Below are 144,179 nucleotides of genomic sequence, written 5' to 3' on the forward strand. Positions count from 1 at the left end.
TCGATATGTATCAGTGTACTGAACAGCATGTGGTCATATGGTATGTGGGTACTTGTCCTTTCTGCCTATGTTGTAGCATGTGTCCTTGCATTATGAAAAAACAACACAGGGAGCTTTCATTCCCTGTGGATAGGCACACATGTACCACACACACACACACAGACACACACACACACACACACACACACACACACACACGCCTGAGCAAAACTGCTGACGATGCTGAATAGAGCAGCTTCCCTGTCACTAAAGCCCTTGAAGTGTGGAAGCAGTTCCAGCAGTCCTTCTGCTGTTTAAGTCAAACCCACACCTCCTCCTCCTCCTCCTTGTCTTCTCCCTGTCTCCTGCCTCCTGTACCTCCCAACTCCCTTTTTGTTCTCACACTAATTCAGTGCATTAAGTTGCGTGCTGTGACTTTTATCAGAAACAATACTACCAAAGTAGCTGTATAAAATTTAAATTTCCAACAGCCCAAACAGTTTATACATTCAAGCTGTGCTGAGATGATAAATTGCTCTTCCTCCCAAACCACAGCGAATGTGTGCTACCCCCTGCCTCTTTCCCCTCCGTCTCTGTCTGCCTCCACCCTTCTCTGACATATAGACTCATGCACATCCTTCCTTCCTTTCAAACACACTCCACCGCTCACCTTCACAAATACTGTAGCTTGCACACTTGATCAGATATACGCAGAGCTTCACTGAACTATATTTGTCTGCTCAGTGTAGTGTTTTTTTTTTTTATTTTGCTTGTATAATATTTTCTTATATAAGTGGACTGGAGGCAGGTAGGGTCATTATATCTAATATAGCACACTCAGGTGAAGCACTCAGGTTTTGTTTGTGTGTCTTGTCTAGACGCTGATCAGAGACAAATATTGGCAAACTTAGGAGACTTGACACAGAGGCTCTTCAGAGTGTTTTTGCAGTTTGTTTTTTAAAAAAAGAGCAAAGCAAAACCAGAGCATTCAGGTTTCGTAGGCACCCAGATATATGATCATTTTGTAGCCTCGAAGCTAATATGTGCTCTGCCATAACATCAAAATGATGAATTTAAGTCCAATATTTCCTCATCCTTAATTCTGGTTCTGGTCTGTACTATCTCCTGGTGGAAATATCTGAATCTTTAGCTGCTTAAAGCCTCTATTGTCCTTCACTGGTAGAACAGTGAGAGTGAATCTAAACAGTATAGTTATGAATTGGGCAGCTGAACAAAAAGCTGAAACTTATTACACAGCTCCACAGCTGATTTGTGTGATTATTCACTGCATTCACTGACTGACCTGTTTGACGTTGTCTCACTCATCGGATACGTTGTTATTACAGAAATATCAATTATGGTCACTTTAATTGAATGAAGCACAAGGTTATGGTGGTATCATGCCATAAAAAGTCCCTTATGAGGTCATGAATGGCTATGCTCATCCTGTTAGTGTGCTCACATCGCTGAATGCACTTCACTGGATGTATTAAATCTGGATGACCTTTAATGAGTATTTCAGACACAGCTGTTATTTCTGGGTTATCTATCGATGAAACCTCCACTTCTCTAGGTACTTCTAACAAACTGATGTTGGTGCTTCACATCACTTTCCGCGAGCCCGAGGTGTTTTCAACAAAAAGCTGTCATTAACTGGCTGTAGGTTGAGTCACTACTTGTTGGCGTAGGCTGAGGCAAAAAATAGACCTTTGTTGATAGAAAATGTTGTATTTCCCACTTCCTTTTAGCTCCAGTACAAGTAACAAAAGCCTTTGCTGCATTATCTGTAATTTTTAACATATGAGTTTTAATGACGTCAAATAGTATAGCTACACAGCATTTTATACTACATCTTATCATACAGTACAGAAGATATGGAAAAGAAAGGACAGAGAATGTCCTCTCTTGCTCTGCTTCTATATGTCAAGTAGAAGGATATATTTTCCAGATGTAAATCTGTACACAGGCACAGAGCGGGGCTCAAGGCAGAAAATCATGTCAGTAAAGTGAAAGGGAGAGCGAGGTAGAGGAGTGTACAGACAGCACATCTGTAAAAGCCATTTCTCTACATGGTATGGAAAGGAAGAAGGGAATAAAGATAAATGTCTTGTGCCAAACCAGGGTGTGTTTAAACTGATCCATATGGAGTGGGTAAGAGAGAGAGAGAGAGAGAGAGAGAGAGAGAGACTTTATTATTTTAAAAAAATTATAGCAATGTGGTGTTAACTGGTGCATGTTAGGTTGTTCCTTATTAAAACTCTTTCCACTATGTGTTATAAATAAATCCATACAAGACACAGACAGAAGACAGACCAAGTGATGGTTTATTATCCCTCCAAAGGTTATTGGCCAAAAGTAAAGTCCCCCTTATTTGTTATTCCGTTGGTCTGGGCTGTTTTGAGGCTCCAGTAATTGTAACTTATACATGAGTACTCCAGTGACTTAGCCTTGTGCTTTTATCAAACAGTACCTCCAGAGATGTTTTAAGACAAACAATCAGCTCAGAGAAATGATTTGTGTCTGATATGGTTACCCCACAAAAGTCTAATTAAAAATCTATTTCTTACTGTCTATGTGCAGTCAAATATTTTTCCAAAGTTAAACTCCTGTCTCCTGGTTTACTTGCAAGTCCATTCTGGCTTCAGGTTTCTACTCTCCCCATGTGCAGGCTGCATAATAGACCACATCTGTCTTCCAAACTAATAGTGATGTCACAGAATCATACTCATATGAACATGTCTCACATTTATGGTGAGCACAGACAAACTTTCCTCATTAAAAATATGAGACATTACAGTTGTCTGTATGTCAAAATGCAAAACCACCCAATCCTACAATTCCCACAATGCATCACAATGGCTTTCTTTGTTACACATTGCCTGGCTAGTAAATGCACACTTCTTTCAAACATAATGCTAAAAGTTTAATTCAAGTCCAAAATGACACCTACTTGATGTAGTGTGGTTTTGAAATGACATACTCAAAAAATATCATGAGGTGTAATGTTGGATTGCCATATAGTTTTGGTGAAATTGGGCACATAACCTCTTTAACATGGCTAAATAAATAAAAATAAACAATTATTTTAATATGCCACTGGAGAACCTACATGGATTTTGCTAAGCTTCAGAAATAGTTTCTGTGGTGTGAGGACCCAATCTGATTAAACGAACAGAAGGGAATATGTAGAGGCATGTGATATGAGGTATTGTGCTGCTCTGGGCAATAGATCATGCATATAGTGGCCATGTTTGACCCCAAATCTCCTAGTTTCCATAGCTTCAAATCCCATGGGATGAATTTATAGTGGTTCTTTCCCTCCTATTCACCATACCTTCTCGCCACCACTTAACCACCACCTTTTACAGTTCTTTTTTCATCTTAAGGTTTGATGCATCACATTAGAGATTTCTCCTGTATTGGAAGGCCTGTTAAAACAGTTTGAGCTTTTCTTGGTAATGAAATGTGAAGTGGGTGGACTCTGGCTTTGCTGTGCATGTGTGAGAGTTAATGTAAACCAGCTATACTGTAGAGGGGAAATGTGATTTTTGGCAGGCTAAAGTGTGGTTTACAGTCTCCCTCTTCTTTCCTCTCACACACCAGATGGAGTTAGACAGATATGGGTTTCTCAAGGCCAATGCACCATTTTTTTATGGGGATGGGTCTCTCAAATGTAACAGTTTCAATGTCAGAGATTCCCAGTACAGCCTCTCATAGGCGGATTTAAGACAGGGCTACTCCTCCCACACCACATTAAGGTTATGTCTAAATTCATGACACATTTTATTATGAAAATAATATAAAATAAATAAATTCACCATGATTAACACATGATTCACCTGTTTTCTCAGTCCATTAGAGATCTTACATCTCACTGTACTCTGAGGGCTTGTGTCATCCTTCTTTTGGAAAAGCTTAAAATTGATACCGCAGTTGTTTATTAGTTAGTTATTAGAGTTAGTCACTGGTAAAAATGAAAACCCATGTCATTTTGATAGAAATAAATGAGTGAAATTTTAGCAAGACGTTTCATTAATTCATCACCTTAATTGAATGTGAAGTTTGATAGACTCTGAGTAGATTAGGATTATTTGTTTAAGGCTAGTGGATTAGAGCTAATGGGACAAAACAGATATATTAGGAGATTTAGATAAATCAGGTCAGTACTGCTGTTAGTTTGTCCTAGTGGTTATCCACAATACCGCAACCTTAGTACACAGTACTACAAATCACAATGTCCCTGTAGACTACTATTTTAAAGGGGATACTGTTAAAACCTAGTTACCCTGTATATTAATTTTTAACCTGGGTTTAATCTTGTAATCTATTGTGTGTGTAATCTATGTGGGGGTGCATGCTGGGTGATCAACTTCCTGGATCCTGGAGCATAGTAGTTCATATTGCCTGCCTGCAGAACACCCAAGAAACAAACCACTGGCTAACACTCATAAACCCATACATTCCTCTGTGAATCATTTTATTTACAATCAGTTAAAGTTGTCAAACAGAATTAGAATCAAAACTTTTCCTTTTCTCTTCGTTCTCTCCATTTATTTCGCTGATATCTTAGCTGATTAGCTTATACATACTTAGAGCATCTGGACTTTGATTTAATGGAGGTACTGTGTGTTCTACAGAGACCTGAAGGCCCCCTCTTTGCAACTGCATACAGGCCTATACAGTGTATCCACAGGTGGAGACCACCCTCAGTGGGCACCCACACACATGCACACACACAATAGATTAAAATGCACACACATGCAAAAACACACATAAACACAAATGAACCAGTGTGCACTAACATGGATGCATGCACACTGAGGTAAAAGGATTCCTTGTTCTTTTATCACAGTGAGGCCTCCCTGGACTGAGATGACATGGCAAGTTTTGCTAGTGTCAGAGAGGTTTTCTTCTACTATTACACCAATGTAACCCTGAATCCCAGCAGCTGGCTCCACAAGAAGACCACACACACACACACACACACACACACCCTCACACACACACACACATGCCACAAACTGAGTCACAATCAAGACTACTGATCCCTATCACACACACGCCCTCAGCAGTGCCATATGGGCAGCAGTGGTGGGTGGCTGTGTGTGGGATCAATGGGTATACCGGTGGCAGCTGCAGCGGGCCCTGGAGACACACCATTAACCTTGACAGAGAGACAGACAGACAGACAGAGAGTGAGACACACTCCAGACAGCTTCCTACAAACTTCCCCAGTTTTTTCAGTACAGCAGAGGGAAAGTTGTCCTACAGTCTCTCATTTTTTTATCTTTCATACTGTAAGACCTCCTTCACATACTGTGCAGCAATAACTGGGTCATTTCCACTGTGGGAAAGAGAACTGAGCCCATACACAAGACAACCCATCCATTTTCCCTCCTCCTGTATTTGTTCCTGTCCTCCGTCGCTCCCACTGTCTGCTTCCTCTCTCCCTCCTTTTTCTGGGATCCTGGGGAAAGTCCCAGTCGCCCTCCTCTCTCTCTCTCTCTTTTTCTTTCCTTGCATTCCTGCACCGAGTGGAAGGCAAGGGGCCCTTCACACTGCAGGAATTCTGCTGTGTTTGTGTGCGTCAAACTGTGTGCGAGTGTGAGAAAATGTCTGTCCATTCTGAGTGTTGAACTGTAGCCTCTGTGAGCTTTGTCACTAAATATAACAATAGACAGTAAACGGCAGGAAGCGGCAAATATGTTGGGGTTTTACATAGTCTGTGTGTGTGTGTGTGTGTGTCTGTGTGTGTGTTTTCAATAGTTTCTACAGCTGCAAGCCCTTTACAGTGTAATCAGTATACTTCAGCTGCACATTTCTCCCACTCAGTGGACTAAAGCCATTTTGCCTTGTTTCTCTCTTTATTGATGTCTCAATTTTGAGCTACAGTTGCACAGTACACCGGTGTACTTTTACTAAATATTATACTGTAGTTTACATATTTTATTTGTAGGCACATATATTGATACTGAGTTGATCAGGTTGGTCAACATGTTGATTTCAATAAGATCCATTACAGATCCATTTTATATGACTCTTAGTATTATAGTACAATATTATAGTACTATATATGTAATGGTAGTAATGGTAGTTAAATAAAAAGGAAGAGGAAGACAAGTAGTCTCAATAGTTGTAAAAGTAGGAGTTGTAGTAAGCAATAGTGGTAATACTACAATGGGCAATACTTAGTATTAGTAATATTAGTAGTAAGAAGAGAAAGAAGGGAAAAAAGCAGCAGTTCTCTCTGGTTTGACCTGTACACAGTTTCTCCTGGTACTTCGCAGCACCTTGGAGAAGCTGCTGCAGTTCTTCTGTACCAGTGTTTCTGTGTCATCATATGATTCCAGACAGACTCCACACTGCCCAGATCAGGGCTCTGTGGGGGGGTCAGAACATCTGCTGCAGGACTCCTGGTTCTTTATGAACTCTAGTGGGTTCTCTATGGGCTTGTTGTCCTGCACAATGAACCTGGGATCGATGTGACACCCGATGGTGTTGTGTGACAAGAATCAAAAACATCTAAAGTGTCTAAAACCTCTGCACAGTACTGCAGATTAGCAGTATTTGAAAGCAGCAGTAATCGAAGTGTCAGTTTTCAGGGGGAAGTCTGAAGCCTGTTCCACCTCTTGCAGAATCTCATTGATGGAAAACACTGAATGATGTAGACTCATTTGTAAACATACTGAGTATTGGCAGCTTCACATCAGTATCAGTCTTCAAACACTGCATATCTAGTCTCAGTGAATCCATGTCCAAGGTGAGCCTGAGTTCCTGTTAGCACACCTCTATCGCAGTATTAACTGTATTGTGTTTCCTTTTTGTTTTCATTAAAAAGGGTAGATGGCAGCGCCCAAGAGATTCCTCCATTTCTCCCACTTTACTCACTTCTGCCTGTGCTTCAGTGATTGATATTAAATCTGTTCTATTTGATCAATAATTAAAGGTGCAGTGCCTAGTGTTTCCAGACTAGACTGAGCATGATGAATTATAGATTGTTATTCCTGCTGGTCTGATCAAAGAATAACAACAACAGCCCTTCGCCGGGTTGGAGCACTACCAGTTCTGATGCTCTCTACTGACTGGATAACACAGGATTATTATTTCATCTCTTTAATACTGATCCTCGATCAGGGTTTTTGCTGGTTGCTGTAATGTCCAAGTTTTCACTCAGAAAGAGAGCTGTCCTAGAAAGAGGAAGCAAGAGGCAGAGAGAGAGATGACTTAAGGTCTTAGGCCAGATGGATGTGAACTGTGTTGTGATGATGCCAGTGTTGGCCAGCTTATGCAGAAAACAAGGTTGTTGTAATTACACTTCACCACAACAAATTTAGTACCGTCACGCGAGGATAAGGCACCTCGGTACAGCATACACAGGAAGCCAAACAAACAAGTGCTCATATGCAGAAAAATGGGCTGTCACACATGGGCTTTATTTTTTTGTCTTGTTTAAATGCACTCCAGTTGTGCCTCCTATGATTATCCAGACCACCTGGAAACATAAGTTTAGTTTTTAGAGATGAAAATTTGAAGCAATAGTTCATTTCATTAAATATACTTATTCTCTTTCTTGACTAGAGTTAGATGAGAAAGTTGATACCATTGTCATTTCTGTATGTCAAATATGAAGCTACCTTAGCAGCTTGTTATGTATTTCTATTTATTATGATGGCATGTGTCTTCCTTCTCAGACAAACACACATTAAAGAACCTGGCAATGGGTTTCAAAATCTGACGAATTAGACAGGAATGGACATGAATATTTGCATTAATATTCACAACAGACATAATGTCATACTTCTGGGGACTGTTGACTTTTCTGCTTTTTTTAAGAGCCATGGTGTTATGTGCTTCTTCAGCATTTTCTTCTATAACTATACAAATGGAGTTAGTAGTAAGTCTATTGGCAGCTTAAGCTGTTTCTGTTAGCTAAGAAATAGTCTATTACATAACCCGATGAAAAACCAAAACATGTTTGTAAATTTTGGCTTTTGCATAAATTGTATAAGTTTAAATAAATCAGATGTGACATGTTAATTTGTGTTAATTGGACAAAGCCAAGCTTGTTATTTCCCCGTTTCCAGTTTTTATGCTAGGCTAATGAGCTGCTGTCTTGTTTTATACTTAACAGAAAAGAAAGGGAGTTAGTGTACTTCCCAGATGTCAAACACTTCCTCTAAGCAAGTATTTTCACTTAAGGCTGTGTACACTGAGCTTGTTTTGTCTTGACACCACATAATTCCCTCCCCCTAGCTAAGAAACCACATATTGTATTAAAAGTTGCAAAGGAAAAGCCGGCCATGGCAGCCTATGCGTGACACCACTGGAGTGTAAAACTGGAGTATAGGCTCGATTTCTGACACGACTGTAAAGGCCTGTGTGAGGGTGGAGACTTGGTTTTAGGGTTAGGGTAGGGGTTAGGTATTCAGCTGTGATGGTTTAAGGTAGAAGTGGGTAGGGAATGAAGTATGCCTTTGAGTGCAACTACAGAAAGTCAAATGTGTTGTACCCAGACAGAAGCACTCACAACAACAACAAAAAAACTCACCAACCACCTGCCTTTGTCTGTCACCCCAAATAACCACCACCTCCACCTCTGGCTGAGGTTGAGCATTTAAATGGGCGTATGCACGTTTATACGTGTGTGTGTGTGTATGTGTGTGCCAATTCCACTTGGTGGTCTCTATCTTGTCCAGTCACTAATAAAGTGACTGAAAGGGGTGAAGTCGCCTGTACTGAGAGCAACATTGTGTTAGAGACAATAATAGACCATTACACTGTGGGAAACTGAACTCTCTTTTCAGGGCCTATTCATTCATACAGGAAATGGAGAAACATACAGAAATCCACACTTCAGCACGCACACACACATCCACTCATTACATGTTTTCTTTGTTTACACAGTGTACCAAAAATGAGTTTAAATAATAATATGCATGTAGAGCAATGGGATGTATCACTGCCTAATATGGCTAATTCAATAAGTTAATTCTAAATTCAGGGCTTGTATATTTATATCTACAGTGTCTTTTGGCACAGTTTCATTTCACATGGCAGCTCTCCAGATCTGATGCCTTGTTTTCAACTTTTGCCAAAACCTCCAAACCACCTTCCTCTTTTCTAATTCTAATTTTCACTCCCTCTCTACTCACTTACAACCCCTCCCTTCTCCACCACACACACACACACACACACACACATAGGCATGCACACACACACAGACATACGTGCACACAGATCCATGCTGAGCCTCGGCTGTGGTAATTAGATACAGTCTGTCTAACTGTCAGACATCAGCCGGTACCAGACACCAGACTCTAACCTCATTGGCTAATCCTCCAGACGCTGCTACGCATTCCAATTGGCTGTTGCCTCCTCCGCTGCTCTGACTCTGACCCAGTAAACTCACGTATGAACCAAATCCTCACATTTCCATTGGCTGTCTCCGAGACACATGACTGGTGCTCACCGACGCTCTCTGGCATCGCGGCTCCCAGAGGAGGATACAGTTATCCTCCTTACAGAGAAAAACAACACCATTCATCACCTCCTTCTCTCTCGTCTCTCCTCATCTGTCTCACTCACTGTTTAGGCTGTTATGCTGTGTTGTTATGTTTCTGTCTTTGTCCCTCTGAAGGTTTTAAAGTCTCTCCGGGTCCTCTGGATGTCTGGGTCAGACTGAATTACATCCTCTCGGACTATCGAACAGTATAAGTTGATATCAGATCCCAGCTGAAACAAAATAATCCTCGAGGATGTAATTTATCTAGATCAGTCCCCTTATAGTTTTATTTTTTGACTGGGAACACTAATTATTTTTGCTTCCACTCCCGCCCACAATATAGTCTCAGATCCCCATCAGCCAGTGGCCAGTGAACAGGATAGGCCAACTCATAGAGCCATAAATATTTATCCAGCTCACTCATCTAGCGCTTACTGCTCAGAGGCAATATGATGAGGCAGGATCGGTTTCACACAACAGGTTTATGTTGTCTCATATCCTGTAGTAGTGGACAAGCACAGTACACCTCCCTGAGGTTCCTAACCAGGAAGAATATTTCAAATGTTCCTTTATTTTTCTTATTTTTCTTTCCTATTTCTCATGGTATTGTGCCACATGAACTCACACAGGAGGCTGTGTATGACTTATATATATGGTGACTTTTAGAATTTCAACTAGAGATTTAAAACTTAAAAACTGCTAGGAAAATGCAAATTATACCTTCCACAAGAATTTGCCTAATTTTGAAAAATCTGCCCTTATTAAATACAATTAAAAACAAATATATTAGCTCCATGCAGGCACAAATGTCAGCCTACACTGTGATCTATGAGAGTCAATCGACTTCATGTCACCCTCATATCCCTGCCAGCGCTTCTGAGGGTATTTGATCAACAAGTTCCATTAACACACACAAAGAGTCACAGTGCGCGTCAGAGTTTTCACACACAGAAGATCACAGACAGGACACCGTTCAGCATTCTGTATCACCATGTTCACATGTTTGATCAGACTTTAAGTTTGGTCATATGAAGTGTCAGTGTATATGGGTCTATATACATCCACTCAATTACCTTCCCTTAATTGGACCTGACTAGAGCTGTGGAGCGTGCAGACTAGTGGTGTGTGTAATCCGGAGCGCCTGGGCATTAACGCTGGTCAGTCAGGCTTGTGCACACATTTGGTATCATGGCAAATGATCTGATCAAAGTAAATTTATATAATGGAGTGGGAATGTGTGTTATTATTTTTGGCATGCCATGTTTCACACATCCGCACCTGGCAGCTTCCTGGAGTATTTTATTTCTGGCCACTGAGCAGCTCACCCTTTGCAGGTGGGGGCTAGGTGCCTTGCTCCAGGACATATTCATAAGTGTTTGGTGAAAGGATAGTGCATAGTTATTGACTCCCTCTCCTTGACCAGATTTTCACAGCTGGTCTGGTCTTTCAAACAATGGCTGATCACAAGTCCTCAACTGCTTTAAGAAGAATAAAATCCCGGTGTGAAGTTAAAAGAAATTAGAGTTAATTTTTGCAAAGAAACCTGTATATCCTTTGTGCTATTTTAAGATTAAAATAAGATAAGATCAACTTTATTCATCCCTGAAGAGACATTCAGGTAGTGAATTAGTAAGTCAGTATTGAGAGTAGTCTGCCAGTCATCTGCCATTGTCTAAGGTGTTGTAGATCCTGATGGCAGTGGGGATGAAGGATCTCCTGTTTGGTTCAGTCCTGCAGCTCAGTGAGGTGAGTCGTCCACTGCAGATGCTTCTCTGCTCCATCAGGATGTTGTGAAGGGGATGGTCATTGTATTCCAGGATGGACTCTACCTTTGTCTGTCTGCATCTCTCCACCACAGCCTCCAGTGAGTCCAGCCTCATTCCAGTCACTGAACCAGCTTTTTGCACCAGTTTGTCCAGCTGCCTTGCATCGTTCTGCTTTATGCTGTCTCCCCAATAGACTGCAGCCTAAAACAGCACAATGGCTGCCATAGTTTGGTAAAACATGTGCAGCATCTTTCTGCAGGCGTCTAAGGACATAAGCCTCCTTAGGAGGAAAAGTTGTCTCTGCCCTTTTTATATAGAACATCTGTGTTCAGTGACCAGTCCAACTTATTGTCCAGCTGCACGCCTACAGCAGTCAGGTGTGACCACTTCAATATCCGCACCACAGATGTTGACTGGATAAGGAGAAGGGTTAGACCTTCAAAAATCATCTCCTTGGTTTTAGAGGTGTTCAGTAAGAGGCAGTTTTTGTGACCCCAGTCACTTAAGGTTCTTATCAGGCGTCTGTATTCATCTTCCTGTCCATTCCTGATATATGCAACATTCACAGCATCATCAGAATAATTGTGACTGTGGCAGCACTCTGAATTGTAGATGAATGTGTGTACAGGAATGGAGCCAGAACAGTCTATGTGGTTCTCCTGTGCTGCTCAGTTTCCCAGCCTGATGAACTGTAGCCTTTCTGTCAGGTAATCTGTGATCCAGGAGACAAAGGAGGGGTCCACCCTGAGCTTGTCTCTGAGGATGATTGGTTGGATGGTATTGAATGCACTTGAAAAATAAAAGAAACATAATCTTCACATGACAATGTTTTCTTATTGGTACAAATGTGTAAGTTAATTATCAAAAATTGACAGCACCTCCTACATAAGTGGTCTCTAAGCAGCATGCATATTTGGGATTGACTGACAGTTTGTAATTATTTGATTGGTACAAAATGTATTGTGGTGGCAGTGTTTTTAGGTTTAGCTTTGTCCCTTTAATCAAGTGCCCCTTTTGGTAGAAACCTGCATGCTCCTGCTATTGTTATCATCGCATCTGGACCTTTATAAAAGAGAAGACTAGCTAGACCTTAGCTAGACCTGGACAGTTAATGAGGAGCTGAAATAACAAAAATCAAAAATAACTTAATAACAGTGCTAAAGTGGGCAAGCCAGCATAACCAGCCCCTAACTAGTTACCATAGCTTACTAGTTTCCCAATGTTTTGATGTAAAATACATTGGGAGCCCTCAAGTGTTGTATAGATGTTGGGGGAAAGGGGTAAAAAACATTTAAAGGCCTTACACTATGACATTTATTCACTTTTGAAAAACACATGCAAAAGCTCTATTATAATTGCGTCTCTAACTGTACAAACAGGGATGAAATTTGATTTAAATAATTCTTTTTTATCTCAATTGGCAAAAACATCTCTAAAATGTAGAATTTTTCAGGAATGATGATGGAATAGTTTCCCATAATGACCATGTAATCCTTTATCTCATGTTGTAATTTGAAAAAAAAAGAAACACCTTCAACACTCTACATGACAACACACTGATATGATGTACCAAAGGCAAGGACAGCTCAACATGCCTGTATAAACATTTGTGATAACCCAAGTCTGATGAACATCCTGCAGTGATTTCTCTAACGCTATGTGAGGCAGATCTCATGCCTTTAGCTTTTACAGCCAAATAAGCTCTAAATTCCTTCAGTTCAGGTGTCTGATCACATAACTAGTAACAAACGTGTCACATCCCTCATTTGAAAACCCCTTGTTGGTAAAAATATTTCACTTTGATTTGACCTGTGATTTTGGTCGCTTAGCATGAAGAGGATACAGCTGGATTTTAGTGTTGAAATGCATCATAGCTCAAGTTTCAAATATCACATGACAAATGGAAGAAAAAGCAAATGAAAGGAAAGACAAACAACCAAGACGTGATGTAGAAATGAATAGTTGATTCACCGTCTTACCCTCACACAATCCAACAGTCACGAATCCTGTCATACTTGTGTTTATCAGTGTGGGTACTTTCCTAAGTGAATCAGCTGGGAAAGCCTTAACCTTATCAGGGGTATACACTTCCAGATGAGGGAGGAGTAGCTTCTGTCCGAGAAATAATCTGAGAGTTCAGTACCACACCTTTAAAAGATAAGGATTAATTCAGAATTAACTTTTGGAGTTACTGACGGAGTGATATGGCCGAAGGAACGACAATAAATCAGTTGACATATACCATGTGGTGTATTTTTCAATGCTTACTGAATGAGGAAGTGAAGTTTCAGAGTGTCTCTGTAACACTCCGGGTCATGGACAAGCTTGACTCATCCTGGCTGTCAGACAAGGAAGGGCAGTCACAGTCCGTAAATTTGTTAACCAATTTAGTTTTTAATAAAGCGAGCACTTGTAAGGTTTTTTTTTTTGTGACTGGATATGCGTGTGTAGTTAAAAACTCCCCTAATTCCTGTGTACACTGCAGGTCTTTGTCAAATGTACCTCAGCTCTGATCACTTTCCTTATAAAGTAGGGCTTTTTATCTTTATCACCAGAACTTTGCTTTTTCCTTGTTGTGTACTATTTCAAAGCCGCTCATGACCTCAACTTTGCACTTCTTTTTTTTTCTAGAAATCTCAGCTTTTTACTCCAGTTGTGCACATTTTACATCAGCCTGGAAAGAGCTGACTGTATATCTGAATGTAAACAGACATGAATAATCGAGAAACAGAAAATCCGTGAATTCTTTCCACTGGTCTCATCCGTAGCATAAGCTTTTTTGAGATACTTTTCACTAACAGCTGAAGCACACATCCACCTTACCCTGACTGACACTTTGGGGCTAATCTCAAAAAAAAGAAAAAAAAAAAGGAGTTTAGGGCTCTCACACACACATGCACAGAATTAGAGTTTAGTACAGATTAGTCTATTAGAGATGAGCATCAGCAGTATTCTCAAGCTGATTCAGGGTTTTTTTCAGACTGAAGAAGGAAACGGACTAATCTCTGTCCGGACACCTACAATATGTCTGTCAGCAGATAATTTACACCTGCAGGGCTGTCTGAGCAGGGACATGTGGTCTGTGTGGACACGATCATGTGCACTGTGCAAGCGTGTGTGTCTGTTCTGTATGTCAGTCAGCTTGAGGGTGTCTCTGCTAGTGTCTAGCTGGAAGCATGACCGCTCCTTTACCAGCAGCTGGGCTGATGATTAAGTGACACATGTGCTCATTAAGTTCCTTCTATTGTCCATCCAGTAAGATGAACTGCAAGCAAAGAGCAGGAAGTTATGCAGCAGGGATATTTACTGGCTGTGAATGATTAAGCATGTTTATGGATCCACTTCTTTCCTTTCTTCTCTTTCCTCCTTATCTGAACACTTCTCTTTTCCTTGCTTCTTGGTCCTTTTCTTTCTTTTTCTCAATCCTTCTCATCTCTCACCTTTTTCTAAACCACCTTTTTTCCTTTTGCTCAACAATCTTCTTACTATTCGATTCTTTTTGATCTCCTCCTTTTCTTGTTTCCTTTCCTTCTGTCATCTTTTTTGTTTTTTCCTTCTCTCTCCTCTCAAGTCCTCTCTTTCTTTCACTCTAGTCTTTTCTCGTTTCCTCTCCTGCTCTCTCCTTCCTTTTCTTCTCCTCTCCTCCCACTCTGTTCCATTTCTTTCTTCCCCTTCCCTTTCCACTCCTCTCTTGTCTCCTTTCTGTGGTAGCCCATGGAGGCATGCCTGAGTCCCAGCCACCGTTATTAACCTTATCATTAAACTGACCCCCAGCTGGACTGCACTGCCCGCACACTGCTGTGTGGCTTTGAGGAGTTGTGTCAATACATACACACTTGGTAATTAACCTGAAAAAGCAAGAGCTGGGAGGGAAGTAGGCTGAGCCTGTGGATGCACAGCAAATTTATATAATAGCTGAGACAGTGAGGGATGAGTGTGTGAGTGAGAGGAATGAATGATGCAGTCAGGTTGATCTGAACTTTCCAAGTACTCCATTCCTTTTGATGTGCTTTTGTGTGCATTATGAAAGTACACGGTGATTAGTCTGTCTATGTCTCTGCAATATGAATGAGATCCCAGGGGAGCAAAGATGTCTAGACTTATTCAGAGAGGAAGTCTTATTATCTGCTGTACAGCAAATCTGAAGAGGCTCATATTAGCTTTGCAGTCCAACTGCTGCAGTGGCCTTATGCAACAGTCCGCTAGCACGAGGAGTCACATCCAGATCAAGGTATTACACAAATGAGTAAAAGAGGGCAGAGAATGAGACGTATGTTTCTGTATATAGCATATATATATATATATATGTATATTATCAGTTTACCTTTGTCATATGAATACAGTAGGTATGAATACTGCAGCTTCATGTGTACTGTAGAAAAATGATTTCTACTTGTTTATGTTCTTCATTGAAGCAACATTGACCAAAGGAGCAACAACAAGCGAATTTTTCCAACATGACACAATGTAGTCTTTTGTAGACTAAAGTTTGACTCAGCACAAACTGCTCACAGCTCTATATTATTGATACCGTACTGCAGGTTTATTAATGTGGGAACCTTGGAACAAACACTTTCTTTTATCAGAAGTGACATGCAGGCTGCACAGTGACAACAAACATCTGATGTAAAAGTTTTACTTACCAACCCTCATGTTCAGTTTGCACTGTTTTCTGCAGCCGTCCTGTGTGCTTGCTGACTGGCCCACAATGTCCACTGTAGTGTCGGCAGTAACTCCCCCATGGGCAAGCACACTATATGTTTAACTAACTTGTAGTACATACCCACAGGAGAGCTCTTTCACTGTATATTGCATGCTAATCCCTGCATGTAGTACAGAGATGTCATGGTAGTCGATCAGTTAACATTAAAGACATTTCACTAAAAGTCAGAAATGTCAACCCGTTGAGGCTGTTGAGGTTGGCGCAGGAGTAAAAGTCAGAGGATTGCCAAGCATAATTTATCCACTTGGAATGTCTTATAAAAACACCTTAATAGCTCATCTAATGAACAGTCATCTTATTAAATGCCAAATATTCCAACCTAATGTTTTTGATAGCAGCTGAAAAGTAAGGCCTGCACGTTTTTACACTCAACATCAACAACAGTGATGATATGTTAGATAACAAAATAACACCTCTGCTACTCGACTTTCTGGCATTTATTAGGGCAGTGGTGGTAGTGAGTGGTTGTGATTACACATAGATGGAAATGCGTTTGTTTTTCTTTATACTCTCAGCAAGTGGCTATTTAAAGACGTGTTGCTTTCATCGTAATGGTAGCAGAGAGATCTCACTGTGCTTCACACATTGTCACGGCGATGAGGGGAGCAAATGAATCATGCCAGTCCCTCATCAGGGTGAGAACTTGTCGTCACTGAACTTGAGCACTCATTGAGTAAGGGGTAAATTATTCTGTGTATTTCTGAATGGCCTCAGTGGTTTCAGGCCATCTTTCCTTGTTACCTTACCTCCATTTTTCGAGGGATAATTTGTTTCCTTTCCCTCAATAGTCTCAGCCCACAAAAATCTTATAAGTGAGGTTTCGATGATTGAAGTATGGGACAGATATCATTGTAACTTGTATCTAATGTAGATGAAAATGTAAATGAATCTATAATGTATTCATATTAGCTCTTTGTCTTCATATTTTGAGCTCCTATAGGTAATTCTTGCCCTGGGCAAAACAATCATTCAGCGTGTTAATGGGTCGCACACTGAGCTCGTTAGCTATGCACAGCCCTAATTAACATACAAATTCAATTAACTTTCAGTGCAAAAAGAAAAAAAGAACAAGAAAAAAAAGAAGAAAGAAAGAAAACAAACCTTTTGTGTGATGCCTACTCTTCTGCATTTTATCGTCATCTTAGTCACAGTGAGTGGAGGAGAATGCCAGTGGTTGCGGTGACTTTCCCTGTTTTGGGCATGTTGATGAATGCTTTATAGTCTTTTGCAAGGTGATACACTTCAGAGCACAGCCAGACATCCTTGCACAGGGAAAATGAGACTGTTTTGCCCTCACACTTTATGAAGGAGACAGTCAGGTATTTGTCCTCTGCCATTAGCTGTCTATGGAGGCTGTGTAGCAGCTGTTAAAAGGGAGCTATTGTGGGAAGACAGCACGGGTTCCTCACTACTGCAGAATTAAACAGTCCTCGCTATGTTGATTGAAAGCCAATTTTCAAAGTGGTGTGTAGTCAGAATGTTCAATAGCTGTGGTCTAGCAGGCAGACCCTTCATCTTCCATCATGAATTCTATGGGCAGTGGTGTTATCAGGGGAATTGGTAATTAGTGCCATGCATTGTGTCAGAGGACAGACCACTGAATACCAACGACATTAAAGGGCTGATGAGATAAGAGAAGTGTGTGCTTTTGTGTTTGTACTCATGGCTGTGTGCGTGTTCGTACTCCTGCACTCGCATTCATGCTCCAGGGACAATGGTTAGGTGCCTCAGCCATGGAAATACATGACTTCAATTTACATGTTTGCATATTTCACAATTAACTAAATTGATTTCCTGTGTGTGTTGAATGGCAAGACTGGATGTCTGTTTTCCCAAGTATTTTCAATACCATATCCATCCCCATATTAAACTGGCCCAATAATGGCACTGTCTCATTTGCATTCCATTAATTAGACAGTCATATTAAATGGCTAATTAACATATATAGGGTTACGTGTTTTGTCAGGATGAAAGCTATGGAAGCAATAACTTTTCCCTGCACATCACATGTTTTTGCTATCTATGCTAATGAGAATAGTTTGTGATGGTTTTAATCAGCGTGTGTGTGTGTGTGTTTGTGTGTGTGTGTTTGTGAGCAAAAAGGAGACTCAGGGATAGATGTTTAACAAACCTTTTACAATAGCAGCTAAGAAGAAAAGCTGTCTTGCAGGCATAGTGAAGGAGAGAGCCAAACACACTAATAATTATGTTTTTCTTAGAGACTAATGATGCTTTTTTTGTTTGTAGTTGACATTTTCTTTGAAGATGTACAATCAAGCTCCTCACAGAAGGTGAAACCACAGTCAAACCTATCCAAGCAGTTCTTGTATTACTATGAATGCTATTAGTGTCATCCAGGAATGTAGTGTAGGATGAACTCACCTGAACTGAGTCTTAGTATGAAACATTTAGTAAGATTACAGAAGGATTGAGTCAGCAAGGGGAGGGTAAACATATTGTAACCAACTGATATAATCTGTTATTGAGGTTTGGTAATTTTTTTGTATTTTTGTTGCTTTGTTACATCAGAAAATGATACATTTTTGAATCAGTTTAGTTCTTCACGGGCTGAAGAACTAAACCTTTCCATCAGGTTCAGCCAAAGCTGAACCTGATGGAAAAAATAGTCAACATTGTGAGTGACTGATAATTTCAGCAGTTACACTGAGATTAACTGAGCTTGCCACTGCAGTTTTCAGTGTAATAATAAGGGATTGTAATGATGACTGTCAAGAATTATTCCTTTCTGTGTACTGCTACATGCCTGCTATCAGCTGTGCAGCCAAGAGCTCTGCTGCAAGGGAAAACGCAGCAGAAGTTAGAAAGGGGTGGAAATAAAAGTGCAGTATAAATAAAGAGAGGCATAGAGAAAGAGGTGGGAGGGATGTGAACGGAAAGAAAGATGAAGTAAGCCCTTTGGGAGAGGCCTGGGCTGATTTGCTAAACCCCTCCAACCTCCTCCACATCCTCACCATCCCTCCATCACTTCTCTGCAGGCCAAGACGATATGAGATTAAAGTAGAGGAACGTAAAGGGTGTAGGAGAGACATCCTTGGTAACAACAGAAGTAAGTGAGGTCAGAGGTTAAGCAGGTGGTAGCTTGCTTTCACAGAAAAGGACAAAAGTCAGTGCTTGTAAAATGTATCTAAGGTTAAGGCGAAGGTGTTCTGGTAGTGGTGTCCCCGGGGCAGTCCCATGGGTACTTCCTCAGAGGAGAGGCAATTTTAGATGAACTTTTGCCAGCCTCTGCCCACCCATTTCCCCTTTTTGCTTCAAGCCGAGCCTATACACCCGCAGGCTGGCTTGTGTCCCATGGTGTGTGTGTGTGTGTGTGTTTTTTTTGTTTTTTTTTTGGTATGGAGTCGGCCAGTCTGTAAACTGTGTCTGACCCTGTATATCTGGAGAGCGCTCCCCATGCAAACTCTCATACACACTAAAATGCTTCCTTAGTAGGGTACGCACTGCGTACAGAATGATGTGATGACTTACCGCTTAGTGAAAGGCCTCTTTGATTGGGGTGTAGGTGAATATACCATTATCTCATGCAGCACTCACTGAAGGATATGGCATATGAGAAAGATCCAGCAATAATAGCAATTCACAATGCATCATTTATGCATTGTGAATTGCATTGATTCACTATATAACTGGCAATGAATCTTATCTGCAGCATATACTGTAGCTCTCTTGGTAGGCTTGGTTGTATATTCTTATGAAACATCAATTTTCCTGTTTACAAACAACAAAACAGTGTAATTAAGGTGATTCATGTTGAATTTCCAGCCACGATGTGATTAATTATCAAAAAACTCAAATGAATGAATATATGAATGAGAAACAAAAATGAGCATTGGTAGTTTACTTTTTAATATTTAATGCTTAGAATGTGTAGAATGATGTTAATGCACTGTATTGAGAATAACATATCTAATAGTTTGTGGTGTTTTCTGCTTGTGCTAATCACTGTTTTTATTAACAGCATCCTTAGAGGAAAGCACATTTTCCTCCCAGTCCCTCATGTAATAAAATGCTTTTAGCAGCTCCTTCAAATGCATCAGGACTGTGCTTTTCCCTATTTCCTTTGTATCTCATTAATTTCCATATTTAATTAGCTTGGCTCATTTAAAGCCATGCACGCAGGAATGTATGCAGGAATAATTGGATGCAATTTTATAGACAGAAATTATCCATAATGTTCTTGTGTGAGTTGTGACAGAGCATGTAGGACTTGTTGATTAGTCCACTCTGATAGACATGGGACTCAATTTGTTTGTCTATCAGTGTGGACATGAATGTGTGCACCCACGGGTGCTCACGTGTATATGGTATTTGTGCATGTGTGTCATGTGCATGTTTGTGTGTATGTGCCCATGTGTGTTAATCTAAGCGTCAACCCTAAACCATGTTACAGAGTGAAATTACCCATCAGCTCTAGTAAAAGCATGGCTGACAACCTGTAATCGTGGTCATGTTAGAAAACACACACACACACACACACACACACCTGATTATGACAACAATATTAGATGACCAGACACAATAGAAAATATCAAATGTATATACAAAAATCCAAATAGCTCTCTTCCATCCTTCTTCTGTTTCCTCTCTTTGAGTCTTTTTTCACTCATAGCAAAGCTACTTAGAGAAGAGAATATACACAAGAGAGCAACTTTGTCTTACTGTAATTGTCTCACTGTTGAATCCTCACTAGTCTTCACGGTGCAGTCTGCTTTTTATACATCACAGCAAATTAATGAGGGATTCTTTCCAGGCACACACTCTCCCACTCAAATATATGTTTACAGCTTGCTCTTTATCACACATTTGAAAAGACCTATAGGTGATTTTTAATCAAGTACCATGGTGAGACATGCATGAATAACTCTGACATTTACAATTAGCTGTTGTCAGCAGTCAATGGCAGTAGTGCAATTTACTAGGTACACATTACTGTCGTAAATGAAAATGACAACAATTTCATATGTTGTTTGAAAGTGGCGTGACAGCGAATTGTATTTGACCCTGCTTAAGTGGGCTCACTCTTGATAGGCAACCACCCTTTATTCAAAAGAGATAATTGGTTTTGTAAAATGTTCTTCATGCAGGCACTGAAACATTTTAGGCAAGAAAGTAGCGGGCGCTGATTAACCTTGTCATAGTTGTTGACATCGTACGACCACGCAGCTTTTCCGTTCAACTCACTCTCCTGCATCAAATGTGCGCTTCCTTTCCCTTGTGTGCTAAGGCTAAGTGTTAAATTAATGTTTTTCTTCATCATCATCTTTGCCCCGACACATGCATTTAGATTGGAGACACTGTTTTTTTCAAGCAGGGTTAAAGGGTGGGAGGGTTAGTTTCTGAACGTGACCTTCTCAGGCACTGGTAGTTTATGACTCAGGAGGCTGAGGGGGTAGGGCTGTTTGAGATGGGGGCGGCCTCTCTGGTTTCATTGGTCTACTTGCTGTGGTTTTTCCACATTTGGCTCACAGACAAGTGTATTGTGCATGAGTCCGCTGTGATGTGGCGGTGTGATGATGAGTAAGCACACATATGATGAGGTGGGTATGTGTGTGGTATCCAGAGCTCTGCCTGACACATGGCCATAAGGCAGCTGAGAGGCAGGATTCACGAGAGAGTGTGGGATATATATTACGCAGCATTTTACATGCCAAACTTTCCTCCTTTCTAATTAGAGGACAAACTGTGGGTTCTGCCAGTTACGTAACCTCCAAAGAGTTCCTGGTGAAGTGATACATTCAACATGACACATCTGGGTAAATTATTCATAGAACTGGTTCCAGTTGAAGGATCTAGAGGAGGATGAACTCACCTAAATTTTCCTAAGATTTTCCAGTCTTTATTATGCATTAAACATTTCTTACTACTTAGGTAGAGACACTATACATTTTTAGGAGTGGCTTTTATTGGTTATTTGAGCTACGAAAGAGTGATTGTTTCATTTTACCGAGGTAATTTAGTGATTTAGTAGCACACTTCAATAAAGTTTGGAGACTTGTGAGAGAACTATTAAGAAAGGAATGATCCAAATGTAGCAGCAGAGGCCAAGATGGTCCGACTCTCAGTTCCTAATATGGGTACGTTTGAAAACTATAGAACTTTATCACTTTCTGATACTTTATGAAGGCATTCCAAGTTTTACCTAATGACTTTATTAATGGTTAATAAATAATGGTTTATAGTTAAAAAGACAGCAGATGATAGGATAGGATAGCCTATACTTTCACAACATCACAAGTCATTTATTCACTTATTAACTTATTACTCTTTTTATAAAGCAACAATACATTACAGTAACACTATATAAATCTTATTGTAATAGTTATTATGAGGTGCAACATGGCAAAGACAATGTGGCACAATGAACTAAATGCTCAGAATGATAATGTTCACAGTCTTGGTTATCATGCTAATATTTGCTAATCAGTGCTAAATACAAAGGGTGGCTGAGTCTGATGGAAAGTTTTGCGGGTATTTGGTAAAACCTGAAGTAAAAGCTGGTGCCACCATTTGTGTGCTTTCTAATGGCACTTTTACCTCAGCCAGGTGTGCATCTTTTGGATCGCATTCACCACCTGACCTGGACTCAGCAGGACAGAATGGGTGTTTGTTCAGTCAGAGGTTTGGAGTAGCTTTGATTGAGGCAAAGTGTTTGAGTGGTTTCAGGCTGTGTGTCACTAAGGTGGGCCTGTGTTCATCAGCTCATAATGACACCAGCACCACTGCTGTTATCACAACCTCTCTCTGTGGGTGGTTTTCCTCTGCATGTGTGTTTTAGAAGTGGGATTCAGTATTGCTACTGCCCTTGATCACTTGTTTGTGCTCCTCTCTCTCTCTCTCTCTCTCTCTCTCTCTCTTTTTCTTCTTTCTGTCTTCCCCTGCTTTTTCCCTTGTCAACGTTTGGAACTCCCACAGAACTCCCAAGCAGCTCAGATTCAGAGGAAGTCCTTCCTGGGATTAACACACAAACACACACACACACATACACACACACGTACAGATTCAGATACACAAACTTCCTTGTCAGATTTACCCCCTCTCATTTGTCCTCCCACAGACATCCTGTTTGTCTCCAGCAGCTCCCCTACTCCCTCTGATGAACATAAGCCAGGGAGGCTCAGGGTAAACAGGAGAGCAGTTTCTGAGGAGAAGCACAAAGAACTTTTAAAAACAACCACAATTCCTGTCAGTCGGTTCTCACATTTTTATCTTCTGTTACCTTGTTTTTTTTTAGAAGTGTTATATTTAGAAGTTGTTGACACTGTGGACCAAATTCAGCAACAATCAGGTTTAACCAGGATCTGGGAACTAGCCAATCATATTACTGCCACGTTTTCAAGGAGTGCTCCTGGAATGAGAGAAACCTTGTTGATTTTTTCTGTAATCAGTTTCCATTATCCATCGCTGCTGCGGTAGGCATCAGCTCTCCATCCTGTGTCCTCATCCGTAGAGTGGGCTATCCAATCCATTTTACCCATCTGCCAATCTCCATCATTTCGATCTTGGTTTGTCCCCTCTTCTTTCTCTTTTCTGTCTCCCGTCACTCTGTCCGTGGCTAATCCATTACATCTTCTAATGGCTGTTTTTTCGCTCTATAAAAAAAAGTGTGGTGGGGATTGACATTTCTGAAGCCATTTATGTGTGTGTGTGTGTGTGTGTGTGTGTGTGTGTGTGTGAGAGAGAGAGAGAGAGAGAGAGAGAGAGAGAGTAGCTGTCATCTTATCCCATAAGGATCTGTATGTTCACAGATAAATTACAGCCATAAAAAGTTTTGAATGCTCTTGGGTTGTGATTTTTGCCAGAAATATACTTTCTGATCACCGTGGCTCTAAATTCCTCCCTACATTTGTATGAAAATTCACTAGTTATAAAACATCTCTCTCATTTTCTCCTTATCTGAAAGCAAACTGCTGTATGATATGATTTCTATGTGCAGGTATTATTCCCACATTGATTTTCAGCTTCAACTCCATGTTAGTCATAAAAAATGTTTAATTCTTCATCCTTTGTAACAAATGCGTAGTTAACAGTGAAACAGCTGTCACCAGTAATTTTACATTAACTATGGATCACGTAAATTACATGAATGTGAAAAGTGTTTCTTATAATAATGAGCCCACAGAGTTATCACCTGATTTACATTACTCTACCATATAGTCTAGCATTTGGAACCATATGATAGTAATTATTGAGTAAAATATGAAGAAGAGTTAATGGTGTTGCGTGAAGTTTTGTGTCAGTCATGACAGCACATGTGGGACCTTGAAACATTAAAAATCTTTAATCCTTAGCTTGTTTGGTGACCCCATGGCCAGAACTGGCGGCGCCAAGAAATTTCAATAGTGTGAGATGGGCTGAATAGCTGCATTCACTTTAGTAATAGTACAGAAATCAATGTCTTGTTTTTTTTTTTTTTTTCCTGTAGTGCTGTTACTTTTCAGGCTATTCACTTTTTCAATCACTCAGACAACAGTGTACTGAAAAATGACTGTCAGGCATGCAACTACACCACATTACATATAATAGAGTCTTTCTTTTATATAACCTGCAGATTTTACCAATAGATCAGATTTTAGTCTCTGGTGACCAAGGCCTCCTCCCTCTCACTGTGGTGCTACAACTCCTACAGTATCTTGTTTTTGTCTTTATCTGTCCTGCTTTTATTTACATTTCCTCAGATAATTAGTTGAGTGAAATTACAACTTTGTTCACAAAATGTCAGGTTTCTTTATATGATACACAGTGTAGATGCTGCTACAACAAGACCTGCAATTGATGTGTTTTGTTACAGATATGATTCTATTACACTGGCAATGACATTAACTCTGTAGTCCTAGAAAACCAGTGTATTTGAATTGTGGGTATTCCTGGCTTTCATATTGATATCTTACCTTAACATACAGAGCTTGCTGCTAGGACACAATCGGAAAAATAAAAAACATCTCTTCATCTAACAGTTATGGAGAAAGCATAAAGGGCCATTCTGAGACAAATTAGCAGTTGTAGTTGCTGTGCTGGAACCCCCACTGTGCCAGTCAGTGGCACTCCCCTCTGATTTAAGATCATGAGCCTTAGTGTACGGCCACATCCGCATGACAGCTCTCTCCATTCGTATAGTTTATGGAATCATCACTGTCGCCACCCAGCAAATGAGCACAGCAATATTTAGGACAAATGCCACTGTCGAGCAGCTCTGTGAAACAATGCTTTTGAATATTTCATCAGTCTGAAAAGCTACATTAAAGCCAAGGGGAAGATGACATTCATTTCCTTGAGCTGTGTGGGTGTTACAGTGTTGTACCTCACAGGGAGGTACCAGGATTAGCAGTTGGTGCTGAAGCGCTGCTGTGGCCGATGGGTTGTTTGTGTTGCAGGGTGCAGTTTCCTCAGCACAGAGAGGTCTGGCTGCTACTGGGGCTGTGGTGCATGTTGGCTGTGGCCTCTGCTCACTGGCTTTCTCCACAGCGTCTGTGGAGGCAGAGATAAGCGGCGGCAAACACACAGAGGGCACACACGCTCTGTTGACGTATGACGTCATGGTTGGGTTTTGTGTGTCTGTGCAGGTGTGTGATGTTTTTAGTTCATCTATTTTTAAGAGCCAGGGGGTATCTGGGTGAGGTTCCAACAGGATCCTGGGGGTAAAAGTTCAGAGACAGACATACAGAGAGAGAGAGAGTGTGGAGCGAGTGGCAGTTTGTGTGGATGAAAGCAAAAGGAAGTGGATGAAAGGCAAAAGGGATGACTGTGAAAACGGCGTGAGCCATGGCACTAAACAGACTCAGATGCAGCACAGGGCAGATGGTTATTTACCATTTACTCACGTCACATTTTCATAGGCTCTAGTCACAGAAAACAAATCGCTGTATTTATTATTAATCCAAACGTCTCCCTTCCTCCCACCAAGAGGAGTTGCCTTAAGTTACCCTCAAAGTTGTGTGACCCTCCCTTGCCTTGGAGGCTGGGTTAGTCTCCCTATGAGGCAGCTCCAGGTAATGGCCTGTGAAATGACTGGACTTTTGTTGGTTGGGAGACTCACTGGAGGCCCAGGCAGCTTATTTATGGAGCTACTGTGGTCTTTCTCCTGGCCTCGACACCTATAAATATATGGGGAGGGTTAGCCTGCTAAAACAAACAATGATGTGAGCCTGGGATGTCTGAAATAGAATATGTAATTCTGCAGCTCAGCCCTCTATAAAAAGAGTTGGCATCTATCTTTAGGTGGGAGGGGAGTTAGATTTAGACCTGTGGTGTGAATGCTGGTTCAGATCTAGGGTTGACTTGAAGATGTCCTGCAAAAAGATGATATTAGATGTTAGGCTTTATTGACCTGAACTATACTTGGTAGCCTCTTGGACCTCCTGCTCTCAGTGAAATGTGTACAGTGGTTTATATGGCAACCACAGTATAAAGGTGGTGTTAATTTTCTGTTACAATGACGCAATATGGTCAAGACTTTTATATTTCTTGGAATTGTCTTGAAAATCAATCAGGCACAACTGACAGATGTGCTTCTCATTTGTGTGACTTATAGTGTGATTTATTATTATTTTTTACTTAAATCTCACACACACGTAACAGTCAGGCTGTAGTTGGAAGAGACTAGGTGTCAATGAAATAAGTGTTGGCAGGCAGGTTCCATATGTTAAACCTGGACAGGTTTCAGTGCATACACAGTGCAGCATGTGCACGCCCACGGTGGGAGCTATGGTAGATCTGCATAATGGATACACAAGGTGCTCTTGTTAGTGTCTGGTTTTAGCTGAGCAGAGCTGAGTACACAGGACAGGACTGGAGAGCAGCCCAGTCGTGGAGATGGCAAACGTGGTTAAACTGATAAAACTGTCATTACTGTGTTGGAGGCAGCTGGTGAGGTACAAGTGTGCGAGAAAGAGTAAGAAAAAAATGTGAGCGAGCGAGCACATCCTGTCAGGCTTACTGTCTTGTAGACGTCTGGTTAACAAAAATATAGGGGCCTGACATTGGCCTGTCAGTTATTGACCTGTCACCTGTTCAGATACTAGAGTTTTTTCTCAGGTCACAGATTCATTTTTTCATTTTGTCTATATTTGGATAACTTGACTAAAGAATGAAAACCTAAATTGATATACTAAGTCTATTAGAGGGTATTGTATTAGTTTTGGCCATTGTGTCTATTGGTAATTATAACATTGTGCTGACTAGGTTATTTGCTGAGTTTCTGGCACATGGCAATGTGCTAAAAAATAGTCAATGGGGCAAGAACAGATGCAGTCAGGCACACACAGCCTTAAAATAACGTTAGCCGGACGTGCTTGGAAGAGAAAATAAGAGTAAAACAATTACCCCAATTGTTTGTTTACCACAATTTTCTTGAGCAATGAGGGCTTATTACCAACATTTTGAGTGTGCTCACTTTTGTTGTTATTGAGAAATTAAGTGGTTTAGGTAATCTGTCTAAATGCCTGTTTACAAGCTAGCTGTTTAGGCATCTGATCGTTTGATTACTTCTGCTTCTTGCCTCATCTGACTGTGTTGAAGCAGGTTCGAAGGTTCCAGGATCCAAGATCTCTGCAATTAACTTTGGTGATTACAGTGTTATTATAGCTGACAGAAGTGATTTTGTCTTCTTTGCCAGGCTGTATTTCTCCATTTTGGTCAGGGTTTTAATGTGCTCCACCGTTTCCAGAGGCCAGAAATGACTAGCATTAACTTGTTAGCCCTTATCATATTTTCCACTGGTTGTTCTTTTTGTTGATCTTTCTATCTCAATTAACCAGCTACCAGCTTTAATTATATCATGAAATAACAATATCAAATAATATCACCAAAGCCGGAATAAACCACCACACTCTGCCTTCAGGAACTGCTGAATTTTGCAGCGTTTTTCCAGTCTGAACAAATGATGAAGGAGCCGCTGAAAACACCCAAGTTTTTTGCTATCAGCAGTTTAAATCCAAAAATATCAGTATTGGCCTTGAAAACCCATAAAGGTCAAAGCCTAGCAGAGTTAGATCCTGTAAAATCAAACATGCTGTTCAGCTGTGCTGAGAGAGGAAAAGGGGAGCAGTGGGAGGGAGGGAGGAGGAAGGTTTGGAAGGTGTTATGTTGCAGTGTGGTGCCAGGGGAGCTGTGAGGCTTGGCAAAGAGGTACATGTTCACATCCCCAGTTTCCCTGCTGCTGCTGAAGAAAGGGGAGGAAGAGGGCGCAAGGGTAAGGAGGGTGAGATGAATGGAAAGACAGTAGGCGGGGAGGCTACGGAGACAAACGCCAGGGACAATTTACCCATCTATCACTCTGTACCGTTAATCAAAAGCCAAATGTGGGGCTTGGTTGCAGAAGAATTCCCAGCACCTTAGGCTCCTCATGTCATGTGCACATCTTTGAAATGACAACCCCTCAAAACATTTTCATCCCAGGTGTAACTACACCACACTGATCTGTCCTGCTGGGTTTGTACACTGTAGCTCATTAGATATTGCTGCAGGATATGAGTATGTAAGATTTAGTTTTTGGCGCTCTGCCCCGAGTGGCAGGCCTACAGATGCTCGCAAAGCAATTCTCTTATAGTCACATGAACATTAACGTACATGTTGTGTGACAAGGTTTCTTTCAGTGATGTAAGTACTATAGGAAGTATCAACTTTTGACAGTGCAGATCTGTGTTCAGATATATAACTTATATAATTTATTTATAACAGTTATCTGTTATTTATATATCATGTTTTTTAGGGTGAAAAACATGGTTTTATATTACGGTAAATTTTGGAAAACTCAGCACATCCTTCTTTAATCTAGAGTTGACTTTTTTACAATAATTAATCAAGCTCTTCCTAAACTTAATCCTGCATCAACTTAGTGAGAGTGGAATCAAGCTATAAACATAACGTTGACATTTTTGGCTCTTCAGCTGCTACATGCCTCACTGTGTTTACCAGCTATTTGCTATCTACTTGTTAATGCTGGGAAGATATTGTACAGTGGATTTTTAGGGCTTCTTTGCTGAAAACAGCTGCCTGCTCTGTCTTAAAACTAAAGCACTGAGCTGAAATATTGATTACAGCCCTTTAACTAAGTGCTGCGTCTGCCTAAAAGTAAATGTTTTAGTTGGTATGAGTGGACAACATTGCCACCAGTGAAACCTCCCACTGACACTGCAAGAAAGGTTAATATTAGCAAGTCAGCTTTGTATTCATCTGGGAAAATAAATATTTTTTAGATTACAACATTTTGAGCCTCAGAAAGAAATTAGGAATAGGAATCCAAAGATGGCAGACTAGTTGTGTAAGGCTGAGTGGAAGCCTGTTGTTTATTTGAATCATCCTCCACTAAGCTTGAAAGATGTGAAGTCTGGCAAGGTGTCATACTACAAGGCTTATGCTGTTGAGTTGATGTGTGAAATGGTGTTGAATGTGTTACCTCCAGTGCACCAGCTCTGTTTTGAACACATTTTCTTTAGCATTGTCAACCAGGACAGGTGCCACCAGATGGTAGGTGAAGAATTCACAGCTTTTTATGTTTTCCATGTAATACACTGCACATATGAATATATTAACAATACATTATAAAGAAGGAACTAATTTACGTCTAGACCAGGTGTCCATCTCATGGAAGAATGAAAATAATGACAACATTTTATGTTAAGATTATTTTTTATGGTGTGGTTAGAAACTGTAGTAAACGACAAAAACACACACACAGATACATTATACATATATAAATAAATGTTATGTTACAAATATCATCTACAGAGGCTCCCATTACTGCAGCATGAAGTCAGTTGAGGTCATTAGGATAATTTTTAGAATACAAAACTATTTTAGATCCAGTATTCATGACAGGAGGCTCTGGTCAGACCAATGATTAGTCCAACAGCTCTGTGTTGGAATATGTAATTAGTCTTCCAACCTGCGTGTATACCTTAATGCTGCTTTTTATAGACAAAGGAATAAAAGGCATTGATCACGCACGATCAATAGAACGTTGCCCTGGGAGTCTTAGTGTTTGAACATGCAGATTCAGATTTAAACATTGTTGTGGTAAAGTGTGATTCTTCTTAAATGCAGCAATTGCCTCCCCACCTATCCTGTGGGTTGAGAGGGGGAAGCTGGGGGGGGGGGGGGGGGGGGGGGGCAGAGTGAGGAGGGGGAAAAGCAGGGTGATGACACCGGAGTGAAACCGAAGGTGTCGGTGTAGAGGACTGCTGCTCTGTGGTTTGGGATTGCTGATGATGTAAAGTGTGATCTGTCTGTCACTTTGACTCACTGTCAACAGTCTTTGCTCCCGTTAGATGCCTCACCTGCTGTGGGACCTGGCTGTGAGTGTGGCAAGAAGCAGCACAGACAGTTTGGTGTCATGTCATCTGGAGCTTCCCTTCCTTGCTATTGGCCACAAGACCACGCCTACTTTTACATTCATGACCATACAGCTGGAATGGTGTTGCAGACTAGCCATTATTCTCTAATGCAGAGCCGCTGTTGTGCACATGAAAGGATGCTGTCCAATTTAAATGCTAATTTCCTTATGGCAGGAGAGTCAGTACTTGGGTAACAAAGCTTGACAATGTAGATTACCATACAAAATATTTCATAATATATTTTTTTTGAAAGAGAAGATATTTATTGTTTTGCTTTTAGTGGATTTCGTTTTTAACTTGAGAAGACAAAGTATTCCAAACTCAAGGTTAACTTACTAGTTACTTTCCAGGCCTTTCAGCACTATTCAACGGCTTTCTTTAACAGGCTCTGTTTGTCAAATGTGGCTCTGTGATACAGCTGAAAGGATTGTGTTGAGTACCCCTGAATACAGGTATTTTAGACTTTCAGCCTTTTTACAACACTGCCTCCTTTGAATCCATTCATTACAGCCAGTGACATTGTAGAAATGTAAAGAACAACATGACTGTATGGATGCTTTATTGTGTGTGAAAATAGGGTTTTCAACATTTGTTCATTGGTTAAATATTGGTTTTAAACACTGCCATTTAAAAAATCTTTAGCAGACAGCTTTATTGGATTTTTACAGTTTTTGAGGCGCAGTGAAAAAATGCAACCAGGTATACACAAAAGGGAGATTGAATGCTGAAGTGGCCAAATCCGATTTGATCTTTTCATTTCAGATCTGATTTTTTTCAAATCCGATTTGGGCCACTTGTGTATGTGGAAATATATTTGATTCATATACGATGTCTGACTACGTGACTGCTGCCATAACACTGAGATCAGAATTCATGGAGTTTTACCATCTCACTCCTTTGTACCATATATACGCATACTGCCTGTCATCATCTTTCAGTGAAGGCCTGTCATGGTCCTGTAAAAATAAACATGCAATGAGACTCAGAAGACACACAAAAAGTTTCACATTTGTTGGAGATCTACTGAGAAGGTTCTGTTCAAGAAACTGAAGGAATCAGGTTGGAGCTGTTTCTCAGGAAATTGCGTGAGCCGACTGTCTCACAAATGATGTTGTTATTTTTGTGTGCACATGACTGGTGTTTGGCTATAGGACACTTACAAATGTGAATGTGAACCATCAACACAATACCACAGATGAGTTTCACAGTTTACTTTCCACTATATCAGGCCAGACAGTGCTGCACAGCTGTGTACTCCTAAACTGACAGTAGCTAAACCTGGTATTACTTGATAGAACTTTTTAATGTAACATCTTATCTGCATAACAAAATAATGTTGAGGTGAGAAGGAAAAATCAGATAAATGTTATAAGATGATAATATAAAAACATTTATTAAAAAATTTGCATCTGTTTTTCAGTCTGAGATTTAACATATTGTATGATTTCTTGGTTGAGCTGAATGTGACCTGTGGTTGAGGTAGAAACATTTTGGAAAAGCAATTGCTACATTGCACCTATCTCTGAGCTTGTTGATCTTACAATGATATCACCCCTGAACTCTGCTGTCATGTTGTCCTTTGCTTGAAAAATGCATCCTGAGGGAAGTCCCCAGTCTGGACAGATGTAACTGGACACTCATTTGACAGCACAGATTGTTCATTTCTGTGTACAAATGGAGTAAATTAGTGGTACAAACTGTGTATTTGTAAGCAGGGGTTAAAAAAGGAATGACTCCTGTCTCCTGCTGATCTCTGTAATCTTGCTCCACAGTCCTCCTGACAAAAGTTTTTTGTCTGATGCTGATTTGGCATACTGCTCTTCTCCTAATGATGATGTTTTACAATTAGCTGTGAAAACTATGTGAATGTTTTCCCTTGTCTTGGCAACTGTTCTCTTTGGCAAAGTGCACTATGTTTAGAGCGTGTGTGTTCTTGGCCAGATCAACATTTATGATGATTTATGACTATCCCAGATGGGATGTTGCAGATGGTCGCATGATTTGGCCTCTACAGGGACAGTTTCAGGCCTACCCTAACAGTGTGCAATATAATTTGTAAAAAATATCAGACCTTCCTTTATATTGTGTGTGTTGTATTGTTTTTTGCCTTCTCTGCAATCAGTAAAGATAACAAACTGAAAAATTCAGATAATCAGATGCTTTCTCTTATTCTGGCTAACGCGTCCAGAATTGTTTCATCTCTGCACCATCTCCATGTAGCACACTAATAATTGCACACATATGCACAAACATGCACACACAGACAAAATCATTCATATCTGTTCAGACGTTTACTGCAGCTGTTATGTTTGTGGCACAGCCTAACTGCAGCGTTAATCATTTCTGCATCGTGGAGAAATCCACCCATCCTTCTCACCCAACTCACAATTAATCCACATCCCGTACGCTTGGAAGGGTTAACACCGTGAGACGCAAATTATTCCCAACCATCCAGGAACCCGTGTAAGTGCCTCAACAGCTACACACAGATTGATCGATTGCTTTGTTTATCGGTCATAAAACTATTAACAATCAATCTCTTTCCCCCTTTTTCCTCCGTCTCTCCCTTCCTAGAGCAGTGTTGTATATGGATGAATATACATTCATTAATGCATGGGTAGTTGTGCGTTAGTCAAATGATCCATGTGTGACTGGGATGCAGTGAATACAGATTACTGCACAGATGCCCATTGAGGAATGTTTTAATTAACAGCATGGTTTACATCTCAGGGAAGACCTCTTTGTGTTGGAGAAAAGCATTAGATGCACAGAGTGAAGGATGGAGATAGAGAGAGGGAAGGAGAAGGGGGTGACCCAATTCTCAAGGGAGGTGATTGAACATGACAGCAATAAAAATAAAATGTTGAGACCTTATGCTGTAACAGGATCTGTTCAGCACAATGTCAGTGTGACCCTGTAGGGGTCAGACACCATATATGATTTGTTTTTTTCTGAACTGGAACTTTTGTTTGAAGCCAAGGCTCTTCTTTATGGATTGACTCCAAGTTTCATTCTGTTGCATAATGTGCCATGACACTGATGAAAAAAAACAGTTGTTGTTTCTGTCTGTGTACTTCAGCTCTTTGAATCTTTGAAGGACACACGCTTGGATTGTTTTTTTTGTTTTTTTCAGGCTGGTCTGCCTGTAATTCTGTGTCCATCCTCCTGCTGCCCAAACCTCCGATGGCTCTGAATAATACATCCAGACATGCTGTCAGAGATCAGTTGACCCTGAAACTATTGGATTTCACATTAAAAGCCCTAGCACCACAGCTGAGTGCAGGGTTCTGCAGACAGTTTTACTAATCTATGCTCAAACCTTGCCTGAGGGCATGTTGTGGTGAGGTAAACGTGACTTGAGTTATGGTACATATGTCCATTCAATTACTGAACTTCAGTGTTTTGACCGTGCAAATGAAAGATGAAGGAACCTGAACACACATACACACACACACACACACACACACACACGCACATTCAAATGCTCAGGGGCAGAGTTTTGTTTACTTTTGTAAAAAATGAAAACGAGGCACCAAGCAGCACCAACTCCACCACAAAACCTCTGGATTAAAACTTTATTTGTTAGTACCAGCAACTAATCACTTAATTCTTCCTACCTGTTTAGGAGCATATATAACTGTGGCCTCATTGCAGACTACCTTACTTACTAGGATGGCATCAATTATTGACACTAATGCTCGAGTCTTAGCCTCAGCCAGAGTGTCATAACACTGTGTGTGGATTGAAATAAAAGATTCATCAGTGTGGTGTTGGGCAGATGAAAAGCATTCTTATTAAAGGTAGCATGTCAAGGCTCTGTTTAGGAAGCGAGAGAGAGAGAGAGAGAGAGGGAGAGAGAGTACTCCTGCAGGGATTAGATAACATGAGTTCATCAGGTTTATCGTTATGTTTCCACCTCAAGGCGGATGTACTGGCATTAGTGTCTGTAGAAAACTCTTACACATACACATACATGCTCCCTAACCTCACTTACCTATCTCTCTTCCATTAGTGATGACACAACAAATAACATATAATGTAATTTGCTATCTTTTGCCCCTCTCCTCATTTTTTCTGCTCTTTTTTAACAGTGTAAATTAGGTAAATGTGATCTGGAAGCTCGCGTGCTGCTGCTGCTGAAGGTGCTGAACTGCCATTGTAGGTTGTTTCTCGTGCAACTGCCTTGCAATCCTTGTTTGTAGCAGCCATGTTTCACATGTTTCAACTACCTTCACAGGTGATTTTTCTTTTCTTATTTGTGTCATGTCACCAGGAAGAAAGACAAGAGGAAAGTGATACAGATTTTAAAAAAAGACAAGAGAGGGAAAGGGGAGCAGAGACAGTGAGTTTGAAGAGAATCAGAGCGTGTGCAGTTTCCTCACAATCAAAGCTGGAGATAAAGTTGAACAGGCATGATGTTCAGACAGGCTGGTAATTAAAACCATGGGAAATTCCTGTGAGGGGTATACAGAGAGATCTGAGCACAATCCAAAGCGAGGGATCAACAAATGTTATTGGACCTTATGGAATATGTAACTTGCACAGCTGCTTCTGATGCTGATTCAATTTTTTATTATTCATTTTTTGTTATTTTTACACTACTCATCTTTTATGCTTTCTGATTTGTTTGCAGATAATGGGTAAAGGCTATTCCTCTGATTTCAGTCTTTGGTTGCCTATTCTTCTTTAAAAAGTTTATGAGCATACCACACAAGTCCTTTTCTCGCCTCGCAGTTAACTCTCAATGTGTCTCACTGACATTTACTGCCAGAACGCCTGAGTTGTGTGGGGCTAAAGTGTGTCCCAATAAGGGAGTTGCGTGGTGAATGGTGGCAGCTAAAGAGGCACAGGGCTTAGCCGATCAGTAAGACACAAACTCCTCACACCAGCGAGATTTCAACCCCAGCTTAAAGGCTTCAGGGGAATGGATTTGGACTAACATCACATGAAATTGCTTCTTCAAAGTCTCCTTATCTAGGCAAGGGGAAAATCTCAAAATGGTTTTGCAAGTGGTTTTACCACAAAAAAACATGCAATCACGTTTCACACTTTTAAATTACATACTTAGCTATTTTCTTTAGCAGGGCAAAAGGTCGAGTGCTTGAAGATGTGTCTCTCTTTCAGTCTCTTTCAAAAAGGTGCAGTATTCTTATCTTACTTTTACAGCCAGACAACTGTCCATTCTAAAAATGCATATGTACAGCAGATGAATACTGATGAGCATTATAGACATCTGAACACACATGTATACACATATTTATGGTGGTTTAAATCCTGTGCAATTGCGAGTTGCACATGAAAACAAACACTGAAAGAGATGATGGAACTCAGTTCCCATCTGAGAGGCTCATACATGGCTAATCTGATAAGTACAGAACTGAACCCACCACCGAAAGCTGACTGTTGTTCACCTAGAATATGGAACATCAGCAGTATTTATAGTTAAAGCCACAATTTCTGCATGCTTGACAGTCCCATTTCCCAAAGGATGCCAAACATGCGCAGATATGGAGAACTCGAGTCACACATGCCTTTCAAGTGATGAAATTCAGAAGTGAAGTCATGCATCATTATTGCAGCAACACCCACAAGGGATTTCTTTACTCTGATTACAGGTGTGATGCTGATGTGGCATTGGCATCACCACAGTCCCTATAATCAAGGTGGTGATTGGCCTCTTGGGTAACTGTGATTTTAACTACAGCACAACCCAACAAGTAGAACAGTGGCTGAGAATGTTTTTCAGAATGGCTAAAGGGTGTGTATAATAATTTTGAGTCTAATATCTACTGGATCAGTACTTATTGACACTTAGCAATGTTCAAGGTCCTGATGACAGTAAAATCTACCTGGATGCAATTTGTTTGATTGAAAAACAGTTTTAAAATCAAAGCTACAACATCATAGATGTCAACTTTTTTTCCACATCTTTTTTAGCAAAACCTAGAACCTACAATCCCCACAATGCAGCTCAAATGCCACCTGCAATTATGTGACGTTACTTTATCAGACAGACAGGTAACACACACAAACCCAAGACTTGTGACAGTGTGTGTGTGAGTGTGTGTAGAACAGGAGCTGTGCGAAAGGTGTAGTGGTGTGATTGTAAGATTATGGTGAGAACAACATGACAAGGGGTTTCTTGTGATTTTACATGTGGTAAATTGTGTGAAAATGTTTAATTTTGCAAAACCAGATAATTTCAAGAATCTTGGAGTATCTTCAGGCTCTGAGCTGTGCTGAGCTATGATACAGAACGTGTGCAGTGATTTAAAAACACATTGTGCTCTTACACACCAAGCTTCTCAGGGAGTGTAACATTGCAGTGTTTGGACAGGCGATACTCGGTTATTTGGATTCATCTCATATTTATGTATCCCAAGCACTGGTATTGATTCTGATGCCCATGGACCTCTAAGCCAAAAGCTCCTCCAGCATTTGGTTTTCACAGAAACAAGATTGAATCCACACACATTGTGGAGACCTCCTGCTGAGAAACTAGATATAAAAGAATAAATCAGATGGCCTGTGCAAGTCATGCCTAAACTATAGGACAAATAATTAGCTACTAGTTTTGCTTCCTAATCAAGTGACTTTCTGAAATGTACTTGTCGGGTATTTGCATTTCAGTTTTTTGTGAGTGTGTGATGGCTCACAGTTCCAGAAAAACCAGGAACATGGACACAGGTTGAATTAATAAGGCATTAAAACATAAGGCATAAACATGGCATTTATTTATAAAAATGAGATAGTTATGATGAAGATATAAAGAAGCATGTTTCTGATACAGTTTCAGTCACTGCTGAGTCCAAGCTTTTGTGTGGTTGTCCAGGGAGCAGTAGACGTTATTATAGAGAACGAGGCTAATCCATGGAGGATGTGGCTACTATCACACACTCAATGTAACAGCAGGACTCTCTCTCTCTCTCTCACACACACACACACACACCCTCACACACACACAGTGGTTATCACACACACACACACGCACACACACACACACACACACACACAGTGGTTATATATGTAGCACAGATTCAGATAGAGCATGACTCACCACTCCTCCGCTGTCCTCTGCTGTTCAACACTTTTGATCCTAAACTGGTAAGCGAAAATGATTCTTAAAAAAAAGCGACGCAGGATAAAGCACATTTTGATGAACACACACTGCCAATCACACAAACACAACAGCACATACACAAACTCCAGGGTGTAGCCCTCCCATTGGCCTAGCATGTTGAATAACCTGTGTTGCATAACTAACTGAGGTCAGATATAAAAAGAGGCACATCATCCCCTAAGACACACGCACTCACTCATTTCAGGCTCTATCTGGGTCACAGAGTACAAGAGAAATAATAACACAACAAGTCATTTCAGATTACATAGCTGAGATCAATAGCCCTCACTGTCTGAGTATGAAAGCTCCATTTTGCCTAGGCCTTTCCAAGAAAAGGGCTGATTGTAGTCTGTTTTATGGCATGATAATGATGCAGATGATGATGTGTCCCAGACACACACACAGTGTACGACATGTAGAGGCAATGTCATCAAATTGTGCCTAGGAGAACTGAAGATGTGAACAAGATTGTTAAATAGGACACAACAGTGATACATAACAGAACATTAGATAAAGAGTTTATCAAGAACATACACTACTGTGCAAAGTTTTTAGGCAGTTCTGCTGTTTTAGATTCCTGTCACACAACACCATCAGGTGTCTGATTGATCCCAGATTCATAGTGCATCCCACTGTGCAGCCCATAAAGTACCAATTACAGTTCATGAAGAACTATTTTCAGAGCTACGAAGAACTAGGAGTCCTGCAGCAGATGGTCTGACCCCCCCCCCCCAACTTGCTCCTACTTTTTTTTTTGTTACTTCGCTCTGTGGAGTCAGTCTGGGATCATATGAAGAGACAGAAACACTGGTACAGCCTGAATCTAAAGAAGAACCACAGCAGCTCCTTCAAAGTACCAGGAGAAACTGTGTGCAGGTCAGAGCAGAGAGAACTGCTGCTGGATTAAGGGCAAAGAGGAGAGCTGCAAATACTGATTAGATTTAGGTTGGGTTCCCTTTACTGCACTTTGGATGAAGTTAACTGATAAATGGAAAACTATTTATAGCATTTATGTTAAAAGCATCACCTGTGTGTTTTTAGTACTGTGTAAACCTTTCAGTTTACACAGTACTGTAGATACCAGTCAAGAAGGTTCCTGGTTAGAAACCCAGCAGGGACCTTTCTGTGTGGAGTTTGCATGTTCTCCCTGTCCAGGGTGTACCCCTGCCTTTCACCCAAAGAGAGCTGGGATAGGTTCCAGCAGATCCCTGTGACCCTGGTTAGGAATAAACAGGTATAGATAATGGATGGATGGATGCCAGTCTGGTGTCTGTGCACTAAATATGAAGCAAGAGCCAGCACATAGTTAGCTTAGCTTAGCATACAGACAGAAAGAAACAGCTAGTCTCTCCAAAGTTAAAATATCTGCTTAGTAAAACCTTGTTAAAAAATAAGTCACTGATCTGGAAACAGTTCCAGCACATAACTTCTTGTAAAACCTTAAATTGGTAAACTGGTATTTTGACAAGTTGATTTGCTGCTTGCTCCTGCTTTTTTTTTGTTACTTCGTTCTGGTTTAATATAGCATGCATATCTGAGAGTGGCATTACTTTTCTCGTATGACTTGAGAAAAAAAAAGAACTAAAACTATTGCTTAAACTTACTTTTTTTTAGCACTTGTCCACCTCTAGTTATCAGTAAAGCAGCTACAGTGGTGCACATGCAGTAGTTTTTGATTTTACTTTGTGAAAGTGACTTATATGGGCAAGTATGGTGACCCATACTCAGAATTTGTGCTCTGCATTTAACCCAATTCCAAAGTGAACACACACCCGGAGCAGTGGGCAGCCAGCACTGGGGGTCTGGTGCCTTGCTCAAGGGTCTCACCTCAGTCGTGGTATTGGACAGGGTGCACTCTGTGCCACCGACAATTCCTGCCGGACCTGAGACTCGAACTTGCAATTTTCAGGTTACAAGTCCGACTCCCATTAGGCCACGACTTGTATAGCAAATGAGGAATATTCTTGAAGATATAGTGCAATATTGATGTAATTTTGCAGTGTTCCTCTTTTAAACATACTTTAAATTATATTTTCTTCATGCTTTTGCAGTTTACTTGTAGTCGTGTGTTATCATGTTGGCTGATTTGATTGTCTTTTATTAGATTTGAACACATTTCCAAGTGAATGGGTAGTTAGGACTTGAGCCAAGGAAGAAGTTATTTGATTTTGGCAGTTTCCACTGTTACGCAAATGTCATTTTGTATTCATAACCATCAAACAAACAGAGATAGAAACTTGTTTCCACTTCATGAGATTAGGATTACCAAGAGCTCACGTTGCAAGAAAAAGGAATGATTTCTTTCACTGCAAAAAGCTGGTTGGATGTCATGGACGTTTCCCTCCATCTTCACATTAGAAAACCACTGGCAGTCCTCCTACCCCATGTCTTCATCTTTCATCTAATGCTTCTAAGCATACACGAAGACACACACACACACACACACTCACACACAAACATACCTGCTTTGATACAAATCCCTACGGTGAGCCTCTATCATCTCTAGCAATAACGAGCTGTCATTGGCCCTCAGTGATCTATCTGTCTGAAGGTGTCAGCGAGCAGGCAGGCTGACTGAACGTCGGGCTAAAGCAGTTCTCCACTTCCAAGGCCTGCCAGTCAGTGCTGGGGGCACCTGAGACAGCATTGTGTCGATGAAGGATCATTTTTGAAGCCTGACACTGGATCAGAGCCAGGAAAAAAACAGCCATGTCGACATATGACTCCACCCCCACATACAGAAAAAAAAGAAGAATTCGGGGAAGACGGCAGACTTAGGTGATGCAGTACTGACAGCTAAATGTCACAAAGGTTGTCAGGAGGATTTGATATCTGACCGGTTCCTATTTTAAAGATAAGAGCAAAACATCCAAGTTATTAAAGTTTTAGTATAGGTATATAATCATATGCATTTACATGGTGAAATTAGTTTAAACTAAGTCAGCGGGCACCTTGGATGTTCAGGTTCTGAATGTCACCATGATATAAGATAAACCTAAATAACCCCTGGAGATAACACCCAGATGCAGACATCCCAACACCTTCACGTAATGTATTCCCTTCACATTGCACGAGATATATTACATAGCCTTCTTTATTGTGTCGGTGATAAATGCAGCACACATTAGCGCCACCACATGTGTTTCTCCTATATCCACAATAAAGGAGCCTTACTTTCCTCTGACCTTCAACGGGCTGCAAAGCCAGCACAAAATATGCATTTAGAAGAAGCAGCAGGAGTGGTTGAGAGGTTTGCAGGAGATTGCTTTCTTTTGTACGGGGTCACACAGAAACATGCATCACTGTCCACCTTCAACACACAGCCGGAAATATGCAGAAATATTAAGTAGGATCAGCAAATAAATGTATGGAGTGGAGCTAGAACTGTGACAGATGTTGGCTATTTACAAGGCGCTCCTCTGTCATGTCATTAACCAGCTCTCTCAGGCGAGCAGGCAAAATGAATGAACTGGCTGCTCAGAGCGGTCGGATACTGAAGCTGAGTTGAGATTCTTTGTACGATCAAGAAGCTTGTGGCCAAGTCAGACCTGTAAAATATCTACACCCCTTGCAACAAGGTGTTTGTTCATGTGTGAGGCTATCAAACTAAGAGTGTGCATTTTTCATGCTGCTCACCTGGCTGCTGTGAGCTGAACTTTCCTTTAGCACTGACAGAGCCTCGGGTCTGTTTCAACCTTTGTACCTGCTATAAAACCCCATGATTTTAACATTTATGTGGCGTATATTTTCACCCCTTTGATCACATGCACAGGTGCTTTACTGTATATGTATGGGACACGGGTCCGTGATTTCCTTATATCTAAGTATTTTTTACAAGGCAGCAACATGTGTATTAAAGATTGATTTAGTCAGTGAAGCAGAGAGTGTGTGCTCACACTGTTGTCTGTGTTCTCTGGCCAAGTCCACTGACTTTCATCCTGGTGAAAACACACACTCTACAGTACGACTTCTGAGACACTATGTCTGACCTCTACGTAGCTGAACATAAATGAGTAAAGAAAAAAATACAACACAGAACAATCCCCTTTATTAACCCCCCTAGGAGCATACAGGCTCTTACAATCAGCCCCAGCATTGTTCAGCGTATTGAGCATGTCGCAGACGCGCCTCCCGGTCTGCTCTAATGGCGTGGGTCATCAAGCACTGTTCAAGATGGAAAAAAAGGAGAAACAAGTATTGATTTGAAAATGTCTTGTTCTGTTATTTTCAAAAGCTTTCATCTGTATTCTTTCTTTGCGATGGTGTAGAGCCTCAGGTCATGGTTGGGGAGTATATAGAATGTGCTGTGATCAGTGTTTTTTTTTTTTGGTCCTGAGTGTATATCTGTGTGTGCGTGCTCATGCATGTATCAAATCTTGTCAGCCACAGAATACACACAAGGAAGCAGGAGAGTCATATATCTGACGAAGTGCAGCCAATAAAGTATAATTCATGACTGTTACAGTGCCCGTGGATAGTAGTCATTACTCTTGTGTTGGTGTGCGTGTAGTATATCAGGCCTCAAAACAACAGCCCTCATCACTATATTGATTCCCTGACACCTTCTGAAACATGTTTTTTTTTTCTTGAGAGAGCAACAGAGTGCAAGATAGAGTGGAAAGAGGGAAACAGAGAAAGATAGATGTTCAAGGAGAGGTGGGAAAATAGCTCTGTCTTAATACTACTGCTGCTGCTCTCCTGTTTGGGTCTGGATTGTGCAGGTGGACTCATGCCAGCGCTACATACACCAATCCATGCACATTCACAAGCTACTTACAATCTTCAGGCCACTTATCACTGTGTAAGATATGCAGTTTGTGTCCAGTATCACAGTTTTTAGAAGAGTTTAGTTTGTTATTTTTAAATTTTTAATGCACACACATGCACACACGCACACACACACACACACACACACACACACACACACACACACAGTATTGTTTTCAGATAGTCAGCAGCAGCCACAGTCGCCTCTCTGTGGATGTGCTGCTAATGTGAAAGAACACTGTCATGTGATCACCATCCATCTCTCTCTTTTATGAAGTCATCCCATGCGTGGGCTTCCCTTTGTGCTGTCTGTGGTGTTTTTTGTCGACTTTCTCCATCAGTGCCAGTATCAGTTCACGTCAAAGCAAACTTGTGCGCTTGGTTGCAAACACAGTCCTCTGTATAGGTGATCTTTCAGCTCACTGATAAGTAAACAACTTTTAATGACACAATGCCCACACTTGAAGGAGTGAAAAGCCATTTGCTACAGAGAGAGGATGATGGTACACATTTTTAGATATTTTCTCTAGGACAACATTTATAGTGTTGCACTCATTAGTGCACATGAAAAGTGCCACAAATAGCTGTAAGTTGAAAAGCCTCTGCACATCTGGCCAAATGACTGTGAATGTTGGAGTGCTGTTTCGGAAAGTCAGACCACTGCAATCAGCCGTCAGTAACGTGACAAAGGAGGGGATTTCCAAAGCTATCAGACCATCTGACATGCATATCCAATGGGCTGTACTGATCCCTGAATTGTTCTGGAGTAAGAAAAAAAAAAGAGTGAAATCAGATGTAAACATTTGCCTTTTTTTAAAGAACAATAGTCCTATGTGATACAATTCAGCTTTGCAGTTGCAGTTTATGTTTTCTTTGTCATCATAACTTATTATCAATCGATTCAGAATAGTAGATGAGGAGGATTATAAAATGATAGCTAGAATTCTCCCACGAATCAATTTTTGCCTCCTGTTTACCCTCCTACATCTTAATTCAAAACATAAATTAATTTAACTACAAGTGACACTATGTTTGAAACAACAAAATAGTTTATAACTAAAATCAGTCACATATTTACATCCATGTTGTGCAGTGGCTGCTGATGTAATCTCTTCTGGTGCCATATTTGCACATTTTTACAAGTGCAGTCTTTCAGGTACAGATTTTCCAGCCCAGGCTGTCATATCAGCTTATTATTAATGTCAAAACATTTGCTGGGTGTCATTTCATGTTTAGCATCTGATCAACTCTGTAGTTCGATTTTTATTTCATTCTGGCTTTTTTCATTTAATCAACCCCCCTCATGCACTGTTCATGGACTTGATGGAACCTTAGATTTTTATGCCACGGCTGATATACAGCTGTATTAAAGACGGGTGCTTTCCGTTTGACGAGCGTGTTTTAATCTAAATCAAGATATGGGTCCCCTGGGGACAGGTGCTGTAATCACGTCAAACTAGTGATACCCTTCACTGTCAAGCCCCCTTATTTCACTTGATCATCATCTGCATTGCAATTATTGAGCAGATTTAGATGCTATCTGGCTCTTAGTTAATCAGGAAGAGAATGGGATTAGATGTATTGTTATACGGTTATGTTGTTAATCTGAACGAGCTCGCATCACATAGCTCATATGGCTGGATTTGAGGCTTTGTGCTTGACTCAAGGTTAGGTCATAGATACTCAAATATTTGCATAAGCTTAAAACATATTTTTGAATGAAAGAAACCAGTGTGGAAGTGCATGCTGTTGAGGTTGCAATGAAGACAATTACTCATATAATAAATGAGTTTTAATGTGTGAGCGTGTATACATGCATGCGTGGCAATATTGTAAAGTCTTTTTATACTACTTAATCAAGCACTCGTGTTAATTGTGTAATAGGCTTGTATATTTCCATGCTGTCTCATCTCATTTACATATTTACACCTGTGTTAATGAGGACGTCTAGATTAAAGAGGGAGAGGATGGGTACATGAGTGGCTCCTCCCTCAGTATCACTGATTTATTTATTCTCATTAAGCTGCACCACACATATCTTCATTCCTATCTGTAATAAGGAGACGTCTGTATTGAATTTCCTGGACACACCACAGCAAAACTATACTGTCTTGGAGGATATAAGTAGCTTTTGTGTGTACTTTAATAAATTGTCGGGACAGATGGAAAATCCTGTTGAAGTAACGTTTTAATATGGCCAAATGGGAGGATGACTGAGTGAATTCTTAGAAATTAGAAGCAGATGGAATGAAGACTCCTTTATCAGGACGTCATTGCCGCAGGGACGCTAGTAGTAGCGAGTCTGTTCTCTCCAGGCTGTAGCAACGATGCAGAATAATGAAAATAAGTGTGTCCATTAGACCAGTTAATCTTATTTGGCCTGTAACATTGGTCTATGTTTTCATCCCCAGAATAAAGGTCGCTTGTTCGCTGCTCTTTTTATATGCACATTTATTGCAGAGGGTCACACACCACACATGCATTCACGCACACACACATGCACAATCCCAGCCTTCATGCAGACACAATGATGCAGCAGTCACACACAGACAGTGGCTTCCTCCTCTGTTCTCTTGCCTCTTCACTCCTCCTTTCTCCTCCTCCTCCTTTTCACCAAACAACACAGGACTCTTCTGAGCCCCGAGGAGAAAGAGCAAAATTTACAAGACGAACAGAGAGGATCAGTGGTGCTGTTGTATACTGGTGAACAGCACCCCTTTGACTGGGAACCAGAGGTCAGAGCATGACTTCCAAAGCCTGCTGGGTGCTTGTGTGTCTTTGCGCAAGTGTTTGTGCATACATGCGTTTGTGTTCCTTGAATGTGTGTATTGGCATTTATGTGTGTTTTAGCCTCAGGGTGCATGAAACCCTGCCTGCTAATGTTACGGGTAAGTCACAAACAGTTTTTGTGGCAAACTGAAGTCACATGACGGCACAGCATGCGCAAAATCTTTTTATACACTCTGGAAACTGTAGTATTTGATGTGTGATGTGCTGGAACGGCTTGGGGGGTGAACAGTTTGCTTATACTGTATGGTGAGTGACATTGAGAAATATTCCCAATATGATTTCACTTCATTCCCCACCACTTCATAAGTAGCTTCTCCTCTTTAACACCAGTAAATAGTAGCAACACTCAGGATTAATAAGATTAGACCAGTAATTTTCACCAAAGTGCCCTCTGAAGACAGGGTATTTTGGGGCTTTCTTTCCATCCCACACGATTATTCTCTCATTAAGGACTGTATTTCAAGAACATTTGCAGTGGTAGCATGTGTAATGCTGGACCTAAGCAATCAAAGGCTCCAAAATGCCTCGCTTTGATCAGTTTCAGCAGATGTGGGAAGAAGGGCAAAAAATGTATGACATACTGTACAGTATTTTAGCATGCAATGTAATGTCAAATTTAATATGTGGAATACAGGATGCAAGCTGTAACATGTAAGATGTGAGATCAGAAATGCAGGATGAGAGATCTTATAGCCTACAGAATTAATGACACAGGAAATAATATAGAACTTTAAGATGCTTAAAATCAGATTTAGAGCATAAATTCTACTTCAATGGAACTGTGTAGGATGTAAGACTTATGTATGGCAGGAAGTATGATTATGATATAAATTAAACTGTTGCATGAGACAAGGAAGAGTGAAGAATGTAGCATGAACACACAGTAAGATGTATCTTACATTTTGTATGACATATAGCATTTCATGTTTTATGTCATACAAAATGTAGGATGCAGGATGTGGAGCGTTACAACAAATAGTGTTGCTGAATGAATATTTCACTTTGGACATTGATATAAGATGGAGAGTGAGACACTTGGGATATGGAATGAAGGGCATCCATGAGCAGACTTTGGAGGATGTATGACATGTACTGAAGGGTTTTCAGTTTTGGCACATTTCACTTTAAATGAAGGCTAAATCAATTGCATGTCATATTGCCCTGGGACAAGGCGTACACCCACCTTGATGAGAGGACTGGGACTTTGCATTTCAATTTGAATTTTGACACCAAACAGTGTGGTGACAATGTAATGAAAATGCAGGTGACTAGTGTTTCACTGGCACATTTACACATAAAGACCATAAACCCATGGAAATATAACATGCAACTGATTTAGCTGTCATTTAAAATTTTAAGGAAAATACTTGAAAGTGACTTGAGTGTTGAATTACAATTTTGCATATTGAATTTTCAATTGGAAAATGAATTTGCAAATTGAGAATTGAGAAGCCAAAAACTTCCATAAATTTTGACCAGTGCAGGAGTGTTTAGTTTACTCAATCACTCACAACAAGACTGACAACAAAGAAGATTTGCTTTAGTAACAGAAATGATGATGGAAGATGACTGTTTCCAAAATCATCAACACCAAGTGAAGAAGCAACATCAAAACACCATTTGGAGTCCGTGAGAGGCCTTATAGCAGGAGGATGACCTCCATAACAGCTGAGTGGATGAACAGATGGATGGAGTAGGGGAGCTACAGGGCATGGAAGTGTTTCATCTCCACTCTGTGCTCCAAAAGGTGTGAGTGAGTAATGGGTGCTAGATGCCTTCTAACATCCCTATCATCACTGTAGTTAATACCTGCACTTGGTATTGTACAACATACACACTCATACCTGTGTACCCACACAAACACACACAGACACACAAAGACAACCTAAAAGCACTTTCATGACACAAGTAGGCAAGTGTTAAAGGCAAGAGCCTGCGGGGTCAGAAGTCATCAGCTAAGGGACCTGAAATCATGTCAGAATGCACTTATCCTATTCCAAACCCCCCCATCACATATCTCAAACAGATTTTTTTATTACTGTCTTTCAAAAATGGTATTCAGGAGACTGTCCCTGATATATACCCAGTGGCAAGGTGATAGTTCTTGTCCCTTCTTAATTCAGTCCTCCCAGCCACCCTGTGTGCCTGAGTGCTAGTAGTGGAGCAGTGATGGATGACGCAAGGCTCATTAGGATAAGACAACAAAATCAATAGACCGAGAACAGAGGTGTCAGCGCCTCAGACATGCCAGTAAAAACTGCACTGATAGTCTATTCGCTGGCAGTGAAGTGTTTCTGAGTTTCAGTGTTTGTGTGTGCGTACCTGAGCCTGTGTGTGACTGTGGATGGGGAGCAGTTATAGGGTGAGTGATTGATGCTGATGGATATGGATAATGGATAAACTCAAATATAAGAGCTCTCAATAGGGGGGTAGTGTGTCCATGTTCGTGTATGAAATGAAAAGGAAAGGGGAGTTGCAGAAAAAAGGCAGGTTTGGAGCTTCTGTGTGCTGCACAAACAATATCCTCTTTTTTTTTTTTAACCATGGTATTAAAAAGTTAGTGAAGTCATTGTTCCTCCTCTGGATATAGATACACCGTCATAAACAATCCATTGTCTTAGCTCTGTTTCAGCTCTTACCTGTGACAGAAACTGTCTGCACCCCTTGTCTGGGAACTTCCTTTATGCTCTAAGGTATATTACCATACTGCATACTGCAAAAAATATTAACCAAGTATAGGGCTTGCACCTGAATCCTTATTTTAACCCAGGAAGTCTTTCAGTAAGTAAACAGCAGTTCACGCAAAACTGTGAATTTGTAACTGTGCACAGTAAACTTTACAATAATGAATGAAGATGACTATTCACTTGGGTTTGCTTGGAAGCAGATATGTGGAGGACATTTTTCTGGAAATCAAGTGCTAATAAACTGAAGATGCTTTAATGTCTCACAACTCTCAGTACCAAACTATATCATTACAAGGCAATAACCAACTAAAACCATAAAGTTTCATATTTCTTTCATCCTTTTAAAGAAAACAAAAAGTATTTTAACATTAAACTTCCTGAGATTCAACATTTTTTGCAGTGGAGTTAAAGTAATAGCAGCCTCTTATCTTTTGGAGGCAGTAATTTATGATTGCACACTCTGCCACCCAGATGCGTTAATGCTTATCTGTTGTTCCTGCAGTCACTGTGTTGTACACATGTGCAACTCTACATGCACATACATACACATGCAGTCAGGGAGGTTGTGGGTGTAGATAGTTGTTGACAGTTTGCTCTTTGTGGTCGCACAAGTAGCAGATGTCTTCCTGTGTGAGGCTCTGCAGTTTTCTGTTGAACCAGAGCCTTAATGATTTCCCTGTTTGAGTAAAAACATCCCTGCAGCAGACAGAGAACTGTAGACAGTCACTGTTCCACTTCATTCCAAGGGAAATAGTGAGGGTTAAAATAAGCCTTTCTCTCCTCTACTATCTCCAATGACTTTCTCAGTAGTAATGGAATTCACAAGTAAAGTTCATTCAATGGATCTCCACTCTACCCCCCTAACAGTCCAGTAATTGAATTGAAATCAAACCTAATTGGATTGTTGTAGGTATGCCAGTGAATAGGGTGTCTTGTCATGGGAAGGGGACATACAGCAGAGGACACTGTGTGTGTGTGTGTGTGTGTGCGTGTGTCTTTGTTTGTGTGTGTGTGTGTGTGTAGGTGTGTGTTTGGGTACGTGTCTCTCTCTCTCAAAGAGGATGAAGATGGAGATGAGGGGACACTCAGTGATGAATTAGATTAGACTAATCATTTTCACTATGAGGGCTCAGATTGGGTGGTTTGGCCACACTTCATTCCACCCTGCCGTCACATCACAAACAAATGAACTGAACATCCTGTACAAGACACAGTGTGTACAGCAGCCTGCACGCAGCATGTTTACACAGTGCACTGTAAAAACACAACCTGATTCTGATCTGATGTACATGTCTGTGACCTGCTGAGCTGCACCTTCTTCTAGTCTTCTTCTCTTTATTGTGCTTTATTGTACTTCAGTGTGATCTACACTACTAATTTTTACTCTTTTACTCCTCCCATGTTTGTTGTGCTCTAATCCATGTCTTACAGTAAATATGTCCAACCATACTCCGCTCTACTCTCCATTTCTGAGCATGGCTTTACTCCTCTCACTTTACGCTTTCATTCTTTACTACGGAGCTGATCTGTAATCTGCTGTACTGCACCACTACTCAATTTGGCCAGACTACACTACTCTACTCTGTTTGACTACTACATTACTACTACACTGCCATACTCCATTCAGCTACCCTTATACTACTGGGTTTATTCAACTACAGTACACTCCTGTATGTGACTACTCTACTCCACTCCACTACTTTACTACTTCATTTACTCTCTTCTGCTCTGTTTTTTGCGTCACTTTACTTCTTTCTGTTCTACTTACTTCTGATCCATGCCACTGTGCTCTACCTGACTATACTGCTCTATAGAACTATAAATCTTTAATCATTTGTCCTCTCTGCAGTAGTACTTTGCTTTACTTTACTCTATTATACTCCATTCCTCTCCACACTATTGCTGTCTGGAGCTCAACTCTTACACTCTTACTCTACTATACTGTCTTACTCTGTTATACTCTGTACTACTTTAATGTGCTAATATACCACAACTACACTATTATGCCACTTTACTCAACTATATTTTTACTAACGTTGCTCAATTCGCCACCTGTTTACTCTGCTCTCTCTACTCGCTGCTCTAACGCTATCCTCTTCTACTCCTCTCTACACAATTCATTTCCAAATCTTCTACTGTATCGTCTCGTCTGCTTCACACAGGTCTCTTGTTTTGCCCTGCTTGTTTTCCTTGTTCAGCCCAGTTTCCTTTAATCTGTGGTCTGGCGTATGGTTTTGATCATACCCATAATGAAAGACAAAAACTTGATGCACTGATGCCATTTTAACCAGCGTCGCCCCTGATGCCACATTTGTTATGACTAGGACTGTGAGGCTAGGCTCTGATATACATCCAGGGAACTGTAATTACTTAAAGATGCTTCTGTTCTGTTTACCTTTATCTTATGTACCGAGGTTTTTTTAACAATAAAAGTGCAAAGATGCACAGTATCTCTTTATTCCCATATAAGAGACTGTAGATGAATATGTTGTCTCTTGTTTTCCTCCAGCAGAAGGTCAGCGTGCCAGAAGCATAACTTACAGACGCTGCCTAAGTTTCTTGCGTAAGAACACTTCAGCAGGGTTGAAGTGTCTGCAGCAGCAAGTGTTTGAGAAATATGTTAAACAGAATTTCCTGTGTTGAAGTACACAAACTTTATTTTCTGCTGTTGACCTTTCATGCAAATCACAGTGTGACGGTGAATTTAGATGTAGACCCCTCCACATTTTCTGCTTCACTACGTCAGTTTGTCAGATTAGAAAGTTCAGGTAGGCCTCTGGTCTCATTATTTAGAATGAATACTGTCCAATTTTAATCAGCATCCAACCAAGGGAGCTGGGGACATCCCAAGGGTCTGTATTGTACATGAAGTCTTGATTTTGCCCAAGGTTGTTCTCTAGATATGAGTGCCAACTTTCCCCCCCTCACGTCTTTTTTTTCTCATTAGAGCTTGTTTCGGACTTCATTTTAGCTGTAGGGTCCAATAGGGTTCCAATTAGATGGACGACAGAATTAATGAAGTCTGTCTTGTCTGTCTCTAGCTCTCTCACTCTTTCTCTCTCTCCTCCTCCTCCTCCTTTTCCCGTGCTCTATTTATCCCAGTGCTCAGGGGGACAGTCGGTCTGGATTCAGTCAGTGTGGCAGCGTTTCTTCTCTTACTAAATTAAATATGTGTAAGTGATGGTTTCATAAACAGAGCTAACCTTGCCAGCAGCGATCGGGAGCTGCCGCTGAGGAGGTCCATGTGAATATATATTGTGTCAAAGAAGAGTTTGCAACTACATCCACAAGTCCTCAGGTTCCTCACTCACAATGAGACAGAGAGAGGGAAAAGGAGAGCAAGATGCACGCAGCATGATATTGACTGCAACAGTTTCTCGCCTTCACAGGCGTAACACATGATGTAATGTCTCCTGCAGACAGCCTCAGCTGAAAGCAGACAACATTGTTCTTGGGTAAACTCTCACTTACAGGATGTTCTCGCTTTCTTTCTCACTGTCTCTCTCACACCGTGTTTTCATTATCTTGCTTTTTACCACTGTGGAGAGATGAAAGCAGTCTGAACTATACAGACAGAGAGATAAAGGCTGTTCAACATGACTGTCAGGTATAGTGAGGTACAGTGAAAAATGCATTTACAGCAGCCTTGTGGGGTGACACAGTTTGACAACATGAACAAGAAGAGTGTGTCACTAAAACACTTGTTAAAGAACACTTCCACTTTTTCTTACTTTTGTTGCTATAAACATTCACATATTGGTGCTCCAACAGTACTGTTATGTCAAAAAGTGAATTTCCTACTGTAGCAGCCGTTGAATCTCCATATTTTGACCATTTGTGTTCTAGGTCTGACTGTTGCACATGAATGCAGCAAGTTTCTCAGCTGAACTTGGAAGTCCCAGACGCTGGAGTTTCCCACCAGTGCATCACCCAGACATCTGGTTAATGTTCATGTTGCTGACTGAATTTGCAGTTAACTGGTTAGACATCATTGCTCATAAATAATAAATTGTGACTTCAGTAATCTTAAATTGGCTGTAATAGATTTTTGGCCATTTGGTTTCAGAACAATAACCTATTTTTGACTGGGGGCAGAGCCAAGTCAGCTGTTTCTCCCATTATTCTAAGTAAGCTAATTGCCAACTGGCTCCATTTTCATATTTAGCATCAGTGGTATTGATCTTCTCATCTAACCCTCAGCAAGAAAGCAAGTGAAATGCCATAGCAGCTATTTTTGGCCACTTGGGAGCAGGAGAACTAAGTTGTAAATATTGATTATTAACTGTGAAAATGAACATGGTTGCAAACACTGCACCGTTTGTTTATACATTCGAGACACAGCAACATTATAACTCATTTCTCTCTATTTCCTCATAAATATAAGTCCAAGATTTACTTTCATTTTAAAGCTGTTTTTGGTCTTCACAAACTTCACACTAAAATATAGTATACTCACAAACTTTGTGTGGCTGTAGTGTGCAGTGTGTGTTTCCACAGAACTGAAGGCAGCTACAGAAAACTCACAGAGGGATTGTCAATATGAGTGACCTTTATAACATTATACATAGTTTAATTTATTGTTCAAACAATAATCTATAAAAAAGAGGATATTGAAACTGCTATAATATAAGTTTGTTTTTATAGGTTTCATATTTAGAGCAGCTATAATGTAGATGAGAATTCGACTTTTTTTATGCCACATCTGTTTGCTCAGACACAAAGATTTCACCTACAAGGGCAATAGGAATTTTAAGGCCACAACAGGGTAATTTTTTCTGAATACATAAAAAAGGCTTATACATATTTTTTCCTACAGTCCTACTATCAATTAAACAGACATATCCATTAGTGCGAGAGAGGCTAGTCCAGGACAAACACTCCCTCTAGCATTTAAACAAACCTCCACTGGGACTCATTCTCCCAGACTCCCCTGGGGCAGGGACACACCAGTGCCAGACTATACTGTACTGCTGGGATCTGTCTCCTTCATGCACATGGTGCTTATAGTGGCAAAGAGGGAAGGAGACACACAAAGACAGAGAGAAAACACACACATCAGGGAGCATGCTCGTTTCCGCTGCCACTGTTGTGTTTGCCTAGAGCTGCTCGGTTAGGGTTGGGATATTCAAATTAATGAATAAGAGTGAGGAAAGTGAAAGATGAAAAATGTGTTGGGAGAGGCTCTGACTTTGAGTAATGCTGGTAATTGAAGAGAAACATGTAGAAATGCAGTGAGCGTGTATTAGCAAATGAATGTGGAGAAAAAAGGAAAACCTCTTACTGGTGCGTGTCTCATTACTTACTGCATCTTTGTAGTTGGGACAAAGAAAGTTGCAGTGCAAACACAAAATGTCCACACAGCCCAATGCTTTGGAATTGGGAAAGAAGGTAACAGCTTCTAGCTTACCACTGTATTGTCAATTTATCAACCGTGTTAAAGCTGCAGTGCAGCTGATGTCTTCTGTTAGTGTGTTACGATCTTATAGCCTTGTCTGATTTATCTGCTGTCTGACTTCAGCACTCTCCTGTGTGTTTAGGTGCTAATTAGAGTACAACACTCACACACACACACCCTCTCTCAGTCACACACATGCATGTACAGACACGTGAGACCACAGGCTCGCGAGTGATATAGACAGGGTTTTATCACACGAGAAAAGTATGTGTTGCACCGAAAGAGGGCTTTAAATTACTGGTGACGTCTCAAATAAGGCTCACCCATACTCAAGCACACGTAACCACGCATACAGGTGTGCCTGTATGCTGTCCAGTACTCTCAGGGACACAATAAAAATCTTCATGTAATGTTCAAAAACCATCTTGAGTAGTTTCTTACAATTTTTCTTGGAAAACACTCCACCCTTCCTCCATTTATCTTTTCATCCCTCACTGAAAGATTCTCATTCCCACCCCTCTATCAAATGACCCCTCTTTCTTCCTCCTCCCATCCACGCCGCCTATATCCAAACCCCTGCTGCTTGCCACAGCTCAGTATGTGCAGTGAAGCTGGATGCCTTGGAGGGAGAACTGCACTGAATAACTCCATAAATGTATGAGTGTCCAAAACGAAGAGGAGCTGAGAAACGTGTGGGCAGCGGGCTAGGAAGCATGTCCAAGTTTACTAACAGGATAGGGGCATGGCGTGGGCGGGTGGAGCTGAAAGTGGTTGAGTGGGTGGTTGGGGGTGTTACAGGGGAAAGAAAAATGGAAGGAGGTTCATATGAAATGTCTGTCTTGATACAGGGGAATCAGACTCAACAGCAAGGATCTGATATTGTAACATTTATTTGAAGATTTATTTTGTTTCATCAGCATATTTTTTTCTTTAAATTTCATTAACTGAGACTCATGTCCCATTCAGCTCAGTATGAGCCATAAATGTGAATATTCAGTTATTCTTTTGAAATAAATAGTAGGTGGAATGTGAAAAACTCTAAGAATAGTAATTGTCCAATCAGATGAAGACTAAGACTGTTGCAAAAGAAGTGAGTTCCTCCTTAAATGGTGAAAAAGAAATTATAAAGGACATTTGTATTCATTTGCATTTATATTTGGCCCATGTATTATTTCCCCCTTTGCTCCACAGACATTTGATCTCTTTGTCTCTGCAGTGGAGCACAAGCTTTGGTGGGTTTTAAAAATCATATGCTCCATGTACGTCATAATTTGTTTCGTAGGTCCATCTGCATCCATCCATCCATCCATCCATCCTTCAGTTATCTATACCTACTTATTCCTATTTAGAGTCACAGGGATCTGCTGTAGCCTATCTCATCTCTCTTTCGGTGGAAGGCAGGGGTACACCCTGGACAGGTCACCAGTCCATCGCTGTAGGTCTATCTCATGTTGTTGTATTTTGGTTTTATCGAGACAGCAAATGTTGTGGAATATGGAAGCCATGATGCGGTGTGTAATGTACACACGGGTGATATGGAAACATAGATAAACATATACTGGACCCTCAGAATGGCCTTTAGACTTTGGACTTAGAAGATGTCTTGCATCCAGGAATTAAAAAGGAATTTCCACATTAATATTCAAGAGAAGGAGTATGTATCCTTTTCAAGCACGTGTCTTCAAATATGTCTGGTGTATTATGACTTTTTTTGTAGTCATGTTCTCATAGTTTTGGCCATTGTACTCACCAAATCAGCAGTTTGTCCTAAGATATTAAACAGGGCACGAAACCAAGCGGTCAGTTGATCAAACAGGTCGTGAACAAACCCAGAATAACCAGACTTATATGTGGACAGTAAAACTTCTATCCAAACTACACTATCTCATTTCCCAAGCAGTGAGGGATTGTTAGCAACATGTTCTCGCTCTTAAGCACAATGATTCAAATACTCTTTTGCTAACTCAGATCTAAAAACCCTGACTCACTTGTCATCTTGCTGCACAGCTTGCACTCTAACCTCATGTACTGAACACTATTGTAAATCTTGAGGTGTATAATTTTTTAACACTGTAACAATGCCATTCTTTCTCAAGAAGTCAGCAATTATTTTAGTGAGTACAGTATTATAATCAGCCAACTAGCTAATACTACTAAAATCAAACCCACAATAAACCAGTATTTCTAGAGAAACACAACAAACACTGTGATGCCCAACCCTGCAACTTCTTTGCTTCCACTTCTCCAGTTCTTTGTTGCTTCATTTTCCTCCATAAAAGAATACTGAAGGGTCACAGATGGTCATTTAGTTGGTTTCAATTGTTCATATTGAACTGGATTGAATCAATTCATATTAATAATAATAGTCCCAGTGGGAAATCATGTGAGCATGTGTCGAAATCCATATGTTTGATACAGTGGATCAATAGTTTCTATACATTGTGATTGAAAAGAAGAAATATCTTTAGTTGCACTTTGATGCCAAAGTCTTGAATTATAGAGGGTCAAGCTGAGCAAGAAAGAGAGTCTGAGGAGTATTTCATGGAAGGCTTGTGTGCTTACTCCTCCCTTGGCATCGCTCTCTCTGCCTCCATATAACCTCTTTCTCATCTTCTGCCCGTCCTCTCCTATGTCCCTTAGTCCTTTTGTAATGATGCACATTTGTTTGCCCAGTCACATCGTTGCCACTGTTTCTTCATCTTTTCTCACTGTTGTCTGTCCGTTCCTCAGCCCCCAAACTCCCACCCCCTTCTGTTCTTACTCCCTTGATGACTTTAAATGACTACAGGGGAAGTGATTTGGAGTTCAGGTAAAGTTCAGACGCAGACCCAGCAGCCTCTGTCTATATTCTCCCTGCTCAGTGAACATGTGAAGTTCTCCCATGGCTTCTTCTTGACATGGGATCAGCCGCGGTGCTCAAAAACCTCAGAATAGCAATCGTAATTCAGTCCCCTGTGGCCTTAACCTTGGGTTTGATCAAACGAGGTACAGAGACAACGTTTGACACTGGGCTCAATCCTTTTTAATGCAGCTTTCTCATGCGTTTTGGAATGGACAGATTATGAGACAACAAGCCACTTAGCAATATGTAAAAGTCCAACCTGGAGCAGGACACCCAGACTGAAGAGAGGCAAAATGACAATGCAGTTGTGCCTCTTTGTAGTTGCTTCATGCCTCTACATAGTAATTTAATGTCTCCTTTTCATTGTTTATGATCTCATTGGTATCAATTTGTGTCTCTATATAATTGTTTTGCTTTGGTTTTTAGTTATTCTTTGATTCGTGAGCATTTTGCGTCTGTTATTTTGCATCTCTTTGCAGTGATTTTGTGTCTCTGTAGTTGTTTCATGTCTGAAGTTATTTTGTGTCTCTGTGTAGTTGTTGTCTTCCTTGTACTCATTTTGTTTTTCTTTTCAGTCATGTTGCTTCTCTTTTTAATCATTTTTTGTCTTTATGTAGACTTTTTACTATCTCTTCATTGCAACTCTTTGCAGTAGACTTGTGGCCCTTTGAAGTAAGTGTTGTTTTAAGAGTCCAAATCTCTTATTTTCCATTGGGATGGAGAGGAAGTTTCAAACCTCAAACCCGATTTAGATAGTTAACATAATGTAACTGTATTTAAGTGAAATATATATATATATATAAATATAAATAGCCTCAATATGTTTTACAGCTGAAAAGTAAATACTGCCTGTACTTTTAACTAAGCTGTGTGAAGAAATGTAGCTTTGGGCCAGAAACACCCTGACCTGGCATGTTCAGTAATCCATCCATGCTTTTTAGGGAAAAATGTAATCAGGAATTCACAGAACAGTTTAATAATAAAACTTTATTAGAGCAATGTGCTCAGAATAATGGATAATATACAGTAAGTATGCATAAGACGATCTGTTGCTCAGTTGAACAACATGACAATGGGATAAGTCATGTGTGTAATTGAAGATCCTACATTTCAGCCTGTTATGAGGAGCTTTAGTAGATTTTTGTCTGTTTGGCAAAGCTCACCCTTGCCTCCTAGTGGTCAGGGAGATGGTTGCATCTCTTGAAGTGGGCTCTTCTTTAGAATGAGAGTTGAGTGTGTTTGTGTCAGTGTTGGTATGTCACTGCCAAGGACCTGTCCATCCAGTCTCTGGGCATCCTGTAATCTGTCTGACATGTGCAAAGCCCCCAGTGACTCTCTCTTATTAGGCCCATTAGACAGCGCGGGAAGAGGATGAATTTTTATTAGCTCAAGTGAATGCATGCATGTGCATGTGCACTTGCATGTGTGTGTGATGAGTATGTAATCTGTCTGACATCAGCCAGCCAACAGAAAGAGGCACTCAAGGGATGACGGATGATAACTCGGCATGCACAGGACAGAGAGAGCAACCAGGAGCGGCTGGATTGCAGCATTGCTTAATTTATTTTACATTTGCTTGTTGGTAAATTACAGTATGGATGGTTAATGTGCAACTGTCACATCTAAGTGTATCAGATTGATCTCTGAGGTTTCAGTACTCACCACTCTGTGTAAAATACAAACTGCAACCAAACTTCATTTGCTGCATTCCTATTCAAGTCAGGCCTCTAATTCCACAACATTCTCCTCTCTCTCAGCCATATCGTCCCATTCCATACTCATTTGTTGCCCCTCTATCATATCACAGTGCATTTCCCAACCAATAAACGGAGGCACTCTTCTGTAGAAATGTATTTATCTTTCACATAAACTCCATTCCGGCTCCACTGGTCTCTCTCCAGTAGTTCTCGCTGGCACTTAATTTCTATTAATGGTTCTGCAACTGGCACTCAAATCCAATCCACTGCTAGTCATGGAGTGCAGGGAGCGCACATGAGGAAATATGCATAGGCAATTATCCTCTGTAATGTGCATGGCCTCAACCACTAATGCATCTGTGCTCATTGTGTGTTGCAGGAAGCAAAGTGAATCAGTGGCTACGTACATGCATACATTAACTGTGATGCAGAGGCTCATGTAAAGGGTGAAAACTATGTACATAATTGTGATATTACTCAGGTTACATTACTGTTATGAGAATAGTAGCCAGTAACAAACAGGGCCTGTGCAGAAACACACACACACCTCAGTATCTCTCAGCGCAGCTCAGCAGCAAACCGACTCGCAATAATAATCATCAGCATTGTACGCTGAGTAGCTTGTAAAGCCTTGTCTTTTTTCCCAAGTGATAGAAAGTGTTTCTCTTGCTGTGGCATTGTTTCTGAAGAGCCCTTCAATATCTGTTCAACTGTCAGCTTGTTATAGATTTAACACAGCTCCCTGGGACAGTGATAGGAGGCCAATAACAGGCACCTGGGCTTGTAAAACCTCCATCTGCAGAGGAAACACACAGCAAATAAACCCAGAGGAGCTCACACAAATGCACAACCCTATTAGAGCTGCTGTAATGACACTGTGGAGTGCGTTCACGCACACCAAGGAGTGTTAAAGTTTTATAGTGTGAGGTCAGTGATGAGGTGGGCTCAGATATGATGGGATGAGGCCTAATAGGGTGTTTTATGGATAGTGTGTGCATGCAATTGTGTGTCTTTGTGTCATGATAACTGTCTTTGTGTGTGTTTGTGAACATGTGAATAAATAAGTTATATAGAGAGATGTAGTCTGATTTGTATGTGCATGTCTGTGCTCTCTCTCTGTGTCCTCAGCAGTACAGTAATATTTTGCTGCCATGCTGTCATGCTTATCAGCTACCTTCAGATCTCTGCAGTTCACTTAAATGTTAAATGTTATGGATGGGAGCTGACCCCATGCAGCACACTTTCTCCTTCTGAATATATCGAGATACACACACACACACACACACACACACACACACACACACCCTCACACACACACACACACACACGTACCAACCTCCTGACCCTGTCTGATATGAAGGTTTACCAGCTGTCTCTCTCTGGTGGAACTCATCTACCTTGAAACCTGGATTCCTGCCACACTTTCCACTTGATCAGCTTGTGCTTCTTTTACTAGACCTCCAGAGAGTCCTGTAAAACTCTAAACAGCTATCTCTTGTTTTTCACTTTAGTTTGCTTGCAAGGACAACAGAGAAAGTGGAATCAGTCTGCTGTGATGAAGGTAGTTAGCTCAAGTAGCTTTCTCTACGGCAAACTCTAGGATGCTGACAATAGACTCGTGTCAGACTCAGACAGGCAGAAGAGTCAAAAAAAAAAGCCATTTGCTTTGCTGAGTGCTACAGTAATCAATGTAGTACTCTAGAGAAGTGGATACAAAGTGTAAAGAAATGTGTGAGCAATGTTTCACAAGGAGGGATGAATGGAATATATATATATATATATATATATATATATATATATATATATATGTGTGTGTGTGTGTGTGTGTCGGTGTGTGTGTGTGTGTGTGTGCGTAAAGGTTTAAACCAGTCCTAAAGGGAATGAAATTCTAGCCGGTGAGCTCCATCTCAGAGCTAAATTACACAAGCCAGCCCTGATTTCATGCTTCAACACATTATTTCTCCTTTTTCCTCTGCGCTCTGTGTTCTCTCCCCTCTTCTCTCTGTCTCATTTACCTCTGCTTTAACCCTGCATGGATCTTATCTGGTTAAAGAGTAAAAAGAGGTGAACCACACAGCCATGCGGCATGAATATTTCATCTGTGTTTGGATTACCATTTTCTCGAAAGATTTATTGTTCTATGTATAATACATGCAGCGTCGCACTTCAGCACCTAGATCATAACCCCTGCCCTTCTAATCACAAGCGAGGCATGCCCTCACCTAGCCAGTCCTGCCAAACTCTGTGTGTGTGTGTGTGTGTGTGTGTGTGTGTGTGTGTGTTCATCTGTGTGAATCAACATATTAATATGTGTGTCAGGAGGGCGAGTTCTGTGTAGGTGGATGGTTGCGCGTGAAGTGCACATACACTGACAGACTTTTTATTTGTGTGCATGGTTGTGTGTGTGTGTGTGTGTGTGTAGGGAGTAAGAGGTTAGAGTGAGGCTAAGACCGGCTCATCTTTCACACACACACACATACACTCCTCAACCCTCAGGCTGGATTAGATGATGAGGTGGGAGAGTGAGTGAGATTGGAAAGGAAAGAAAAAATGTGTTGGTAGGGGGGAGAAATAGAGTGAGTAACAGATTAAGAGTGAAATTCAAGTCTTTTAGCTCCTGGCTTGGCTCCAGCTTTAAGTTGCAGCTATAATATTCTTTCAAATGATCTACCTTCTTTTGGATTTACAGTAGTGTGTGTGGATTTTGCCGACCCACACCGTTTGGCCGTGTGATGGCTCGCTTTTCCCTTCATCTCCTTCCATCTTTCTATCGCTAAATGAGCACTGAATAGAGAAGCGGACAAGGCTGGATAGATCTGAATTGCTCACTTGGTGGGTGTTTGATGGAGAAAATGGGCGCAGGGGCTATTCTGACCTAAACCACTCATATCTCTTCACAACTTTAGAAATGGGCTTTTTTAAATGTATAGTTTCTCCTAAATTACCATATGAGTAATTCAAAACAGTGAGCCAGAGTCAGGGAGTGAATATATCAGTTTTAGGATTTAACCCAAGTGTATCTGAAAAATCGCAGTGTGTGTAACTTTAGCAAATGCGCCTGCGTGCCCAAAAATGATGTCTTGCAGGAGCGTGAAGGCATGGTGTCTGACAGATTAAGCAAAAGCTCATCAAAGAAGAAATTATTCTGATTTACTCAATATCCAGGAATGATGAATTGTCCTGGTGCTCAGGTCACACACATGCACGCACACACTTTGATATCTTGTCCTCATGTAAATTATTCCTACAAATTCTGCAGCGATTTAAAGAAAGCCATATTTGTTCATACTTATTAGTCACACATGTAATGTGTTGCATGTGTTTTGCAGTGATAGAAATAAACCTAGAGCCTCACTGACATCACGTTTTCATTTATCAAGCAGAGCAAGTCATTTTTAAATAAACAGTAAGCTTGAGTTTGGAGTTTGTCATCGTCTTCATGTCAAAGCAAAAAGTGATTTAGGAACAGAGGACCTTTGTAGCATTAATGCTCTCAGAGCTGAAGCACTTAGGCTACCTTTTTGCTTATCAGATGCTGATGAAGGTGCCAGAAGATGAAAGTTAGAGCCTTGTTCTACTTTGAATTTGATTCCCTCTTTGAACCAATTCTTGTTTGTTTGTGATGGCGAAAAGCTTGCAGCATTTGTAATCAAACCCCTCAGGATCGCCTGTCTTGCTTTGGCTCTTCAAACCGCCGTGAGCATTTCATTGTGTCTATACTTTGTTCATCTTCCTTCCTTTGTGCACATCATGAAGAATCTCAGGCTGGGCTTTGATTGCTGTGTTCAGTATCCTCATGGTATATTTGTGAGGATAAAATGCACTTTTTTTAAAAACTTGCAACATGCTGAGAGCTGTTGTTGTACAGTTGAAACTAAGTCATAAAAGACAAGCAATCCACATGGGAAATATCCATTTAAAGCAGAGGAATTGTGGGCCTCAAGTGTCCTTGAGCACACTGTCAAGTTTGTTGATCTTTATCTCTCTTTGCTGCAGTCATTTCAAATGTCCTCACAGCACAATCAATAAAAAAGAGGGCCATTTATGAAAGAAATATCATTGTGATATTTATTTTGATTGTTCACACCGCAGAAAAAAGATTATTATTTTTAACCACATCATACAAAGCACATGTTTTCTAGTACTGGAATGGAAGTAAAGTGCTCATTAGCTTCACTATGACTGATCGCAGAGGTTAGTATCTCATTCTGCCAGCTTGTTTTCGTCTTCATCCTTCTCTTCATGTCAGTCCTAAATGTTTCCTCTCCAGTTCCATTTGGACAGGTTCAGGCTCCAAGGGTTTGCGCTTCGTTTTACATCCAAGCATAACAGTACAAGTGTCCTTGTTCTCATCCTTTGATTTGTTTTTTGAGTGGAGGTCTTCCCACTTCATTCTGCTTTTCCTCTACATCCAGTGTAGGGAATGGACCCAAAGGACTAGGCTGGTTCTCACTTTGTAGATACTGTGTATTTATCCATTCATTTACTCTTACTGTGTGGTATTTTATATTCCATACAAAGAATCTGTGTTGTGTTTCCTCCTTAAATAAGTGGACCACACATAACAGTGGAACACAGTCCGACCTGTTTCTCATAAACCAGTACACTCAGTCTGGTTAAAAGGATGATTTAAAATGAGGAATCACAGATCTTAAGTCTGGACCCTAGCACTACATCTTCTGTCATTTCAAACCCACTTTTATTATTATTATTATTCGTACCTTGATTAACTCTCAGTAATGTGACTTAAAGCAAAGGTTCCTCCCCAGTTAAAATTATAATGATTCAATACAAAGGTTAAATTGCAACCACGCTAAACTAATACCTTAGCTTTAGATACTAACATACACAGAGGGAAGATTGCCACGTCTGAATCTAATTTGAGTCCTTTAGTTGTTTTTGATGCTTTCCATCTGGTTGGCTGTTTGAAATGACTATATATGGTATAGCTTTCACTGGGTGGCAGGTGGAGCTGCTTTACCTACTGTGCTTTGACAACTTAGGGTATAGAAGCTGGAACAAAAGCGTTGTAGGTAGCAGAATGTCATGGAAGGTGCTAATTTAGCTCAGACACACCACATCCTCTCCTATATTCACTTGATTTTTAAGACAATGTGTAGTTAATGCACATTTAATCTTGTGTGAGGAAGCAGTAATAAACTAGCCAGTTGTGGATCACTAAGATATTAGATTGTCGACTGTTTATGGTTTGGGTAAACAGGTTTAGCGTCATCAGACATGACTGGGTGGGCTAACTTACTAAAAAGTAGGTGACGATCTTCAAATCTCACGAATGGTTTCAGAAGCTGTACTATGAATTTTTAGCCTGCTTTTTAGTCACACCACAACCAGAAATATTCACTAAAACACACATTTATTATATTGCAATATATTCTTTAATAGTCTTACTCCGATTCATGAATTAAAGGGAGATGTATCTGGGTAGCATACCAATGTGCCTAATCAGGGATTGTAGCATCTATTCATAACTAAGCACAGCAATCACTGTCATTTGTCATTACAGACACTTACATATACATACCTTCTTTCATATTCAACAGACTGAATAGTATGTGCTTCAGTACTGTACACTCATCAGAACTTAAGCTTACCTCATGTAGTGATTTACCTCTCTGATATTAATTGTAACACACATCTGCCTGCAGTTGCATACACACTCATACACATGCATGATCACAGCTTCCTACACTCAATAGTTCTCCCTGTCTGCCACAACTGGTGCGCTCTATCAATCAGGGTAAGCTGACAGCTATGGCTAATGCTCCCTTTTATTTAACCATGCTTCATAATTTACCATTAGATTACTGGGTTTAGATCATACACAGCATATGCTGTGCTCTCTGTAGTGCTCTTTAATTGTGATGCATATTTTCAGGCACAGAAATGTCATTTTATGACATTTTGAAACATTTAGTAACAATAAATACTCTCTATGTTTTACATATTTGACATAAACAGTGTCAGGATTATGTCCTGGTCTGTGGAAATGTAGGTTCTAATTACTGAGCTGTTTTAAATGTTGAATGTAAAGCTAAATATTGCCCAGAAGGCTCATTCTACTCACGTTAAATTACTAAATATCAATATAAGTGATTTGCCACAACCTCTGTGTATAGACATGTTAACAGCTTTGACAGTCACACTCCATAATTGGCAGGCCAAGGCTTGCTTAGTTATTCAGCGATAATGAGAATAACTTGCTGTCTCTCTGTCGTTCTCTCACACACACACACACACACACACAGGCACACACAGCTGTAACTTGCAGATCTTCAACAGCTCTACTCAGTGTGCCAATTGGATACTTTCCCATCCTTCAGTCAGACTTCAGTGAGTAAACATCAGCAGAATCATCTTCACTAGAATTTTGGACCTGAGCGAAAGTTTAACTCCAGAGCTGAACTTTAATCGACCTCTCTGGAAGCTTGGATCTATCATCTTAACTGAGGCGATGTGGAGATGATAGCCTTGCACATCCATCATGAGAACTGCTCAGCCCCGACACACATAAAATCTTACACAGCACAGAGTCAGACTCAGTAGAACAGAAAAGAAGTTCAAATTTGATAAATGTTATAGTCCAACTTTTTCCACTTCTTTAAGACATAAATCATACCTTTATGACTTTGCTTTGACTTTCATAATCACACACACCCAAAACATATATATGGAAATATGCAGTTTTATTGTAGTGCCCTCTATTAAACTTCACTTTACATTTTTATACCACTTCCTTTTCTAGAATCTCTAGTTCTTTGTTAAATCCCCTCTGTTCTGGTTGTTGTATCTCTCCATACAAAAAGGTTAAACACACCTAAGCAGAGGCAGTGTGACTGATGCTGGGGCTGTTTCTAAATGTTAATCACACCCTTCGGGCACAAACCTGTACACCAAAGTATCCTACTGTAGAGTTATAGTGTGGCAGTTATGCTATAGTGGCTCCATTTGTGCACACACAAACATAACCCGACACACACACACCAGGGACAACCCACTGTACAGCTGGCATGCCGCCAGGAGTCCTTCCACCGAGTGGTCAGGGAGAGAAATCAATCAAACATGGCTTGTCAGGCCCCTGAATCCATTATGGCAAAGAAAGTGGTGAGGCTTGAGTAAACAGGGATGACAAGAGGAGACAATTAGCAGGAATTCAGGCTGCTGTTAGAGGTAAGCTTGGGGATTTGGTAGTCCTGCATGGCCTAGTTTGGCCCATCTCAGCTTAGCTCCATCAACGTGCCCGTCTCGCAGCTTTATTGCTGGTAATTCACTAGCCCTCAGTGTTTTATGCCTTCTCTCTTTACAGCCTAAGCAGTCCAAATCCATTTAAATAAACACCAGGGCTGCAGAATGAAGGCTGAGGTGTTTAAAAGCACTGATGCAGGACTAGCACAAATACAGACTCACAGCTGGGGCCATTACGGCATTTCAGGCCAAACCAGTGTACGAGTATTAGAACAGACAGTAGAGATCTTACCAACACAGAGAGCCTCTGAGTTTATACACCGAACAGCAGTGGCACACAGGGCGGCAGCACACATACAGAATGTTGCATACTTGGCACACACCAATCTTCATTCAGAAACTGTTCGCTCCAAAAATCTTTCCCCAGACTACAAAATTAGTCACAGGATTTGCTGTACATGGATCAGTAGAGGTACTGATTTAGAAGACTGTGCAGAGGGCTCCCTGTTCAAGTAAGTGTACAGCCATTACTCATACGTAAACTCATTACATTGGTCTAATAGCGCTGTCTCGTGACTCTGCCAGTGCCTGCCTATATGGAAAGAACATTAGTGTGGCCTATGTATGGAACACATCAGTGGAGTCCATTCATTCTTCTCTATGGTATGGATCAGACAGATAATTAACTGCAGAGACATGAAGTCATTGTTCAGTTAGAGATATGGGCCCTGTCTAATAAGAGTTCATACTGCAGAGTGGTGAAGACAGAAAGGGACACAGGAAAGAGTCTACTAATATCTGGTGAATGACCTGGACTGTCTGTTTCCTCTATATAGAATGCCATACCACTGCTGTGGCTCGACTGTAGCATTACTGTGTACTGAGTTCATTTTAAAAGTCCTCCTCCACTAAAAAATGTATTTTGTTTATTGTTTGAGCTTCATTCTGCAGAATGATGTATGTGCAGGGTCTGACAGTAGAATCTTCCATCAGCATTTTCTTTGTGCTCACTGAGTTTAAAATGTGTAGGTACAAGCATGGGTTTGTGACATTGTTGCTACTTATGCAACTTCTAGACGTGTAAGCTGGAAACTTAGTGCACAAAAACTGAAAATAGACTTTTCAGTGAAGCCGGAGATGTCTTAGTCCAGTAGTTACAGCTCCCCTGTTTGGACAATGAAACATTTGTTTATATTCACATTAAAGCATTATATGTTCAGACAAACGTGTATCCTTGCTAAACCCACTAAACATTATGAAGGCATTTCTTTTCTTCATATCCTTTGCAGAGCTGACTTTTAGAGTAGTTTATTGATATGTTGCTTTGCATATTACCACCTGTAGTTTTGGTGATGGAAAAGCTGTCTAGTACATGACCCATTATTATCTACGGAAACCAAGAACAGCCATGTTTCCAATAAATGTTTTATGTTCTCAAGAACATAGCTTGTTTTCTGCTGATAATGTGATCACTTATCTCATTATCAGAAGAAAATGTTATCTCGAAATCACAAAGTCAAATAACACATTATCTCAAGAAATTGGGCTTAAAAAAATTAATGATTCAGTTATCACGAGAAAGAAATCACGTAATAATTGACTCATGATCTTAAGATAACATCATAAACAACATATATATAACAAATATATAAAACATATATATACAGTGGGTACGGAAAGTAGTCAGACCCCTTTAAAATTTTCACTCTTTGTGTCATTGCAGCCATTTGCCAAAATCAAAAAAGTTCATTTTATTTCTCATTAATGTACACTCAGCACCCCATCTTGACAGAAAAAAACAGAAATGTAGACATTTTTGCAAATTTATTAAAAAAGAAAAACTGAAAAATCACATGGTCATAAGTATTCAGACCCTGTGCTCAGTATTGAGTAGAAGCACCCTTTTGAGCTAGTACAGCCATGAGTCTTCTTGGGAATGATGCAACAAGTTTTTCACACCTGGATTTGGGGATCCTCTGCCATTCTTCCTTGCAGATCCTCTCCTGTTCTGTCAGGTTGGATGGTGAACGTTGGTGGACAGCCATTTTCAGGTCTCTCCAGAGATGCTCAATTGGGTTTAGGTCAGGGCTCTGGCTGGGCCAGTCAAGAACGGTCACAGAGTTGTTCCGAAGCCACTCCTTTGTTATTTTAGCTGTGTGCTTAGGGTCATTGTCCTGTTGAAAGGTGAACCTTCGGCCCAGTCTGAGGTCCTGAGCACTCTGGAAGAGGTTTTCTTCCAGGATATCTCTGTACTTGGCCGCATTCATCTTTCCTTCAATTGCAACCAGTCGTCCTGTCCCTGCAGCTGAAAAACACCCCCTCAACATGATGCTCCCACCACCATGTTTCACTGTAGGGATTGTATTGGGTAGGTGATGAGCAGTGCCTGGTTTTCTCCACACATACCGCTTAGAATTAACGCCAAAAAGTTCAATCTTGGTCTCATCAGACCAGAGAATCTTATTTCTCATAGTCTGGGAGTCCTTCATGTGTTTTTTGGCAAACTCTATGCGGGCTTTCATGTGTCTTGCACTGAGGAGAGGCTTCCGTCGGGCCACTCTGCCATAAAGCCCCGACTGGTGGAGGGCTGCAGTGATAGTTGACTTTGTGGAACTTTCTCCCATCTCCCTACTGCATCTCTGGAGCTCAGCCACAGTGATCTTTGGGTTCTTCTTTACCTCTCTCACCAAGGCTCTTCTCCCACGATTGCTCAGTTTGGCTGGACGGCCAGGTCTAGGAAGAGTTCTGGTCGTCCCAAACTTTTTCCATTTGAGGATTATGGAGGCCACTGTGCTCTTAGGAACCTTGAGTGCTGCAGAAATTCTTTTGTAACCTTGGCCAGATCTGTGCCTTGCCACAATTCTGTCTCTGAGCTCCTTGGGCAGTTCCTTCGACCTCATGATTCTCATTTGCTCTGACATGCACTGTGAGCTGTAAGGTCTTATATAGACAGGTGTGTGCCTTTCCTAATCAAGTCCAATCAGTTTAATTAAACACAGCTGGACTCCAATGAAGGAGCAGAACCATCTCAAGGAGGATCAGAAGAAATGGACAGCATGTGAGTTAAATATGAGTGTCACTGCACAGGGTCTGAATACTTATGACCATGTGATATTTCAGTTTTTCTTTTTTAATAAATTTGCAAAAATTTCTACATTTCTGTTTTTTTCTGTCAAGATGGGGTGCTGAGTGTACATTAATGAGAAATAAAATGAACTTTTTTGATTTTGGCAAATGGCTGCAATGACACAAAGAGTGAAAAATTTAAAGGGGTCTGAATACTTTCCGTACCCACTGTATATACAGTATATATACATATATATTGCAAGCACAGCCCTTCCCAACTCCCATGGTGTAATTAACCAAACTAGAAGCTCACCTGTAAAAACACTGCTCTATAGCAGTACTACTGTTGAAAAACCAGTAGCAGTAACAGTATCTTTAAAGACTTGGAATTAAAAATAATTGTGGATGTAATTTTAAGGATTTAAATGAGATTTCTTTTAATAAACATTTTTAGAAAAGTCTTATGTCTTGCATGTCTCTGAAGGTTATCTTAAGTTATTGAGCTTTGTACTGCATTTTTGGTTTTTATATGGCATTTGTTTAACTAAAAGATGAGTCCATATACAGTATGATATAGTAAATCCATATGCACAATATTTCATTATCAGTATGTGGAGTTTTATTTTTTATTTAAACAAAATCTTGACTGTTTTGTCTTTGCCTACATCAAATGTTTGGTGTTTGATGTCACAGAACTGCAGTGAAATATAACTTTATGCTCCAGTGACAAACACACAGTTAATAGATAAATAAACTGATAGTGGTTTTGATGTGCACAATGATTTTAAAGGAGAGGGTGTGGGTGGGAAAAAGTGATAGAAAAACAGAGACAAACTCAGAAGGGTATAATCCTGTTCTGCCCTACAAATAGAGTTTTTTAAGGGCTGAGCGAGTTCTCCTCATAAAATCAAATTTATGTCCACTGCTCGGGCGTTGTTTGGGGCTCCCACACAAGGCCAGTCTGTGCTTGGCCTGACCCATAAATTCTAAGCTCTGAATCTTTGAATGGTTCTCTGTGCTGGACCTGGAAGCCCCTGTCTGAAGGACCGTAGAGGCAAGGTTCCAAATTACAGAACCTTCCCAAGCGGTCCAGTAAGAAAACAGCTGTGAAGTTTATCACACCATTCCAAGAACTGCAGGGAATCCCTCACACTACATATGACCACAACGGAGAAACATCTAGATGTGATTGGTATAAGTGTATGTGGTGAATAAACAGCTGTTTGCAAGGTCTGATCATCCACAGCAGTTGAATATCTCAGAGTTCATGGCTGCAACATTCGATCTGTCCCTGTGGAACACCATGTGCTTGGGTCTCTGAGGAATAGCTAATGCACTGTACAAATACATGTCTTTGTGAGTCTTTGTGTGTCAGTGTGTGTGTGCATGGACTAAAAGTATAAAGTCGGACTACATACAATACTTTAACACTGTGCTTTTTGTATATGGTACCATTGGTTGGCCAGCACAGAACCCATAAATAGGGCCAAGGGGAAGATTACTGAGAATAACATACAGTTCTCTGTGGGTGTCCTGAGAAAAGTGAGTGACAGTATCAGAACAAGCCATGAAATAGTTGCATCACCCTAGCTGATAACCGTCTCTATCATCCTTATTCTCTCATCTCACATGTATGATTCATATACTGTAGATGCATGAAGTATTTCTTCAAAGCCCTTGTGTTTATGAGACCATAACATCTGACGCATTCATGTTTACGCTCCCAAGCCACATTTGACATTTTCTGGATATAATGAATCATTAATGATGACCTCAATAGGCTTTCACATCTTTGGCCCACAGATCAATAAAGTGGTTAGGGGAGTAGGTCATTGGCTCTCCAGAGGTGTCTGACAGCGTGCGTGTGTGCGTGTGTCTTTGAGCATGCCTCCAAACAGTCACACACAGCAAGTGACTGTAAAATGTTGGTGCTAATTGGCGTCCAAGCGCAGCCCTGTCTCCAGTGCGACGCTCCGGGACTGGCAGAATTGCGGTTGGTTTTCCAAGTTTTTTCCAAGCAATCCCTGCCTGCAAGGCTGTGGGAGTTCCATCCATTATTGATCAGATCCAAGGATGAAAGCAGAAACGCTCAGTGGGGCCTGAGCATCTTTGGCCCCACACACAAAAAAAAAAAAAGCAGCAGCCTTGACCGCCAGCTCTGTGTGAAAAGAGACAAGGACATATCTTTTTTAATTCATATGAAATTCAGTTGAGCACCAAATGATCTGAAAAAAAAAAAAGTAAATACACAGAAATTATTTAGAATCAAATACAACGTCATATGGTGTGTGTTTTTACTCACCCCTAACATTAAGAAGCACAATCCTCACTGAGGTTTTTGGTACCCAGATGATGACATTGTGTTATGTGCTGCTTTTGCCAGCCTTGGCAGCAGCTCAGCTCAGTGCTGTTCAATGATTCAGCTGTGTAGAACTGACCTCCACCTCACCTTGGCAATACTCCCCAACCAAATGGACGTTTGGCAGCCAGAACACACACTGGATATACAAGCATGTGTGCACGCCAGTGATAACACACACACTGACTCGCAGAAATACACAGATACACACACTCTTTGGGAAAGGTTACAATGCTGCTTGAAACAAAGGGGCAGATGGTTGACAATAATACAGTGCCAGAACTGGCAAGGTGGTTAAAATATGCATTTCTGTTTGTCTGTGCATGAAAATGTCCCTGCACATCTCTCTGCTGCAGTTTTTACTGGAGTAATGTGACATCAGTCTTAACTTCTCCCAACAGAATGCATATCTGTGTGTTTGCTTTGGCCTTTTAGTGTGTCTCTCTAGTCCCACAGCGAAGTATTTTGCCAATAATTATTGCAATATGCTATGAAATGTTATAACAAGTTTTAAAATCAATCACGACTGGTGCTGCATCATCCTTTAAGCCAACAAGAGCTAATTTTTAAGCAAAGAACATAGCTTTTATTTCTCTATAATTACTCCCTATTTATTGATAATGAGATATTTATTGATATTTTTGTATATTAAAGTTGTACCCTGACAGTTTTTGTTCTGCTTGACAAAATAGGGCAATAAACCCAGTCAGGAGTACATTAGCAGGAACCTACAGCTCTGATAAATATGGAAACATTAAACAGTGACGCATATATGAGTAAGATAAAATTAAAAACATTAATCCTTCATTATTTACAAGCATCTCCTCTCAAAGACCATAAGTAAGCAATTCAAATGGTGAACTCTGCTACCAGTTATATCACCTACATTACAGACAGAGGCATACTGACTGCCAAAACACTTAATGGTTGACACAGTGATGACTATGAATAGCATCAAAAGCATGGTTTGATTTCATGAAAATCATAAGCACTGTAACTTCAAAGCTTTAATTGACTGACTCTGCCCAAGCATCTGCACCTGACCGCTTCTTTACATGAATGGGACTGTCCAATCCCTGTCATTGGCATATTCAATGGCCATCCACTCTAATCCATCGCAGGTCGTTAGCCTTGTCTGTGAGGCTAATCATCATCTCCTCTGGCTCAAGTTAGCCCAAGCAAGAGCATCATCAGAATGAGACACTTAAATATTCATGTCCCACTGCAATGTAATATCCTCCTCAATGATGTTTGAACCTTTTGACCTCAGGTAATAAGCAGTAATCACATGGTCACACCAAACAGTGATAAATTTGATGTGTAGATGGTTGAGTGTGATGAGCGTTGGACACCACTGAGCGCTGCGCTTCAGGCAGAAATTCAAACTGTGATTGCAGCATCCAGCACACATACACCAACATGCGCGCAAAGCCAGCGTTCCCGGTGACAGACAGCTCATTTCACCCCCAGGCATGTAGGTATGACATCACTCGATTAATAATGGAGCAATTAATTATGACCTATTAGGCTGATGAATTAGATTAGATAGAGAAGAGGAATGTAGCCATGTGATAATATTACACTAGCATACATTAATGACTTTGGGAGCAGGGTGGGCAGGGAGGTGTAGGATGGAATTTATATATGCCAGTTTGGAATGACATACAGTCAGCTATCTAATTATATCAGTGATAAATGGTGTTACTGATATGATAATGATTCCTTATCTCAACATGGCAATGTTCTACCGGAGTAATATGATTACACTGAAACTCATGGATTTATACTCTGAGACTGTGTTGTTTTGCATTGTGACAGCAGTCTCAAACTTAAATCAAAGTTTCATATTGATGACACAGCCTCATAGCGTTAATTTATACTTTAAATAGTTGTTCCATCAAACTAGAAAAATAAAAATGCATGCACAATAAACCTAAAGATTTCAGTACAATCACCAGCAGTATGACATTACACTAATGAATTTCTGTGTAAACACATTTTGCCTTTTAGAAATTTGCTCCTTAAATCTTTCAATAAACATCACAGACTTAATATGAAATAATTTAATTAGTTTTATGCAAAGGTAAACATGAGAATTTGGCTCATCAAGCAGTCAAGTGTTTTTGCAACACAGTCCACTGGCATTTCTCAAGTAGCTGCATAGATTATATAGATTAACACCATATATGGCTTCAGATATGTGTGCTGCTGTTGTGCTGTGTGAAGACTGACAGAAACAAAGGAAATTGCATTGATTTAAAAAAGTGTACTCAAACCTCTGTGCTGCATTCCACTGACATCTAGTGTCAAGATTTGGGAAGTGAGATAACACACTGTGTCTGACCCTGTGCAGGTGTGTGTCGGTGTACCCTCCCCCCAGACATATCCAAGTTATCCACTCCTCCATATATCAGTGTAGTCTTATTGATCTGCTGGATGTGACCTTGAATGATCAGACAAGTGGAAGCGCCGTGTTGGAATGAAACTCATCCATTCCCTCTGTCTGGTATCCGCCACTGTAATGACTTGAGGGAAGACGGAAAAGCAAAGGAGCCCATTGAGATGGAGCCCTGAACCAGTCAGCTTTGCAGCAGCCTTATGTCGCGGCCAGCCTCCCCTCCAGGCATAGTCTGTTCTGGGTGAATTAAGAGAAGTGGGTCAGTCTGTCTGAGATGGGAAGGATAACACGAGAGCACTGGATAGTTAGACAGACAGGTCAACATAGATACATAGATCTCAGTCCTTAGCAAGATTATGTAAGTGGGTTTGTTCCCACATCTGAATCGAGAATACATTTTACTAAAATGATAATCAGTAGATCTATGATGAAATTTGTCCTCTTGGGACGAAAGATGAAGATGAGCCATGCTTCAGGGCCTTATGAAAGAGGGTTCTAGTTGGCTTTGTTTCATCCTCTAACGTGGAGTCTAGGAGAATATGTAAAACATTTTCCCTGCAGCTGAAACATGACTAGAACAGTTAATAATGATGACTTGACCTTTATTCCAGGTGCTTTCATGACAACTGAAATTAGCATGTAGTGGAAACATATCGGTGCCACAGAGCTTAAATGTTGTCCCAAAACTGTTAAAAAAGATCAGACAGCGACACTGGAAAACATGTTCTTTTACTACCATAGAAATGGGCATTGTAGTTTATTTCCCTCATACACCTCCCTGCTGCCACAAATGCTAATTCTGTATTAATTCATGAAATGCTATTGTCCTAATACAATGCTGTTAATTTCTATATAGTGTAGCCATACAGTTATATGGTTTTTCAGGTAAAATACATTTAGTATACATATATACATATATGTGTATCTGTGTGTGTGTGTGCGTGTGTGTGCGTGTGTGTGTGTGAGGGTGTGTGTGTGTGTGTGTGTGTGTGTGTGTGTGTGTGTGTGTGTGTATGTATGTATTGGTCTCTCAGTCTTTAAAATGCTTGCTTACATAATAATATATCAGTAATAATAACCCAGCATGCATTCTAGCTTAATGATAAGTACTTTTACCTTTGATACTCTAAAAACATTTTGTTGATTTCATCCTTTTACCAAAGTGGCAGTGAATGCTTAAGTAGCACTAAATGCAGCACTCCATTTATTTATTATGGAATACAGAAGTACAAGGAAAAAAAACTCTTAACAGGTATTCCACCACAGAAAACAAATCAATCAGCAGCCCAGTCAAAATATTTTTCAATAGAAGTAACTGTAAAGCATCGTCACATTGTGACAGCTTTATTTTTGTTCTTTTCTCCAGACTGGAACTCTAATTATAGTGAATACTGCAAATGCACTGCTTATAATAATTTTTTTTTAAAAACAGACTTTTTCTTCCTGACAAGTACAAGTGAGAAGCATGAAGTCCAAAATGAGAATACATTTAAAAACATTTTTAGTGCCTATATCGAACTATAACGAGCAGTACAGTCAGGCAACACATCCAGCACACACAACAACAACACGCACACACACTTCACTGCCTCTTCATCATAGGATGTGACACCTGACGGCCCATTAGTTCCCAAAGTGCTATTGTATTCTATGAATTCCACTCCTTATAGAATATTAAGACTTTGTGTGTTTCCTTCGCACTTCTCAACATGGGATGCATTATTCACGTTAATGTGCGGTTAACTGACGCTCTCCGTGATGTAACGCAGCCATTCCCGGGCCCTGCACCCACGAACACATCCAGTGACCTTCTGAACTGTGCACTGCTATCGCCCTGCCTGCAGCAGTGCAGCAGCTCAGCTTCATATATTACACTGAGGAAAAGGGAATTTGTGCTTTGCAGAGGTTTCATTGTGCAATTAGAAATGTGTGCTTACTAAAAGCACAGTCATATTGAAGATAAGAGAATTTCAGGTTTTAATGCGGCTATGGTGCATCCATAACCGTGTGCCTGCAATACCTGCTTTTAAGAAAGAGATAGCAAGCAGCAGAGTAAGTTTGACCAGCTTTTAATTATGCAATTAAAAAGGTATGCCTGTATTTGAGATAGCGTGATGTATCCTGGCTGTATGCTTGAATTTACAAGCGATATGACACAAGGAAGAAAAGGGAGAAAATTTGAGTTGACAAGCCTTTAGTGCAATTAAAAGATAAGTCAAAGACTGTTTTCATTTTAGATAGAATGAGAGAATGATTTGAGCTTTAATGTGGCTTTTATGAATCCATAAGGTATGCTTGTATTTAAGATAATGAGAACAAGAGCTTTAACAAGCTGTAAAAGGTAAGCATACGAAGTATCTTTAAAATGGGGAGAGAGAGAAAGTTGCACAGCAAGAGTGAACTAAAGGTTTGAGCTCTCTTGTTGAGAGTTAGATGAAAAGATCGATACTATTCAGATACCTTTACCTAGCTGGTAGTCAGCTAGCCCACTTAAAACAATTGTAAAACAGGGAACACAATAACAAGACTGAATCTGTGATGACAAAAAAATGTTTCACCTGTGATGTAGCCAGAGGTGCCCTGTAAAGCAGTGAATTGTTACTTTTATAATATACTTTCATTTAAGTTAACCAGAGTCCTAAATCCTGCTACATATTTATCTTACACACATCTTTTTATCCCTCAGCCAGCAGCCATCTGTCCATGTAGTCTCCATACCACTTATTCTAGGTGAGGGTTGCAATAGACTGGAACCAATCCCAGCGGACACTGGGCAAGAGGTGGGCTATACCCTGGACAGACCTACTTGTTCAAGGTTTAATAGTAAGAATTTTATGTATTTATATGTATATGGGGTGAAAACAGAGGCAAAGGGGTGATGAAGAAAACGAGGAAACTTCGTCTTAAGTGTGAACATGAATTGCCGACTTGTCAAAAGTGTCTTCCAATTCATGTTGGTAAAGCTGCCACCATCCCTGCCACTCTGAAAAGGATTAGACAGGTGGAGAAAATGAAACATTAAAACTGTCTTCTCAGTCATCAAACCTAAATATTGTGGCTTTGGAAAATGCTTTGCCCTTTTTATTTGATGAGCCAATAAATGAAAGGCTTTTCACAACTAATTAACATGATGGCTTGGATGTTCCACAATGATGACAGTGGCTTTATAGGCTGGTGTGGGTTGATGCACAGGTTATTTTTAAGATAGCAGACAAGCACAATGTATAATTTCTCACACCAAAGGATAACCCTCCATAACTGGTGAATAAAGGAAGTAATAAGGGCAGCAAGGCATGTGGCTGAAATGACTGATAAAGCTTTACAACCGCTTTGAAATAGAGTAAATGAAAAAAAAAAAACCCTGTTTGCACTTCACCTTAAAGGAAAGTGTAATTATCTATCAGCCAATCAACACCTAGCACTCACTTCCTGTGTCTGACCTTGCTGGACGTGTAACCATGGAAATTCTTCTCATTCTCTTTGATAGTGCACAGCTTGGTCATACAAAGACCCGTGTGTGTGTGCGTGTGTGTGTGCGTGTGTGTGTGCGTGTGTGTGTATGAACGACAAACAACACCAGTATTCTATGTCTTCCTTTCACCAGGTCACCTTGGAAACAGTCTTATCCTGCCTTTTATGGCTCACCATACTGTGTCCAAATAAATATGCAGGGATGCTGAACCACTACCCCCATGCACACACACAAAACCATACACAGCACACACTTATTCTGCATGGTATAAAATGTTCTTTTCACACAGAGGTGGGATAAATATGTGAAAATGGCAGTATTTGTTTTCTTTTCATTTGGGATCTGTTATGACAGTCTGCATTAATAATGCTTCTTTAGGAAACCCTGAAATATTTACAGAACACACACTGGCACATGTGTGAGGTTGCTTCTTTTAACATTATTTCAGCCCTTAATGAGAGCTGCCACTTACACAAGAAAAGCTCCTTTGCATTCCCAGAGGCATTGACAGCTGAAGCACTCAGTTTCAGCAGACTATCTAGTCAAAATGACATTTGATGGACAGTTTAAACTCTAGAGTTGTTCAAAAACATACCCTACCATAGAATATTTATCTCATTGTTAGTGAAAAGTTAAAAGTACTCAATCATGAAACTAAAGGACTATTGTAGATGAAACGCCTGCATTTTTTTCTTCCTGTGCTGAACTGAATAAGCGTGCAATGTTATAAAAACTATTGAATTATTGGACAGTTCTTCCTCAGACTTTAGAATGTACATTTTTGTCTAGAATATCACTATATGCTGGAGTGTTAAGTTTTCCCTTAGCTAGAGCAAAGGGGCATGAAAAACAGTTGCCTCAGAACAGAGGAAAGGATGCCAACAAGGCCCTACACATCCTTACAGCCGGTTCATAATCAGCTTAAAAAGGCCAGGACTTTGGAGATTAGCGCACCAGCTATACTGACATTTTTTCAGATATTTGAGAAAGACACAGGTTCAAGATGAGGTCACTCAAGGAAAGTTTGAAGTGATTCATAAGCACCTGTGGCCAAACACTGACAAGCCCTGCAGACCAAACAAACTTCAAAGGGATAATATCTGGAAAGTGCTGGAGCAGAGCAGCAGTGGTGATGGGCTGAATCACTGACAGCAGTGCTGGACCTAAGCTATAAGACTGGTAATAAATATACATTAGGCTATATATGGAGTTGTTACTTCCATATAATACCATTAAATGTTCCTGTGTGGTGAATCCATGGTACCCAATACTGAGTTCAATCCCATGTGGTGTACAGACACATAGTGTGTTTTCTGTTTATTTGCTGTTTTCATGGAGTCTTTTAACACTGTGCTATGATTTCCATATTGTCTAGAGGTTAAAGAAGAGTAAAACTCAGTAATTACTGAATCCAGTTTCAGTCCCTGGAGATGTAAGAAATGATAGAATAGAATAGTTCAGAATAGATATGAGCTCAGGTGGGACCATCCAACCGGCTTATATAGTCTTTAAAGTCTGTGTGTTACCTGGTATGAAGTGCTGTTGTATTAAACCTGTAGATGGCAGAGGGTTTGGATTCGACAGTAACACATTATGAACATCCTAACGTCCTTACTTAACTGCATGGATGAAATTTGAACTTGGATTTGTCTGAATAATTAAAAAGGGCATGGGTCACCAGAAGTCATATCTTGTCGATAATGGACATGTTTGGTTTTTTTTGTTTGTTTTTTGTTTTTTTTTTTGTCGCCATCTACACGCATGCTCGGTGTCTCCGGTTCAGCTGATTCACATCAGCAGCAGCTGCAGCAGCAGTGGCGTTAGAGGATCCATCGGTCCGGCGGCACATGGATCCCCAGTGAGAAGAGCGAGCGCTCCGGCCAGGGCGGTAAGACCGACTCCTTCAGTGATTCTGAACTCGGTTGGAGTGAAAGAGGAGGCTGCAGATGCGGGTGGGGGAGGAAATGAAAAAGTGAGTGGATGTAGATGAAAAAAGTGTGAGATGGACTGAGGGACTGCGTGGCCGCGATGACTCAGTGGTGACCGGAGCTGGCAGTTAGGTTACTGTATGTCTGCGCTCACTGCAGATGTCCAGTGCTGATGTCCCCCCGTTTTTATTGTAGACAGCAGCATAAAAACAGAATAATGAAATCATAAATCTTCTGTAAGTGACTAGCAGGAAATAAACACCGGAGGCGTTTCAGACTATTTTAAACAAATTGACGATCACATTTGTATTTGCTGCACTTTTAAACTCGACTGTCGTGAATCTAATTCGCCCGTGAGTTGGGAGGAGAGTTGGGGCAAACTTCCCAGCACCATGGACAGCGCTGTGGCTCAACAGTCAGATACCATAGCTTTTTTATTATTTATTTATTTTACTTACTTTACTTTACCTTTTTTCTACTGTAACAGCACTACTGCTCCTCACATCAGCCCAATAGGCAAAAATGTTAAACCATGTTGGCTGCAGAGAGCCGCAGATTATTGATTCAAACATACTTGATTGTTTAGAATCAGAGTAAACCTTGTGTTTTACGTCAGATTCAATTGTAAACTTAACAAAGACTTTGCAATTCAACGTAAATGGAGTTTTTTATACAGGTGTTTTGCATTCTCTAGTACTCACCATAACACATTATGAGTGTCCACTGAGATCTGGTAGACTATTAGCATAAAATGCAGATACTAAAGTGCTGAATAATACAAGTACCTCTAAATAGCACATAACTATTGTATTTCAGTAAATGTATTTGATTGTTTGCAACCACTGAGTATTTTTTAGGTCAAGAAAACAAAATGCAGAAGCAATAATTATAAGCCACATCAAAGAAGAAATTACATTAGTATTAATAGCAGTTTACTGTGTACTGTATATACATTTTGTGTACCCACTTCACAATACTGGCCAGCCAACTCCAAATCACTTAGTCTTTATTTAAGTAAAAGTATACAAAGGTCAAAAGCCTTCAAGGTATTATGTGTGCTTAAACCATTAAAATGAGTATCTGAAGAGTATTTGGATACATTTGTGTTCTTCAACATATTTAATTTGACATCAAATTATCAATACTAATAAAAGTGTAGTGCCAAGTCTCAGTTTCAGTTTGAGTAGATTTACATCAATAAAAAAAACGGTGTGTGGGAGTTATAGCCCCTTTTAACAGACAATTGAACAGATACATGTGCAGTCAAACCAAATCATCACAGCTATTTGTTATTTTATTTATGTAGAAAATTCTTCTCAGCCAAAGACTGCCTGAAGCCTTCTAGCAACAGACAACAGTGACTGCAGAGTTGTAGCTTCAGCTCCTCTTGTTGTGGCGTCCCTCTACCTTCAGTCTGGCCTTCAGTAACAGGAATGAAGCTCTTTCACGTTGAAATCACAACCTGCCCCATGTCACACAGATAAAACAGTATGATGTGGGTCATGAGCCGTTCCTTTATACCCTCACTTTCCTCTTTGCATTACTTTGATTTTTGATTCATCAGTCCACAACCAGTTTCTCTTTGTATTGTATGTTTGAGTGAACTAGAACATGACCTCAGTGTTTTTGATACTAAGCAGGGGGTTTCCTACCAGCTCATTTACCATTTTCTAGGCTTGTGTGTGCACCTGTTTTAAACAATGTCTCCAGCTGCTGATTTTGTCAAACCACCTACCTTTGATAGGCTTTTGTTAAATATTTGCATTTTTATCTTCTTCACCTGCATGGTCACCACATGTGAGCTTTTTTGGACATGAACTAATACTGATTCCAAACACAACAACCCAAGAAACAAACCCAAATAGCCAAGTGTCCATGTAATTCTAAACCTTTGAAATTTGGGCACCGTGTGTTAAAACACTGATATCTGACAAACAGCGCTTCCAGTATAAGTGTAATAAAGCTTATTTTCCTCTCACATTTAGTAAGGTAGAAATAAAAGGTCATATAAAATGGAAGACCCCAATTACATTTAGTCAAAGCATTAATTTATAAGTTAAAAATGAAGTCATAACAAGTTGAAGCTGTTCATTGAAATTATGTTTCCCGTCCCTTTCTCTTTTGAATTCATACTTCTAATTGTGTTGTCATTCACTCTGAATAAAATCAGAAAGGTCATGTTATTTCCTTTATAATGAAAAGAAACCCAGAGAAAAATAACATGGGATAACAAAGCCATAAAAACTAGACTTTTAGTTGGTGAAGTCTAACCACATTCAATACCCTATTTAAAAGATAATGTAATGTGGCTTATAAAAGCTTTACTCTTCGAGCAGGGCTAATTTATAGCAGCCAATTAAAATGAAAGTCTAGATATTTCTAGATATTTCTTCTTCAGTAGTCTTTCTTCAAGTCGATGCTATCACACACACAGGTTCTCTGGATTAGCATAAGGTGTTCACCTTCTTGCATTTTTGTATTAGTTTTGTATACAGCCCCACAATTTCAGCTGCAAGAAAACCAGTGCAAGTTACTTGGATTTGAAGAAATGGCTGTTGATTTGGCAGAATTTGGCAATGACTTATCCTGTCTAACTTTACCTGAGCAGGATGTTTTCTACTGATGATTGTTATTGATTTTGTTTATCAGGTGCTTATTTCTATCTGCAGTCAGGTGAAAGTTACCATATGGTCCTGCCTGAGATCAGGCATGTGTGGCCGCTTAGAAAAACTGCTTGTAGGCAGAAAACAAAAGAAATCAGTTAAACTGCCTCAGGAGAATAACAGCAGTGAGGTATGTGTCCATGTGTGCATGAGGAAGAATAGAGCGTGCACATACTTGCATATATGTGACTCATCTATTAATAGCCACCTCAGAGCCCCAGTAGCACATGCAGCAACAATAACCTGACGACACAGGCCAAGATTTATGTCCAGTCTCTGAACTAGACAGGCTTTTGTTGAAGGAGATCCATATTCAGCAGATAAACAGTGTTATAGTCACACAGCAGCCAAGCAGCTGACACACAAACATATCAATCTGTTCAGGACTCTGAATATGTTTTACCTATGTATGTTTATGTAGGTGCACAAGGTGTGAGATATTATGGCGTTGTGCTCCGAAGCCTGTGTCTCTGTCTCAGGAGGAGAATCCTCTAGCAGTGAGGTGAGATTCAGTTCCCATGCTGGTGATCTAGTTTTATTTGATTTTATTACAGCTAAAATATGGTTTGTCTTTATATTAGGCAGATGTAGACAGGATGTTTTATTTTTTGATCATTCTTAAGATTACACTCCACAAATTACAGACTAAAAATAATTGTACACACTAGGTACCTATGAACTGAAAACCCTGCTATACTTAGAGTGTAAAAGGAGAGAACAAAGGAAAAGCTCCTTTATTTCACAGCCTACATACCACAGACTTTCCCTATAATAAGGAAGCTTTCGCCCACATTTCCAGTGCTTCATCCACTTATCGTCATTACCTCAGCTGGTTTATGACAGGTCATAAAAGCTGGTCTAACATCTTCTGTAACATCAGTTTTGACTATTAGATAGATCCAACACTGGTGTCCAAAACTACCAATTTCATTTCTAAATGAGACATCATTTTCCCTGAAAGGTATAGTAATAATGTAATTGCACTGTGTTTTTATTAAAATGGTATACAGTTAAATGTTAAAAATACAGTAGTATGAGTGTAATTTTGTTTTACACACTACACACTTTTAAACAGCCTTGTCGAAAATGACACTGTATTTTGTGGGTTGTAATCTGCGGTGTTTTTATCCATCTGCATATGTTCTTCAATCCAGAAAGAGAGGGCAAGGGCAGGTGTGATCATTGGAGATTTTCAGTTTCACATATAATTTTGTCACATCACTCCAGGGGGGTTCTAGCTGTCTTCAGTTTGGGGTTCGTTCCTATCTGCACCATTTCTATGAGGAGTGCTCATCCTCTGTGTGGGACAGGGACTCGAAGGATCATGGGTTCATCCAGAGTCAGAGGTCAGTCCTGTGGTGGAACTCAGCAGTCTGGAAGGTAAATCAGTTCAACTCTCCAAGCTGTTTACATTACTCACCTTTATTTTAACTCTGGTGTCTAATGGCCTAGGCAGTACCATACATGTACAAATGAACTGATGCATGTTACAAATTAGTTTTTTGTATCTGTCTGGTGCTTTGCCATTTTTTTAAATGAATGTGCTCATCTATGTATTTTGTTTAGGGGTAAATTCATAATCTGTGCTAGAGTTTTCTATATAGCATACGTAAAAATGTATTTCTGTACACTATAAAACAAACATACATGCTATACACAGAAAATTAAGTGTAATAAACTGTTGACGTCTGGAAGGTCACACATCCATCTTACCATCTTTATGTAAAAACTGGCCTTTATTTCTTGTTCAGTCCCTTGGACTGTGAGTATAAATATGATTGTATGACTAACAGACGTGGACCATTAATAGTCCCTTCTTCTGTGGTTTAGTGTAATTGTGAAAGCCTGTTGTCTGTGCATGATAAAGTACAGGCAGAGATGTAGTGGTATTTGTAAAGGTGAGGGACTGCATGTAAGCCCCCTGCCCATTTCACAATTTTGATTTTTCTCCATCGCAAATAACAAAATGACCTTTCATAGCAAGAACTGCTGAGCACCTATAGAACAAAAGGGAAGCAGGAAAGTCCAAATTACCACTTCAGGATTCTCTCTCGCCTCCCTCCAGGTGTCCTTGACTTTCGGCCTCCTGATTCTGACTGCAGGCATTGCCATCCTCTCAGTTGCTTACTCCACTCCCCATAAAATTGAGTCATTTGGAGAGGGAGACCTGTTCTTTGTGGACAACCAAGCCATCAATTTCAACACAGGGCTGCATATCAGCACTGCAGCCAGCATTGGGCTCTCCTGCCTGGGTCTGGCTCTGGTGGTCATGGGGATTGTTGTTTGGATCATCCCCAAGGCCAACTTGAAAGAGAGGCTGTTCCACAGACCAGGGGAAGGAGAAAGGAGAGGCGAACCAGGGTCAAAGTGGAGGGGATTTAAGGATCCAGGGGATGTGATCACTAAGCCGCCTGGTGTAGAGGAGGGGAATACAGCTACCACACTCTTCAAAGTAGAAAATGTGCAACCCACTCCTTAAAAAGAGTCCTGCTGAGATGGCAAGGTTTACAGGCTTTTGTTCTATCTGGAGGCCTCATTTACAGTACCTGGTCTTATTAATGTCACAACAAGTGTTGTTTTAGCACAAAAAGTGTTAAACCAGAGGTAATTTTGTGACCTAGCCATTACAATTACACATAAGACACAGACAGGGTATTTTAAACACCCATCAGGCTTTAAAAGCACAATGTGATCTGAATAAATAAATAATCAATTATTTTTTTAATGCCCAATGTCCAAATTTAAACATAGAAGCCTTTAGACTTCATCCAGAGATGTAGTGTCTTTTTCAAACACCTCATACTGCAGCACAGGGATATAGCTGTTGACCATTGACTGTGTTTGTGCAGTGCACTAGTGTTAGGTTTTAAAAATAGAGTGAATAATGTCCACCCAGACACTCACAGTGAGCAGAATCCTGATGACTGATGATAGAAAATTATGTTTTATTACGTTTTCACTGAGTGAAAGAACAAAACTACAACTACAACAAAATTACTACTGGTTTGTCATAATTTCAGTCAGTATTTTTACGTTTGATTTAGTAAGACTGGTAAAATATCACCCTTTCAAGCACTATACAATGCATGAATTATTTACAAAACCTGTATTTCCATACATATACAGGAATTATAGGAAATACAGGAAAGTGCTCACATGCAGAGGAGGTTACAGATAAAAAGATTCATTAACAGTTCTTTGTCTACATTTTCATGTATCTGCACTAATGTTCAACCCGCTGTGTTCAACACATGTACAGTAACATGCATCTGCACTCATCCGTTCACCCACACACATGCACAAATTCGTGCTCCATTGACAATATCACCTATTTTCTCCCTGCTGTAATCTGGCTCTGTAATTGCTTGCAATCTGTGTCTCCAGGCAACAGTTGGGCTTCAAGTGCTCTATTTTCAATTCAGAACAAAGCTTGTCTTCTGATTGGCCCACATTTCCCCTCTCTTTATTTTCACACCAATCAGATTTTTTGTTTACAGGCATACCACAGCAGTGGCAAGTAAGTGGCAAAGCGCTGAGGTGAGAGGAATTTGCACTGGCACCTTAGAGGCCATCTGTTTGATTGGGCCCTCCAGTTTGGTTAAATTAGTTTGAATAGCCAAATGCACATTAGAAAAAAAATATATAAAACTAGAAGAACATAATGTCCTGACTATGCTGATTCCATTGGATGTTATTATTGATGTTTCACTTTTTTGTTGTGTTACTGGCTTTGATGAACATAATGTAGTAAAATGACACTCAGTGGTGCAAAACAATCTACCAAAATAAACTTGTGATATGCATACTAACTTTTCTAAGCTTGAGGTTCTTTTGGTTCTACAATAAAAATGGTCATAAAATGTCATATAATTTCCTATTGCATGAGTATAGGCAAACACAATTTACTATTTCACTATTTACTATTCACTATATACTATTTACAATTTCCTTAGGTTGTGTCATACGGAGGATTTTTTTTTTTTTTTTTGCCATTCTGTAGCAGTGTTACTTCAGTTTTCAGGGTCATTGCGTCAGCCAACTTTGACTGAGCTCAAGCTGTTGGACAGTCACCCAAACACTATCCTGTAATACACCTTCTTAACATAAGAATTCATTATCCCATTCACTACAGCAAGTATCCGGGCCCCTGATGCTCCCTTCACTGCAGTTCCCTTTTTATACTATCTAATACTGCATGCTCTTCACAAAGGAATTCCACTAGTTTAATTATTCCATGAAACATTTTCCTAGTAGAGCTGTGCAGTCTTAGTGTGCTTTTAGATATAGCTCTCCTGATATGTGTATGGTAGACTCTTGAACAGAGATCTTCACTGGTTTCATCCTTTAAGCCTTAACTTCTTATTCCTGGCTTCTTTTTTAACCTTACTGAGCAAATTGCATTGTGCCTTTGGAATCATCTAGTAACAACATTTTTCTCCAAAGAAGGGAAACTCTTCTTTGACTTACAGGAGTGCAGTGCCGATGCAATATTGCACTCCTGTAACATTTTGAATTCCTAGATAATAACCACATTCAAAATGTCTACAGTCATACACTTTAATCTAATCTGTTAACAATAATTGCCAGGGGAAAAAAATCAATGCATGATGTATAGTTACCAAGACAAGAACATAAAAATGTGTTTCATAAAAAGATTGTAGTGCATACTATAGTGCATACTACTATACTATACACAGTGTATTTGTAGCTGTAGGTCAGTGCAGGACTGTGTGTGTGTGTGTGTGTGTGTGCATTCATGAGCAGTTGTATTTATGTCAGTGTGGGTACATTGTGCTACTTTGGTGAAATGAGTCAGAGCTGTGACTGTGACTCATCTCGTCTTGTCTCCCAAGTCACACATCAACAAGAGGGACACCTCACATTTGGTCACAACTTGTCCACAGAATCATATTTGTTTTGTTTTTGTCATGTTTTCCTAAATATGTCATTTTGGGCTGATACAACAATGTGATACAACCTTATATATATATAAATATTATATTTTGGTTATTTTCCCAGCTTTAATATCATGGATATGTTCTTTATCTATTCTCAATTAATAACAATATTATTTTTTCTTCAAAGCCCATCATTAAAAGTGTCCTTAACAAAAAGAAACAATACTTGAAAGAAATGGCAGGTATGTTTGTGTGTATTATTTTGAAGTCTTTCATTTTCCATTCCTGCAGTAAAATCATTCACACATCATATAAGCTAGCGTCATTAACATCATAGAACTATTTTCTGTCCTTGTTGTCAACAGGCTCATTGTACACTTTAGGCACATGTTTGCATGGCTCATTTCAGCATGCTCAGTTTATTAGCAAGTGTATGTAAGTGCATAATTAGACTGAAAAGCAGTGGCAGCGTTTCATGTGAAGATGGAGGCTGAAACGCTCCACTGACTGCAAAGCTCAGAGTGTGAGTCACACTGCTATGGGAGAGAACCACACAGCTGAGGACTGGGCTGCAGTCTGCCCGGCTGATTGGCAGATCCATCCATCTCACAGTGTGCGTGTGTGTGTGTGTGTGTGTGTGTGTGTGTGTGTGTGTGTGTGTGTGTGTGTGTGTGTGTGTGTGTGTGTGTGTGTGTGAGGGTGTGTGTGTGTGAGGGTGTGTGAGGGTGTGTGAGTGCATGTGTGGGTGCTGAATCTCTGGGTGCCTGAGAGTCTACTGCACTGATATGATACTGTAACAACTCATCTGCTGTGGAAAAAAGATAGGAAGCTAGAATCTCTCTCAGTTTGTGTGTTGGGTTGGGTACTGTTCGGACAAAAAACAGGTCTGCTGCCAGTCATCCTTAGAAACATAAATCTATCCATGTTTTCATTATTTTTTAATGTAATCATTCACCAGTATAAAATCGACTCATCTGCAAAAAACTAGAAATATCACAATTAAGCAATGTTAACATAAGGACAAGAGCAACAGCAGCTTATCTACATTTAATTTCAATTCACAGTAACTCGATAAACGTCCATCCATCCATCTATCATCTATACCCCCTTATTCCTTAACCAGGGTCCCAGGGATCTGCTGGAGCCTATCCCAGCTCTCTTTGGGTGAAAGGCAGGGGTCCACCCTGGACAGGTCACCAGTCCATCTCAGGGCCACATAGAGACAAACAACCTCACACACTCACACTCACTCCTATGGGCAATTTAGAGTCACCAATCAACCTGACATACATGTTTTTGGACTGTGGGAGGAAACCAGAGTACCTGGAGAAAACCCACACAAGCACAGGGTGAACATGCAAACTCCACACAGAAAGGCTCCTGATGGGTTTTGAACCAGGAACATTGTTGCTGTGAGGAAACAGTGCTAAACACCAAGCCAGTGTGCTGCCCTCAATAAATGCAGGAAATAGTTTTTAAAGGTTGAACATATTGTGTAAATAACTGTTGTATTGCTTTAATGCATTGTTTGGTGAGGCATATTTCCTATTCTAGCAGTTGATGTGACACCAAGACTGGCAACACAAGAAGCGTGGTGGCCAAAGGATTAAGATGCTGGCCCATACAACTGCACTATTTCACAACCAGATGGTGACCTTTGTTGCACATCATTTGCCATCCCCCATCCATTTATCCATTATCTATTGCTTATCTTGGCACAATCCCAGCTGACATTGGGTGAGAGGCAAGGTACACCCTGGACAGATGGCTAGTTCATCACAGGGCTGCTATATAGATACAGACAATTTAGAGTCACCAATTAACCTCAACCCAACCTGCATGTGTTTGGACTGTGGGAGAAAGCCAGAGTACCCGGAGAAACCTCACACAGGCACAGGGAGAACATGTAGACTTCACACAGATAGGCCAAAGGTTCAAATGGGATTCAAACCCAGAACCTCTATGAGGTGATGGTGCTGTTGCTGTCGGTTTTATACGCTACCACACGCTATATTTGTTTCAAATTAATGAGAGGATGGGTTGGTAAGTAACCTGTGCAACAAAGTTCGTTATATTTTCATTGCAACATTAAACCTAAATGCATAGTTAACCCAACCTTAAAACTGAAGTGGGCTGATTGCCGGTTAAACTAGGCTCAATTAGCATGGCTAACTGCCACTTTTACTGCTAACAGGCTGGTTCAGTCAGTCACCCTGACAAGAGTTTTGCAATCTTTTTATTTCACCTGTTAAAAAGGACGGAGAAGAGGCTGTCACACAAAGCGAGACAGCAGAACCTGAAAAAGGAAGACAAAAGGTGAGTTAACTGATGAACTAATCTGTTGAATGTCTTAAACACTAGCTACTTGCTTAAGTAGATCTGCCTTTTGTTGTTTGTGTTCTATATTTATGTCCAGATAAAAATAAAATACCAGTAGGTCACAATTATGAATGTGATAAACTGAACACACATGGTTCTGATATGTCATTTAACGTTAGTGATCAAGTTTTCAAATGATCCCCGAGGGTGACACGAATGTTTGTATGAAATTTTATGGTAATTCATTCAGTCGTTGCTGAGACATTCAAAATCCACCCACAATGTCAGCTTCATGGTGGCACTAGAGTAAAAGTTACGTGAAGATCCGCGTAAGTCTGCAGGTTTCATCCTGTGGGGATTGAGTTTGATGGCAATCCATCCAGTAGTGGGTGAGGTATTTCAATCGCATTGCCATCCATAATGCTAACACAGTTAAACATTAGGAAATATTCAACTGATAAAAATGCATACAATGTACAATGTAAAAAAAAGGGTCCCCATAGCTTGTCTGTACCAGCAGCTCTTTACTACCCATTGTTACATTGTATTGTTAGGCAACCTCTAGTAGCAGTAGTAATTCTGTCAGGAGTGACAAAGTCTTTGTCAGGAGTTGCTTGGGGTAGATAGATAAGCTAACAAAACACTTATTTGGCACAGAAGACTGCAGTTTGTTTCCAAAGTGGAACCATTAATCGAGTCAGTAACACTGAAAAGTAATGACAGCTTGTAAAAATGAAACTCTGGGTTCTTTGTTGGCGGTGCATCCTACTAGCGCTGCAGCGAATCCTTGAGGAAATCGATGAGCTCGATTACAAAAAAATCCTGAAGCAAATTCTTTGCCTCGACGACTTGTCACCTGCTTTATCGGAACTGCTCCGCCTGGGGATCTTTGTTCCACATGGACCGTAATCACTGTCGCACAACACATTTCAGTATCAAACGTTGTTGGTGCTATGGCTAAACTGTCCGTAAAAGGCAGAAACTGTCCAAAGTTTGGGATCATTTCAAACTTAAAAAAGATGAAAACATGACACAATACATGTATTGTAAAGTAGAAGTGATGAACCACAACAGCACTTTATCAATGCTTCAGCATCTGGACAGAAAACATCCAGTTGTTTGACTGGCTCACCCAGTTAACGTCACCTTCACACAATAAAGACTCAATGGAAAGTGATGATTGTTTCCAGCCCTGAGGTGGGCGTGGCCTGAAAGTGCTCTAGCACTATTGTTGTAAACATGACGATGAAGATCCTCTCTGTGGTGAAGTAATTATTGTAAGTCACACCATAGTGTCAACATAAGTGGTGTCATACATAGTGATACTGTTCAAATGTATGAAAAGGTCGGACATGGAAATATTTGCTTAGATACTGTTGAATTGTTAACCTCGTGAATGCACATTGCAACTCACTGGGTTCATTCTTCTTCCACATTTTCATTAAAGTGACAAACCTACAGAAATTATACATGATCATATACTTCTGGAATTCCCTGTTGCTGTGCTACACAAATGGACCATAAACTTAATTTAGGCAGATTGCATACAATCACACTCTCACAAGTCGATGAGGTAATGTTTATCATCTGACAACTGTGCATACTGCTGCTGCTGTTTCTGTCGCCGCTGAATTCTCACTGCGCCACCCACCCTCGTTCTCCTCCTCCTCCTCTTCTTTCTAGTTTCTTATTACCATACTTACAATGGCATCTGTTGCCGGGTGCATTTTATGTCTCTGATGTCTCAGTGATCTCTATCAGCTCATGTGTGTTCTTTTCTGTGTACCTCTTGGGGGGATTTTATGTGCTTTCTTCAGAATCTTGCACAGCTTGGATTCATTCAGGGAGCAACCGAGTAGTTATAATCTACATTTGGTGCAATAAATGGTCTTAAACCCATTGACTTTTACGTGTGTCACAGCAAAAACATAAAAGCAGGTGGCTGAAATTTCACAGAATTTAATGAAGATGTACCATGTTTATTTCTTCAGATGTCCTAAATGTTGTAAACATTAAAGTTGGACAGTGAATATGAGCCATTTGCTAGAGAAAGAGAGAGGCTAATAGAGTCTCTCTATCACCTCCATTCGCTATTACATGCCTTCATGCTCAAATTAACATTTTCTTCTATAAGAACTAAATGTGTCTGTAGCTCCATTACAAGTGAAGCAATCACATTGCCAGTGGACTCAGCATGGTTGTCCATGCTGATGACTCAGTCACCACATGAAGAGATGTTACTTCCATTTAAGACCGCAACTCAATCGAAACATTTTTGGTGCCCAAAATCTAATCTGAGCAGTGCAATATAGAGTCCATCTCCATGAAATACTGAAAGCTGCAGGCCACATTCAGTATGTATGCAGGAAGTTAACAGTATGTGCAGTAATATGGAGAAGGACATGCCGGTTGGTGAATCTTTCTATTGACTGTCATTTTACTTTGAGCCCTTTCAGTTTTAGCATTTAGTTTCTAGCCATCCAATACAACATGTACCATTTTAGATCAGCACTCAGATGTACTCTCTGTACATTTGAGATAAAGTTCCCTCTTTCCCACAACCAATCAACTGATGTTAGAGCTTCTGAAGATGAAACAAATTGTGGTGGGCAGACCGGCACCTTATTTCACCCGTTAAGATTCTCATTACAAGAGCACAACCTCCCACATCAGAAAAGAAAAAGAAAAAAGGAAAAGAAATATTTATAGCTTATACTCTACATCCTTCAATCATACACTTTGTTTACAGATGTAGAGTGAAAGGTTCACTGGAATGAAACTGGTTATAAAAAGTGATCTTGCTGCAGTTGTAAGACGGTATATGTAAATGAATATGAAGATATGAAATCTTTAATATGTTTGTAACTGGCAGGGCTCTAGGCCTGGGTGTTCTTGTCTATCTGTCCAACCATTATGTTGGTCCAAACATAACTATCTCTTGACTATTAGATGCATGAAATGTAGAGTAGATGCGTATGTGACCAACAGATGAATCGTAATAACTAGTGAGCTCCTAACTTTACCGGTAGCACCACCATTTGTGATATTGAGTATAATATCACAACGCCTACATGAAGGAGTAACTTTGGTTAATCTCCTCAAGATGAATGTGTTTGATGAAACCTTGATCATATTGCACCATCAGGAGGTTCAAATGTTAACATGCAAAGATCATCCATAGGCTTTAGATAGGCACAGAAACAAACTGGCTAAGGTTAGGGATGTGGTTTGGGTTAAAATTACATATTTTCTAAAGTAAAGGGACCTTAATCATCAAGATTACAACAATACCCACTGGTTATAGTTAAGGGTCTGTCAATGGGAATGTTTTATTGATGGAAACCTAAATGGAAAGGTGTTGAGTTGCTCCATCCATCTATTCTGATCTATGCCTGTTCTGAATACCAGCGCATTTTCAAAGCTTTGGTGGTGGTGATGGTGTGTTATCACCTGAGGAAGATGGCATAGCACTACAATGTGTTTATATTTGTCCTCTGCATTAACACTAGGAGCTGTGAAGTGCACTGTTCCAACTCCAGTTCCATGATGAGCTCTAGTGTGGCATCTGTTATTTCTCCTTTTCTTTTATCTAATATTGTTTTTTGGAACTGAAGGCTCTGCTCTGCTCTGCTCTGCTGTGTAGTTTCTGTGTGGTTGATGATGCTGTTGGCTGTGATGTCTGGGGGCGTATGTAACATTAAGGGCTACTCTGTATTTTTATGCCAGTAATTGCCTTTGTCTCAGATGTTCCCACATACTCTCTATGTTTTATCTTAACTACTAATATCAGTCGCAGCTACTCCAAACAAAGTAAGTGCATGTTTCTATCATGCCCTTACTGTTTAAATGATAAATGCAGCATCATCAGACAGGACAGCGGGAAGTAGCTAAGTGAAGTTTTCCCAACTAGCATGGTCTCATTTTTTTTACATTATCAAACAATAGCCTACTACTACCGGAAACATTCGTGTGACTTACTTTGCTAGTTGTAGTTTCAAATGGCTGCCCTTGTGTTTGTAAGTGTAGTCATATAATGCCACTACAATGGCTGTAAATGTTCTGCCTTGTTCAAATAAAAGTTAGGTTACTTCAATAATAATGGACAAGAGGGCATTTTGAATTTCAAATATTATCTGTCATTTTATCCTCTAGCCTCATTCAGGTATAGAAATATATGATTAATGACAAAACAGGCAAACAGGCAGGCAGTCGGTGCAGAAATGGACAATCACCCCATGAATGAACAGCTTACAGTATATACATACCAGGTGTTTACTATTTCAACCCTTTACATTTTTAACAATAGCTCATAGATGGAGATGATGCAACAAGAAAGCAGCAGACAGGACAAAGTTCAGAGTACTGAAAATGTGAAATTCATAGTGTGGTCCTAAAAAGCTTACAGAAACCTTATTTCTATTATATATTGTATTAATACAGCCATAGACTGTGATTGAAGCAACAACTCACTGCCTCTCCAGTGGTTGTCAAAAGTCTTTGCACTAACTGAAGACATCCTGTATATGAGACAAGTTGTGGAAAAGTGAGCATGAGCAGAAAAAGCAAATTAAAACACTTCATCACAAAATAACTCCAGGAATACATTAAACATTAGATATTGATGATATGTAACAATGTCAGTTTTTAATTCCAAATTTAATAACTTCATTTTAATAACTAGTAAAAGTCTGTCTTTTTTTCCATCTACTGTGTTGATCTATCTTTGTTAAGTATTTATGAGAGGATGACGATGAGAAAGTAGCTAAATTCAGGGCTGCAGGTATGCAAAGACAGATCTTGATAAAGTGATATGTAGCATTTTGGATTATTGCATCTTTAGAAAAACGTCTAATATGTGAAATTCTTCAGAAAATGGTAAGAGTTCTGTTTTGAAAACATTTTGTTCTTTTTTTTAATTAAGAGTTTCACGTCATAATATGAGCAGTATTTGTACAATACTAATATACAGACGGTGAATGGAAATATATGCTAGTAGGTAGTGTGTACAGTAAGAATAGCCCACTTAATGTAACAACAGAAGGCAACTCTGTCATCCGTGATAAGGATGATGGATGTAAAATATGGAGCTTTGTGTTCATATAGAGTATAACAGTTTGACAGTGTTTCTTCTCCTACAGTGTATTTAAGGGTGATCTCTTTTACACAATGTCAATTTAAAGTCAACTGACAGGAGAGCCCAAACTTGGCACTCACCTAATCAAAAGTTTGCATTGTGCAAAAGTTATTTTCACTCTCCTTTGTCTGAAACCCATCAGGAGATTTGGCACAGTCAAACACCTCTACATATTTGCAGTCACCATTGGTTTGTTGAGCATTAAAAATGTTAATTGGAATTTTTAAAAAGGAAAGAAAATATCGCATTACCATCCCACCTCCTCCAGTCACACACTGTCAAAATGCAATATTCCAAATTAGATTGTATTTGGATAATCTTTTGAACTGTAATAGGTTTCCAGCCAGCAGGCATATTACTATTGGCACATCATTATTAAACAAAAGTGACACCGAACCATCACTTTGCAGGCGGCACCAGATAAACGTTCGACACCGTGCAAATAATATTAGTTCTGCTTCCAGAGTCACTGGCTTATCTCTGGGATGCTATATTGGGTTCATATCCCTGTCGGCTGGCGAGGGCCTTCTGACGGAAGTGTCTAAATTTATGAGTTGCCCATATGTGTGAGGTGCATGAATGAATAGGCTGCTGTGTGTGTGTACTTTGTAACATGTGTGTCGCACATTAACGCTTTTATATGTAAATGGTGTGTTTGTGTGGGTTGGTGGATAGACGAATGTGTGCCTGCTTGTGGGTGTGTGTGCAAAACTGGATACATTCATATGTAAATAAGCAGTGTATGTGTGCCTGTATATGCAGACGCGACCCGTATCATGGCATAATGAGATCCGCCACTGTTGGTTACCCTCAGACAGTGGTAATTATGGCTGCAGTGAAAGGACTGATGCTGAAGGCAGGATGGACGCTCATCCACTAACATATTCAGCCACACTCAGCCCTCAGTCCCATTGACAGCCTGCAGCAGGCAAAATGACGACCTGTCCATTTTGGCACCGAGATGGGAATATGAATCCATTAACTAGATATGTTAAATTAGATCTGCATCCGCTTTCTAATCAGCTTTACAAAAATTGCATACTTGTTATAATATTCAATACCACAAAGATACACGACATTCACAGTGATGTCATGTCAGTAACAAACAGATAAAGAACCTTAATATGAGCATGAAGCAAAGCACTAACAATAAAAATACGAAATACGAAGAAGGAAGAGATTTATTTCAGTCATATCATGTAAGTCACTCAGTTTGAAGCTGCTTCCAGGAATGTGAAATTAAATTGTATATCAGTTGTGTTAAATGGACCAAAAAGCTTGCTCTGTACTGAAATAGGAACGCCTGGTTTATAAAACAGCCTGTTCTATGTGTAATATATGTGTGATGTATATAAACTACCATGTACAGTCAGCGTGTAACGTTTATCTCTGAAAAAATGAAGTCCTGCTAATGAAGTCAGTCATTTTAAAGGGTAGGTTTGGTAATATTATGTATTTGTATGTTGCCTGTAAATCCCTAAGAGCAAAACCATGATTAGATCCCACTAACAAGTTTTTAGTTAGAATTTTCTGTACAGTTGGTGATACAGAGCAGCTTACTCCTGAGCTCCATTTCCGTTCAGAAACTTTTAAAAATACGTGAATAAAAAGTTGTTTTATTTGCAATAAACGGTAGTTTATTCTGACTTAATCCCACATCCTTCCTGCTGCCATAAATACTCACAAAGTGCCACGTTTCTGTTCATTCACATCTGAAAATAGTCCCCAGCAAGTGCACCGACTCACTAACATTTAAGTCATATTTGCCAAGAACTACAGTGTTTAACTGTCAGTGTATTCATTTGTGAGATCATTAACATGACTTCATATTTAATGTTTGTAATTATACCATCTTTCAAACCTTTCCAATGGCCTATGTCAAAGACAAATGAGACAATCCAGTGGTGGGCTGCAGCATAAATTACTGTTCACCTAGTGTGAGTATTTTATTTTTTATGATCTAAGCAGTGACTTTCACGACAAGTCAGTTATACTGCTGACAACAACTGCTTTAAATTTTTAGATTTCTCGTTGTTTTCTTTACTGTTTCAGCAACAGATTCGATTTGTTTCTACAGAGTGTGAAAACCAATTAGCAGACTCTTTCAGTTTTACTCTCGGCAAAACAACTAAAAATCCACTTACTGTTGCAACTTACTTTCATGCTCAAACACTGAACTGTTTGAACTATGTAAACCAGTCAACATCAACATTTTATTATTTTTTTATTATTTTTGTCTTTTTTTTTTTCGAGTTCTGTTTTAAATACTGCAGCTGTACTGCAAATTGACATAAAGTGTAGTGAACAAAACGTAAGCAGATTTCTGTCATGTCTTTCATACTGTATGGAAATGAATGTTTTAAATGTGAAAACCTAAACAATCTCACAGGCCTGTAGTGTCCCGTCGCCATTTGAAACACCTGTCATCACTGTCACTTTCCTTGTCGCTTCTCAATAGAAAGCCCAGCCTGCTCTTTGATGTTGTTGCTGACAGGCTGTTCTACCTGATAGCCTCTATATCCTGTTTGCACACTGACAATCGCATCAGCCAGTGTCTGATTTATTTTCTTGGTACTCGCCTTGAACCTTTCAGCCACAATCTCAGTCTTTACATCTCCCTGTTTGTGAATGTGCGTGTTTTGTATCAGTGTTTAATGGACTCCATACAACACAGTGTGTCTTTTATGGTGAGGGTCCCTTGATCATGTGCATCTTTTCATGCCAAATATATGTAACATATAAAAAAAAAAGCATAAAGAGTGAATTATTGTCAATATGCAGGCAATCCACAGCCTCTTTTCAGTAGCTTTTTCTTAAATAGTTGTGTTAGTTGAAAGGGTTTATATCAGCTTGCCAACACAGGCGGCCGTTTTCAAAAATTTCAGAATCAAAATCTGATCCAATCATTGTAGTTGTAATGTACGGGAATGAAAGAGCAGTATATGTTCTCTAAAAAATCAGCAACATGCTCATGGTGCTTGCTTTCTAGTGTATATGTGATATAGTATATAGTATATATTCAGACTCAACCAGCAGGATGTCTGTTCTTTTTTTTCTGAGATTTTATTTTTGCTTTCCATTTTATTTGGCTAAAATATGGAGGAGGGATCGTCAAAACTGAGCCGGTTGGACTGCAATAACAGAACGTGACTCAGATAAATTTGAAACATTCACCCCTCCTTCAACACCTACATCAGTCTGTTTTTGGAGCAAGCGGTGCACGAAGCCCTCACGAGGGGAAAAAAAGGAGTATGTTGTGAGGCCAGAAGCCCAGAAAGAATACAGTAAGAGTGTTAAAACCCCCACAGGCAGCCCACAGATGCCATGCTGCTCTTTACACCCAACCAGAACAAAGTGGGTTGAACCACAACCAATCACATGAAAGCCATAATGTTGACTGTTTCTATTAAATGTAGATTATACCATTGAAAACAAGAGATGGATATAAACAACAGGAGGAATGGCATCCTACTTTTTGAGCTGATGTGTACAGACTGTACTAGTTTTGGGTGATAGGTTCAGTATAGAGCCTGGACACTGGAAACATCATGAGTCATGAAACATTTATACAACATAAAATGAGAAACCTCTTTACACTTGTGTAAGTTATGGCATATGTTTCTTTTCTTAATGACTAAACTCAAAGTGCTGTCACAGAAGGAAAAGAGAATCACTGGTGATTTGATATATTATTTTTGTCAATGAACACAGTAGGCTGATGAGCATGATGAAACCACAACAAGAAGATGAATGGCAGAAGAAGCTGACATGTTTGCTCAGATGCATCATCAATCACTCCACAAGAATACATTTCGCACTAGTAGTGAATAGTTAAACAGAATCAGGTCACAGCTAAAACCCACTGAAAAGCAGTAGGCTGTAATTAAATAATGCCAACTTGACAGCAAAAAGGAAGATTATTCTAATTCTAGTTGTACCTTAAAACCAGGACCATCTTTTTTTCACGGTCCCTCCAATGCAATAGATCAGTGGTTCAATATTTTTAATTTATACTCCCACAACCCTGTCAGATTTACTCAAGTACCTTTTTTTTTCCATTTTTAGGCACTCCTTACTTTTACATAACTATTTCAACTGTTTATTCATTTCTCTCTGCTAACTATTTCATTATTTAGTTACCTGGATTGTTTATCTGATTCAACTGCTTATTGAATATTGAATTTGCTTAATTAGATCCTTTTGTGTTTGAATGATGTGAAAAGTTCCTAAAGCACGTGTCAGTCAACAAGTGTGAATACTGCCAGCTGCAACATACCAAGATGACAAAATAATACTGACGATAACATTACCTTAGAAAAATTTCATGGTTTTACAAAGTCCAACTTAAACCCGAGCACGATGCTGCGTAAAGTTTGTTAAAAAAAAATCTGGAAGTGACAAAGCTGTTACAGTTTAGGTAGTACTTGAACCTGGTCCAGATACAGTTGCCTCCAAAAGCATTGGAACAGCAGGGCCAATTCATTTTTGTTTGCTGTACACTAAAGACACTTGGGTTTAAAATCAAAAGACGAATATGAAGGGAAAGTTCAGCAATACAGCTTTTATTTCCTGGTATTTAGATTTATTCAACAATATAGAACCTTTTGTATCAAATCATATTCATTTTTAGTGAGCAAAAGTATTGGAACAGATCATTTTAATATTTGGTTGCACATCCTTTGTTTGCAATAACGTCCTCAAACCTGTGACTCACGTCACCAAATTGTTAGGTCCTTTGATACGCTTTTCCAGGCTTTTACTGCAGCTTCCTTAGGTTGTTTGCTTTAGGGGCTTTGTTTCTCCTTTCAGTCTACTCTACAGCAGATGAAGAGCATGTTTGGTTGGGTAAACTGGAAGACAAAACGTTTCTGTACACCCCTGAATTCACTGTGCCATCATGAATTATATCATCAACAAAGATTAGTGAGGCTGTGAGCCAAGAGGCTCTACTTCCACCATGCTTCACAGATGTGCTGATATGGTTTGGATAATGAGCAAATCCTTTCTTCCTCCACACTTTGTCCTTTCCATCACTTCTGTAGAGGTTAATGTCCTCATCAGTCCATAAAATTTTGTACCAGGACTTCACAGCTCTCTGTCCTGTGCTTTTTGCAGAGTGTGGCTTTCTTACTCTTACTGCTGAAAGATTTTGCATCTTGTGGTCTGGTCTGCATATTTCTGTTTATGAAGTCTTTGAATGGTGGATTGCACCTTGGCTGATGTTTTCCTCGGCTGACTCGTTCTCCGCATGTTGCTCAGTACATCAGTGGTTTGTTTCCCTTCAGAACATTCCACATGGTTGTCCTGGCTATGCCCAATGTCTGAGCAGTGCCTTCGACTGATATCCCCTCTTTTCTCAGATTGAAAATAGCATACCTTTCTCCTGTAGGCAGCTTTCTGATCTTCCATCCATCCATCCATCCATTTTCTACCGCTTATCCAGAGCCGGGTCGCGGGGGCAGTAGCCGAATCAGGGATACCCAGACTTCCTTCTCCTTGGACACTTCCTCCAGCTCTTCCGGGGGGACACCGAGGCGTTCCCAGGCCAGCCGGGAGACATAGTCCCTCCAGCGTGTCCTGGGTCTTCCCCGGGGCCTCCTCCCGGTGGGACATGCCCGGAACACCTCCCCAGGAAGGCGCCCAGGAGGCATCCGAAACAGATGCCCGAGCCACCTCAACTGACTCCTCTCGATGTGGAGGAGCAGCGGCTCTACTCCGAGCTCCTCCCGGGTGACCGAGCTCCTCACCCTATCTCTAAGGGAGCGCCCGGCCACCCTGCGGAGGAAGCTCATTTCAGCCGCTTGTATCCGCGATCTCGTTCTTTCGGTCATGACCCAGAGCTCATGACCATAGGTGAGAGTGGGAACGTAGATTGACCGGTAAATCGAGAGCTTCGCCTTCTGGCTCAGCTCCTTCTTCACCACAACGGACCGGTACACCGACCGCATTACTGCTGCCGATGCCCCGATCCGTCTGTCAATCTCACGTTCCGTCCTTCCCTCACTCGTGAACAAGACCCCGAGATACTTAAACTCCTCCACTTGAGGCAGGATCTCTCCCCTGGCCTGGAGATGGCCAGGGGAGAGTAGATCATTGACCTCCGGCCTAGGGTGTCCTGGTGCCATGTGCACTGATGGACACCCTTATGCTTGAACATGGTGTTCGTTATGGACAAACTGTGACTAGCACAGAAGTCCAACAACAAAACACCACTCGGGTTCGTATCGGGGAGGCCGTTCCTCCCAATCACGCCCCTCCAGGTTTCACTGTCGCTGCCCACGTGAGCGTTGAAGTCCCCCAACAGAATTATGGAGTCCCCGGTAGGAGCACCTTTCAGCACCCCCCCGAGAGACTCCAAAAAGGCCGGGTACTCAGCACTGTTGTTCGGCCCATAAGCCGAAACAACAGTGAGAGACCTATCCCCGACCCGAAGGCGCAGGGAAACGACCCTTTCACTCTGGGGGGAAAACTCCAACACGTTGCGGCTGAGCTGGGGAGCTATGAGCAAGCCCACACCAGCTCGCCGCCGCTCACCGCGGGCAACTCCAGAGTAGAAGAGAGTCCAGCCCCTCTCAAGGAGCTGGGTTCCAGAGCCCAGGCTGTGCGTGGAGGTGAGCCCGACTATCTCTAGTCGGTACCGCTCAACCTCCCTCACAAGCTCAGGCTCCTTCCCCCCCAGTGAGGTGACATTCCATGTCCCTAGAGCCAGTTTCAGCCTCCAGGGATCGGGTCGCCGAGGTCCCCGTCCTCGACCACTGCCCGATCCACTATGCACCGGCTTTCTGATCTTCATGTTGGTTTATCCTTTTTAACAATACAAACTAGGTCTTAACAGGTGAAACCTAAGGCTGAAACCAGGAGTATTCATTTATTGTTTAAATAGTGAATCTCACAGGATACACTCAGTTAACAAGAAGACACCTGTCAGTACCACATTCCATTACTTACAGTGTTGGCCTCCTTCCTGATTTCTGTTTTTTTTTTTTTTTGCATGTTTCTCACACTTTAATGTTTCAGATCATCAAACAAATTTAAATATTAGTCAAAGATAACACAAGTAAACACATCATGCAGTTTTTAAATGAAGGTTTTTATTATTAAGGGAAAATAAAATCCAAAACTACATGGCCCTGTGTGAAAAAGTGTTTGCTCCCTCTGTTAAAACATAACTTACCTGTGGTTTATCACACCTGAGTTCAGTTCCTCTAGCCACACCCAGGCCTGATTATTGCCACACCTGTTCACAATCAAGAAATCACTTGAATAGGACCTGCCTGACAAAGTGAAGTAGACCAAAAGATCCTCAGAAGCTAGACATCATGCTGAGAGCCAAAGAAATTCAGAAACAAATGAGAAAGAAAGTAATTAAGATCTGTCAGTCTGGAAAAGGTTATAAAGCAAATTTCTAAAGCTTTGGGACTGCAGAGAACCACAGTGAGAGCCATTATCTACAAATGGCGAAAACATGGAACAGTGGAGAACCTTCCCAGGAGTGGCCGGCCGACCAAAATTACCTCAACAGCGCAGAGACTCATCCAAGAGGTCACAAAAGACCTCACAACAACATCCAAAGAACTGCAGGCCTCACTTGCCTCAGTTAAGGTCACTGTTCATGACTCCACCATAAGAAAGAGACTGTTTTGCTGCTTCAGGATTCAGGACCTGGAAGACTTGCTGTGATAAATGGAACCATGAATTCTGCTGTCTACCAAAAAAATCCTGAATGAGAATGTCTGTTCGTGACCTCAAGCTGAAGTGAACTTGGGTTCTGCAGCAGGTCAATGATCCAAAACACACCAGCAAGTCCACCTCTGAATGGCTGAAGAAAAACAAAATGAAGACTTTGGAGTGGCCTAGTCAAAGTCCTGACCTGAAACTGATTGAGATGCTGTGACATGACCTTAAAAAGATTTAGGGGGCAAACACTTTTTCACACAGGGCCATGTAGTTTTGGATTTTGTTTTCCCTTAATAATAAAAACCTTCATTTAAAAACTGCATGATGTGTTTACTTGTGTTATCTTTGACTAATATTTAAATTTGTTTGATGATCTGAAACATTAAAGTGTGACAAACATGCAAAAAATAAGAAATCAGGAAGGGGGCCAACACTTTTTCACACCACTGTATGTTAGAACTGGCATTGCAAACATCTACAACCTAGGTCCGGGTGAAAAAGCAAAGAGGCTAATTTTTAAACAGGCTGTTAAGATAAAATTAGGTTTTCCCCCTTGGCCTGTACAGCAAAAATAAATTAAACAACTGTGATCTGGAGCTGGATCTTTGACCATGCAAAGTACGGTTATCACTAGGGATCTCCAGTACTGTGATGTTTGCCCAACTACAGTTGCTGGGATTAAATCCAGGTTTGTGTTTACTTTAGGGGGGATTTTTGCTTAGCCAGGATGACGGCCAGAGATGGATCCCCAAATACTGTGAACAGATTCCAGCCCTCCTGTATGGTGGGCTGAAGGCTGCTGCTGTGTCTTTTATGGCTGATTCCTTTGAGGCATGGGTATCTGAGAGAGACTGCAGAGAGGCACTGCTCAATGAGCAATTTATATGTTCTCAACAAAGCTTCTTCTTTAGACCCTGAGGGCAGGTCTTAATTGTTAGACGTGATATCTTCACTCCCCCTCTTCCCCTCTCCTCTTTCTTTGACTGTTTTCTTCTCCCTACTCCCACCCAGTCTCTCTCCCTCCAGCTATTAGGAATTGGATTTGGAGCAGAACGATCCATTTAGTCTCTCTCCTCCATCTTTATCCCTCTATCCTTGCTTCCACACCTCCTCTCTAGGTTTCTCTCATCAAAGCCTGGGCTTAATCTGTCTATTTTTACCTGAAGGAATGAAAGAAAGGGATGAGGTAATGCTTTTCCTGTCCATCAGGTGGGCAGCAGTGCATGGGCTGTTTGGTGTGTACAACATAGGGAACTAGCACCACCATGTGGTCTCGGAGGACATGAGACATTATCAAAGCATTACCAAGTAGGTAAAGCCTGATTAAATTTGATCACAGAAAAGCAAGAAATGACAGAATGTGAGCACAGATAATAAGGACAGATAGTACAGCTGAATAACTAAATGAAAGTATTTAACAATGAGTGCTTTACAACATTTGGCAACCACTGACTTGATTCATATACAGAAAGTGCTGCAAGTCACTGAGAGAGTTGGAAGTCAAACCTGCTTTAGATGAATGTGTGAAAACAGAGCTCCACCTAGTGGAGAATAAACAGTAGGCGACAACACAGAAGGCAAGGCAAGGCAAGTTTATTTATATAGCACAATTCATACACAGAGTAATTCAAAGTGCTTTACAGAAATAAAAGACAGGTTAAAAATACATAAGCAAGAATAAAAATAAAAAGGCATGCCACCGCTTTGTTACCATATTTGCCCCTTATGATATCGACTATCGGACCACGCTGACCCATATTTGTGGGTCCCCTACTTCAGTTTGTCCCATCCCTGATGGACTAAAAGTAGCTCAACACAGACTATCTGCGAAGACGATCCTGAGTCCCGGACTCTTACGTCTAGGATCGAGTAGACTACAGCTGGAGGTTCCAAACCCCTTATTTAAGTCTACAGCTGTTTAGACCCGTATTCTAAGGATAACACTAAAGCGTCTGGGTTCCTAACCCCTGAAAGAACTGAAAGAATTTTATTTGTAAAATAATTGCAAGTTTTGACCTCTGCATTTATGACTCTGAGAAACAAATATATAACAACATTGCAGTAATAGAGGTTCAAAATGTGTCATAAACCATCAGAGGTCAATATTTCAACCAGTAGAGATATGCAGGTGTAGGAAAGTGAACATGTTTTCTTTACTGCTAAAAAGTACTTCTGTCAAGTGTCTTAGAAAATCTAGGCTGTTTAGGTCACTCTGCCTGAAGGTGGTCAAAAACTATTCTGAAAAGCAGTACTGTTATACTGTTGAAATTTAGCACAGTTACTACATTTTTCCTCAAACAACTGATAAAAAAAAATGTAGTTGGATAAAATAATAGCAGTTTAAATATACAGTCACTTTAGAAGGCAGTGATTTTCCTGAAGTGTGAAAAAAAAAAAATCAGCAAAATGGTTTAAAATGCAAACACGTTAAAAAAAACATTTGAATGTTTGAAAAAAAAATTGCTTCTTTCTTTTCAGTGATAAGAGGTTTGAATTTTGAAACCTTTTTTTTTTAAAAAAGCACTATACTTCCATGCCATTACTATGCAAAAAGCACATATTCCAAGTTATTCCAACCATTGTGGTAATCATTACAGTTAAAATCAGGTTTGATGACATTTGGACAACAATTCTTGGTTTCCTACAAATTGCTAAAATGGATAATGACTGTCTGTGTCGACTGTCTGCGAAGCAAGTTACAAAACTTTGGAAACACTTATTTGTGACAATGAAAAGACTGAAGCATTTGTCTGAACCTGATTTTGTAGTTTTAAAATATATTATACACATTCAATGTTAAATGTTACAAATTCTGTCAGCAGTTTGACTTAATATTTAGCCAAAATTAGTCAGCGACATCATAGTCTGTCCCATTACTGCTCTTTTCTTTGGTGATAATAATTGTATGAGTCCTCTGAGCTGGGACTGGACATTCTTCTAGGTTAACTTGCAGTGCGACCCCGAGGAATGTTTCTACGGCAGTGAGATGGCTGCTTATAGTAAGGAATAATTTCTCTCAATTACATGGCTAATTTTGCTGCTTTGTTACATCATATACTTTATGCTTCCAAATATATATGTATGTAAATAAGTCACAGCTGAAATGTGCACTTAGGGATAGTCCATTTATCTAAAATCAACAGTGCTAACATTCAATAAAACATCAAGAACACAAAAAAACCCCTCACCTTACTTTTACTTCTTAAATATCTGTATTTCAAACAAAAGAACATTTATTGGAGACTAAAAATAAAGGAAGGCCAAAACTAATTTGAAATATGTGAAGGAGATTCAGAGTCCATCATTTAAAACTGTCATTCTCCTCCTCTTCCTACCTGCAAATAAAAGGCACAGCGGTGGTAGAACATTTGCAGCACCTGGAGATCCTGTTGTTTTAGATGCAGAAGATAAACAGATTGGTTGGTTGGATATTTCAAGTCTATCATTCAGTCATCTTTGCTGTGGTTCTGGCCATTGCAGCTCTTAGCATGTGGATGGTCTTTAAAATCAAAATAGTGTGGATGCTGCTCAATAAAACGATCAAAATCATCTGGAAAGAGGAAAGAAACAAAATTACCACCAGCACATGACAGAGCTTTACATTATTAGTTTAACATGTCTCACATTTGTATAGTAAATGAGACTGGAGGAAAGCTTTTATTTTAAATTTCATGCAAGATGTGTAGCATTTAAACATTGTTAGTAGTTTTTTGTGTATTAGTATAATTAGTATGGTGATTCCAGACCATTAAAGAGAAGATGGAGAACAGCAGCTTCTATCTGTATATTGCATTTTACATTATGCGCAGATGGAAAATCTGCTCGATGTGTTTTTATGGTGTGAGGATAAACTGCTTGATATGACAATAGAAAAAGAGCGCACAGAAAAGATTTGACAGTTTCTAGAAAAGACAGATGGTGGAGGTAAGGACCCTGTAATATCAACATACAGTACTTATCCTCCTCAGTAAATCCAAGAAGGAATCAAATGCAATTGTGACAGCATTGAAGAAGTGGGCACAGGTTACAAGAAGGTATCACAATTATTCTGACAGTTATGAACTGATGTTAAAAAATGCTGTAGTCAATGTAATGATATTTATGACAAACGCTGTATCTTACCATATGTGATCTTCCCAGTGTCTAAAAACAGCCCAGAAAGTTCCATGTTCTTCACTCCCAGCATTATTTCCAAGATGGTGGCAAGATCCTCCTGCAGGATTTCCTCTCTTACCTCACTCTCATACATCTGCATCCCGAGATATAGTTTTAGTACAATGCCTTCAAACCTCAGACCTCAGATTAAATTCACTGCTAAATGTGCTTACCTTAAAAGCCAATTTCAGGGTCTCCATCGACTTTGATGGTCGATGAATGGTAGACAGAGCAATAACATAATGTCTGATGTCTATCTGTCCATCCCCAAGCTAGAAAAAAAAATTTCTCAGATGAGAAGTAGCAAAGAAACAGATGCAATATAATCTTATATGAAATGAACATTTGCTGCAAATTTATAACGGTAATAATCTCTAGCTTTTAATAATGTAAACACAACAGAAAGGAAAACATGGACAAAAATGAATCACCACCACAACTTGGATAAACTGACTATATATTCTAAACTTAAGCTGTTACGCTCTCACCTGAAATAATATCAAAACTTTAAAACGTGGCCCAAATACCTATACCTATTTCACATATCTACACTATCTACAATACTTCTCAATATAGTCCATATTTTGATTTTGGCCCACCCAGAAAAAACAAATGCACTGAACTCATTAAAACAACCAATTTTTGGCTGTTAATCTTTATGTGTAGAGGAGGGCTGCTACAGAAAAGACAGCAAGCAAAGACTCACTGTGGCCTATAATCACAAAATGAAACAGCTGTTTACTGCTCCACAAAGTTGCAGCGCAAGCAAAACGTTTGGAAATGCTTACAGATTTATGTGCTGATGCTCCGTGTATTGCTGACCTTAAACTGAAATCTATCTGGTGTATATCTAGAATAGAGATTATACCATTACATCAGGTGCCTTATCATTTGGTATTTCTGGTTATCACCAACTACATGACAACAACAATGACAGTGATGCCTCACTTCCATGCATGGTTTGAGGGGCAGAATAATATGGTGGCGAGGAAAAACACCTCTCCTCTGAATGACCAGACTCAGCTGAGTTGAGAAAAATGCTATGCAGTCATCCCACAAAAAGATGGACCAGACAAGATTCCAGGCAGAGTGCTCAGAGAATGTGCAGACCAGCTAACGGAGGATCTCTGACATTGTAAACATCTCTCTGAGCAGAGCTGTCAGCATCACCATCATCTTACCCTTATACAAAAAGTCACCTGTGTCTTCCCTTAATGACTTGCATCCTGTTGAACTCACACTCACTATCATGAAGTGCTCGTTAGACCCTGCTGCCCCCTCACTGGACCCTCTGAAGTTCATCGTATTGCCCCACCCGTTCAACAGATAGTGCCATTACCACCACCCTCTACCTGGCACTCCTATCTGGACAATAAGGACACTTATGTTTAAATGCTGCTCAGAGACTTTATTTCAGGATTTAACACAATCATGCCTCAGCAACTGATCATAAAGCATAGCCTGAACACCTCCTTCTGCAGCTGGATCCTGGATTTCCTGAATGGAGACCTTAGACAGTCCGGATCAGGAAAAGCTTCTCCAGCACCATCACACCAAATACTGATGCTCCAAGGGCTGTATGCTCAGTTTGCTGCTATTCACTCTGCTGACAACACGACCGTGGTGGTTCTCATCAGCAAGAACGATAAGTAAGCATACAGAGAAATAGTGCAGTGGCTAATGGACTGGTGCAGGACCAGCAACCCGTCCCTGAATGTGAGCAAGAACAAAGAGATGATTGCTGACTTCAGGAGAGCACAGAAGGTCCACTCCTGGGTGAATATCAGTGACTTCTCTGTAGAAAGCCCAAGAAAGTATCCCTAATTTCTGCAAAGGCTGAGGAAAGCCCATGTCCCACCACCCATCCTCACCAATTTCTATAGATGGACTGTAGAGAGTATCCTGTGCGGAAGCATCACTGCCTGGTTTGGGAATTGCATCACTGCAGATTGCAAGACCTTACAGTGCATGAATATCTGGGTCCTTTTTCCTTTTATCACAGACATATACATCACACGCTGCATCTGAAAACCCAATCAGTATTGTGGATGACCACACACACCCCTCACACACACTCTTTACCTTTCTGTGAGCTGGAAAAAGGTACAGAAGCTTTCAGGCCCACACAGCTAAGAGTTTGTAACAGTTTCTTCCCACAAGCCATCAGACTTCTCAATAGCTAAGGACTAGATGAACACACATGCAACTCTGCACCCCACTCAATTTTTAGATCTCTTTGCACACTTTTCTTTTTTGCACACTCCTGAATGGCTTGAGGTAGTCCTTAATCAACTGCACCGAATGGTCTCTGGTCCAGTCTTTTGGCTGCTAATTAATCAAAAATATTATACATTGTCAATCTGTAAATTATTGATCTACATTATGGCATGACAGTTTGTCATGTATACATTTTATCAGATCTATTATAAATATAATGCACGACCTTTTGAACCTTAATTTTCCCTTGTCTTGTACATCGTCTAATGTCCAGTTTACACTGGTTGCATGCATGCACTTGTCCACTTTATGTAGCTTTAGGGCTCTTAATCTAATGATTAGATATGTGTGGTCTTGCACAGTTCTGCCAGTCGAGGCAGATGGCTGCCCAAACTGAGCCTGGTTCTGCTGGAGGTTTCTTCTTCCGTTAAAGGGAGTTTTTCCTCTCCACTGTCACCAAGCGCTTGCTCGTAAGGGATTTGTTGGTTTTTTCCTTTTTTGTAAAGTGCCTTGAGATGATTGAATTGTGATTTTTATGTAGCACCATAGTTCCTAGAGGACCGCTGTTTGTTTGAGTATACACTGTATTCACTGTACATGGTGGAAATTACAATAAAAGGCCAGTTGACTATTATTAGATATTGTTATTTTTCAAGGAGCTATCACATCAACATGCATCTAAATCTAACTTTCAAAAGCTTTTATGTAGAATGAAATGTCATGAACAAAGAGGGCCCAGAAACTGGAAGGAATGAGTAAATGTTAGGATCTAATAAATTCTGTGTATATTAGGAAATGATCTTAGAAGTTGCCTTAGTGAGCATTGTCTTTAAATACTTACTTCTGTAATTTTAAACACTTTTGTGCTTACCTTGTCAAAGAGGCTGTGGACTTGTGTGAGTGTGGCTGTAACTGGAAGCTTGAGGAACTGGGCAAAGTCCTGCAGCCCCAGTTTGTCTCCCTGCAGTTTCCTGGCAATTCTGGCCTGGTCCTCCAGAACTTTGTCTGTAATTCCTGCTTTCAGCCTGTTATGACAGATTACAGCTTGAGGAAGAAATGACATAGTCCACAAATGGGTTAGCTAGCCATACTCTGAACCATGTGTCTCAAACAAGGTTTATCTTCATATTCTCTTGCCTATTCTGGGGTTCAGTGTCTTCACACCTATTTTGGTTTGGAATTGTCTCGGGTTGTCTGGCTTGTGCCTCATCTGCCAGATTTTGTTTTCTTCTTAACAAGAACTTGCCTTAAGTCTTATTAAATTCATTGGCTGGGTGTAATTTTTATAAAATTTAAAAACTATTATAGTTTTAGTTTGCAATTCACCTATATAATTCTTTACTTAAAATATCTCTTTACTCTTACCTTTACTCAAAATAATACTATTAGACTATTATTTTGGGACACCAAGTACATATAATACATGATATTTTTTTTATGTTTAAAATCAGTAACTAAAAATTATTATAATCGATTTATCTACCTGTGATTTCAATAAATATATTGTTCTGTCTGACCAACAATCCAAACCCCCCCAAACATTCAATTTACTTTAATGGAGGACTACTAAAGTGAATTCTCTCATTGGAAAAGTTGGAACCATGAAATATTTGGCATTTGTAGATCAATTTTCTTTCAGTCAACTAACCAATTTACTTTGCAGAGTTACATGAAATCCAGATTTTTTTTTTATTCTATCTGAGCTAGTTTGCTGTGTAAACAACAAACTGAACTTATTGGCTTATTTGTAGGTCTAAATAATTAAAAAGCAATATATTAATGTTGTAAAGATGTAACTCGTGAGTATTTGACTATGACAGTATTAATAAATACGATGAAGTCATGATTCAGTTATAATCATACAACATACTGCAAAGATTCCTGAATGCTCACTATATCATTACTACTATCATGGTTGGTTCTGCATACTACACAATTGATCATTTTAATGAGATAACAGGTCCCATACTGGAATTAGCTGAAGATGAAGGGAAATAACCTTTCCTCTGAGTGTACCTTTTTTAAAAAAAAAAAAAAAAAACAAAAAACGTTAAATCCTCTGTAATTAATGAGATAATTATCCTCTGGATATAAAACCCTACAAATATCTGGAGTAATTAGTATTAGAAGAAACACTAAACCTCTGTGTGTGTGTGTGTGTGTGTGTGTGAGGGTGTGTGTGTGTGTGTGTGTGTGTGTGTGTGTGTGTGTGTGTGTGTGAGAGAGACGTGTCTTTCTGTCCTGCCATCATTAGATGTCAGTGTTTCTTCACTGTCACTGCCCCAAATTTTACAATGACACCCATCCTCGACCCAGTCAAACCAGTCAGTCCCCTCTCCCTCCACTCACCCCATGCGGCACACTAACTGGTTGAACTCCAGCAGGCTGCTGTAGTCGTAGATCCGCAAAGGGCCCTGTGATAGACAGATGTCACGGTCATCAAAGGACAGGTCTGTGAGCGGCAGCTCCAACGCTCTATCAGGAGGGATGGAAAGGTTTATGAAAACATAAATTTGTATCTGTATGTTAGGAAAATCCAAAGCATGCATGTGACATGAATCCGATGTTGATCACAGACACTTACGCACTGCAAACACATGCGCACACTCGCACACACACACACGTACCTGGCCATTAGCTTTCTGACATTATTGGCAAACAGGGCAGGGTTTTCCTTCTCCTCATTTGATGGAGTGTAAATTGGCAAGTACTAAGGAAAGGGAGAATGTGAACTTAATCCTGTTGTGTGGTCGTGAAATTGTGTAGTGAAAAATACATTTGGAATTAAAAATGCATATTCATAAAGTTTTACTGACTTCTGGCTTAATCAACCACTCACCTCTATCTCCATAGGATTATGAGGTTGGCACAGAGTGAGCCATAGGATCTTGAACCTAGAAGACAGAATATTTGGCTTTGTCTGTGCATGAATAAACAAGAGGAGTAAAATAACATGATGGACGTTGGAGAGAAGAGTTAACAGTGGGCATAAAAGGTGTCTCCCCTAGAGCATCTTTCAATGGTTCTTTTAAATGGAAAGCAGCTCAAATGACATACATAGCACAGATCAGTATAAACTGTGTGTGATAGTTTGTAACCTATGAAGTACTGCTGTATAGGAGACAAAGAGGGCAACACTTACGCTCCAGGACCCTGCCATGTCCATGTAACAGTGTCCTGTGGAGAGGAAGAATAAAGGAAATGGTTCAGAACAAACACAAAACATGACAACAGAAGTTCTTTTCACTTCCATCTACTGAAGGAGGGAAAGTTCCTGTGCTCTCTTAAATCTCAGTGCAGGACATGAATTTAAAAGCAGGATTTTGTGTTGTCAATACTGCCAAACTTCCAACTTATAACTTTCAGCACGCATACAGTGGGAATGGACTTTTCATTGAAGCACAAGATATATATATATATATATATATATATATATAAAATCAACTATGGTTTTTAATTTTTTTATTTTTTAATATGCAAAGCAAGGAAGTAAGGAAAGGAAGGAAATCACACTACATGTGTGAACACAGCTCAAGTGTGGTAAAACAACATACAGATAAATCCAAGACAACTCAGATAACATCACATTTACTTCTTGGCACTTTCATCTGCTATCAACTTTTGAATACATTTTGATTTGGCTTACTAACATTGCATAATATGCGTCCATATTTTGTGGCTGGTTGTTGTTGGTTTAGTCTTATTTCAACTTCCAACTGCAGAAGTCCACCACAGCACTATGAGCAGATGCCAATAATGGAATGAAAACATATCTGGTGGAGTATAAGTACAGATTCAGTAAAGTTAAATTGTTAAATTGAGGACAGGTCACCCTGTTATTGCAGTGTTTGTGTTTTCTGCCTCACGTAACTGCCCACATTGTTACTAAAGTCAGCACAGTGACAACACGCAACACAAGGGGAAACAGTGACAAAAGCTTCCTCGAAATACTAGGCAATAACAATTGCATAATTGATGAGAGAGCGAGAAGAGGTACAGAGAGAGCGACATGGCGTGTGTGTCTGTGGGAGTGAGCAGGCAAGCGAAAATGGGGGGGATGAAATATCATCCTTAACAGAAGACGACCCCATACTGATGTGAGGGAATGGAACCATTACATCAAAGGTGTGTGTCATCATGTATAGGTGTGAGTACAAAGAGTGTGTTTGGGTGGAGTCCGGCTAAACCAGAATTACAGTATGTCTAAGGTTCATCTGTCTATTGAACAGGTATCAAAAGAAAGTGTACCAAGCGGGGCAGCGGCGGGGTATTTACCAGTTTGTTTGGGTAGCGTAGCACCACTGGTTGCACTGGGAGCCCTGGTATGAAAGCACCTGAAAAAGAGTGGAGGGAGGTGGTAAATGAACAGTAAACTACCAGTAATTTACCAGTGCTAACCACATAAATTATTAGCAGGGTGCAGAGAAACAAGCTACAATTAGAAGCTACATACAGTATTTATAACTGAATAAAGCTACTGCATAGATTACTATAAAGATAACAAGATTAGATATGAGAATAAAGCTTAAAAAAATCTTAAACCTTCAAGGACTAATTTAGTTTTTGGCCACTTGGGGGCAGCGCAACAAATTTTAGGTTGACATGGTTAACATATTAGTGAAAAGTGCACACATCCAGCGGACCCTGAGGACAATTAGCATTGATTTGGAGTCATATATGTGTCCACATGCTGACTGCAAGTCCACTATTCTTTATTATTATAGTATTGTTTTTCGCTTCTCCAAATGATCAGTGAAATGTCACTGATGTAACTGCAGATTAGTGCTGAGGAAAACTAGACTTGTGATCATTTTCTGTCATTTCATCACTAAAAGTGATTCCTTTCACCTTACACATTAACATGAAGATTAAAGTGACATTTTTAAATGTTTTAAAAATAAGAAAAAGGCCAGTGGCGTCTGCACAGCATGTGATGCAAAAGTGGCACCACATGCATGAAAACACGCAGACACACACACTCTGTTGTACTGGGAGCCAGTGAGTTGACATAACTACAGCTGACACATCCACACAGCACCGGCGACACACAGGACACAGATCAAGCTGGATAAATACACAGACACAGACAAAGACACACAACCAAAGCAAGCCATAGTATGACCAGCAGGGCTTACTGGGAATGACAGAATTACAGACTGGAACAAAGGGGATTAGACCAAAAAGACAGGAAACAATGCCTGACAACACAACACATAGAGGAGAGTTGCGAAAAACAAGTCCAAAAAGAAGATGGGTGCAGCAGTCACATACCGTCCTATGTCTTAGCAAATCACTGAACCTTGCCCAGACATCTACACCTGGTATTGGCAGCTCTGTAGCCAATTCCATGAATAAATAATCATTTACATGTCTGAGCACACTAAATGAATTGAATTCTGAATAAAGTAATCACACACAGGCCCTTAATAAACTTACAACACAACCCTGCCTTGAAATGGCCAAGAGCCACAACTAAATACCGTTCCTGAATTATGATTTGCACTATTGAGTAAAAGTAGCTGACAAGTTTGAAGCTGTACCAGCTAAGCAAATTACACTGGTTTCATAACCTAAACACACATTAAAGACTATCAGCTTAAAAAATATGTCATCATGTGGCTGCTGTGTTAAACATGTATGAATCTGTGTTTGTCTGCGAGCACATACAAAACAAGTTACAGTATGTGGAGGTTGAACACAACTAACACCATGAGGTAGTGCAAGCAGCACATTAACAGCAGCACTTTCAGTGCATCATCTGCATCTACACAGGATGTGTTCAGGAGTGTTCAGATACCCGGAGGGGGCTAAAAGTAGAGCTGCCGCTCATTCACATTAAAACGAGCCAATAGAGAGAGTTCTGGTGTCTGATCAGGATGCCTCCAGGGTGGCTCCCATTGAAGCTTTTCCAGCTTGGGAAATAACGTTTCTCATCTGGCCTGGAAAGGCCTTGGACTCCTTCAAGAATGGACTGGGGAGATGGATGTCTGGACTAGGTGGTATTGTTTCTAACACCAACTTTAATTTGACTATGGCTGTGAGGACATTACCTTAACTATCCAAGCTACATACCTAACCTAATTCTAACCTGAACCCTAAAACATCACCATAAACTTTATGAAGGATCAGCCAAAATGCCCTCACAACAATGGAACAGAGCAAAAAATTGGCTGTACAACCAGAGAAACACACACAAACAATTATTTTGTTTATCATTCTTTTATCAGCTTAAAGGAGGAAGTGGACTGAACACATACCAGCTTTGAATAAGATAAGACCCGACCTGTTGGTGCACGTTCCCTCTGAGAATATCATGATCTGAAACAAACACATACATATTAGGGTGCAGGTGTGCGCACGCCCACGCACACGTATACACACACAACAAAAACAAATAAATGCTTTTGGCTTTTATTCATTTATTCAGACATTCATTCTTTTAATTTTGGCCTTAAACTGTATGTGGCTCTCTCTCTCTCTGCAGTATTTATTCCTAGTGTGCGTGTGTGTTTATGCCCCATATTGCAATATGTTACCTGAGGCCACTTCCCTCCCGATTGTGCTCTCCGTTTAATTTCCTCTACAGTTTTCCTTCTGGAGTCCTGGTCTGCCCGAAACACAAAAACTGGCCGGATGTAGCTGATCAGAGCTGGAAGGATGATAAAGATGTAGATTTTAACCATATGTCAAAACAAGGAACAAAGCCAAAATGACTAGTGAAGTTAATATTCACCACATGTCAACTACAGAATAAAGCTAATAAAATGGTAGTACAAATAGTCTCTTAATTTACATTAAGACTTACAATAAATACATAAATTAAAAAAAAATTACCAATAAAAAAAACAGATTTGTAAGTACCATTATTTACATTGAATTGGATATAAAGAACACCAGACTTTTTAAAACAGACTAGTCAGACTAGTAAATTCAACTTCACCATTTGAATTTACTTACCGGTATTCAACATGCTACAGTCACTGAGAAGTTCAATCATTAAAAAAAAGAAAATTAATGTAGTTTTCATAAAAGTTTTACAATTCTTTTCCTACTACAGTCTGGTCATTTCTACATAGTATTTTACACTGCATGGCAGAAATGTACATGAACCTGAAAATATGCTGTATGTTTTTATGGATGCCATATAACTGCACTATTAGTTTTAAGAGTTTTTGTAAATCTGTGGGTTGTAGAGCTGATGGAAGTTTAACTCACTGCCCCAGACAGGAATGCTCCTGTTTTCCAGATTGGTGACTATGGAGCACATGGTCATGGTGACTGGGATGGCATCAAAGTAGGAAGAGTGTGGCGCCACGGTAAGGATGGGAACTTCAGAGGCTGCAGCACGTTCTCCTTTTACCTTGATCCAGTGGAAACCTCCACAAAACCACATGGCTCGCATGATCACTCGTAAACACAGGTCTATAAATCTGGTAAAGGTTGTACAGACAGTTGATACAATTTAACTTTTTTAAAAGTTTTGTCCAGGGTGTGGACTGGACAAACATGTTCCTTGCTCACCTTCAGTTCCCAACTTACACTCGGGTCGCAAATGTTTATGATTTCACCCTCCCACTGTATGTAGCTGTGTCTACCTGCTTTAACCTTATCATTCTCACTCTCACTTGAATAGGTTCATATGCCCTTGATGCTACAGGTTTCACACATTCTGAGTAATCAAATATTTCTGCACACACCTCCTCCACCAGGACTGTGGTTCAATGACAAACTGAGAACGTCCCAGAGAGGCTGTGAAGGCAAAGGGCCACGCCAGCAGCATTAGGAAGGACAACAGCAGCAGCCGCACAGGAAACACTGTAACTGACATCAGTCCTATCTAAAGAGAGAGAGAGAGAAAACGAGGGAGACAGAATATGTGAGCAAGGTAAAAAAGAAGATATGACACACTGTTACCATTTCACTGCGGGTTCACAAGCTGATTCCCTATTTGTTCCTATAGAGGAGAAACAGATATGCCTGTATAGTCAGGAGCAGGAGACGCACATTACATCTGTCTACAGGAAGGAACAAACATCCATCTGTCACACATGACAGTCGGCCTGTGATCACACTTTCCTGATTAGATGCCCCTGGAGCCTACTGGCTTATATGTCCAATAACAACACTCTCTTCATACTCTAAATCTACGCAATACCACTTCAATGCATTATGTACAGCATTTCCTCTACCATTCATTTACAACACAACCTCTCATTCCCCAAGAAAGGCACAAAGCAGGTGTGTATTATATGTGTTTCACTGTCCTGCGGCATGATTGTTACTATTCTCGTGTCCCCCACCCCCCAATATTGTTTTTTTAACTTTGCAAAACTATAAAAAAATGACTAAAAATAAACTGAAAGACAGAAAAACAACTACAGAAATATGCAAAATGACCAAATTGAACACAAGTAAAATAAGTGGAAATGACTACAGATCTATGTAAAATGAGTAAAAAATGTGATGGTGACTTGTTCTGAGGAGAGGGGGGCCTTTTACATGTCTGTGCACATGGGCCCATTGTCTCCAAATCTATCCATGACCTTACTTTTTGCCCTTACTGGTCATGTAGCAAATTACATCTCTCTGTCCCCAACCTTGAATTGCCACTGCTGACTAACACTAAAATGGTACCACCCACAGTTTACTCCATCATAAACTGCCATCCCTGGCGACATGCTGCTAGCATGGCTAAAATCTTGTTAGTTCCTCCAATCAGGAATGGTGCACAAATCCTGGACTTGGGGCAGTCATGGCCTAATGGAAGTCGGACTTGTAACCTGAAAATTGCAGGTTTGAGTCTCAGGTCACAGGAATTGTCGGTGGTACAGAGTGAATAGCCAGTGCCCTGTCCACCTTCAATACCACGACTGAGGCGAGACCCTTGAGCAAGGCACCGAACCCCCAACTGCTCCCTGGGTGCCGCAGCATTGGCTGCCCACTGTTCCGGGTGTGTGTGTTCACTGCTGTGTGTGCGCACCTGTGTACAAGTGCACAAATTCAGAGTACGGGTCACCATACTTGGCCATATAAGTCACTTCCACTTTTGTGTCCAAACACTGTGTAATTCTATATTGTGAAAAGGTGGTCCATAATATCTGTTGAGGACATGTGACGCTGTACTGATTGTAGCAGTCTATCTAGGAGAGCGGTACAGCAGCATCAGCAGGGAGAAATAAACAGACCTTGATTATATCCAAGTTGTAGCTGCTAATTCAAGAGCACTCAGTTTTACTCTTAAGGCTGTGTGGTGTTTGCATGTGTTTTCCCAATTTTTTGGTTTTAGTCTACAGTTATTTTTGCACCTTTTTCAGTCACAACAAGTTTTGCACTTGTTCTTGGTGTCTGTTCTGTGGTGTGCTGTAGGTCTGTCAGGAATGACTTTGGCTCCTTGTTTGTATGTATGGAAATGGCAGTAAAGCTGACTGTTGGTATCTGACAAGGTCTTTTGATTTGGCATAACAGAGATTTTACTGTCTAAATAGTAAACAAGCAACACAGGCCAACTCTGGCAGCAGTGTATAGGGTCTTGTAACTGAAGGCAGTTTATTGAAGTCAGAGTGCCACAGCAGAAATGGGAAGTCAGCTGACTGACCTATTATGCTATTTCTCCTACTGTGTAATGAGAGAGATCTGGTATGTGTGTGTACTAACAGGGTCACAGAGTCACGGCCTCCAGTGTATATTCAGACTATGTGACATTTGAAGGTCCTTCCTTCCTCCCCCCTTGTCCGACCCCCACTCGATCTCTTCATCATTTTCATTGCGCTCCCTCATTCACCTCAAATCAGCCTCCCACCCTGCCTTAGGGTTATCTCCATTCCCAGCGGAATTCGTCTCCTCAACTATCCATCCATCAATCTCACACTCCCTGCAGCTATTTATCCATGTCCCTTCATTTATCATGTTGCTCTCAGTTCTGCTCTTTTCATCTTAGCATGCATTGATGTGTTTTTGTCATCAGTCTAGGGGATCATATCTAACCCTTCCCTCCCTTCCTGTACCATCTTTTCTCTGTTTCCTGTCTGTTTCTCTCTCTGGAGGAGCCCAGGTGCACACTGCAGGGCTGTATTAATAAATAAACAGTAATGGAGGTGATTTACTGTATGATGCTTTAAGGCCTCTCCTAGTTTCCACCCCCACAACCCCCAATGCCTGATGCCCAACATGCAGTGCACTCATCAACAGCTTAACGACTCCATCTGGGAGGATCCGCTGACATTTTCTCAGGGGGGCGCATGCGAATGAGTTGGGGCAGGGTAGAGGGGACGGATTTTTATGAGACTACCTGCCCATCTATGGTTGATGATTTGAAATATACTGTGAAAAATACACTTCTGCACTGCTGGTCTCATTTGTGCCATGCATCATGTGGTATTATAAAAGTGACTTATAAACTATATTCATCAATTACAATAAATTCTTTCCTGGTTCTTCTTGCCTCTGAAAATAGTTTGTCATGAATTCTAGTGCATTCTTTATGGTCTTTGTTGTTTTGCACAGTGGGCTGCACAATGAACTTGGGATCAATCAGACACCTGATGGTGTTGTGTGATGAGAATCTAAAACTAAAGTGCCTAAAGCCTCTGCAGGGTACTGTGTGTGTTTACCAGGTAGGGAAGGTCTAATGAAAAATGCTACTATGTTGCATTATGTGAATGACAGGATCCTTTGTTTTTGAAGCTTAAAAAAGGCTTAAAGTCAGTGTCTCCACCTCAGTCACTGTAATTCTGATTTTTTAAATCTGTCTCTCCCAAGTCCACCAACTTTATGAATCACTCCTCCAGCAGCTCCAACCTTACTACTGGGAGAGATGTAGTGTGTTGACACTAGAGTTAAATGATTATTAGATTAATAAATAAGGCAATTTGTATAAGTGAACTGGCGACTGTTTATATGATCTAAAGTCATATTTTTATGAAAGCATGTGATGGCTCCTGTTTCTCGTGAGAATTTGTTACTTTTGCTGGTAAAGTAAATTAAAAGATATGATTTTAAACTATTGGTCAAACAAAACAAGATATTTACTGATGTCTCATTTGATTCTGGGTTTGTGATGGACATTTTTGTTCTGTTTTCTGATGTTTCATAGATATGGATGAAAAATGAAAACTAAGTCCTTTATTAATAAAAATAGTAATTGTTGTAACAAGTCCTAATTGTGTAAAATAAATTATTAAAGTTACTTATGTGCACCTTCCTTTCCAGCCAGGCTACATAACACACCACTCCCCTGTGCAATGTGGCCTAGCATACTTTGAACTGCTCTATGCCCTGTAGTGAGAGATAATTGCTCTTGGCTAATTGTTTTCATCGAGCTGAGTGAGGGGTAGTCTGATTTCCAGATGGGAACCCAGTCAGCACCAGCCTGACCTACTAGGTTATTATGTTGTTCGTGGACAGATTTAAGATGTGTGTCAGAAAGGCAGTACAGACAAGCAGGGGAAACTGAGCACACAAGGTCAAATCCAAAGGTAGTAGAACCTGTTACACATGCTGGAAAGCTCAGCTATGGTATTTAATCTGACAAGAGGTAAATAGTGTGCAAACATTTTAAATGTGTAGCTGACAGTAGATACTTAAACTGAAATACTGAAAGGGCCAAAAATATCAGTCTTTTAAGATATTTATTGGTATTTGAGAAGGTTCCCAATACACTCTTGGGACACTGCTCTATTGAATGTCAAAAGTATTTTGTCTAGTTGTGATGGAGAATTGGCAGACATGTCTGATGATGCACACTGTCCAGCAATGTGTGGCTCAGCTAGAATTAGTGCTACTGTCTGTCTGTGGCCATTTCACTTGCTGACCTAGATGATCTACATCGCTGCTGATCAGGTTTGCTGGAAGTTGAAAACAAGTCGAGGAAGACCAGGTGCCAGGGGGAGGAATGCATGTATGCACACTGACTTAAACAAACCCATAAATTCAAAAGTAAAACACACATCTTCAAAAATGTGCATGTTATGTTGTCATATAGATCTAAAGCCAGAGCTTGTATTTGTTTATGTGAGACTGTGTGCAAGTCCACACATGTGAAAAACACACCTGATTGAGACACGCATGATCCAGCTTACATTCATTGGTCTACTGCAGTCATCTGGCATATACACACCAGTACTACTAGCAAGTACTACAAGCTTTAGTGAAAAACATATCCAAGATATGTGCATTCATACAACAAAACAGTACAGGGAGGGGGAAAAAAAACTCTCTCTCTCTTACCTCTCACTATATAGTATATATATACATATATATATATATACACACAGTGGGTACGGAAAGTATTCAGACCCCTTTAAATTTTTCACTCTTTGTGTCATTGCAGCCATTTGCCAAAATCAAAAAAGTTCATGTTATTTCTCATTAATGTACACTCAGCACCCCATCTTGACAGAAAAAAACAGAAATGTAGAAATTTTTGCAAATTTATTAAAAAAGAAAAACTGAAATATCACATGGTCATAAGTATTCAGACCCTTTGCAGTGACACTCATATTTAACTCACATGCTGTCCATTTCTTCTGATCCTCCTTGAGATGGTTCTGCTCCTTCATTGGAGTCCAGCTGTGTTTAATTAAACTGATTGGACTTGATTAGGAAAGGCACACCCCTGTCTATATAAGACCTTACAGCTCACAGTGCATGTCAGAGCAAATGAGAATCATGAGGTCGAAGGAACTGCCCAAGGAGCTCAGAGACAGAATTGTGGCAAGGCACAGATCTGGCCAAGGTAACAAAAGAATTTCTGCAGCACTCCAGGTTCCTAAGAGCACAGTGGCCTCCATAATCCTCAAATGGAAAAAGTTTGGGACGACCAGAACTCTTCCTAGACCTGGCCGTCCAGCCAAACTGAGCGATCGTGGGCGAAGAGCCTTGGTGTGAGAGGTAAAGAAGAACCCAAAGATCACTGTGGCTGAGCTCCAGAGATGCTGTAGGGAGATGGGAGAAAGTTCCACAAAGTCAACTATCACTGCAGCCCTCCACCAGTTGGGGCTTTATGGCAGAGGGGCCCGACGGAAGCCTCTCCTCAGTGCAAGACACATGAAAGCCCGCATAGAGTTTGCCAAAAACCACATGAAGGACTCCCAGACTATGAGAAATAAGATTCTCTGGTCTGATGATTGGCGTTAATTCTAAGCGGTATGTGTGGAGAAAACCAGGCACTGCTCATCACCTGTCCAATACAATCCCTACAGTGAAACATGGTGGTGGGAGCATCATTGTTGTGGGGGTGTTTTTCAGCTGCAGGGACAGGACGACTGGTTGCAATTGAAGGAAAGATGAATGCGGCCAAGTACAGGGATATCCTGGAAGAAAACCTCTTCCAGAGTGCTCAGGACCTCAGACTGGGCCGAAGGTTCACCTTTCAACAGGACAGTGACCCTAAGCACACAGCTAAAATAACAAAGGAGTGGCTTCGGAACAACTCTGTGACCGTTCTTGACTGGCCCCGCCAGAGCCCTGACCTAAACCCAATTGAGCATCTCTGGAGAGACCTGAAAATGGCTGTCCACCAACGTTCACCATCCAACCTGACAGAACTGGAGAGGATCTGCAAGGAAGAATGGCAGAGGATCCCCAAATCCAGGTGTGAAAAACTTGTTGCATCATTCCCAAGAAGACTCATGGCTGCACTAGCTCAAAAGGGTGCTTCTACTCAATACTGAGCACAGGGTCTGAATACTTATGACCATGTGATATTTCAGTTTTTCTTTTTTAATAAATTTGCAAAAATTTCTACATTTCTGTTTTTTTTCTGTCAAGATGGGGTGCTGAGTGTACATTAATGAGAAATAAAATGAACTTTTTTGATTTTGGCAAATGGCTGCAATGACACAAAGAGTGAAAAATTTAAAGGGGTCTGAATACTTTCCATACCCACTGTATGTATATGTATATATGTACTTCATATGCCTTGCTTTGAATCAAAATAGGCAAAACAGGCCACTGGGACTGTGGGGGAAATGACCTGATGTGGTGTGTGCATTTAAAAGGAAAAAAAAGAAGAAAAGAAATATAGAGGCAAAAGTATTTTCTTACTTGCTGCACTTTGGTCATTTTCAGAGGTTTCCTCTGGATATGTTTTAAATTAATGAAGATTATTTGTTTTGAAAATAAATAAATTAACCGCTAATAGGTGATAGAATTCCATCATTTTGCTCAGTCTCTATCATCACCATGAGTGCAGGATAGAATAAACGACCACTGATGAATTAGTTGATTGATGAGGAGGCATTTCAGTCTAACTGCTGTCCACCACCAGAGAGGTTGTACTGATTTCAGTGGTTGATTTAAGGTGCAGCCATACTTGTCCAACTGTAGAGGAACCACAATATTATCTTAGTAACCACTTCCATATTCATGCTTGGCCCAGAGCACATATTTTGCCTCAACAACCTCTTCAAATGTGTTACACATTATGTGAGTATGATTCTCGGTGGCCTTCCCACATAGAGAATCCCTAACTGGACCAACTCACGCTTGCTGTGCCATCCTGGAAACTGATCCATTCTAATGAGGACTACCTGATCACACAAGAAGCTGTACACTTGTTTACTCCCTATGCTAACACCCAGATGTAAACACTGTGTGCATGTGTGAATATTCAATCGTATGATTCAAAACTAACTTCTAGAGATAGAGAAGTGTAGACTGACAGATATGGAGGAGGAGGTTAGGCAAATGTTACCAGGATGTGTCAGTACGACAAGGTGAGTAGCACAAAAAAAAAAAACTGTATGGGCTTCAGTTGTTTGGAGTACATTTTGTAGAAGCACTTCCACTGTCAGCAGGTGTGTAGTTTAAAATCAAATGCAAATTTCTGACATGCAAACTTGGTCAATTAAGATTCAACCCTGGTTGTTCACAAACATCCAGGAAAATACGGGGTAGTGGCTGGTCCCATAATGACACCACAAGTCTCAGATAACACACTCACAATGGAGAAAACAGGGCAACAATGCAGTTACATTAACAGATGACAAAAAAGTTCAAATAAATAAATAAATAAAAGTTACATTATTTTTTCTTCCTAAATCTGCACGAGTTGTCAAACTACTGCTGTTCTCTGTGGATACCGACAGCGACTCTGAGAGCTACACAGTTATTAATTGAAACTATTTTCCCCCTCGAGCTGTTGTCATACAGGTCAGGCTGGTACTGGCCCACGTGACTCCAACGTCTGTCAACCGATTAAAGTTAAGGTGCGGTCGGTTCATTAAATACACACCACATTAGGCAGGATACTTAAATACGTATCTTTCATTACTTTAATTGGCTCACCCTTATTTTTTCTGCAGCGGTGAAATTCAGCTCGTGGGAGAAAGGGTTTCTGTCCACTCTGGAGACACGACTGTTTGACGGCTTCATTGCTGACAAAGTGATACTCAGAAAACAAAAACAGAAACGTCGTGGCCAAAATGTGCCGTGACACTAATTCGTTGTGTCCCGTGCTTAGTGGAATATCTAGCTCCTCAGTCCTCAGCCCTGCCTCCTCTGGAGACGCAGATGTTGTGCCCTGAGCAAACCTGATCAAACGACTTCCGGTCACCTCATTCAAAATAAATGTCCTACAGCTTCACGTTTTTATGTATTATTGATAATAGTATATTGCCTTAATGTTCCAGTAAAAAGGAAAAACGTGTTATTCTGGTGTAGAAATTGCCAAAAAGCATGTCTGCCTTTTTCATTGTCATATTTTCACGGAACGGTACCATTCATGTAATGTTAAACCTGATATTACTACATTACTATTAAACGTGCCATAAGATACATCAGCTTTTACTTTGAAGGGGGTGGACAACTCTAGAAACCTGGAGGAATAGGAATACACACGCATGTCACAAAATCAAAGCGGTCATGGAAAGTGACTGTAAAATACTACATTGTGAGTGTTTGGCACAAGAGGTGAAATGTGCGACTTCTACGAAGAAATCTAATCTCATGCTTTTATAAACATGCTAACCTTGTGTAGTAATGTGGGCATTTGAGACTGTCAGAGCATTTCTAAGAGAAAATTACAGACACAATTACACAAAACCCACTGATGAGATGAGAAGAATTCTGTGTAATGCATGTTTTAGATGTTTAATGAGATTTGGCATCTATATGAAGTCGAACTTCCTTCTTTACACAGACCTTATGTCCCAAAGCCACATTTGGCTGAGCTACATTGTGGTCTGGTGCTGAGTGGTTTATCTAGTCCATATTAAATATGTTTGTCTTCATTTTGATATTCTGAAGCTCAACAAATATCTGGGAATTTTAACTGTAAAAGTAGTCCTACCTGCTGACGCCCTTCACTACAGTACCGCACTGAGCTGCTGAATGTAGGATGTGTATGTTTGGAGCCACACATTTATGGCTGAAGTAATATTGTATAGGTGTGCACACAAAGGTCCTGCTGTTGCTTGTTCCTCCATCTGTAAATATTAAACTTTAACAGAACCATCCAATCATCAGCCATAGGCTCAATGTTTGCCCATCAATACTGGTTTCCATGACAGGTAGGTGTCTGAGGCTGTCCATTTTCCATGCTACAGTCTCTCAATACTGTTGTGTGCATCACATGGCCTTCCAAAAAAGACCATTCAAGTCTGTTCAGTGTTCAGAGTTTTGCAAGGACACTTGTATTAACTGATTTGTAGGAATCATGGAATGACTGGCACAACCTTAAAAAAGCTAACACTGCTTACAGCAAGGGACCCTAAGTGACGGAGTGTTTTACACAGCAGGTTGGATCCTGCATTTGTTGAACAAAGACTCTGGCTCCCTCATGTGGAAGAATAAAGAAAAGGAATCTAAGAAAAAACAAACGTTTTGTGTGGTAAATTTTTAGATCCATGTTCTTTTTTTCTCATATGGATGAGAAGAAAAAAGAATTACTCTAAGAATTTTAGGAAGCTCAGGGTTTCATTTGCTGAAAGATTTTAGGTATAATCAAATGACTATGGTGTAATTTGTTATGAAGTATGAAAAGTAGGTTTTATCCATCCATCATCTATACCCATTTACTCCTATTTAGGGTCACGGGGATCTGCTGGAGCCTATCCCAGCTCTCTTTGGGTGAAAGGCAGGGGTACACCCTGGACAGGTCACCGGTCCATCACAGGGCCACATAGAGACAAACAACCTCACACACTCACACTCACTCCTATGGGCAATTTAGAGTCAAAGACAGGGTTTACATGTAGCAGAGTTTACATGTCCTCCCAAGGACAGGGAGAACATGTAAACTCCACACAGAAAGGCGAACCCATGACCTTCTTGCTGTGAGACAACAGTGCTAACCACTACCCCATCATGCTGCCCAGGATTGTTTTAATTAGTTAAAATAAAAAATAATTTACCCTGTGACTGTCCATGGAGAAACTATTTTGGAAGTTTAACTAAAACTGTTTATTAACCATATAACATTTCGTGGAGGTTAAAGAGAATTATGTTTATCAGGAAGATGTATGTGAGTTATTTCATGTGAAAAGATTATGTATGTCTGGCCATCACTGTTAAAGAGGAAAGAGAGGAAGTCTGAAAAGAGCTATAAACATTCCTCAAACAATTTATTATAACAGCACAGTTCCTGTAAATATCTGCAGACTCAAATCAGTTTCCTAAATACTTCAGCATGACACATTTTAGCCCTGCCTCTGCTTGTGTCTTGGATTTGTCTTGCAGAACACAAACAAATGCCCCCTACGTCGGACAAAGAAACAGTCTTTGCAGCGCCTCTTCAGGGAGGTCTTGGTTTTCATTCCTGCAGAGGACTGGATGCAAGGCAGATGCTGGCACTGTCCCGTTAGAGATGGTCCACACTGAACAGAGGAGCCAGATGAAGAGGGTTGGAAAGAGCTGATTGTGGCTGATGAAAGGAGCAGTTTGTGAGGAGCTGTGGTGAGGGTGTAGAGACATCTGTAGACACTAGTTGCCGGTGAGGAGAAGGTCAGACTACAGCGGCTCATCTGGGCCACTTGGCGAGTCAGGGAGGTGGCCAGGTGCTTTAACAGGAGAGGTGCCATGGTCAAAGACTGCAGAGAGGGGCAGACAGACATTATGGATTTACAATTATAGATGTGAAATGTAGACAGACTATGGAGGCAGACACTTCAATGACATAAGAGTTTAGTATGGGTATGATTAATATCATATTTTGTACTATAGTGTGGCACTTTTTAAGGATGCATTAAAAAACGTATTTAAGACAAAGTAATAATGAATGCCCCTACTTACCTACTTAAACATCCCGTTCAAATTCTTACTTTTCCCTCAGACAGTGATCTATGTAGACAGCTTCCTAATATACGTAGCTAATACAACAGCATACAAAACCTGGCGTGTGTTGGTTTTCTAAAAAAGATATTTGTATCTGTAAAACATGCAGCTGACTAATATTACTACAGTAGGCGCCGCTGTACGTAGCATGCACACGCCACATACGGACAACACATAAACACAGCCAACAAATTAGACCCCGACACAACGCAGTGATAACACAGGAACAAAGCATGCACACAAACCTTTGAGAAACTCTTCGTTGCCCTAAAACAGGGATTATATCCCTGGATATTGAGTTTGACTCGCCACGACCGCCACGCTCCTCTTGCTAGTTAGATACAGCAGCTTCCGGTACAACATGGACACTTTTCCCCCAGTTTAGCCTGGCAGCCTGCTTTCCTGCCTGTCTCTCCACAAAGTCTTACATCAATGGCTATTCGAAGACTCCGACTGCACCATGACTGTAGTGTTATGTCACATGTTATATAGCACACACCTAAAAATGTTAGTATTGTTGGGTTTGGCATGTAAGAAGTGCAGACACTGAGAGACAAAATTCGGGGCAGCAATTCAAACCTGTTGGAGTGAGGCAATGCAGCTTGGGAAATCGGGTTGTTGTAAACATGGCGGCCGTAGCGGGCAGATTTGTGTCCTTCAGTAAAAATGCTAAGGTGCTTGTTTCACCTCTAAGGTTGTCCGCTCTGCTTGTTCACCGCTACAGCGTACAGGTTGCCAGTACTGGAGAGGAAATCACTCACACCGGCCAGGTAAGCTTAGAGCCGATTCTTCTCGGCTTTCTGGAATTAGCATAACAACGTTAGCTATAGTTAGCCTGTGTCAGTGTAGCGAGTGGGTTCATTATCGGACAGTCCATATGACTTGGCTATAAACATTTAATTTACAGTGGAATAACTGTGGGCGGGTAGTATTCAGACAGCTGATGCATTTAGTCGTTAGCTAACAATGGCAGAACCCAAATCTAAAATAGGACTGTGTGCCTGTTTTGACGTTGGACGTGAAGTTGATATTTGTCTCTCAGGTGTTTGACGAAAGGGATCCAAGGAGAGCCAGATTCGTTGGTAGGCAGAAAGAGGTAAGGTGCCCCAAAAACAATACGATATAAACCTAATAAAGCTCAGTGTATGGCCAATACTCCTGCTAAGAAATGTTGTTCTTAAATCCATTTGTCTTCCTCGTCTCACCATGAACCCAAATCACAATTATTACATTAAAGTAGGTTCACCACAAATTTCTTATCGTTCTAAAATGAAAATGCTACTAGAGCATCTGGATCATAAAAACTTTGTAACCAGCTTACCGTGTCTCATTTTAGTTAAAACACAGAGTTGCTTACCTCTTTTACTACACTGACAGTGACAGAAATCCCATTTATATGCCAAGGTGAATAAAAACTTTGCCATCAAGTTGGTGGCAGAGGAGCCGGTGACTGAAATTGAGTCCAGAGTTGTGTCCTGTGATGGAGGTGGAGGAGCTCTGGGCCATCCCAAAGTCTACATTAACCTGGTAAGGGCCTGCACACTAAAGTTATTTCTGCAGTTTGTCAAACTGTGATTGGGCCAGCTTCCCCCTGCTGCATTCATCAATCACTAGAACCGCGCTATAGCATGAGAACAGTAGTTATTACTGTGTACGTGTTTATGTGTCTCAGGTTTATTGTGAGCTATCTGGTTCACTTTAAGATGTAGACATTTTTTGACCGGTGAAACATCCCATAACATATCAAATCAAAGGGGACAGTGTACTCTCAAGAACAAATCTCATCCTTGACCACTGAAAACATCCAGTTAGGTAAACTGGAGTTTGCATTTCCAGAACCTCTCAGAAACCAGTTTACTGCACCACCTTTCCACACATACATTTCCTGAATGAGTGAATAAGGAAACAAAGAGACAGTGTTGTAGCTGAATTGTACCATTTGATTTATGTGAACATGGATTTTGGTTATACTCTGAACTAAAGGTCTAAATTACATGTATACCATTTTCTAGTATATCTGTCATCACTTTGTTGATACTAACTCTACAATTCTTTGTTTCTGCCTTAAGGATAAAGACACAAAAGTGGGCACATGTGGCTACTGTGGATTACAGTTCAAACAGAAGCACCATCACTGAAACATATACTCTTTGCTTCTCTGTATAAATTGTCATATTAGTTAATAAATTATACCTTGTCTGTGTATTAATATTCTGCTTAATGAAATCTGTTAAAATCAGTGTTACAATGTGTTTCCCATAACTGATGTGATTTCAGAAAGTATTCAGAGCTTTTCACTCTCTTCAGTTTGTGTTGTAAATTGAAATGGATACATGCCATTTTGCATGTCAGTCTACACTCAGTAACCCATAATGACAAAGTGAAAAGTTTTTTTTGCCAGTTTACTATAAATAAAATATTGAAATTTGTCATTTACAAAAACATTTAAACCTTAATTCAATACTTTGTAGCAATTACAGCTTTGAGCCCTCTTGAGTACGTTTCTGTAAGCCTAGACATCTAAATTTGAGCAATTTGAGCAATTTATCCTTTTCTTCCAGATTCTGTCAATCTCAATGAGACTGGAAGCATCAGTGAATCTTATCCTCAAATCTTTCCACAGTTCTGTGGAGTTTAAGTCTAAACTGGGACTGGTTTCAAAGTCATTCCAGTTCATTGTGGTACTAAAGGGTAAAACATACTCTAGAACAGGACCTCATTTGGCTGTTAATTTTTCCCCTCAGTGCAGACCAGTTTTGGACTGCCACAGCAACACTTTGGTAAATGACAGAAATTAGGGTAATTTGACAGTGCAGAAGAAAAAATGTCCCCACACAAGTTTTAGGACCAACTGCTCATGCACTAGTTTAATTTTTATGCTGTGTAAATTACCCATTTTGAAATATGAATACCTGAATGCAGTTCTCTCTGAGTCAGGTAGAGGTCAGCAGTGTCCAACATATATGTTTAGTCTGAGAAAACCAAGGTAGTGAAGGCTCCGTGGTACAGATATCAAAGCCAAGTGTCGTTTCTCATAGAATTGATCAAAAGTAGCCTTTTTTTTTTGAAAGTGAAACTAAATGCTCTGTTTGTAGCAAAGCTCTGAATTAGTTTGAGTCATAAATATCCAGGTGATAAATGTTCCTATATACAGTGAGAATATTGTCATCTGCTCATGATATATTTTCTATCCTGTGTGAATAGCTGATTGCTTATGTTTGTAATCAGATGCACTGAGATAACCTTAGCATTCCTTGTGCATCGCATCCCCCACCCCCCACCCACACACAGTCTGTGCCGCATTGTCTCGGTCTGCCAAACTTGGAAGACATCAGGAGGGAGCCAGCCTGATAAGACACAGCAGCGCGGAACAATACATGTTTGAAGAAGATCATATATATATTTCATCAGGCCTATTCTCCATAGACCTCTGCATGCCAAATTGGCCTGTGCTTGGCTCGGGATCCAGACAGCACTAGCCTGTTCTGTCCCCAGTGATGCAGCCAGTGGAACTGCATTTTCCACACCATGGAGCTCAGGTTGAGTAGTCAGGCTGATATAATTGGCTCTGGTGACTCCTGGAAGTGAGGCTTATTCTGTAGTTAACCTCATCTATAGTCAGACCACTTTGGATGATTGAAGGGGAGAGAGGTGCTTTGTTAAACTGAGGCAGGCGAGCTGGGTCAGTGTCAAAGCGCTGACTGGTTGGTCTTGCGGTTGATAAGTCAGAGTGGTTCAGAGGTGGTGGTTGGTTGAGTTTGAGGCATTGCCAGGGGCAAAATGTTGAAATGAAACTGAGCATATGAATTGTACTGAATTAAACAGCAGTGCATATTTGTGCTGGATTTAACTCCAACTCTTAATTATTTCAAGCTCTTAAATGCCTCACCCAGCACAATAAAATATACTTTAACATCATGTTTATTAAGTAGCTCCATAAAGTTGGACTGAAGCAATATGTAGATGGGCTCATTCATGGTTTCACTTTAAACTGTTAGTTTAACCAGAGGGTGCTATTGCTTCCTCCAGTCATTCACCTTATTTCTGCATAGTATTTAGTACCTGCAAATACAACTCAGGGATAATGTGACCTGCACTATTGGGTCAGACCATCCAGACAAAGATAAGCCAAAACGAGATTGTAATCATATTGAAAATTCCACCACTAAGCCACACAATAGATAATGGACTTAAATGCCACTGAATTCCTTAACACAGCGCCCCCTCCACAACAATCACTTGCTCTACACAAAACATCCTCTTCGTCACTGTAATTGCCCTATTAAAATATTTCTCCTTGAAGATGTGTCACATTACAGACCCCGAGGCTCATTATGGAGCTCCCTGCAGCCAATTATCTGAACCTGCGTGTCTTGAAGCCACAGTGAACAAAAGGGGCTCATAGGCAGATCTGGGAGCAGGACATCCTCCTCACATCCATACTGACTATATGAGAGGCAAAACAGAAAACTGACCTTTGGTCATTGTATCATGACGACTCCACTCAGCTACACTTTAGAGTCAGGTGACAGAGTTTCTGACCTTTACCGTGGAAATAATGACTTGTTCTCGTGCCAGGAGCTCAGAGGGTTACTGCAGGGAGCGAGACACCTCTGGCGACATGTGACAGTTTTTGGAGGAGAGAGTTTGCACTCAGCACTTTGATAGTCCCAGAAAACCAAAGTGTGTGTGACAAGACGCAAGAGACTCTGAACTGTGTGTCAGTGAGTGTGTGTGTGTGTGTGTGGCTGTGTGTTTGAGTATGCGACAGAGACACAGACAGCGTTGAAAGGAAATAGGTGTCAGACAGAAGGTGCAGAGAGGAGTAATTTGAAGTTGTCAATACCCCCTGTGCAGACATTTGAACTGAAAATTTAAAAGAAGAAGTCAGAAAAAAGGGTCAAAGTGTGTGGAGAAAAACAATAAGAACATTTCTAAAAGCTGGTCTGATATAAAGAAACGTTTATGGATTAATTACATGCATAAAACAAGTGCTTTGCCAATCATCTCTGTGCCAATTGTCCCATCTTCCTTTTAAGTAACTCCTGCTTGTATGAGCCAGACAAGTAAACAGTGAGTCTAACATTCCCTGACTTGTACAGCAACACAGTGAGGCTTAATCACATTATATGGCCCAGGGAGCAGGCCTTCGTGTCAGGCTGGCTGCTGAGTGGAAGTAAAGACGGGTAAGAGAGGGGAGGGGTGTGGGTCAGGGAAGGGAAGCTGGGTGCTGGCTGCAGGAGTAAAGGGAGAAAAGTGTGAGAGTTCAGTGGAGTAAGATAGCGAGTGTGAAAAAGGGAAGTGAGAGAGATGATTGTGGGGAGATCTCACAAGAGTCACAAGAGAAAAATGTAAATTACATGCCAGAATGTGTTATATTCTTAGTTTTGGCAGTATTTTGTATCAGAACTGTACCTGTTAAAAGTGGTTTAAGTTCACACTCTTTACACCTTCTCTGTGAGAAATCATCAGGGATAGGTTGTAGTGTATTTTAATAATTTAATAGTCAAACATAGTTTTTTTGAAGTTTAGGTTAAATTATGCTAAGATTTGAAAATATGTAGCATTAAACTGCAGAGTTAAGTTAGCAACGGCGTCTTCTGTCAACAGAGTGAGATACTGTAATCACTTTCTACACAGAAAATTTCACAGTTTTCATAAAGTACCTAAAATCAATATTTTTATACTAACAAGTTACTATCTGTAAATTACAAAGCTTGTTTATAATGATAAACCTGCAATGGCCAACTGCAGTGCTTCTCAGCTATACAGAGATTTATACTGTCAACAACTTCAACATAATGCTGACATCCCTTCATGTCTGCTCGATCTGTACTTTAACAATTGTGTGCTAACAAGTCCACTGTCTTTAAGTCAGCTCCGTTATGCTGCTGTTACCAAAAAAGTCAGTAATTACAGGCTCAAATTTTCAGTGTAGTTTGCTTTGACTAATTCAGACAGAAGATTCTGGATTCAAACTTGCCAGATGACTGGGCCCTTTTCTCTGTGGAGCTAACATGTTCTTCTGGGTGCACATGCAAACAAACACGACTGGTGCCTGTACACTGGCTGCAGGTGTGAATGTGAGTGTTTGTCTCTACCTGGGATTGGCTCAGAATGGATGGAATCGAACAAATAGTTCTGAGGGATTATTGATTAAATTGATTAGATGAAAAGTTACAGCTTGGAATAATTCATTATGAAACACAGCCACACAGATTTCTCTCTGGAAATAAAACAAATAGAAAATAGTAAAATGCTGGAAGAAATGGGTTTTCACAATTTGAATGAAATTAATGTTTAACTTTACAGTGTGTTTTTCAGTTTTCCCCAGCCTAACAAAAGACATGTCTTAAACACACATAACCTTATATCTGAGCCACCCTTTTATCTGACTGCCATCCTATTTATTGAATGACACCACCTCCTCTTCTTTTGAAGTCAAATCTACACCAAGATTTTCTAAAAAGAAACAAAATTGTACTAGTTGTAGTGCATTAAATTTAGAAAATTTGAGCAAAACATATATATATACACACACACACACACACACACACACACATATATATATATATATATATATATATATAGTTTTTTCAGCCTACCACAATGAGATCCCGTCTGACAACGAGTGGAAGTAGAAAAACTTCACAGAAATAAGAAGTCAGATGTCATTATTTATCATCTTAAATCTTATTTATTTATGAGGCAGAAACAGAATGAAATTCTCGGTTGAATTCATCCTGAATTATTTAATCTGAAATGGTTAATTCCATACAAAGCCCAGGCAGATCCCTCCTCTGTTCTGATAAATACTTTATCACTGTTCCTAAATCGAAAACAGAAGGAGGAGAAGGACAGGGCGTAAAAAAAAAAACAAACTTCTCACTGTTTCTTGTTGGGCTTTTGTTTTATAAAGTGTTGATGTAAATGTTTTCCATGCTAAATTTATGTTGTTTTCTTTAATAATTAAGGCTGATGGAAAAGTATTTTTTTATAAAACATTTAGGCCTGATTATTCCAGCCTTATTTTTTTCTCTTTATTTCAGTTGTGCTGATTATTATTGTTTGTATACAAACTCATCAATGTGGATAAAAATGTGTGACTTAAAGTTACTTAAGGGGGTTTATGAAACGTTTTGCAAGTCTTGCAGTCTCAGGTTGACAAAGTCAAAATCCGCCTAATGAAAAGGGACGCATCGATGATTGCAGCTATATCTGGAGCTGAGGTGGAAGTGGCATCGATTTAACAATTTAGCAGTACCCTCCTCTGTGTGTTTCCATTAGTCACGGCTGAATACCACCCACTTCCCCCCTTTCACCCTTTCAAAACACACACACACACACACACACACACACCCTCACACACGCACACAAACATTTCTGCACACACATACAAAGCTACAAAAGTATATTCCACAATTCCTGAGCAGGATTTAAATCACCTAAACTGATACTGCTAGTGGACAGCTAATGCAAGGGCACACTGAGAGAACTTTGCCATGCTACAGAATACACTTTTTATTTTTGTGACTCAATGCATGTGCAAGCTATAGTGCAAGTGTACAATACTGTACATTTTCAGTTGTGTGAACTGCACAGCTTTGCTGCAATGATGTGTATAGTGACAGTTGTTTGCTCACATTTGACCATTAATGGAGGCACATATGTGTGATCCGTATAAAAATGTCCAAGTAGGATCATACATTTTTAATTGACCATTCAGTAAACCCACAGCCCAGCAAACATATAACCAATAACAGCTTAGGAACTGTAACTATGCAAACCAGGTCTGTCAGTCTTTGGATTTCTCCATATGCTGAAGCAGTGCACATAGGAATGTATGAAGAGTGATAATCTGCAATTAAAGAGCTGGTGCCTGTGTTAGGCCTTTGCAAAAACAAAGCAGGAAAAGTCTAGGGAATCGATTTTACAGTGTGTATCTGCTATAATGTAAGTTGCAATTTTAGCATATCCAATCAACTAGCATACAGTAACCCAGAACTACTTCCATAGCCAATGCGCACATCATCAACTAACCTAAACTGCATTATTTCAATAGCATATATGTTGCCATCAAGTGCATATTAAAAAATTAGACAGAGTTGTTGTTTTTCTCTAATTCAAGGGGTTAATGGTAACTTAATTAGCAAAGTAGCTAGAGCTAATTAAATCTGCTGCCAACATCCAGAGAGGAAAGCAGGAAATAAGACGTCTGCATTCGTCTACCTCTGTCTGAAAACCCTCTGTTTCAAAAATGACAAAAAATCTGAAGCATAAATAAGCCATTGTCATCAATGTATACTGCATAATGGGTTATGCAAGAATGGAAACGTTGACAGTAGCTTAGCGATTGGTCAGTTGGTCAAGTCACAACAACAAAATTTAGACTTTTTGCTGTAAGTCCAGTAGTCTTTGAAGCATTCTGTTGATAATGTGTTGGTTGGACTACAAAGATGACATAGACCTAACAGTTTCAAAGGCTTGTCCAGGTTTTGTGCTGTCTATCACAGCATCACTTAAACCTTTCCACACCTCAGTTGGTTTAGGCTGTTGGAAAGGGGGACCATGAAAAACTCCATCCACCCATTCTCTGAGTGTGGTGACTGGTGATTCCTGTTGCCTGTCTGCCTTAGTGAACCCCATATTTGACTGGTACACAGGAGAGGAGGACCCCGTCAATGACAGCATACAGGGAGGGTATTCTGGCTGTAAGCTGACATCCGAAGACACTGTGTGAGCAATGGACCAGATTTTTGGCTTGGTTTCTGTGCTTCGACAGTCCTGGTTAGGATAGAAGACATTTTGATGTTGGGCTGGCGTAAGTTTGGGGCAGTCCGGGGACATTCTCTCCTTTCCATGCAGTGGCTCTGGGTTGTGTGTGAGACGGCCATGTGAGAGTTCTGTGCTTGTGTCGTTCTCCTCAGATAGGAACTCAGGCTTCGGGTCACAGTCAGAAGCATCCGACTCCAGCAGATCGAAGTCCTCAAGATCACTCTGGAGGTCTGCACACTGTTGATCTCCAATAATGAATGATGCAGATAACACTAAGTCTGAGCATGTTATTCAGATTTTGAACAAAATTGAAATGTGCTAATTTAGACCCAGCTTACCTGGAAGGTCTTCGTCACATTTAAGTGGTTTCTCAGCTTCGTCACTCTCATCATCATGACCTCGGTCATCAGAGCTTTTACAGACCCGGGGTGACCATGTCACCTTGTTCTCTTTCTTCAACCTCCTGCGAGCATTAGCAAACCATGTAGACACCTGACAGGAAGGAAAGGAAATGAGGACAGAAAGAAATATTAGAATTAAGCTACATGTAGAGACAGAGACAGAAAACAGAAACAGGGGCAGTAAAGGAGAGGCTAAAAACGAGAATAGGAGGTTGGAAAAAAATATTAAATGTTTATGGGAGATGTGGCATTAGTAAAGCAAATCAAAAGAAGGAAAGCACATTATGAAATGAAGCAACTAAACTGTTAAAAAAACTGTGCTATCCTAAATATAATCCATACTCACTTGTGTAAGGGTCATCCTGGTGATGATAGCAAGCATTATCTTTTCTCCTTTCGTTGGGTAGGGATTCTTTTGGTGCTCCTGCAGCCAAGCCTTCAGGGTGCTGGTGGTCTCTCGCGTAGCATTCTTACGACGGGAAGTGCCATCAGAGCAAGAATACCTGAACCAAATAACAATCAAGGTAATATATATAGTTGTCTTGCTGTAAATAAGCTGGAATAATAATAATAATAATGGAATTTAATATAAAGAAATGCCTTTTTCATTCATGATAATGGCCATGAATATGAAAGATATTGATATGATATAAAAGATATTAACCATAAAATAACATCACTGCTGTAAAACCTATAGTTCCAGACTCTGTGTAGACATTACAGTCCTAATATGATATCTAATTATGCTAAGACAAAAAACTAAAATAATTGAGAAGTTGCTATATTTCAACATGGAGTCATCAGTCCCAAGTAGGATATAAAGAAACTTTTCACTGAAGAAAATAAGGGAAAAATGTTCTGACTTACCCATATCTCTCATAAGGATATTGTCCAAATGTATATTCATAAGGATAATACCCAGGAGTCTGTGCTGTGGCCACCTCCACAGATGCAGCTCCATCTTTGGGATCTAGTGGTCCCTGAAACATTGGCAAAAATCTAAAATAAATATATTCCTGATGAGAATCCTTAAAATATTCCAATATATTCTCACTACTGTATTCAAGAGTTACTTTGGCATACAATTACATTTTTTAAATTGATTTTGCGCATTTAATACTCCCATATTACTGTAAAAAGTATCTAGTCTTTAAATAATTACAGGAAACAACCAAATCTCTTTGAACTTTTCTTCGATTCACGTCTATCAAACTTGGTGGTTTCTGTGCATTTTTTTAAAGAACGCTAGAGAGGACAATACTGAACTAAAAGTGAAACCTCAAACTCACTCTGGAATAGAGGGCGTCGCTGGTGCAGGTGTTATAGTACCCTTGGCTCTTGGGGTAAGGGCCGCTGTAGACTCCGATGCTGGTGCCAGAGGTGAGGTGATGGCCCGGGGAGCGCAGCACCGGGTGAGACACGGGCGTCCCCGGCTCCAGACAACCGGCCAGAGAGCTGGAGTTCAGAAACTTTGGCAAAAACATTGCACTTTTTAAAAAAACTTTAAAGTGTAGAAAATAACCAAATGCAATAGTTTGCTTTTACTTAAATATTCGTGTGCTTTATGTCATTTTAGTTCATTATAATTTAATTCCTAAAACATGCACGACAAAAAATGCAAAGACGCTATTCTGGAAGTAAAATGAACAGACTGCTTACAGGAAACTAGTGTGATAGAATATGCAAAGATATATATATATATATAGAGAGAGAGAGAGAGGCTGTACCTGAGGTGTGGTGGAGTAGGTGCATCCCAGCTGAGCGTAAGCCATGGCTCCAATAAGATCAATGAGGCAAAAGCAGGAGCGCAGACGCGGGAAGACATCCAACTGAGTCCGTGCCAAAGGTAGACTTTTGCTTCTGACACGAGTTCAGACCTGGTTTCCCACTTAACTTTTCACTTTAAAAATGTATATCATCTAGAACCTTACCCAAATTCGGGCTCGCAAACATTTACACCACTTTCATTTTGCGCACAACGATTAACAAGTAACTTCTTGGCTTGATCCGCGGAGCCTTTGCAGCCTCTGCTCTGCCCTCTATGCTCACGGTCCACAGCGAGCGTGTGTGTGCGTGTGTGATCAAACCATACGTCTGCCTGTGATGTGCTCTTTGGTTTTAAGGCGCGTCTGTCTGACGTCAGCCCGGACTCTGAGTGTGTAGCCCGGCGTTCATATCAAGATGAAGAAATTCTCCTAATTAATTCCCTCCCTGGTTCCCACGCAAGACAGCCCCCACCCCCTCCCCAACAGTCCCCAGGCGCAGTGAGAATGTGATCAATTCTCCTTTCCAAGTAAACACATAGCTGCACGCACGCACGGGCGCACGCACGCACGCACACACGGTGCTATGGCCAGAGGGGGGATCGGGAAAGTGAATGGTTGACACCACATTGACATAAGATGATTGATGACTACAACCTGATATTAGCATAATCGTTTTGCCCTGTAGTTTAGATAACTTGTCACCATGGAGAAATCTCTCTGTCATCCACATATTCATGAGTGGGGAAATTTCAGATCTCCTCCAAGCAAATTAATCAAAGGATAAACACTCCGCATTCCCTTGAGTAAGCACCTTTACCAACTGAATGGCTTGTCATGTTTTTAATAAAGTCTTAAGCTGCCCTGGTGAAATGGAAATGTTTCTTTTCATTTCTTCTCACTGCACCTTATTCATTTTTTATAGGTGCAGAGGATAAAGACAAAGGCAGGTGTAAAAGAGAACATGTTAGAAAGGGGGTGTAGTGTTAAAACTAGTTTCATACATTTGTGAAAAAGTGACAGAAATAAAAAAGGAAGGGAAGGGATATAATGACATATAGAGAGGACCCCAGTTAGTCATTTTAGGAAAATGAATAAGGTTAGAATGAGGGGAGGGAGGTTTGGATTTCTATTTTTTGCTGATGAGACATGTGAATGCCTGTTTGTCATCCCTTTTGACATTTATTGTAAACGTAGACATATACCCGTACATTTTGGAAAATGTTTAGAAGAACCATCCATACAACTCAAGAATCGTGTCACTGATTGGACCAGCAGTGAGATCCACAGCTGGTTATAGCATCATATGACTGAATTTACATTTTTATTAAAAGGTCTCAACCCTATCTCAAAAATGATGTTTATCTACTAACTGTTTTCCCAGTTACTCTGTGGTGACAAATATAACTAATGGCCCGGTCATGTTCAGAAGCAATGTTTATTTAGTTATTTGTTTGGTTTGTTTTTGATAATCAAAGTGCTTCACTTAATTTTGGGGAAAGTGGTTAAAATTAAAAGACTGGGACAGTGATTTTCTATTCTGGAGGATTTTTCTACAAATCTCATATGGCTAAAACTACTGTAAATCATGTGAATCCAGAACCTTATTTTTCTGTGCTGTAGCTCTCTGTTGCAGTCTGAAACTATTAATAAAAGCACCAGTGAGCCACGCATGTGTGTACATTCACTGCATCGACATTTTTCCAACCTGCCAGGTAATTACACACTTTTTCATCATGTTAATAGAAAATGTAAATGTTGTGGCAAATTAGTTTGTACATAGTCATTTTCTCTAGGAGCTGCAGCTTGGATGGACTTGAAATGGTCAAATCCATCAGCAGCTACAGAACAGCTGCCTTTTCCTGGTTCACTCATTCTCTAGCAGTAATACCTGTAAGATTCTTTAAATATGTTATTTTGAGACATTTACTTTCATAGTCCCTTATACTGGAGGAAATAGAGAATAGGAATATCCATGAGAAGTTATGGAGTGAAAGAATAAATAAGAAAGAAAAAGGAGAACTGATCAGAACCCTTACGTGCAAGACCAGGAGAAATGGAAGTGGAAAGGAGGGAAAGCCTACAGAAGCCAACTTGGGGAGCTGAAGAAATCGTTAATAGTCAGGGGATCTGAGCGAGGGGATGTGAAGGGGTAAAAGGACAAAATATTCCCAGTGCACCCAGAGTAAGGCTGCAACAACAGAGCTGCATCACCAGAAAGCATCTCTGGCCCCACTGGGGAGGAGGCATCTGTGTACCGGCACTTGATTGACATTCCATTTGTCCTGTGAAAGGTGCTCATATACTGAACATGGACTCCCTCATCTGTGCTCAAAGCTTGGAAATGAAGTTATCTCCCCATGCTGTTGTAGCTCGTCTTCACACAAAATGTATGTCACTCACAGAGAATGGCAATTTGTTTAACCAATGACAATAACATGACTGTGCTTAATATTGGTTTTGCAGACTTTATGGGGAAGATAACTTGTTTGATGAAGCTGAATGAGCTGAGCATGGAGTCTGGATTGGACTAAAGCTTTTGTTTGCTCTCCGTGAGTAAAAAGAAAGCATGTAAACCATGCATTGCACATGAAGAATATTTTTGAATATTCAGTGGTCTACTTATATATTAATATATGGTGTGTTTATAAATTTATGCCAGTCATCCCGTATTCTTAAGTCTCTGCGTTTGTTAAGACTGAGTATGTCTTGCTAAGCTTGGTCCCATCAGTGAATCAATCAATCATTCATTCAAGATGCTCGACAAGAAGAAAAAAAGATAAGGAAACACATCCTTATTGTCTCCTTCTTGCATCCAGCTCTAGCTGCAGTATTATGCAGTAGGTGGGGAATGGGGGTTAATGATAGAAGCGTGTTAATGTGAGAGGAGGAGGGGGGCTGGGCTCTGCTGAAAGTGTTTGGGTGAGATGCCCAAACAACTCCAATCACAAGTTCTTTCAATCAAAGTGAGCTACATTTGAATATTTTCTACTTTAAAATCAGAAATTTATGCAATTTTAATCTGTTTAACATGTAGATGCTTTTTGAGCCTTCATCTTGGTTTTTAGCTCTTTTACTTAGAGAAAATATCTCAGTGAGCCGTGCTGAAGGGCCCGAATTTTAGTGAGTTGGCTTTTAACCTAAGTGAAAACAGGAATGTATTGTTTCTTGAGCCTTGTTTGGGTGGGACTGATGTAAAGCTCCAGGCAACAACACTATTAAAGAGCTAACCAAGTTGCATGCACCTTGTGGCACGCCCCATCCACGCCACATGCTGTATAATGGCAACATAAAGAAACTGTAAACCTGTAAACCAAAAACATTTGGCATCTCCTCCGTTCTTCTTCTCTTCTAATGTAGACTGGTCCACAGTGCCCACTACAATGCCCTGTAGACAAAAGTGCTGAGCTTGTTGCTTTATATAGCCTACCTTTATATACATACCATTCTGATCTGTCTGTCTGTCTGTCTGTCTGTCTGTCTGTCTGTCTGTCTGTCTGTCTGTCTGTCTGTCTGTCTGTCTGTCTGTCTGTCTGTCTGTCTGTCTGTCTGTCTGTCTGTCTATGTGACTTAACTTCCTCCTTTCCTCATGTTACCAGTCACCAGTTTCAGGTTTTACAGTAGGCCTACAAGAGTCTCATAGCAAAAGGGAGCAATGGTTATGTTTGCATTATGTAGGTGTGTGTGTGTGTCCCTTTCATTTTGGTGGACATTATTAGAGAAGTCTCTGAAAGAAACCTACTGGATTTGAGCTGTTATTGAGGAAATTGTATGATTGTCTGTCACATAAATGTTGTTGTTATACACATCGCTCACATTTCAGTTAAATCTGAACATGTGTCACAGCTTATGGCCTCAGCAGTGTGTGTGTGACTTAAAACATCAATGTGAACCATCAGTACAAAACGTTTAGCCTACATCTAACAAAAAAATCGGAACTGGACATTAATGCCTGTAATGTGAACATGGCCAATAACTCTTGTCCAATTCATCCGAAACATAAAGATGTAGCTTATGTGCAGAAATCTCTTGCTCTTCGTCTGTTTCACTAGCTTCTGTTACTCAGAGTGATCTCTCAATGGACATGATTTATTTTTTCAGCACAGCAGTACAAGTACTGTATGTACATCATCATATCCTTGTTCCATAGCATAACACTCACAAATTTCACTCAGATAAAGTGATTTTCTTATCAAACATCATCTCTGTAAGTCTGACAGCAGTAGACTTGTCAGGTATTGTTTGTGCGCTATGGGAAGATCCCTCTTAAACTTTGTTAAAATTGATGATTTAAATGTAACAGTTGTAGCAGCAAAGTCATTTCCATTCAAGATTTCTTTTGCTCACAGTGTTCGGCCATCAGACAGATGACAGAGGCAACAAAGGTAACATCTCCACCTTTTTCAAGCTCCTGCTCTGTGGGAGTTTGGCAAGAAAAGAGGCAGAGGAGAACAAGCAATAAATGGATCATGAAGAATAGAAAATAGCCCTTTCTTTTTTTCCACACGATACAGCCTGCTGCAGCTTCTTGTTACGCACAATAGCACCAACCAAGTACAAGTGCAAACCAGGATAGATGTGATCCACAAACAAGGCTGCCAACACCAAGTACCTGTCTGGCCACCGAGCGGCAGCCATGCTATGCTATCTGCTGCTTTCTCTGCTCCTGTCTCATAAGAGCCTTATGGAAGATCTGGAGATGCTGAACTCTGAGTGGGATAGTATAAATGCTCTGGTCTTCCTCATCAATGATGTAAGACATAGGAAGAGAGACAAGCTAACCCTCTTAACCGCTGCACGGTGTGTTGTGTGTTGTGTGTGTGTTGTGTGTGTGAGGGTGTGTGTGTGTGTGTGTGTGTGTGTGTGTGTGTGTGTGTGTGTGCGTGTGTGTGTGTGTGTAAGAGGTGGACGGAGACAGGTTCAGACTACAGGCAGCTCTTAAGAGTGTGTACAGTTTGCGTCGAGCCCTGTGAGGCCAGCCGTATTCCTACCTATCACTTCCACTTCATTACTGCAGGAGCAGACATACATTATTCAGCTCTCCAAGCCTCAGTCCACAGGGACCAATAGGGCCTTTAACAAACACTTTAACCTCACTCTCACACTGATCCCCTGTTACCCTGCTTATCAGATGTTCCTCACTCCTGGTGACTTACTTTCAGTTCAGTTATGCTCTCTCTCTGTCCTTTTTGATCAATTTTCCCATTGATAATATTGACTACAAAATTTACCAAGTATATGTATAGTTGAAAAATTAAAGCAAAAAATAAAAAAGTGATTTACAGACAATGAAACATTTGTAGTCAGTTGGACCATAGAGTTTGAATTCCCAGTTAAACATCTTGAAAGCAAACAGTTATAAAACTGCAATAGCAGTAATCCAAAAGATCACTGATACAGAGCCGAGCTGCAAATTCATTGTATTAAACTATGATTTAAAGCTGGAGTCTCAGGGACTGATGTCTCACTTTCTGCTTGTATTCTAAGGGTGTAGTGATGCTTAAGTTATTTTGCTGATTAAAAAGATAATGGAGAGTTATTCGGGTTGTTTAGGAAGGAGTCTGCAATAGGCCAAATGGAAGTTAAAAATCTTACAACAGTGGGGCGTTTAACTGTGCTTATGTACAATTTTGGGATATTTTTTACTTCATACTTGTACTTCGCTAGATTTCAGTGGGAAATAATATGCCTCTTACTTTAGCATATCTATATGACAGGTAGAATTACTAGTAAATTTTCAGATAAAGAACATCATATGGTAAGTTTAGAAAATAAGTTTAGAAAATACAATACGTTTTTAACCAGCAGTTCTTTTTGTCTGTCTCTAGAAGCAATACTAGAGTCTGGTTGGGGCCCTTTGCTATTAATACTGCTGAGGAAGGAAGAACTATAACTATTATTACTAGTATTTTTTCCTAGTTGCATTTTACATTAATAAGTCAGCTGAGAAATTGTTCCACCAGTACACTGGAGATCCCATCTAACCTCTGAGCAGTGCACAACTGTCTGCTTAAGATGCTTAGACTGGGGAATCCAATGAAAAGAAAGAATCAGGGCTGCATTTTCCCCTCACTGCTCAGGTCTACTGCAGACCCACAGCTTAGAGCTCAGGCGCCATCCTCTGGTGGTTTAGAGAACTACAGTCCTACTCTGTGTGTGTGTGTGTGTGCGTGGGTGTGGGTGTGTGTGTGTGCGTGGGTGTGGGTGTGGGTGTGCGCACGTGTGTGTATGTGGTGGTGTTAGCCTCAGGGTGCAGTGGGCTTAACTTGCAGTTGTTATTGACTGGGGTGAAAAGGTCGCCCACAATTTTGTGACTGACCAAAGACAACACAGCTTGTCTGCATGGTTTCACTTGGGTGTGGTTACAGATTTCATGTTACATCTCGACTGGACCTCCCAAGACTTCTTGACCACCAGCAATGTCAGTACCTTTTGTTTCAATGCTTTTTGCTGCATCTCAATCAGCAGATGATTATTTTTATATTCCTAAAGTCTCTGTAACCCAGATTAAATAAAACACTGTTCTTTAAAGATTAGCTTACCCTGTGATTTTCTCCTGGTATCAGAAAAGAAAAAGACAGAAGGAATATGTTGACTAATGTACCAGTCATCCCTCTCCAATGATCATCTATTTGATACTTTCCCACCAAGTGTCTGATCTCCTGATTCCATGTCTAGTGAGCCCTGCAGCTCCTGCAAAGCTCTCACTGTGCGCCATGACGGATCACGTATCATCAAACACTATTCCACACAGTATTAATCCACATTAAATGCTCAGAAACTCATGCTATGCAGTTGACAGGGAGTTGCATGTGATAGCAGTCGATTAAGTGCTTCTTTCTGGAGTGCTGACATTCCCCGGAGAGAGGAGCGGGGCAATAATTTCCTCAGATTGCCCCTGTGGGAACAAGGCTGTTGGTTTTCTATGTCCACTCCAATCACATCACTAATGGAGAGGCGGGTAAGCATCTGTGACAGTGGGAAACCAGATCTCTTCTCCCCCAGTGTGGGTGTGTGTGTGTGTGTGTGTCCCTTGCAGATAAACAGTTGGCAGATTTGCACTTTCCCCGTGCACGTGCATGAGCACACACACATCTGAGATGAGTTGCAAGCTGGACAGGGTTAATATACTCCATTAAGCTCTATTGCCCTAAACGACTTCGGCAGATGAATGAGGACTCACATTACTCTGTAACTGTGTGTGTGCAAGAATGATAGAGTGTGTGTGCATACACATGCACACACCTCATGTGTAATTACATGGTGAAGATATGTGACCCATGAGTCATCTGTCATTATCCACAAAGTGAAAGGCAGCAGAGGGGCTTTTCTGCACTCTGGGTTACTGTACACTGCCAAAACCCCCACATTATCATGTAATTGTTATTCATTGTTATTGCTTAGTTCAAAAGGTATCACTTTTCAGTTCTAAATCTGCCAGTAAGATGAGATAATTTTAGCTGGTTTCTAGTACAAATTCATTTAAACAAAGCTACAACCAAGAGTCATTTTTCCGTGATTGTTAAGCAGCTCTATGAGCTCTACTCACAGAAAATATTTCCAAAATATTGGATAATTTAAAATTTTGACCAGAAAGCTAAGGGATTTCCAAAATAATTTCTATTACTATAACTGAATGTCTGTACCACATTTAATGTCAGCCCATCCTGTAGTGGTGATATTGGATCCTGTTAACAGAACTCTGAATACTAGTACACATTTATATATAAATCTGTTTAATAGAAGAGATATTTGAGAGATATTTCACTGGAAATCTGAAACCTTTGGCCTGCTGGTATTGCAGATTTATCTTTCTAGGGCCATGAACTTCTATCAAATTTCAGAAAAAACTTATAAAATAT

General features: G+C 40.3%; 5 protein-coding genes across 6 annotated transcripts; 2 read left to right on the top strand and 3 right to left on the bottom strand.

Annotated features, from left to right (window-relative positions):
- Positions 1-21,974: 21,974 nt before the first annotated feature.
- nrsn1l (neurensin 1-like) lies at positions 21,975-84,283 on the top strand. The gene is made up of 5 exons (XM_026300542.1): positions 21,975-22,065; positions 77,901-78,005; positions 81,130-81,210; positions 81,936-82,088; positions 82,774-84,283. The coding sequence occupies exons 3-5, from the start codon at positions 81,151-81,153 to the stop codon at positions 83,185-83,187; spliced, it is 627 nt and encodes a 208-aa protein (XP_026156327.1). The 5' UTR covers positions 21,975-22,065; positions 77,901-78,005; positions 81,130-81,150; the 3' UTR covers positions 83,188-84,283.
- Positions 84,284-102,708: 18,425 nt separating this feature from the next.
- lpcat1 (lysophosphatidylcholine acyltransferase 1) lies at positions 102,709-122,606 on the bottom strand. 2 transcript variants are annotated; one of them, XM_026300579.1, is made up of 14 exons: positions 122,394-122,606; positions 114,806-114,945; positions 114,324-114,538; positions 113,645-113,757; positions 113,366-113,426; positions 111,384-111,442; positions 110,251-110,285; positions 109,948-110,002; positions 109,736-109,818; positions 109,458-109,583; positions 107,980-108,133; positions 105,065-105,163; positions 104,859-104,985; positions 102,709-104,286 (listed from the first exon to the last, which is right to left on the bottom strand). In XM_026300579.1, the coding sequence occupies exons 1-14, from the start codon at positions 122,478-122,480 to the stop codon at positions 104,183-104,185; spliced, it is 1,458 nt and encodes a 485-aa protein (XP_026156364.1). In that variant the 5' UTR covers positions 122,481-122,606; the 3' UTR covers positions 102,709-104,182. The 2 variants fall into 2 exon arrangements, with proteins under 2 accessions (XP_026156364.1, XP_026156365.1); XM_026300580.1 differs by lacking the exon at positions 114,806-114,945 and having other exon boundaries at positions 122,394-122,522.
- A 2,138-nt stretch (positions 122,607-124,744) lies between these two features.
- Positions 124,745-125,125, bottom strand: mrpl36 (mitochondrial ribosomal protein L36). Its single transcript, XM_026300218.1, has one exon. The coding sequence runs from the start codon at positions 125,123-125,125 to the stop codon at positions 124,745-124,747; it is 381 nt and encodes a 126-aa protein (XP_026156003.1).
- Positions 125,126-125,976: 851 nt separating this feature from the next.
- Positions 125,977-127,589, top strand: ndufs6 (NADH:ubiquinone oxidoreductase subunit S6). The gene is made up of 4 exons (XM_026300414.1): positions 125,977-126,148; positions 126,421-126,474; positions 126,783-126,905; positions 127,448-127,589. The coding sequence occupies exons 1-4, from the start codon at positions 126,005-126,007 to the stop codon at positions 127,514-127,516; spliced, it is 390 nt and encodes a 129-aa protein (XP_026156199.1). The 5' UTR covers positions 125,977-126,004; the 3' UTR covers positions 127,517-127,589.
- Positions 127,590-133,826: 6,237 nt separating this feature from the next.
- Positions 133,827-136,708, bottom strand: irx4b (iroquois homeobox 4b). The gene is made up of 6 exons (XM_026300586.1): positions 136,282-136,708; positions 135,844-136,023; positions 135,422-135,534; positions 134,901-135,057; positions 134,492-134,645; positions 133,827-134,398 (listed from the first exon to the last, which is right to left on the bottom strand). Exons 1-6 carry the CDS (start codon positions 136,324-136,326, stop codon positions 133,827-133,829), a joined length of 1,221 nt encoding a protein of 406 aa, XP_026156371.1. The 5' UTR covers positions 136,327-136,708.
- Positions 136,709-144,179: the final 7,471 nt, after the last annotated feature.

This window comes from Mastacembelus armatus, chromosome 11 (assembly GCF_900324485.2).
Source record: "Mastacembelus armatus chromosome 11, fMasArm1.2, whole genome shotgun sequence".
Taxonomy (NCBI): domain Eukaryota; kingdom Metazoa; phylum Chordata; class Actinopteri; order Synbranchiformes; family Mastacembelidae; genus Mastacembelus; species Mastacembelus armatus.

What these genes read in the sequence shown, in the direction of transcription:
- lpcat1 (XM_026300579.1), bottom strand. Translation starts at nt 122,480, where the DNA reads ATGAAGCCGTCAAACAGTCGTGTCTCCAGAGTGGACAGAAACCCTTTC. An exon ending in CCGCTGCAGAAAAAATAAGG is followed by an intron (nt 114,946 to 122,393) that starts GTGAGCCAATTA and finishes CTCTCTCTTTAG; the next exon opens with ATAGGACTGATGTCAGTTAC. An exon ending in TCCACAGCCTCTTTGACAAG is followed by an intron (nt 105,164 to 107,979) that starts GTAAGCACAAAA and finishes TTTTTTTTCTAG; the next exon opens with CTTGGGGATGGACAGATAGA.
- irx4b (XM_026300586.1), bottom strand. Translation starts at nt 136,326, where the DNA reads ATGGCTTACGCTCAGCTGGGATGCACCTACTCCACCACACCTCAG. An exon ending in TATCCTTATGAGAGATATGG is followed by an intron (nt 135,058 to 135,421) that starts GTAAGTCAGAAC and finishes TATTTGGTTCAG; the next exon opens with GTATTCTTGCTCTGATGGCA. An exon ending in CCAGGATGACCCTTACACAA is followed by an intron (nt 134,646 to 134,900) that starts GTGAGTATGGAT and finishes CCTTCCTGTCAG; the next exon opens with GTGTCTACATGGTTTGCTAA.
- nrsn1l (XM_026300542.1), top strand. Translation starts at nt 81,151, where the DNA reads ATGGCGTTGTGCTCCGAAGCCTGTGTCTCTGTCTCAGGAGGAGAATCC. An exon ending in GAGAATCCTCTAGCAGTGAG is followed by an intron (nt 81,211 to 81,935) that starts GTGAGATTCAGT and finishes ACATCACTCCAG; the next exon opens with GGGGGTTCTAGCTGTCTTCA. An exon ending in GGAACTCAGCAGTCTGGAAG is followed by an intron (nt 82,089 to 82,773) that starts GTAAATCAGTTC and finishes GCCTCCCTCCAG; the next exon opens with GTGTCCTTGACTTTCGGCCT.
- ndufs6 (XM_026300414.1), top strand. Translation starts at nt 126,005, where the DNA reads ATGGCGGCCGTAGCGGGCAGATTTGTGTCCTTCAGTAAAAATGCTAAG. An exon ending in TCGTTGGTAGGCAGAAAGAG is followed by an intron (nt 126,475 to 126,782) that starts GTAAGGTGCCCC and finishes TTATATGCCAAG; the next exon opens with GTGAATAAAAACTTTGCCAT. An exon ending in CCAAAGTCTACATTAACCTG is followed by an intron (nt 126,906 to 127,447) that starts GTAAGGGCCTGC and finishes TTCTGCCTTAAG; the next exon opens with GATAAAGACACAAAAGTGGG.
- mrpl36 (XM_026300218.1), bottom strand. Translation starts at nt 125,125, where the DNA reads ATGGCACCTCTCCTGTTAAAGCACCTGGCCACCTCCCTGACTCGCCAA.